The 143,519-nt window shown below is 45.7% G+C and overlaps 1 protein-coding gene across 1 annotated transcript; it reads right to left on the reverse strand.

The window, feature by feature from the left end:
- Positions 1 to 4,691: 4,691 nt before the first annotated feature.
- On the reverse strand, positions 4,692 to 97,646 carry NID1 (nidogen 1). The gene is made up of 20 exons (XM_090044607.1): positions 97,417 to 97,646; positions 86,418 to 86,717; positions 82,840 to 83,069; positions 81,650 to 82,080; positions 79,733 to 79,882; positions 73,117 to 73,368; positions 71,231 to 71,431; positions 68,618 to 68,863; positions 66,808 to 66,951; positions 58,857 to 58,985; positions 47,665 to 47,808; positions 46,193 to 46,315; positions 35,781 to 35,999; positions 34,939 to 35,111; positions 32,756 to 32,882; positions 20,072 to 20,243; positions 17,088 to 17,245; positions 14,694 to 14,817; positions 8,674 to 8,786; positions 4,692 to 7,771 (listed from the first exon to the last, which is right to left on the reverse strand). Exons 1-20 carry the CDS (start codon positions 97,603 to 97,605, stop codon positions 7,650 to 7,652), a joined length of 3,747 nt encoding a protein of 1,248 aa, XP_089900733.1. The 5' UTR covers positions 97,606 to 97,646; the 3' UTR covers positions 4,692 to 7,649.
- Positions 97,647 to 143,519: the final 45,873 nt, after the last annotated feature.

Genomic DNA, 143,519 nt, shown 5'->3' on the forward strand with positions numbered 1-143,519 from the left:
TGCTTCCCGGGGGCCTGCATCTGAGACATTGCGGAGAGGATCTCGCAGGTCCTCCGGCCCACAGACCACTACCCCATGCTCCTTATTCACGTGGGCACCAATGACACGGCTCGGAGCACCCCCAGCCAGGTCATGAGGCGCTACAGGGAGTTGGGAGCGGGGCTTAGGGGTCTGGGAGCTCAGGTGGTGTTGTCGTCCATCCTCCCAGTCTCGGGCTATGAGCTGAGGAAGGAGAGGAGGATCCACGCAGTGAACCAAAGACTGAGGAGCTGGTGTCATCGGGAAGGCTTTGGCTTCCATGACCACAGCCCGCAACTGACGCCCAGGAAAAAGCCAACCTATTAAATAGGTACTTTGCGTCAGTCTTTCCTCAGTCACACGGGATGCCCATGCCTGCTATGGGACAGGGAGATCTGGGTGAGGGGGATCCCCTACCCTCCATAAATGCTGACCTCGTGAAGGAACACCTTGAGAAGCTGGATACCTTCAAGTCAGCTGGCCCTGACAATCTGCACCCCAGTGTACTCAAGGAGCTGGTGAGCGTCATAGCCCAGCCCCTGGCACAGATCTTTGAAAACTCCTGGCGCTCTGGTGTAGTGCCCGAAGACTGGAAGAAGGCCAATGTGGTGCCGATCTTCAAGAAAGGGAGGAGAGTGGATCCGGCTAACTACAGGCCCATCAGCCTGACTTCTATCCTGGGGAAGATCTTAGAAAAGTTTATTAAGGAGGCCATCCTTGAGGGACTGCCCCAGGCTAACATCCTAAGGGATAGCCAGCACGGGTTTGTTGCGGGTAGGTCTTGTTTGACCAATCTCATTTCCTTCTATGACCAGGTGACCTGGACAAGGGAGAAGAGATTGATGTCATATATCTTGACTTCAAAAAAGCCTTTGATCTGGTATCCCATGATTACCCCTTGGCCAAACTGGCCAATTGTGGCCTTGGCTCCACCACAATCCGCTGGCTGGGAAATTGGCTCTGTGGTCGGACCCAGAGGGTTGTAATTGATGGCAGTCACTCATCGTGGTGCCCTGTGACCAGTGGGGTCCCTCAAGGCTCTGTCCTGGGACCCATACTGTTCAACCTCTTCATCAATGATGTGGGCATTGGAGTCAGGAGTGGACTGGCCAAGTTCGCCGATGACACCAAACTTTGGGGCAAAGCATCCACGCCAGAAGATAGGCGGGTGATCCAGGCTGACCTGGACAAGCTCAGCAAATGGGCAGAACCTCATGGTGTTTAACACCGAAAAATGCAAGGTTCTCCACCTTGGGAGGAAAAACCTGCAGCACCCTTATAGGCTCGGCAGTGCTACGTTGGTTAGCACTACAGAAGAAAGAGACTTGGGGGTCATCATTGACCACAAGATGAACATGAGCCTGCAATGCGATGCTGCGGCTAGTAAAGCGACCAAAACACTGGCTTGCATCCATAGATGCTTCTCGAGCAAATCCCGGGACGTCATTCTTCCCTCGTACTCGGCCTTGGTGAGGCCGCAGCTGGAGTACTGCGTCCAGTTTTGGGCTCCACAATTCAAAAGGGATGTGGAGAAGCTTGAGAGAGTCCAGAGGAGAGCCACGCGCATGATCAGAGGTCAGGAAAACAGATCTTATGATGATGGGCTGAGAGCCATGGGACTCTTTAGCCTGGAAAAGTGTAGGCTCAGGGGTTATCTGATGGCCACCTATAAATTTATCAGGGGTGACCACCAGGATCTGGGGGAACGTCTGTTCACCAGAGCGCCCCAAGTGATGAAAAGGTCGAACGGTCACAAACTCCTGCAAGACCGTTTCAGGCTGGACATAAGGAAGAATTTCTTTACTGTCCGAGCCCCCAAGGTCTGGAACAGTCTGCCTTCGGAGGTGGTTCAAGCACCTACATTGAACACCTTCAGGAGAAAATTGGATGTTTATCTTGCTGGGATCCTATGACCCCAGCTGACTTCCTGCCCTTTGGGCAGGGGGCTGGACTCGATGATCTCCCGAGGTCCCTTCCAGCCCTAATGTCTATGAAATCTATGAAATCTATGAAACACTTAATCTTTCAGTTTGGGGGAATGCTTTGCATCTGAACTCTTGCACTTTATTTACACTGCATTTTATAGTGCCTCCTGGCTAGCTCTGTGTCCCACTGATCCTCTCATGAACTTGATGCTGAGTTGCAATTTATTTCTTTTCAGATCCTTGCTGACACAATGTTTGTTAGAGGGTAACTGCAAGAAAAAATTATCCACATGTTGCTTATTTAACAATATGCATTTTGAAGCCTTTAGGAGTAGACCTGAATGGAAACATTTCTGAAATTTTTTGCTAACATACATCTCCAAGAAATCAGAGAATAATTTACCCTTTTTTAATAGTAGTGAGTAAAATCACACAACTTTCTATCTCATAGTTTCATAGTTGGTAGGGTTGGAAGGGACCTGAGCAGCTCATCAAGTCCGACCCCCTGCCATGGCAGGAAAGGATGCTGGGGTCAAACGATCCTGGCTACGTGATCGTCTAGCCTCCTCTTAAAGACCCCCAGGGTAGGAGCCAGCACCACTGCCCTTGGAAGTTGGTTCCAGATCCTAGCCGCCCTGACAGTGAAGTAGCGCCTCCTGATATCTAGCTTGAATCTACTCTCTGGCAACTTATGGCCGTTGTTCCTTATTACTCCCAGTAGTGCTTGGGGGAACAGGGACTTTCCCATTGCCTGCTGTCCCCCTTGGCCAGTTTGTAGATGGCCACCAGATCCCCGCTCAGCCTTCTCTTGTGGAAGCTGAACAGGTTCAGGTCCCGTAGCCTCTCCTCATAGGGCCTGCCCTGCTGCCCCCTGATCATGCCAGTGGCCCTCCTCTGGACCCTCTCCATGCTGTCCACATCCCTCCCGAAGTGCGGTGCCCAGAACTGGATGTAGTACTCCAACTGTGGCCTGACCAATGTTACATAGAGGGAGAGTCCTTTTTCAACCCAATTCAAAACAACTTGAACTCCACGCTTCCCCAAATCATATATTTTTAAAATGCAGAGCATCTAAAGAGATGACTGACTTCCAGTGGTCATATTGGTATGGACTGGGAGTTTTGGCCTTCTTCTTTAGCAGGGGTGGTGTGACCCTCTGGCCAGGACCTCTTGAGACATAATGTAGAAGCAGGGCATTGGCTGCTGTGGTCACCCTCCCTGCTTTACCTGTGGCAGGTTAGGGTGTTAAGTTTATGCTGTGTCAGGGTTCATGGCAGTCTGAGTTTAGACGATGGTTTGCCTGGGATGGTTTGGGTAGGGATGATCTTGCCCCTAGCAGGGGGTTGGACTAGATGACCTCTGGAGGTCCCTTCCAATCCTACTTCTCTATGGCTCTGTGACAGTCCAAGGCAATTCGTAACTGAGAGAGCCACTCAAGAACAGCAGATTCTGCAGTTGAAGGTAGATGGTGCACAGTACAGGAGAGTTGGGAAGAGAAACAAGTGAGGGAATTTGGCCAAGAACAGCACCAAGAGCTTCTCTTTTTATGAAAGGTGCCATAACAGTCTTTGCGTTTGGGCAAAAGCAACAGTATGTTCAGGTTTTTAACAGTTCCTTCAATATATAGTAACTAAAAAAAAGATGCCTGAACCAAATCTACTGGGATGGCAGAGCCAAGCTATCTTACAGGAAACACCTTTCCCCACACAAAATGTAATTTAAGCTCACTGCTGCAGTACACTTCTGAAGCCTTGAATTTCACAAGATTCAAGGAGGGATTGGACTTTTATATGGGTAACAAGATTTGCCAGAGTTATGACTTAATTGTAACAAAAAATAATTTGGGGAGGGAACAAAAACTAATGTTACCAGGTATAAGTTAGTCTTTAATTATTAGGAAATGAGACCTTCCAAAGCGGGATTTCTTGAATCTTCCTTGGATATGGTGCTAGCTATCATCAGGGACAGGATAGAAGCCCAAATGGGCACAGCATTTATACCAGTTCCCATCCTGCAGAGTGCTTTGGCTTGACATCTAGGCCAACATGTCAGTCCCTCAACACTAGGTCACTCCAGCTGGCTACTTCTAGAAATACCTTCAATCAAAATATTTACATTTTTCTGATTTAAAACATATATTGTCACCACAAATCCATAGTTACCAATGGCTTGCATGTTTGTGTTTGGGCAGAAGGGGACTCTGTGCAAGTGTTACAACATTTGTGTGAATGTTGTTTTACCTGAAAACCTGACTGCAAAAACAGCAAGTTTATGGTGCGTCTCTGATTCCCATCTAGTGATGGGAATCAGAGACGCACCATAAACTTGCTGTTTCTAGACTCTACCAAATACCATGAACTTGATGCATTTAGTCTCTAACAAATATGGTGCGTCTGTCAGCCCTACAAACTCAGTCCAGGACAGTGAGCATCTGTGACAGGGGCTGCTGGGAAGCAGAGTCTGGCTGCTGGATTGCTGCAGTCTCGCTGTGCACCTGTGGGCAGTGGGAACGGCCACATGCACCACAGCCTGGGTTACCCTGTGCATCTGGGCTAGGCAGGACCAAGGGATCTGCCACGGGCCAGATCAAATCCCTTGGCAGGTCAGATATCCCCATGGGCCATATTTTGCCCACCCCTGGGTTAGAAGGACTGACATAATCGGGATAGGGGAAAAACAGGTAAAAGTTGCGAGAAAATACAGGCATAAAATACCACTTTCCCTCCCCCCCACCCTGCAGGTGAGACCTTTTTTTACAAAAAAAAATCTTTATTGGCCATACTACAGATAGCTGTACAGAGTGTAAACTTTAAAGCACCACCTGATATTTGAATAATTCTGGAGAAACAGGTATTAAGCACCTTCATATCAGCACATTTTTTTGGTATTTACAGTTTAAAAACATACCTGATTAAGTGTAGATATAACATGAATTACAAAAGTTATAAAGAGTTATACAAAAAACTTTAAAACATTCTATATAGAGTTTGGTATTTTTATGATAAATATATCATTAAAAGAGGAAACTGTCACATAGCTTAGGCTCAAAATTGGCTCTGCTTTAACACTGTTTAAATCTGGAGGAGAATGGCCTGTGGATGTTAGCTGCTGTGGGGTAGGTATTATAATTTACTGCTGTGATCAGGAGTTATTAAAAGGTAGCTGCTTTTATCCAAGACCTCCACAATCATGCTTTGTTTTGCTGCTGCAGATGAGCTACCTTGCCAACAGAAGGCACAGATGTGAAATCGCATCCCCAGAAATGTGCTGCTACACTACAAGAGGCAAATGATCTTTTATTGAACCAATTATGGAGCTGGGAGAGAGGTTTGACAACCTTTTGGGCACAAACTGCCCTTTCTCAGGTCTGTTCTGAGGAAAGGTACATTGCATTCAAAAGCTTGTCTACCCCTTTCCCAACCCTACTGATGGTCCAAATAAAAGATATCGCCCCAAAATGCTCACCTCTCTAACATTTCCCAGGCCATCAGGACTACAACAACATTACAACCCCACTGCTACAGTATGGACTTTTTGGAACTGTGCTTTCATAGAAGAATGTGTAATTTCTTATGGAGGGACAGTGCAGGATTCCCCTGCCTGTTTCACACAAATTCTGTCAATGAAGACACACTCCACCTTGTGTGCCAGTTTCCAGTGCAGATGGTTTGCTCTTGTTTTAAATGGCACCTGAAACAGGCAAACTCTTTATTCATTCTGAAGCCCTGAGACAGAGGCAACACTTCTGACAATAAACTACTCAACGGCTGTGGTTGCTCATAGTCTGTGAAAGAACCCCACCCTCCCATAACCAAGTTTGCCAAATAGGACAAAAAAATGATAGGAAAAAGCAAACGTATCATTTTGAGCTTAAAGAACAGTATTGGGTTCCGTTTTTTGGGGCCACATTAAAACAAAATGGAGAAGTTAGGAGGGTCCAGCAGTGGATGACAAAAATGATGAAGAGCTTGGAAGGCAAGTTGTATGAGGAGAAGCTGAAGGAAATAAGCATCTTGAGCTTGCAGAAAAAGCTCTTAAGAGGGAACATGACAACAATCTCCAAATATCTGAAAGGCTAACAGAAAAATGAGGGAGAATGCCTTTTCTTTTTAGCTGTAGAGAACAGGATGAGGACCAATGGCTGGAAATTGCAGCAAAGTAGCTTTAGAAAAGATATCACTGTTAGAACGGTGAGGCAGTAAAACAGTCTGCCCAGGGACGTTGTGGACTCTCCATCTTTGGAGGTGTTCAAGAAAGGATTGGATAAGCATTGGTCAGGGATGCTACATCTATGCTCTACTATGGCTATTTCCTATGCTTTGCACATTTGCTGGTTACCACATGGGGCTAGGAAGGATTTTCCCCCCCTTTCCTTTTGCTATATGTGTCAGGGGGCTTTTTTTTTGTCTTCCTCAGAAGCACTCACTAGGTGTTGGCTGCAGCCCAGGCTGGGGATTTTGACTGGGGCGTGCCACTGCTTCTGCCCACACCAAAACCCAGAGGTTCCTGGCTAGAAAATCTTGTCTCTTTGCTCAGGGCCAGACTGATTGCTACATTTGATGCCAGGAAGACATTTTACCCCATGGTCAGATGGAAACATTGTGGGGGGTTTGCTCTGTAGCAGGGGCCTTCTTTCTTGGATTTCTCTTGGATTTCAACAGCCTTTGCAGCAGCAGGACATTGGCCACTGTTGTCCCCCTGCTTTACCTGTGGCAGGTTCAGGTGCTATGCTTTGTGGTTGTGTGACAGGTTGTCTGCATAGTTTTAGTAGCAGGTTAGATAATGGATTTGTATAGGATAGACTGGATAGCAATGATCCTGCCTCAGGTAGGCGGTTGGACTAGATGACCTCCACAGGTCCCTGCTTTTTTATGCTTGTATGCATCACAAACAATGGAAATGAAACACTACTAAGGAAATGTGTCCCTTTGAAAAAATAAACCAACAACTAACCAACAATCATTTGTGATGAGTAATCTGAGTTGGGATTTGTATTTGGACTCTCAGCTCTGAGGATATTAAAAAAGCTATTTGTCAGCCAGACACAAAAAATAAGGCTTTCTGGAAAAAATCCAGTGAAAGTTGCACAACACCCACTAGAGCTTGTTTTAATAGAAGAGCTCACAGAGTATGAAAAGACAAGGTGAGCTGGTGGAGGAGTCTGCTGTCAGTGTTCCCTTCAAGCTGTGTGGTGTGCGTGGCTAAACAGGCACACTCATGCTGCACTGCCAGGCGTGCCTACATGCCCGCGCACACCACACAGCTTAGAGGGAACGCTGCCAACTGTATGCTAGAGCATACTCATTAAGGTTTTTTCTAATAAAATTAACAGCCAAAGTAATGGTCTGAATGAGCAGTGTGAATGTATACAATCTTATACCATACAATCCCATACAATCTTATACCTCATAAATTCACTCAGGAGTTACCGGCCTACAGTCCAGCCAGCTAAGGTTCATCTGGATCCCAACTTCATCTTTAACTGCAGGAAGAAAGTACTGGGCATTACACACTTGGCTGAATGCCACCAAACAGTGTGTGCATGCATGTGTGTGCACACATGTGCATGTGTGTGTCTTGGCTTGCTCCCTGTCAGTAGCATGGAGAACCTATCATGAAGGGTCTCATTGTGTTGATAGCTGTGAACTATTTACAGTACATTTCCAAGAGGACACTGCAGCTCTAACACATTCTGTGTGCTAGCTCTCAGTTTTGTTCTATACAATCCACTCCAACAGTGTTATCAGGACAGCGGCAAGAGCGGCCTGCTGGGGTGGTCAGGCACAGATGAGTACAGCCTCCGTTATTCACTTCACAATAGCTATGTCCTGCAAGAGAAGGGGAAGTAAAATATAAAAAAGGCATTAAAAGTTAATATGTTAAATCAGGAAAGTCAAAGAAATGTAAGCTACAAAGTTAGGTGCGTGGCTGCTTTGCTCTTTTTAGATACAGAAGATCCTGGGTGTCTGGGTCTGATACTCATCAGATAGCAAGTACTGATATGACTGTCATGGGAGGTAGCTAGTGGAAAGCGTGAGTTGGAGGATTTCATAAATTGTTGCTTCAAAGATACTAATTTTTCCTTCTATATTCTGTAGCTCAAGCTATGTATGAAGGAAAGGAAAGGAGAGAGATTTTTCCTTGAAAGGAATTACATACACACTTCCAAATTTCACAGGGGGCTTTTAGGATATGAAACTATATAGTACAATAACTCAGAAGCTTAACCATTCCACAGGATGAGCATGACTTTTCCCATCTTATCACTTACTGCTTCCTTAACTTTTCCTTTTCTACACAACAGTGGAGTCCACTGAGGACAGCTGGAAGACGAAGATGCTTGTATTCTTATGAGTTGAAAAAATAAAGGCATAAGCACTACCCTTAAAGATGAAAGAGGCATGCCATCCAGCCAATAATAGGGTTATTGAATGAACTTTTTATGTACCCTGGATCTGGTTTTAAAAGACTGTTCCATGTATCCACCTGTCTTTCGATTCATATCCACAGGTTATTTTCTCATCTCCTACCTCCATAACATTCATATGGCAGCTTCAGCAAAGGCTTACATGGAATATACTCTGTGCATTTTCAGCTTCTCTCATCATTACTTAGCAGGTGAAAAATATGTGACCTGCCTACCTCCTGGTGACCAACAGCAGATACTGTACAGGCACCACTAGGGAACCACTGGCTAGTAAATGAAAAGAGTTACGGGATGGTTGGTTACCTGGTGGACACTGAGCCAAGGCTGTAGTTATTCCATAGAGACGGGAACGTTTGTGGGGCTGGAAGTTATCGTTCTCTTTCGAAACTGTGCGATCCACAGCTACAACAGCATCCCTGCAGCAATGAAATTGGAGAAAAGGGAGCAATGAACAAAGGCTTTCTCCTGAAGTGACCTCAAAAGAACAGTGTTGGGAGAGGAAGCACTAGATTCCATTTACATTTTAATACTCTGCCTACCAATAATATTGACAAAGATAGCAGAAGATTAGCCAGTTTCACAGAGCTGCAGGGCAACCCAAATGTCATGGTCCACACTGTGGGCAGCAGTGAAATCTTCCAGTAGTCTTATTTGTTGCTGTTATTACTTCGAAAAATAGTCACAAGCACAAAAATTTCCCCAACTTCTCATCAAAATATGGGTTAATGAAGAAGCTCCACCTGACTTAAAAAATACCAACATTGTGACCATCTTCAAGAAAAGGGGACAACTCCATGTGTGGGAACTACTGAGGCATTGCCTTCCTCTCTGTTACCGGGAAGATTCTTACTCACATCCTGCTGAATTGCCTCCTCCCCCTTGCTGAAGATGTCCTTCCAGGATCTCCAGCATGGCTTTAGACCTCATGTGGTATCACTGACATGATTTCTGCATGACAGATCCAGGAGAAGTGTAGGGAGCGACATCATGAGCTATTTATTCATTCATTAACCTAACCAATGCCTTCAACTCCATTAATCATGAAGCCTTATGGAAGGTGTTGGCTAGGTTTGGTTGCCCACTGAAGTTCATCAGCATCCTCGGGCTACTCATGATGGGAAGACTGCCACAGTCCTTTGCAATGGATCAGAGACAGACCCATCTACCATCCATACTGGCATCAAGCAGGGCTGCATCATCACCCCAACCCTTTTCTCCATCTATCTTGCTGTGATTTTGATTCTCATCTGTGACCTCCTTGCTCCTGGAATTTGGCTTAAGTTTTGAATGGATGGTCAGCTTTTCAACCTGTGGCACCTTCACAGCAAAATGAAAGTTACCAAGACTGGCATCACTGACCTTCAGTATGCTGATGACTGTTATTCTCACGCACACTGAGACCTATCTATAATCTAGCCTTGACCTTTTATTCAGGTGCCTATTAAGCCTGTGTGAATACGGAAGTATTCAATTTGGATTCGGCCAATTCGAAGGACTGTGATTCAATTTGGAGATTCAGATCACTGTCCCGAATCGATTTGGCCGACTTGGCTTGGAAGATTCGGCACTAATTCAGGCAGCTTCAGTGATTCGGTGATAGATGATAATGGGAAATCACTGAAATACCTATAACTTTGCCAGTTTTTGGCAGATTTGGATGAAAACAGCAGGGTGGTAGCTCTTTCTGAGGGCATGAAGCCTGTGAGGTTTCAAGGAGATAGGTGCAGGGGTTTCTGGGAAACTGCACCTCAAGCTTCTGAAAGCAAAACTTGTGACATGTGACTTTGTGTGTGTGTTAAGGCACAGCAGGATGAAAACAGCAGGGATGGTAGCCTGTAGCAGGGGGCCTTCCTGATGCCAGCTAGATCTCTGCCCGCCCACCTGTTTCTGGGCCAGCCGCCCACCCCTCTTTTGCTCAGGCAGAAACAGCTCAGAAAAGGGACAGAAAGGCTGCAGACAGAAGCTTATATGCTATTTCTATGTCCCTCCCCAAGAACACCGTGATTGGAAGGGGACTCAGGGAAAGATCACAGTCACTGGCCAGCTACAGATGTCAGTCTTCCCCCCACTGCTCCCCCTCCGTCTTCTCAGTTTCTGTTCCTCTGCAAGGCTGCGTTCCAAATTTCTGAACTGTTTTCTGAATCAATTTGGAGGGGTTTTTTGTCTCCTGATTTGATTTGGATTTGGTGATTCAGCCTCCAAATTGGGATGAATTTTCTCTGAATCAAATCAGCGACCAAAGCTTCATACACTCCTAGTGTCTATCATAGTTTGGGACTTTCCCTTAACATTGGGAAAACCAAGGTGTTCCATCAGCCTGCCCAAGCACAAGCTGCTCTCCTCCCTCAAATATTGCCATTGATGAGGAACCCCTGGAAAACACTGAGCATTTCCTGTACGTTGGTAACCACATCTCCCAGTTGGTCAGTCTCGATGCACAGATCAAACATCAGATTTGCTGTGCCAGCATATCCTTCACCATATCTTTTGCCATATCTCTACTGACCGAGATCTACAGATAGAAACCAAGATTCTGGTCTACAACGCAGTGGTTATCTCTACACTCTTCTACCGGGTAAGAAACATGGGTGACACATCAAAGCCATCTTAAGTGCCTGGAGTGGTTCCATCAGCATTGCCTCCGGAAGATCCTTCAGATTAGATGAGAAGACCGCTGTACCAATGCCAGCATCTTCTCTTCAGTTAACATAGCAGCAGCATTGAGGCAAAGATCATAAAACACCAACTCTGCTGAGCCACTGTGTGCAGATGGTTGACACTTGTCTCCTGAAGCAAGTCTTCTTCTTGCAACTTAGTCAAGGTAAGAGGACCCACGGAAGACAAAGGAAGCACTACAGGGACACCCTGAAAGCATACCTTAAGATGGGTGGCACTAACTTTACAAATTGGGAAATACTGGCTGGTAACAGGTCTCAAAGGCACTGCACCAAACATCAAGCTACAGCTCACTTTGAAGAGAACCGTCTTGCTCAGGAAGCCCAGAAATAGCAGAGGAGGAAGGAAAACCCACAGCATCCTGGCCAACAGCTGTGCCTGCTCCTCTCCCTATAAGGCACCACCTATTATATCTGTGGAAAAACTCTTCAGTCATCTTAAAACTCACCAATAACACCCCCCAGCAAACATCATCCTCATATTGAGGGACAGCTGAAGAGACTATGCTCCACCTCTTGCCTTCTCAATCCCTCAGGATTATCCATGGCACAGTCATAATGACATGGTCCACTGATATAGAAAATGCTCTATTTGAAGAGGAGTCTGACATTCAGAAAGGAAAGAGGCAGGCACTCAGCCACTTGGGTGAAGTTATAACTGGTTAGAAGCAAAAAGCTAACAGAATCGTGACATTTTCTATTTGTTCTTTATAAAAGACATTCTAGAGTAATTTTTCTTAACTGGATCAAAATCTTGGAATCTCTTACTTGCATTAAAAGCACTTATTGCTGATCAGCCTCGTTGAAATCAATGGGACTATCTCTGGAAGAGTCTTCAGCTAAAAAGCCTGAATCACATTTTTACTTGGATTAAAATCAAAGTTATTTTTAGAATATTTAGTCCAGAATTTGACTTGTATCTTCAGGTACAGTTTTAAATTATGTTAAAGGTTTAAATAATTTGACTTCAGCAAACAGGACTGTATTGAAAGCTACATTTTAATTCTGTATTTTTTGGTGGAATGTTGATATACAAAGTCCTGTAACTGATGATTTCATAGATTTCATAGACATCAGGGCTGGAAGGGACCTCGGGAGATCATCGAGTCCAGCCCCCTGCCCAAAGGGCAGGAAGTCAGCTGGGGTCATAGGATCCCAGCAAGATAAGCATCCAATTTACCCTCGAAGGTGTTCAATGTAGGTGCTTGAACCACCTCTGCTGGCAGACTGTTCCAGACCTTGGGGGCTCGGACAGTAAAGAAATTCTTCCTTATGTCCAGCTTGAAATGGTCTTGCAGGAGTTTGTGACCGTTCGACCTCGTCATCCCTTGGGGCGCTCTGGTGAACAAACATTCCCCCAGATCCTGGTGGTCACCCCCTGATAAACTTATACGTGGCCATCAGATCACCCCGAGCTTACGCTTTTCCAGGCTAGAGAGTCCCATGGCTCTCAGCCTGTCATCGTAAGATCTGTTTTCCTGACCTCTGATCATGCGTGTGGCTCTCCTCTGGACTCTCTCAAGCTTCTCCACATCCCTTTTGAATTGTGGAGCCCAAAACTGGACGCAGTACTCCAGCTGCGGCCTCACCAAGGCCGAGTACAAGGGGAGAATGACGTCCCGGGATTTGTTCGAGAAGCATCTATGGATGCAAGCCAGCGTTTTGGTCGCTTTACTAGCCGCAGCATCGCATTGCAGGCTCATGTTCATCTTGTGGTCAATGATGACCCCCAAGACTCTTTCTTCTGTAGTGCTATCCAGCGTAGCACTGCCGAGCCTATAAGGATGCTGCAGGTTTTTCCTCCCAAGGTGGAGAACCTTGCATTTTTCAGTGTTAAACACCATCAGGTTCTCGTCTGCCCATTTGCTGAGCTTGTCCAGGTCAGCCTGGATCACCTGCCTGTCCTCTGGTGTGGATGCTTTGCCCCAAAGTTTGGTGTCATCGGTGAACTTGGCCAGTCCACTCCTGACTCCAATGTCCACAACATTAATGAAGATGTTGAACAGTATGGGTCCCAGGACAGAGCCTTGATGGAACCCACTGGTCACAGGGCACCACGATGAGTGACTGCCATCAATTACAACCCTCTGGGTCCGACCACGGAGCCAATTTCCCAGCCAGCGGATCGTGGTGGAGCCAAGGCCACAACTGGCCAGTTTGGCCAAGAGGTGATCATGGGATACCAGATCAAAGGCTTTTTTGAAGTCAAAATATATGACATCAATCTCTTCTCCCTTGTCCAGGTCACCTGGTCATAGAAGGAAATGAGATTGGTCAAACAAGCCGGATCCACTCTCCTCCCTTTCTTGAAGATCGGCACCACAATGGCCTTCTTCCAGTCTTCAGGCACTACACCAGAGCGCCAGGAGTTTTCAAAGATCCATGCCAGGGGCTGGGCTATGACGCTCGCCAGCTCCTTGAGCACCCTGGGGTGCAGATTGTCAGGGCCAGCTGACTTGAAGGTATCCAGCTTCTCAAGGTGTTCCTTCACAAGGTCAGCATTTATGGAGGGTAGGGGATCCCCATCACCAGGATCTCCCTGTCCCATAGCAGGCATGTGCCTTCTTGCTGCCTTTCCTCCATGTTGGAATAGATTTAGCTTGTGCATTGAGGATCGCTTCCTTGAGAAGCAATCCCTCTTCTTGAACTCCCATCTCCCTGGGGTCACAGTCCCTGAGGGCCTGACCGACAAGCCTCTTGAGCTTGTCAAAGTCGGCTTTTCTGAAGTCAAGGACTTCTGTGTTGCTGACTGACTTGCCAGCTTTACGGCGGATGGTGAAGGTGATCAAAGCAAGCGCTGCTATCCAGAAAACACATTCACTCTTGCCTCTTTTTCCACAGTGCTCAGACTTAAAAGCAACTACTGAGACCAGAGCTGTTCAACTTTAGAGTGGCCAAGAACTGCAGGACACCTACATCACATCCCTTTTCTATACGTGCTTGGGTGACCATCATAGAGGACGTTCCGGTTTTCTGTTACTCCGTTCTCTGTACCTGATGTTTTTATGTCCTCTATTTTTCTTCAAGAGAAAAACAGAGGACATAAAGGTGTCCAGTTTCATATCAATAGAGGACAGAGGACAACCGGTACCCACCTCACTAATAGGTTCCCACTGCACCAAACCCATGTGTACAGTGTTGCATGGGACCTCCCCCCCCGATACTGCACAGGCACTCCTGGGTCACCCTGAGTCCCCAAGCCACAGGCTCCACTGGCCCTGTGGGCTGCCACTTTCTTTCCCCAGAGGTGAGTGTGGGCAGCGGAAGCTGATGGAGGAAGAAGCAGCCTGGAATTTCGGGAGGCAGCAACAAGGAGACCAATAAGGGGGACAGGGCACAGACTGGAAGCCAGGGACCCACAAGTCAGCTCCTTAGGGGCTGCATGTGGCCCATGGGCCACCAGTTGGACAGCCTTGACTTAACATGACAAATTACTAACCAAAAAAAATAGTTAACAAGGGACATTGCTAGGTCAGCTCGAAATATCCACTACGCCCTACCTCAGCCGATTGCCAGGAAAGAATAATTGAAGCCTCCCAGAAAGAATACATATGCTGCCAGAAGGACAGATGTATTTTACTTCAGTTTCTAACAGACAGTGAAAAAGATAAAAATACAACTCCATAATTTCTTTAACCGATAACCTACCTCCTCCAGTCTGTGTAATACAAATTCTTCCCATAGCTTGTAATGCTGAAAGGGTACAGGATTCCTTCAAGGACCTTTCGTCGACCAGGCTGACTGGGATTCATACATTCCAACTTCTTGGTGCCTGAATAAAGTAAAACAATTTAATCTTTGTGTGTGACAAATGGTTCTTTTGTGGGGATATGGTGGGGGAGAGCTGTGCAATGACATTTACAAAACAAGTATGTACTGAGTATAGCTTCTCAGTGCTCTCTTTTGCCCTGCCCAGCCAAAGCTTGTCCACGTCATATCTCTGCCTGTGATAGGGCCCAAAGGCTATGTCCACAAAAGGACTTGAGTGCTGCAGCACTGAGCGCTACAAGACAGAACTTTTTACCCACTTACTTAGTGGAATACACAATTCCATGTTACATGTTGAGACTCCCTCTGCAGTGCAATGGAAAAAGTATGAGTCTCAGAACTGCACGCACAAATGTTATCAAACCGAGCAGGAAGCTTCCTAAAACAGCCAACAGAAAATGCTGAGGAGATGGGTGTGACACAGGTCCTGTCCCTCTCAAGGACTTAGAACCCAACTCCAGGCACAGGAAAGTACTTATGGCCATTTGGGATTCACAGGCTTCCTTGTGGCACTATGCTGCATGGTTACTCCAGGCTGCCCATTTCCACTAGGGCAAGAGTATGCAGCAGAAGCCAGGGGAGGGTAGAAGAGCCCCAAGCAGCCATGACACTAGGGACAGACTGCCAGTTGGACAGCCTGATATAATTAATGCCAGATATTGTGGTTTATAAACATGTATCTCAAGCAAAGTAAGATGATTCCTTTCTTTGATGACACTGCAAGTTTGGTATACTTTGATTGTGGTAAGGTGTTTGAATTGGTGCCACACCACAGGGTAGGTAATCACTTATCTGCCATTGTCATCCCTGCGTTTTAGCTGCAGCATCTCATGGTGTGTTTTTGATTGGAGCTGGATTATTTTTAGGACACTTTGGGAAAATGGAAATATGGAGGATAGGAGTAAATTGTCCAGAAGACCCTTTGCTGTCCTATGTTCCTAAAATACCATCTGAGCAGTAAAGCACATATTTGATCTCATAAGTATACTCCAAATGGAGAATCCTAGGGGATGATGATTGGGAATGATGACAGCATGGTGTTGTAAGGACTGGCATCAAGCCAGATGCTACTCAATACTGTATGAATACTGAAGAAATTTAAAATAAATTTAAGCATGAACACACTTTTGAAAATATCAGGCAAATAATGAAGAGGGCACAGCAGTCATACAAGGGAATAATAAAAGGCAAAATAGGATTTAAGCACAGCCACATTCAAGGCCATAAGTCTAGAAGCAATAAATATAGGCCAAATGGGAGACTACATGCTAGAAAGTAGTAACTCTGAAAAGTATTTGTGGTCTTAGATCAGCAACTTCACATGAGCAGCACATTGCTCTGGCAAAATAAAAGGCTAATGTAATTTTTGGATGTATAAGCAGTGGAATGATGAGTAGAAGGTGACTTTTACCAGTTTACATGGTACTGGTGAAAGCAACACTGGTAAACCGTGATGTGTTCTGGTGTCTATGTAGTATAAAAGTTGATGAAACATTGAAGAGGGGTGCTGAAAAGAGCCCCAAAATGAGTAGAGGCCTGGTGAAAATCACCCTCAGTGAGAGACTTATAGGGCTCAATCTATTTACTTAACCAAGATGATTGAGAGGTGATTTGATTTAGAGTTTTGGAGAGAAAATTGTGGGCACTAAAGGGCTTTTTAGCAGAGAAGCCATAGCAACAACTACAATCTGGAGGTGAAGTCAGAAATAACGCAGACATTTTTAATAAAGAAGGTGACTGATCACTGGAACAAACTACCAGGGGATATAGCAGATTCTTCTCTCCTGACATCTTCAAATCAAAATTAGAAGATTTTTGGGAAGATATGCGTTAGCCAATAACAGGTGTTCGGCAGTAATAAGCGGGTGAAATTTAACAGCCTTTGTTATCAGGAAAGATTCTGACCTGAGGTTCTGTACTATCTCTATCTCTTCTGGCCCGAAGCATTAATAATCCATCAAGACCCAAATTCCAAAACTAGGGGGTTAAATACTGATTAAAAATAAGCTTGTTTACAGCAAACCCAAAAGAAAATCTATAGCCTTCCTGGAGCTTTCTTCTTTCAGAACCGGAATCCGACGTAAACATATTCTTAGTGAATTCAAGCAAGAGATAATAAATAAAAGCAGTGGATGACTCTGAGGTATATTTCTGAAGCCTGAGAAAAAGAAAGTCCAAAAAACTCCGTGCATGCTTCACAAGTCAGACTGCATCACTGCAGGGGTCAATATGTTGACTCTGCTCTGAATTTATGCTATGGGAATCTCTCTTTACCTGCATCTGCCCAGCACAGCATTGATGAGTAAATGTCAAATGTCAGCCCATTTGGTAATCCAAGATCATCCTTTACAAGAATTCTTCTGTTTGTGCCATCCATGTATGAGGTTTCAATTTTTGGAGCATCTCTGTTCCAATCTGTCCAGTAAAGATTTCTGGATGGGGAAGAAATGCAAAAGTTAAACTGAATGACCAAAACCAAATTACTATTTTTAACTGAGGAAATCCTTTAATGAAGAAAGAAGCAGCAAGGAGAAGTAATTAAAATAGGAGGAAGATGCATATGTAGCTCTGATTCAAGATACCTGAAATATAGAGAAGCTGTATCAAATATAGCAACTCCCTAAACACACGATGTCCCTGAATTGTGTAGGAGCCGATTTGTCAGATGCCAAATAAAAACCTCCATGTCAGCCATACAGAATTAGTCAAGTTACTCTTTTCTTTATGGAGTCCTCCAGCCTACTATTTCTACGTTGACTAAGGAGGAACATTTGCTACATGTTTATGGGTTAAATCCACGTGAATGCAGGAAGAATATCTGCAGAGTCAACTTCTTGCCAAACACTGTCTGCTGCCTCAGAAAAGGCTTCTCATGAGACCATATAGCAATGACTACCATTAAATTAGCTTTTTACTCACTATTTTGCTGCTTTGGATATGTTCCCTGAAGTTGGTAATTAATGTGTCTTCTTGAAGAAGTACTTTGTTGAATAGTAAGGAAAACTATGTGGGAGATCTATGTTGGTAAGCAGAGTCACATGGGCAGACTTTTACACCCACATGGAGTCCTGATAAAGCACTTCAATGAAGCTCTGCACAGATATGTAAGAATGCGTGAATCTGGTTGTATACCTGTCTCTCTGATTGCACATGTTTTGCTGTGCACCTTGTGCAATTACATTTATCCACCTCCCAAACTCCATTCTTCTAGGTAGTCTGGGAGAGGAGCAGAGAGGGGGCTCAGCTTCATAGGTGTTACAGTTTCATAGGTGTTAGGGACTGGAAGGGACATTAAGATCACTGGGTCTAGTCCTGCTGCACTTGGGCAGGAAAGACTGCTAAGGTCATATGACCACAGCAAGGTGGGCGTCAAGACGTTTTTTGAAGATCACCAGGGTGGGTGACTCTGGGTACCAGGGTACTACTTCTGTGGGGAGCCTGTTCCAAACCCTTGGCACTTGACTTGATGAGACAAGCTTATCACATTTTATGTGAATGAGAAAAATTAGTGGCACTATTTATTCTTAAACATCTGCATGCTTTAACTGTCACTGGCTTGTTGATTTCATCAGAAATCTTGTTCAGATAACATCTGGAAAGAGGATGTTCCTTCCAGACTCACTCTCCTTCTAGTGAGAAATCCATGAGTCATTCCCCAATTCTTACTTATAAACATATCAAATTCTTGCTGCCTTGGCTGAGAAGTCATTGTCCTTTGCAGAAAAACTGCACATGTTTTGCATAGCACTATTTTTAGTGGCTCTCCATTTTCATTCAGTTTTATTAGAAATTAAGCACTTGGATAAAAAAACCCTTTTTCCAGGTAGTAGCCATATAATTGGAAACTTAATTTTTGACAATAGAAATTAAAAGATACAATATTTAAAAGAACAAATATGAATAAGAACCCACCCTGCATTAGCAGGATATTTAAATTTAATATTACATACTTTTTTCTTGATTAACATTAATTTTCTTTTGATACTTGGCAAAAAAATAAGTCACAGAATAGAACTGCATTAAAAAATGTGACTCCAGTTCCACAAACATATAGGACATATGCATACAACTATTCTGTTTGCAGTAAAGAAAGTAAGGGTGTACTGTATATAAGTTACTCTGTGCTTATTGCTCCTGAGCACACTCTTAATCCATGGTAGATGAAAGCCAAACCTCAGTAGTTTACCTCACTTTCTTTGAGGGCTAAGTTGCTGAGGTCTGCTCTCATTTATGGCAGGTAAAAGTATACAAATAGGCAGCTACCAGAGAACAGCTGTTCAGTGGTAAAATTCCACCCCTGTTTCTTTCTTTTGCACTCTCTAGTTTATGTGCCCAGGTGGTACAGTAGAAGTGTAATTTTATACATTCCAGTGCAGTTTCATTAGGCAAAAAGACTATTTCACTTCAACATTTTAGGTACAGGGTTTTCAAAGTATTTAAGTGTCTAAAGTTGGACATAGACAGTCAATGTGATTTTCAAAAACATCCATGTGCCTAACATCATCTGAATTCAAGAAGGAGCCATGCAGTATTTTTGAAACTACACCTATTTAAAAATGAAAAATAGCAACTGCTTACTCTAATATTCCAATCTAATATTTTTAACTATAGCAATTAACTTGCAATATTGTGAAGGAAGGAACCACTTCTCAATGTGAGCAGTGTGCTGAAAGCAACTTTTCATACAATATTTATCTCTATCACTCTATTATCTAATTGGCATGTTGGCAGAAGTTTTTACTTCCAATAAGAGTCAGAGTTATGTAACTCCTTAGTTGGATTTTTAGGACTGAATAAAGGATAATGCCACTCCTATACTTCAAGGCAGCCTAAAGTGTAAATTTGCAATATATAAACTTAAACGTTTTTATTTGTAAATAAGAGCATTTTCACAATATTTACACTGATATTGACTCTGTGACAGGTTATATAATCTGCCTGATTTCAGACAGTCTTTGCTTATACTAGAGAAGATAATAACCCTCTTCCTTTTTTAAAGGTCTTGAACTTCCACTAATGTAGCTAGCCTTTCATCTGCTATCTCTGGGAATCTCCCTCTTCACCAATTTTCAGTCCTGAAAACTGTTTTTAATCTTTCATCTCTCTGCTTTGTCCTCAGACATGAAGAAGAATACATTGCATTTGAAAGCTTGTCTGTGTCTATCCCAACCATGCACTTGACCCAATGAGACAGCACACATATATTCTGGATCTTCCTGGCTATAACATCATTCTAACATTATAAAACATTTACATACCCTCTCACAGCATCTGCTACAATAGCTCTGGGGTTCACCAAATCACTGTCAAACAGCACACGACGCTGGTTACCATCCAGGCGTGCCACTTCTATTCTATCAAGTTGCGAATCAGTCCAGAAGATGTTGCGACCTAGATGGTCTATTGCTATTCCTTCAGGACTTCCCAAATCTGGAACCAATTGAAGAAAATGAAACCTCAAACAACGTGTTTTTTCATAATATACAAATCCCAAACACTTAACAGCTATTTCAGATGGAAAAGTAAGATTCTCCCTAAATACTTTGTAATAGTTTCAGTGCAATTGCAATTAACAACAGGCCATTTCATACCTAGGATATTAACACTTTGGAAAATAATCACGCCAGTTTTTCTTTACAAAATGTAAATGTAAAGAATTCACTTACAAAGTAGGCACATTTACAGGTAAGATCTTTAGTCAGCATCTTAATCATGGCAAATCTAATGGCTAGAAAGTGCAAGAAGAGTAACTATTCATCACAGCAGAAAGTAATTAAGAAATAAATAGACATGCATGTGTCTTAGGCTTGAAAACTGTGTAGGTCCACATGGGTTCAAGCATTTTTCCAAATACAGGTTTCCCTCACTTATGTTATACATGAGCTCCTGGAAAATGGTACATAACTCGAATTCACATACAGGGAACCCACTTTACAATGTAACGAATAGGGATACGTTCCAAGACCTCGACTATACTGATCCCCAGACCCATTTCTAACACTTTTACAAGATGATTTTGGTACTCACCAACAGCAGACAGTACACACAAGCACAGGGTGGTGATGAATGTTACCATAACGGGGATGGCAACTACAAAAACATGTGTCGCAGACGAGTGAGGAACACAGATCCAAATAGGAGACTATATTTTGGTGTGTCACTCCCACAATGCACTGCACAAAGTAGATGACTGCAGGCTTCCACTACACCAATCGCATAAGAAGAATTTACCTTGCATATAACAGATTTTTGGTATAAAAAGGGTCATCGCATATGAGTGAATTTTCACATACAGAACCTGGATAAAGCAAGGGAAACCTGTAGATTGCTACGCCCAAATCAGTAGCAGTCAGGAACAGAAGCTAGGTTTCCTGATTCTTAGTCTACTGAACTGAGCACTGGATGCAGCTGTCTCACACAGAAGGCATGCAGCAGCCACAGCTTTCATGCCTCTATACACATTTTGTTATCAATTAACCAAGGTTTTCACAGTGCCTGATTTGGTAGACAGAGGGTACATCTACACATATGCTTTACTGCAGAGTAGACTAATTAGCTTCACTGCAAAGTGTCAGTATCCACACGTGTGCTGGTATTAAGGTGCAGTAAACTAATTAACCCAACTGCTGGGGACGGTACTATCTTATGACAGAGTAATTATGTGTGTTCAAATGCACGGGTAGATGTTGACCGCGGGTGTAAATACTGTCTGGTTAGCCCAGCTAACCAAGGGCTAGACTCCTGCCTGAACCTCATGCCCTGGTCAGCCCCTCTGCTGCTCTCTGCTGCCACCCTGAACCCTCCCCCCATGGTCTCTGCCAACCCTGAGCTGCTTTGTTTTGACGCAACTTGCTTCTGTCTGGGCACACGTATAGATGCTGTGCCTGGGAGCAGTTTCCTCCAGTTCAAATTGCTCCAGAGCTTATGCACTGCTTTAATTGCATGTGTAGAAGCACCTAGAGGGCACATCCTCTCATGTAGGGGCGTGCACTTACAACACGCACTTTGGTGTGGGGCAAATTGCCCCACATCAGGGAAACTGCTTTTTCCCCACTCCTCCTCCTCCCAGCATCCTGGAGGAGCCGGGGACAACTAAAGGAGTGGTCTCCTGGGAGGACCAAGCCTCCATATCAGCCAGTGCATACTCCTTTTACATGCACCGCACCACTTTTTTCATGCCACTTTTCTTTGCTACTGGGATTTCCCAGTAGCAAATTCTTCCCCCGTGCTGCAAATTTGCAGCACAGGGCACATTTAAACATTCCAAGCGTGCAGTCTGTGGCACCATAAAGAGGTCTGTGGTGCAACAAACTGCATGTGTCTGCATGTCTGGATGCAGCCAGTGTCTACTGAATTCTAATCCACACACTGTTAGTGAGTAGAGTAGCCTTCACCAACTTTAATGAACCTGAGATCAGGCCCTACGAAAACAAAGGTACGACAAAAACAGAGGCAAGGATAAAAAGCTACTACAAAACAAATCATGGTTATTGAGGCTTTTCTATCAAGGAAACAGATCTGCACTTACTAACAAAGAAGTAAGCAGAAAAACTCCTCCCTATGATAACAGTCACGGCTTCTCAAAGGCATTCTTCCCTTGCTTCCTAAACAGCCATTTTAATAGATTTTTTTCCCTTTACTTCCTTCATAGCAACTTTCAAGCTTAGGATTCCTTTCTCATTCTGCTCTAGATGGAAACAGAAGAGTATTCCCCAACTGACAGCTACTTCCCGCTGCTCTCTCAGGGAACCTTATTCTCATAGTCTTTTGCTCTTATTCTCATAGTCTTTTGCTTCCTGTGGGTTTCCCCCATTACAATCTTCTTAGGTTAATCTCCTATGATGCAGGCAAAAATCACAGAAAAATCACAGGGCTGGAAGGGAGCCCAAGGCATGATCAACTTGCCTAAATCACCCTGACAAATGTTTGTTTAATTTGTACTTAAAAACTTTCGATGATTTCATAGATTTCATAGACATTAGGGCTGGAAGGGACCTCGGGAGATCATTGAGTCCAGCCCCCTGCCCAAAGGGCAGGAAGTCAGCTGGGGTCATAGGATCCCAGCAAGATAAACATCCAATTGACTCTTGAAGGTGTTCAATGTAGGTGCTTGAACCACCTCCGCTGGCAGACTGTTCCAGACCTTGGGGGCTCGGACAGTAAAGAAATTCTTCCTTATGTCCAGCCTGAAACGGTCTAGCGGGAGTTTGTGACCGTTCGACCTCGTCATCCCTAATGGGCCTGTAGTTAGCCGGATCCACTCTCCTCCCTTTTTTGAAGATCGGCACCACATTGGCCTTCTTCCAGTCTTCAGGCACTACACCAGAGCGCCAGGAGTTTTCAAAGATCTGTGCCAGGGGCTGGGCTATGACGCTCGCCAGCTCCTTGAGTACACTGGGGTGCAGATTGTCAGGGCCAGCTGACTTGAAGGTATCCAGCTTCTCAAGGTGTTCCTGCACGAGGTCAGCATTTATGGAGGGTAGGGGATCCCCATCACCCAGATTTCCCTGTCCCATAGCAGGCATGGGCGTCCCGTGGGACTGATGAAAGACTGACGCAAAGTACCTATTTAATAGGTTGGCTTTTTCCTGGGCGTCAGTTGTCAGTTGCCCCATCTGGTTTAGCAGGGATCCAACATTGCCCTTGCTTTTCCTCCGGCTCCCCACATATCTGAAAAAGGACTTTTTGTTGTCCTTGATGCCTGAAGCTAGTTGGAGTTCAGTTGCAGCCTTGGCTTTCCTGGTTTGCTCCCTGCAGGACCGGACCAGCGCAGAGTAATCCTCCTTGGAGGTGAATCCCGTCCTCCATCCTTTGTAGGCTTTCCTTTTTAGCCGCAGGAGGTCCGCTAGTTCCCTGGAGAGCCAGGGGGGCTGCTGTGCCTTCTTGCTGCCTTTCTCCGTGTTGGGATAGATTTAGCTTGTGCATTGAGGATCACTTCCTTGAGAAGCAACCACTCTTCTTGAACTCCCATCTCCCTGGGGTCATGGTCCCTGAGGGCCTGACTGACTAGCCTCTTGAGCTTGTCAAAGTCAGCTTTTCTGAAGTCAAGGACTTCTGTGTTGCTGACTGACTTGCCAGCTTTACGGCAGATGGTGAAGGTGATCAGCTCGTGGTTGCTGTCACCCAGCTTCCCATCAATCACTAGGTCACGGATTAGGTCGTCCCCCATAGCCAGTACCAGGTCGAGCAGCACTTTGCCTCTCGTTGACCCATAGACTTCTTGAGTCAGGTAGAGGTCATCCACGCACAAGAGAAAGCTTTGCGAGCACTCGGATTTTGCTGAGTGATCTTCCCAGGAGATGTCTGGGTAATTGAAGTCACCCATGACAACCAAGGTCCTGGAGCAAGCGGCCTCAGTCAGTTCCCGGGCGAACTCCTGGTCAAGCTCAGGACTTTGAGTGCGAGGTCTGTAGTAGACTCCCACCGTTGTGTCCCCTGTGCCGTTTTTCCCACGAATTTTTGCTCAGAGGGTCTCTAGCTGTCCATGCCGGTCGCCAACATCAGCTTGCAGGGACATGTAGCTTTCCTTCACACAGAGAGCTACACCCCCGCCCCTTTTGTCAACACGATCCCTCCTGTACAGGGTATAGCCCTCTATACCTGTGGTCCAGTCATGGGCGGAGTCCCACCAGCTCCGCAGTCTTTGGTTCACTGCGTGGATCCTCCTCTCCCTCCTCAGCCCATAGCCCGAGACTGGGAGGATGGACGACAACACCACCTGAGCTCCCAGACCCCTAAGCCCCGCTCCCAACTCCCTGTAGCGCCTCATGACCTGGCTGGGGGTGCTCCGAGCCGTGTCATTGGTGCCCACGTGAATAAGGACCATGGGGTAGTGGTCTGTGGGCCGGAGGACCTGCGGGATCCTCTCCGCAATGTCTCAGATGCGGGCCCCCGGGAAGCAGCAGACTTCCCGGGCTAAGGGGTCGGGGCGGCAGATTGCCCCCTCAGTGCCCCGCAGGATGGAGTCTCCCACAACAAACACCTTTCGCTTTGACTTGGGGAGAGCGGGGGCAGTAGGTGCGGTCGAGCCTGGGTTGCCTGCAGGAGCTGGCAACTGAGCAGGCTCTGCTGGGGCTGCAAGAGGTGCGAACCTGTTGCTAAGCTCCAGCGAGGGAGGGGTCTTGGTGCGGCGGGCCTTCGGGCCCTTGACCACCTTGGTCCATGCCCCTGACTGGGCAGAGCGGGAGGTCCCAGAGTCCTCCTTAGTCCCGGAGGGAGACGGTGCTCTACCCTGCCGCTCCCAGGGGAGAAGGGCCTGGCAGTAAGAGTCTATCTCCTGCTTGCAGTCCCTGATGGCACGCAGTCTCTGGGCTGTGGCCTGGAGCTCCTCCAGCTGGCGCGCCAGAGACCCCAGTAGGGAGCAGACCCCGCAAGGGGAGGTGGCCATGCCCCCAGGCCCCAGAGCCTGAAAAAGGGACAGGCAGCCCCCGCAGCCAAGAGCCAGGGGCTCCGTCTGTGTGGAGCCCAGAACCATGGGCTCCGTCTGGGTGGCCATCTCTGAGGTGGCCAATGAAGGGGCCACAGAGCCCGAGGGGACCCTCGGGGTGCGGCGCGTGCCATCCCTGTCATGCCTCTGGTAGGCTGGCTACGGCTGGGGCTGGCTATGGCTGGGGGGGTTGCAGGCAGGGTCTTGTGCCCTCCCGCGCCCTCCCCTGCGCAAACTCTGCACTAACTCGGGCGCCTGTTTGCGCAGCTCCAGTCGCGCGGCTCCCTGGGGGGCTGGGCCAAGTAGGGTCCTGGGCAGGGGCTTGACCCAGCCTGGCACCAGGCAGCGGCCTCCTCCCAGCAAGCAAGGAGTTAACCCCTTCCCACCACGAGCCCGCTTACCTCCAGCTGTGCTGGGGGTCGGCAGGGGGCTCGGCGGCTGCTGAGGGGGTGTCTGGGGGGCTTTGGGGGAGCGGGGGCAATGACCTCTCTATGTAATCCATTTGTGTGTAATCGTCTGCACAGTTAGAAAGTTCCTAATATTCTAAATCTTCCCTGTTACCATGTAAGACTGTTCCTTTTTGTCCTGCCCCTTGTGGACAGAGAGAACAATTGATTACCATCCTTTTTTATAACAGCTTTTGTACTTGAAAACTGTTATCAATCCCTCCTCACTCTTCTCTTCTCCACATTAAATAATCCTAGTTCCCCCTATCCTTCCCTGTAAATCAGGTTTCCAAACTGTGCTTTGTGTACCCCTGGGGGGTATGTGGAAAAAACTGTATGATGGCGGATTTAATTTTCATAATAATATGTGGCATTTAAAGGGTTAACATATAAAACACCCTGGTAGGAGTATGCAGGCAGTTGGTTAATCCGGAAGGGGTTATGCAATAAGAAAAAGTTTGGGAACCTCTGCTCTAAGTGAAGCCTTATCAGTGCTGAACAGAGTAGGAGAATGTAGGCAATGTTCTTATTAATACATCCAGGTATGATACTGGCTTTTTTCCACATTGTTGACCTATATTCAGTCTATGGTCTACTACAGCCCCCAAGATCTTTTCTGCAGTGCTACCACCTCACAAGTCATCTTCTCATTTGTATGTGTGCATTTGATTGTTTCATGCTAAGTGCAGGACTTTACACTTGTTGTTACTGAATTTCATCCGATTACTTTCAGATCATTTCTCCAATTTATCCAGGTCTTTCTGACTCCTCATCCTATCTTCAAAGCGTTTGCTACCTTGCCCAGCTTGGTCTGCACTTGTTTCTGTCCTCCAAATCAATAAGGAAATATTTAACAGTAATAGATCCAGGGGTCTGATAACCTGATAATACCAAGTTAATATCATAAAGCTAACCTGACACGCTTATTTATGGTACTTGTTCAGAAAAAAATAATTCATATACTGTCTTCATTTTCCACAAACAAAATGAATGAATGTGTCTATACTGTGGCTTATTCTAAGATAACTATTTCAGTAAAAAAAGACATTTAAAAAAAATCACAAAACAGTAACACCTGCCAAACTCTGACCTGGTCTTAGAAAATAAATAGAGTAGAGAAGTATTTACTATTTGTTTGTAAGATTTTTGTTCTAGGCTTTTAGAAAAATAAATGGACTTTGCAAAGATATGGGCTGGGTTTGCAAATCTTTAAAACTTGGCAGTACGAAAGGAAAGAAAACAATTCATCCGTCTGAAAACAACAAATGTATGATGTTTTAAGTTTTAGGTAGTGCAATACTTAAAAAGGTTAATCAACCTTAATGACCAGTTTCCAAAGTGCTAATAGCATTGATCATAGTGACGTAGATGGAATTTACATACAGTTCCAGGTTTTCTGTAGAGAGTTTGAGGGTTTTTTAAAATATGTTTTAGCATTGTATGTGCATAGTTCTCCATGGATAGTTATCTGTTCCAAAAGCAACAGGAAATAGCAGATAATGACCTATTACTTTGGATTCAATGGCTTGTAGCTCAGAAATGAAGCATGAGAAAAAATAAATATTTTGAAAATATAGATAAAACATTTAAACTGCCCTTTGCTCAATGTATGTGAAAAACTATCTGATGATCTTCAGGACACGTCTATCCATGGAAAAGAACAGGGTGCAAAATCCATGCAACTGAACCCAAATGAAAACACAATTCAATGTCATTCAGATTCCCCTGGTATCAGCTGTTAATGAACCAAATAAGGAAAGATTGTGTGGGTTTATTTTTAGAGTTAGAGTGACCCTCCACAAAAAAAACAGCTGTCAAATGCAGAATGAGACACTACTGGTGCATTTCAAAGAAAGGTGAAATGTGTGGAGTTTGTCTTCTATGAATTTTGAACTATATACTTTATACAATCATTAGAATAATAGAAAATTAGGCTTGCAAGGGACTTCAGGTAGTAATTTAGTCCAATCCTCTGCTCAAAGAAGGCGCATTCCTCATCTATATCATCCTAGCCAAGGCTTTGCCTAGCCAGGTCTTAAAAACTTCCAAGGATGGAAATTCCACCACCTCTCCAGGTAACCTGTTCCAGTGTTTTATTAGCCCCCTACTGAGAGAGTTTTTCCTAATATCTAACCTAAACTTCCCTTGCTGCAACTTGAGATGGTTGCTTCTTGTTTGGTCACCTCCTACCACTAAAAACAGTCTAGCTCCATCCTCTTTGGATCCACCCTTCAGATACTTGAAGGCTGCTATTAAATTGTCACCCCCCCCGCCTTCTCTTCTCCAGACTAAATAAACCCAGTTCCCTCAGTTTATCCTCAGAAGTCATGTTCCCTAGCCCTCTAACCAGTTTTGTTTCCCTCTGCTGGACTCTCTCCAATTTGTCCACATCCTTTCTGCAAGGCAAATCAGTCCTCTGCTTCCAGCGACCGAACACATACCGACTCATAAGCACTGATTTCACACATGTACCTGGATTTTCCTGGACCCTCCTGAGAGTCCCTGTATAGACATTAGCTCTGATACGCACAGAACTGATACAGGGGTAGAGGGCACACATCAATCTGCTCCCTGCTCTACAAACAACATACCTATTTTCCATCCTCTCTTCTGTAGGACAGCAGGTGAGGGCACTACCTTGCTTTGGGGGGTTCACACTGAATGGGAGAGATCCTATTCTAATTATCTGCAAGTGGGGGAAGGAGGAAGATGTTCCCAACTCCATATGGGGAGTCAGAGACGGCAGAGGGTTAGAGACCAATGGCTAATGTTTCTTAGGAGGCCCCTGTGGCAGATTTCCATTTTGACCTCCCAGGCAGGAGATTCAAAGAGGCCGTGGGGCCTTAGCTAAATATCTATCCTGGCTCACTGACAATCAGCCTGAGGAACCTGGACCCAGCTACAATGTCAGGGAGCATACTAAAGCAGGCTCTGTGCATCTCCTCCCCCACTTCACCAGTCATTCCCAGCAGCATGCCTGCATTCCTGGTATACTGCTGTCAGGCTGGACTCGCTCACAGACTGTGCCTCTGGGAAAGGGACAGGCTTGTGCAGGCATGTAGGGCTGATATCACTCAAGTTAAGGACAACAAAGGAGAAAGCCTCCCTGTGGAATAGCCTCTGCAGCTGTGGAACCTGGGGAGCCTGAAGCCTCTGCAGGCAACGCAGCTGTGGAAGTGAATGAGAGCTGGACGGGGCCCCATACTAAAGCATACCCCTGCAAAACAAATCAAGCTCCAGTCACAGGAATGTTAATGAAAAATAACGCTCACTCTAAAAACAGTGTGTGCAGACTGGAACAGCCAGCTAGAGTGCATAGAAAGGAGGACAAATACAGAAGCAAAACAGGATCATCTGAAGTGTCTTTTGAGACTGGGAAGAGAAAAAGACCTCTTCCATTTTACATTTCAACTTTGGCTAGCCAGACCCAGCATGGAAATGCCCATTCAGATACCTGATTGAGGAAACAACCCTTCAGTGTAAGTTAGCTTGCTCAGTGCTCTGCCCCCACACCAAACTTGTTTGAAGCTGCCTGGGATATCCTGACACTACACTGCAGTCTGTGCCACAGACAGCACCAGCAACAGGCTCAGTCTTTGGACAGATATGCTGCTTCTACAGTAAACAAATAATGAATCTTTGTTACAACACCACACTTCACTGTACTTAGGGTACCAACTGCATCTCCTGGCACATATTCCTGATGTTGTATTACATGCCTCCAGAACATAAGGCAAATTGGAAGAGTCTGAAACATGTACAGTTCATTAAGTGAAAATAGTTTCTACAAAGTCACTCCAATACCATGGTCATTCCACTAGGTACATTATCACTGTGTCAATAACAATGGTGCATGTTAATAATCTGTGTTATGCATCCCTCATCTCCTAACTTATCTGCATACCAGAACAACAGAGATCTTTAGCTCAGTTGTCCCTAGAACTAAAACACTGGAAAGCAGGAATAGGTCCTCCAACCAATCTGCAGCAAAAAGGGCAAAGGATAATGATAAATGCCTAACAGTGCATCTGAGATTACCAGGCTTGGACTGGAAAGAGTCTCAGGAGCATTTCAGACCTCAGGCTATAAAGTATGTCCTGGTGAGAGTTGCTGTGTTGTTTGAGAATTGCCATAGGGAACCTCTTTCCTCCCCTTAACAATGCCAACTCAGGAGGCAGCAGAACATGATTGCTGTCACTCTCTGAGCACAAGGAGAGGTCCATTTGCTTGTGTAAGGAACTTGGAATTAAAGTAGTAGTAGTATGATGTTGTCAAACAGTAACTTAGAACACTGTGTGGGTATATCTACATGTGCATTAGATCCGGAAGCAGTTTACTCACCCATAAACTACTCATGAGTAAACACTCCAGGGCAGACATCTACACATATAAGGAACTGGGAGCAGATTTGCTGCTGACAGCAGCAAATTGCTTTCTCTTTCAGGGGCCCCACAATAAGCCCCTGCCACCACCAGAGGGAGCTATAATTTCCCTCTGGGTCAGAGGCAGGCAATTATTTTGACTGGAGGGCTGCTTAATGAGTTTCGGTGAGCTGTCAAGGGCTGCAAGTGTAGCCTCACCCCTTGACATGTGCCCTGCCCCTTGGTTGCCATCTTGGGACCAGAAGTCCTGCCTTCTAACCCCTGACCTTTGCCATAGGAATTTCCTCCCCTTGTCCCCAGAAGTCCTCCTTTTGGGAAGGGTGTTTGCCATCTTGGAATCGGAAAAAAACAAAATATATACTAAAAATCAAACACTGACAATAACATATTTGAATTTTATTTTAAAAAAAATATTTTTGTCCTGATTTGTGTGTATTTGCATGGTGTATATAGAGGTGATTGCATAATCGCTCAAAATGAAGTCTTACTCTTGTCTATTGCAGGGATGTGGGGGGAGTATAGGGTTTGTGGGGTGTCTGGAGGCAAAGCATGGCTGGGCGTGTGTGCGGGACTCCTCCCCCTCACTTTTATCGCTGTTTATGCCAACTTAATAAAAGGGCTTGGAAGGCAAGTCCTAGAAGGAGAGGCTGAAGGAAATGGGAATGTTCAACTTGCAAAAAAGGTGTGTAAGCGGGAATATGATAGCAGTCTTCAAAAATCTGAGGGGCTGCCATAAAGGAGGAAAACACCTTTTCTCTCTTACTGCAGAAAATGGTACATGGACCATTGGGCATGTCTACACATTCATTGGATGCGTCTACACATGCCCCTGACTGCATGTACTGCACAGTCATTTAGTACTACAGTTATTTGGTACTTGCTTTAGCTTTAGCAAGTACTAAATGACTGTACAGTACCCACTGGTACTATGCAGTCCCGGCAGCACACGTTATTTTAGTGTCAGTGTCACAGTTTGTGCCCACCGATGCTACATTGCTGTAGATCTCATGTAGACGTGATCATTAATGTACGTTGGGTAATGGGTGTTAAATCTAGTACCTCCGTCAGTACTAGAAAAATGTGTATTAGCTTATTTTAATGTGCATTAGCTAAAGAGCATGGTTTTTTGTTATGCTTTAATGTGCATTAAAATAGACTACTGTGCATTAAAGTGCATGTGTAGACATCCCCATTGACTTGAAGTTGCAGCAAAGTAGGTTTAGATTGGATATCAAGAAAAATTTCACTGTTAGAAAAGTGAAGCAGCAGAACAGACTGCCTAGGGAAGCTGTGAAATTTCCATCAATGGCAGGGTTCAAAAGAGGCTGGATAAGCATGGGTGCCAGGAAGGTCACATGGTGCCAGGATGGAACTTTCCTCCTCTTGCTGCTGCATGTGTTGTGTGGGGTGGGACAGGGGTTGTGGGGAGGGTTCACCTTCCTCAGAAGCACTGGGTGCTGGCTGCAGCCAAGGATGGGGATTGTGGTCAGTTCTCAATGCCAAAGCTCCCACTGGGACTGACACGTAGAGATTTCAGTTTCAGAGATTCCTGGCTAGAGATTCTTGCCCCTCACTCATGGTCAGATCAATAGCCACATTTGGGTTTTTACCTCAAAGTCAGATTGGTACAAAAAGTGGTGGTTTCTGCCTTCCTCTGGGGAGGTGGGGTAGGGGAGGAAGAGAAAGAGGACATGGGAGGAGGGGGTATGGCCCTCTTCCTTGGATCTCTAGAGTGCATTTTAACAACCTTTGCAGCAGCAGGATTTGACTGGCACAGTCCCCATGCTTTACCTGTGGCAGGTTAGGGTGCTATGCTTTGTATCTGTGTGATAGGATGGCCTGTGTAGTTTTGCTAATATGTTAGGTAATAGATTTGTATACGATGGTTTGGATAGGAATGAGGCAGGAGGTTGAACTATATGACCTCTAAAGGTCTCTGCCAGTCCTACTTTTCTATGATTTCTATAAAGTCTTTGTTTTATGGATTACAGAAAGAAGAAGACTGCAATCTAGTTGTGTAACTGGCTATGGGCATTTCAGTTGTGGTGTTATTCAAAGCCTGCATCTGCTGCTATAATCTCCTGGGAATCTGTACTTGGCTTCTAGCTATTGAGATGGCAGGTATGTTTAAAATGAAAAAACTGTCCTTGTTTCCAGGATGTTATTTAGTTGGTCTAATAAAAGATATCACATTTACCCAAAGAACCCAGTCTAAACTGTCCTTCAAATTCCTTCCTTTAAGAATTATTCCTGCAGACACCTACAAAACAGTTCGGCAAAGTTTGGGCAGCTGGTGCCCTGTGACTGCTGCTCACACCTCAAGGCCATATTGCACAACCTTCTTTATGTTTTCTTCCCCCCGGGTTTAAGACAATCTCTTGTCCCTTCTCCTAATCTTAGGTTGTAGGCTCTTGAGGGCAAGGACTGTCTTTTATTATGTTTGTAGTATGCTTAGCACAGGAGAAGTGAGGTCATGAGGTGCTCTTGAAAAACAAACAGTAATAAAACAGATGTGTTTTTAAATTTAAGGCTCTTGATACACTTTGATTTCTGCCAGTTCGACCTCTTATGAACATTCTACCCTTGCAGTGGTAGAACACAGCCATGACTTGGTTAAATGCTGCTGTATGCCAGGTCTTACAAACACTGCTAGACATTAGTCTGTGAGGAAGAAAGCTATCTTGCTACCTGTTTTGATGATGGCTGTTGGCTCCCCACCATGCAGACTGACTTGACTGATGGAAGGGCCACTGATGTCTGTCCAATAAACCATCTTGTCCTTGCAGTCATATGCAACTCCAATAACAACTTTATCCTGTAAATCAATAAGAGAATTACTGTAGCCTCAAATTCTATAACAGGTGAGAGCATCAAGTTTGAAATGCCTGAATTATGTGCACGGGCAGAGTTAAAGATAAGGGCCTGGTGAGCAAACAAATAGATTCAGCACTGACTCAAGTCAACATACACACGCATGCGCACACACACGTACTTCTCACTCATTTGACTGCAAGTGCTCTTCAGTGGTGTCCCCACACTTTCCTCTCTGAATACTGAGGCTCTCATGCAGTCTTCATTAAGAGCTATTTTCTTTCTCCTGTTCCTTACACTGTTATACACTGTGCTGTGCAATGTTTGACTACTGTCCTTCTCCCAAAACTTACCAAAAGAGGCTGTATTTTCACAATCTGTGAACTGGTCTGAGATAAATCATTAAATATAAAATACAGATAGTAAAATACAGACAGTAAAACTAGAGTTCTGGTTTAATAGGTTATGTGTGTGTGTCTGTGTGTGTGTGTACTTATTAAAACAGAATTCTAGTGTTACTATCTATATTATTTTGATTTAAAATAAAAACTTTTCTCTTGAACAGCAGCTGACATACATTTGAGAATCTAGAATAGAAGAAAAGAGAACAACTATCACACATTTAGATTTAAAGAATCTTTCTGGTGGCATTTATTTAGGACTCTCAGCAGGCCTTTCATCATTTTGTTTGCATTCCTGAGTCTGCCTCGTGTGATGCCTTAGATAAGATTCTGGCAGATTAGAAGAGAACAACAAGTCCAGTGATCCCTTTAGAAAATCTCTCAAAAATATTCATTAACTTGGGATTTATGTATGACATTTTGGCCCATCCAATAATACTAAATATTATAGGGTGAACTGCATATTTGCATATTGTAGCATAATTGCTGCCTCTCCTCACCAACACATCTCTGTAATTTAGAAATCTTGTTTGGTAGCAGGATGGAAAAATACGTGCAACATTAATCAGAAATCAAACTCAGAGTTGTATCTTATCTTTGAAGCCCTTTGCTGGAGAGCCTTAATTAGATTTTTCATTAGATTTTTCAGACCCAGCAGTGTAAGTAACCAAGCCAGTTAAGAAGAATTTCCACTTCTGTGCTTGTGTTTATGTCAATGTGAATGACCAAATTTGTAGTTGGTCGTGTATATTATCTACAATTTACAGTTTATTATTGTATGGAATCTGCATACAAGAGATGAAGGGCTCAAATTTCCTCCTACATGAGTTGCACCGGTTTACTGGAATCACTATGGAACCTCCAGAGAATATATAATACAGGCAAAATGGGGCAGTTACAATCCTAGATGCAGGTGCCATTATAAACAAACTGGAGCTGTGATGAAAAATGCAATGCCAAATGCTGTGGAGAACAAATTAACATGCTGAAGTTGGGTAGTTGAAGGAGTCAGATTGTACCATTTAATAAAAAAGCATACAGTTAAAGAGTCACAGGCCAGGAAAAGAGAGTAGAATTTGAAAAGCATCAGGGATTCTTTTGGATAGAAAGAAAGCTTTTCAAGACAGTGGGGAACAGTGTGGGAAAAAGGTTTACCACCCATTGGGCTCAGACAGGAGAGGGGACAGAAAAATTTGAATCTGAGGAGTGTAGGGAACTGACTGGAGAGCAGGAAGAGATGAAGACAGAAGGCAGTATTAGGGGAGATGGGGAGAAAAAGCACAATCTATGGAAAACCTTTAAGAGCAATTTGGAGTTTTATACTGGAGTGGGAAGTGGAAAGAGAGCCAATGAAAACAAGAAGATGGGGGTGAAGTACTCCCACACATTAAGCTTTAAGAGGCTCTTTTGAACAAAATGAGGGACACATTTATTTGTAAAAAAAAATCAAATTCCTTTATAAATAACCCTCAGTTTTGGTATTCCTTATTAGTGATGTATTACACCAAATTTGTGTGGAGCCTAATAAATTTGGGGATTTACATAAATAATGGTTATGTCAGAGGCTTTATACATCAGTCCATAAATTCACTCTTCACTGACCAAGGTGACATTTTTTTCAAAGCACACATGGTCACTGTATATACAACAGATACTTACTGGAACATATAGCAAAGCTTTTGCATCAGCTTTCTTCATATTATTCCCCTCCAGTGGGACATGTTCAATCTTTCCACTTTGGGCAAAGAGTAAGTGTGTTCCTGGGGGTAGAGGAATTGAATCTGGTCGAACAGAGGGCCCAATAACAACTGGAGGAGCAGCTGTACTCAGACCTTGTTGATAGATGATGAAAAACAGATGAAAAAACTCATAAAAATATAGTAAGGCAAGGCATAACCTACAACAGACAACTGGAGCCAAACTTCTTAGAAAGAAATAGCCCTCTACATGGACACTAATAAAGCAGTTCAACCAGAAATGTCAAGCAGCTCTCAAGTTTTTCTTAATTGGCAGGGAGGGGGAGTAGATGACCCAGGATTTTCCATCTCAGATTTTTGCTGAGTCTACAAAATTATTGCTTTCTTTTCTTGAAAAATACACCTGCCTTTTCCCTGCCTGTTGGCAGCAGGAGATAAGGAGCCTATTATTGTGCCCTGGGGTAACAGCAAAACATGTGCAGTCATTATAGTCCTCAGAGGATAGAGCTGCTTCTTCATGAACCCCTAAGGCTTAAGAGACTATGTAAGACAGGATGACAACCAACCCACTCACAGAAAGGACAGAAAAACTGGCTGGATGCAGTGCTGTGCATGGCTAAACAAAGCACTCTGTAGCCCCTGGAGAGGTGTAGCCATAGGCATGCTTCTCCCTAAGACAGTACAATTTTATACCACTCCAGTGTGCCACTGTGTCTTAATGGTGTAACTGAGTCCCATGTTTCTGAAACACCCAAACCTAATGGAGAGATCAGGGGAAGGAAGATAAGTCTTTCAGCAACTTACATGGGGGTCGGATTCCTGGACCAGATCTTGTGCCATCAATCTCATTCCCATAACTGTCCACACACCAACAGTACCCAGAGCCAGAATGGCACTGGGTTGGTTTGTAATTCCCATATTCATCACACTGTGGGATAAAATCACCAACAGGTCTGGACCCTCTGGGGATGAGTGAGCCCAAAGCCAGTTCTCGTTCATGCTGGCATTTGGTTTTCTCCACTTCTGCAAAAGGATAAGACGCAGTGAATAGTTCTATTTCTAATTTAATCCAATGCTTTTCTTTGTTGTATTTTTTTTTACAGTTGACCAGCTGCAAGATTGAACAGCAGAAGAAGCATATTACACAGCAGAAGCATATTAAGAAGCACATTAAAGTAACATGTAACTGTTACAAGCCCTGAAGTCGTATCTTGGAAGATCAAGTGTTATTTCACTGACAGCTTGGAAGTGCAACGCCACTGTCCCAAAGTGATGTTATTTAAAATGCATATCACTACTAATTTAAAGAGTGTAATTTCTTGTACTCTGAGCCCATATTCTGATTTTACACTGCAGACTGGGATTTAGTAAGCAATGACACCACATCTCTACCCTATCTCCAGAGGGAGCATCATCTATCCCAAAGGATGGTGTCTCTAGTATTGTTCTATTCTCTTATCCATATGTGTAAATGAAGGGCATGTCATAAAAACAAATGTGCCCCCCACTCAGAAATGGAGAAACTAATGATCTGCAGAAGCCACAATATCTGTTAATGCAGAGGTCGTGAAGGAAGTGTTAGCATGCCTGATTATCGAGGGCATCATGAATAGACCTCCAAAGAGCAGGTTTTGTTAAGACTTCACAAAACAGTTTATGTACTGGTAATCTTTCTCATGCAGTAGGGAATGGCATATGTGTCACAACATTTCCACCAGCTGTGTCTGCACAAAGAAACTCAAAATATACAATCCAATGACCTTTTCCCTTCTCCAGGCACAACTGACTGGGTCAGCTTTATCTTCCTCTGAGAAACCCTGCAGGCTTGTGTGCACAAGAAGAAACGGATCTAGTTGTGAATGTACATCCTTTAGACTGCTTCTCTGCCTGCAGAACCAGCTCCTCAGTCAGCTAAAAACAACTGCAGCAATGAAAAGGTCTAAACAATCACACTTAGATATATACATTTGTGTTTTACATTGCACATTGGCCTTGTGGGGAAGAATGGAAACAAACCAGCATTAGCTGCTGCTGCTGTGATGCTTGGGGTAGGCCAGACTCGGCAGAACACACAGCTGATCCTTCGTGCCCACATATAATCTGATGTTGTCATCACACGAATACAAACTTTAGATTTCTTTATTTAAACCGTGCAAGGAAAGGCTTGGACAAATATCATGCACCTGGACATGATTAAGACCAGGAAATGTAAATTTCTGGGAAACAGCTCAGTGTCTCCAAACAAATGAAGTATTTGGCCTTAGCTCTGGCGTGGGTGGTGAAGAGCTTTTAGACAACGTACAGAACAGATCTTTAAAGACCACCTCCAGTATGTGCCTAGTATTTTGTGTGCTGATCATTCTGTGCGCTCTGTGTGTGTGCAAACTGATTGCTTCCTCAGCTGTGCCTTATACAAAAAGTAGGCTCTAACAACTGGGAGGGTTAGGCACATTATTTGCTTTCTAAGAGTTCAAGTTCTGTGCACAGCATCATTCACCAATGATAGCAAAAGCTGTACACTAGCTGGACACTGAGCTTTCCTTTTCCATTGTGTGATACATCCAAATTATATTTGGAGAAATGATCAGACTCTCCCACCTGAAAAAAATAAATTCAAATACCAAAAGTTGGCCATTTTTCCCTTTCTGTCCCAGAGTCCTAGAATTAAACTACAGATCCTGTAAAAGTCTAAGTTTTTTATTAAAAGTTCAAAGTTATAAATGCAAATCAGGAGGCGCTACTTCACAGTCAGGACATCTAGGATCTGGAACCAACTTCCAAGAGAAGTGGTGCTGGCTCCTACCCTGGGGGTCTTTAAGAGGAGGCTGGATGAACACCTTGCCAGGGTCATCTAACCCCAGTACTCTTTCCTGCCATGGCAGGGGGTCGGACTTGGTGATTTGCTCAGGTCCCTTCCGACCCTACTATGAAACTATGAACAAATTAAGATAAGGAATTAAAACAAACAAACAAATAAACAGGTAAGCAATTCCTTATTATACAAAGGAATGCATTTGTTTCAGTTGTGATGTGGCTATTATACTGTTACACAGAATGTATTCTGACTATAGCTAATTGGAAATTTCACAATATCTTAGAGTTCAGATAGGTCAATGAACTTGTTACATTAACCTGGTGGGTATCAGTTATAGAAAAGTTGACAATACAGCTGCAACAAAACCATGAACACAGACCCCACATGATCCACACAGTCACAAAGGTTTGCTCCTGTGGATCCAACTGCAAGATTGATGCCTTAGGATAATTCCTTTACAATCACTAGTTACTAAGAATTTAGAATGAAAGTGTCCACAACTCTAGTCTTCAGGGAAATTAAAACTGTGGCCTGTTGGTGAGAAATGTACCAGAGTAAAGACAGCTTTCATATATAATAGCAGCAGTTTGTGCTGCAATTTTTTTACGCCTCAGCTTCAGGAACATGTGATTTATTTTCTATTGCAATTTGAGAGACTCATCTTGCAAACATTTTGGGTAGCTTTCTATTATGTTGTTTTGGTGTCTAGATTTACACGAAACAGAACGCCCTATGCAGATGACTAAAAATTTGGACAAGCAGGGTAGATTTATACCTTATAGACTAACTAAATCAGAGATGTATAGTGTATGCTTTCATAAGCAGAGGGCTTAATTTATCAAAAGCTGTAAAATTTTGGAAGCATTCAATTATTTTTGCCTTAGTCATTTAGATTTGGGTATCTAGACTTGGCTATATATCTGTGCCCAGAAAGGGGTACGTGGCTAGATGTCTCAGCCTGGACCAGGATGACTAGAACCTGGACCTCCCAGGTCTCCCCTGTTCTGGACAGACAGCTTAAGTATTGGGCAAGTGGGATATCACCAGATCCTTTGAAGGGTGTTGTGAGGTGTAAGGAGATAAATAAAATGTGAAGAGAAGTGCAGGCTCAGCCTTGTCCCTGCCTGGACCATCCCCTACTCTCACTGTCTGACCCCTCTGCAGAGAAGAAAGCACTGTAATATATAAATTAGTTTTTCTAACTAATTGGGTGCCACTTAATTCACAAACGTTAGGGAGGGCTGCCTTGAGTCCAGAAAGGTTGGGAAAAACTAGTCCATACCGTCAGGCCATTTGTAGTACTGTAAAGATGGCAGATACACCACAAAAAATATCCAGACGTACTACTGGGCTGTGTGTACCGTGGCAAAGACTCCCTTTGGGAGGAGAGCACCACTCCACTTCCCCTATTTGCCCCCAAACCTCTGAGATACACTTCTGGGTGTGGGGCTGTGCTGCCTGGCATCTATGGGGCAAAGACTCCTGGGATGGGGGAGATTCTGGTGCCTCCCCATAGGCAGCACTTAGAGCTGGGGCCCTGCTACCCCCACAATTCCAGTTATGCTACTAGAATTGGGAACATTTGGAGCTGGGACCTGGGGCTTGAACAACAGAGGATTTACATACTGCAGTGCCTAACTGTTACATGCAGGTAGCCATTTGACTTCTTTTTTAAAAAACATAGCTGAAAGAGAAAGAGCTGGAAATGCCCCTTTACTGCCCCGTGAACCAATGGTTGGAGCTGTCACCCAGGATGTGGAAGAGCTGGGTTAAAATCCCTCCTCTGTCTGATGAATTCTGAATACACATCTCCAGTCAACTGAGGGGGGGATAAACTCAGTGGGGAAGAGACCTGGTTTCCCTGATCCAATTAATACCATATCTTTTCATATACAACATGCACCCCTCCCCCCAGACATCAGCCTTCCAAAATTGGGATCCATGTTTTAAGCAGGGAAGCTGTTGTCTTTGCTGGAAAAGAAGCACTCTTGGAGACACTGTGCATGCCACGCAGCTGTTAAAATGACTGGCTGTTTGTATCTGCTCAACAAACTGAGGGGGGCAAGGTTTTATGTTAACCCTCTCACAGCTGTAGCTATTGGGCAGAAAGTGGGCAGCTGAGAGTATCCTGATGAGGCTGAAGATGTAGAAAGAACACTTTATTTACAGGAACTAATATAAAGAACCACTTACAGTAAAAAACTGACAGTCTTGCTACTGCCCTTTGTTAGGCTCTGGGGCCTAACCTTGTGCAACACAGAGTAAGTCCTCCTGGGAACATCAAGTAGTAAAGGACAGGCTGCCACACCAGGACGTTCCTGATGCCATACCTCCTGGACACTCTTTGTTCCCAGGAGGACTCACTCTGCCAGAGACAGCCATGACTGGAAAAATCTTTTTTTCTACATTTTGCCCTCCAAAAACAAGATGTGACATTTACTTGTGGGCACGCTGTATGTGAGAAAATATGGTAATTCATGTGTACCAACTTGATAAATCTGACCTGGCTAAGCTGGGAGCTCCACAGCTAAGCAGGAGTTTTGAAGAGCTAAATGTTGGGCTTAGGTGCCAAGAATCATAGATTCACAGGATCAGAATGGATTTTGAGAGTCATCTAGTCCAGTCCCCTGCAAAGACGTAGGATTCATTGTTTCTAAACCATCCCAGACAGATGGCTATCCTGCCTCTTCAAGAAAAAGGTTACCAAGGCAGCCCTATCCAATGTCATACTAGGGAACCTATACATGTGCCTGATGCCTGCTCCAATGCATTCTAATCAGAATGCATTGCTAATTGGAGCAGACTGGATTAATCTAATCTAGAGCTAATTAGCACACACTAGCAGCTTTGATGTCATGTGTATTCAGCATCCCCACATTTCAAAATGGTGCTGGGGGCACTTTAACTAAAGTATGTTGAATAAGCTTTAGTTAAAGGGCCCCGTTTGCCATTTTGAAGCACAGGACGCTGAATACACGAGAAGTTGTGAGCACTTTAATCAGAATGGCTTCTGAGAGAGACGCTGTAATTAAAGCATCCTCCCTCCCACCCTGGAGAGTGTGCAAAGACACCCACTGTTCTTACAATTGGAACGTTTTTCTTTGGATGTAACTGAAATCTGATTTGCTGCAATTTAGGTGCGTGGTTTCTTTTGTCGATAGGGCCCCAACTCTCCTTTCCCGTATGTAAGTAGCCAGGCATGTCACCAACATTATTTGTAATAGGTTTTAAATATTCCCCATTATTTTAATACTGTTTACAAAGCTGACTGGAATACCCTGTCTGTTAGCAAACATCTGTTTGGTACCACATGTTTACATGGTGCTTTTGTCATAAGTTGGCCTGATTTTCAAGACCTGATTCATGTGTTAATACTTTGAAGCTATCTGTTTGCAGGCTCGTTGAATAGATAAATCACATCCCTGCCTTGATGATTCAACAGAATAAGTTAGACAAAACATATAACAACAGTTCTACATGTATTTCACTAGTGCAATACCCATTGTATAAGTCAGCTTCCAGAAAAAAAACAACATTATGGCTATGAACCTTCTTTTCCTTCAATACATCATCCCTTCTGCCTAGTCAGTGAGGTATTCTTTTAATATGTCTGCTTTAAAACTCATGCCTTACTGCAAATACAATAGAAGTTTTATAGATGAAGGCTCCCACAATTGCTCAGAACTCACAATTTCCCCAAGTCATCACACAGTATTGACTACACAATACAATTTAAATTATGAACAGCTTTCTTGACTTCTTACCCAATCAAAACTCCCATTGCACTGGGAATTCCAAGAAACAGTACTGAAAGGGATCTAAATTAGTAGCAAATATCTTAAACATCTAACATATGGTATCAGTTAAAAAGGGAGCAATGGCTCCTATGAAGAGGCCAATGGTTATAAAAATTGAAAACAGTAGTTTTACTGTGTCATATCAACTGGAACCAGATCCCCTCAGCGTGCTGAATATCGACAAGTCCCACTGAGTCAAACACACTGGGTGTGGGTTTGCAGTATCTGCCCTGTTTAGTTACATGGGTGGAATTTCATTGCTCTTTATGTACCTAAGTGGCAATTTTTCAACCGTGTAAACAGTTGTTACAGCACTTACGCAGTTTGCAACTCTATTACCTGTGCAGTGTGGATGTGTAAGTGTATGTGTGTATGCTACACATGCTCAGGAGGCTGTGTGCTGACCAGGTATGTACATGGCTACCTATGTACGCAAGTCACAAAAGTCTAGCCAAACAAAAATGTGACAGAAGAGGAAGCCTCTTCCATGTTTTAGCACCAACAGCTGCCTGGTTAGGGCACATAACCAGTAGGTTGGAGACCCAGGCTCTAGACTTTTCCTGCCAGAATGGGGTTGAACACATGACTTTCTCATTCCCCAGCATAGTTCTCAACACCACAGATTAGGCATCATGAAGGCTCCTTCTGAAGCTGGCTCTCTGGGCAGCACAGAGAAATACACAGAGCCAAGAGAAATCAAGAAAACTAGAGTGTGTGAAAACTAGAGTGTGTGGCTCAGCAAGACAGAAACTGCCCTGGAAGGGCATTTGCTCTGGATTCCAGCCTGACCCATTGCTCCCAATACGGCAGAACCTACTGCACTGCTTACCATTCATTTTATCCAAAAACTATTTAATGCTGCCATGGCCCAGCTTCAAAAGGGGCACTGGAGAAGGGATTGGATAAAGCTTAAGTTGTGGTATAGTGGTTTGAATTGTGAGTACTATGTTGCAAAGGCAGAGAGACTGTTGTGTGCCTTTTGTCAGAAAGTAGTAAAGAATGATAGGGACTAGAGGATAGCCACTTCTGAAGAGTAGCATTGAACAAGGAATGAAGAAAGGAAAGCTTTGAATCTCTACATCCCATTCTGAGTGGGTCCTATATGCTGGGAATGTGGTGATCCAGCAACCCAAACACCTAAGTTCATCTCTCTGCTCAGATCCTTAAAGGAAGTATCCCTGAAGAAGGTTATACTTTTATGCCTGAGTACAGCTCTGATCTCCTTCATACCTGAAAAGGAGGCAGTGCTCTCATTAATGCTTACAAAACATTGCTTTAAATGCACAAACACAATTAGACCTGCCAGAGTTGGTAGGTCCAACATTTTTATCTTTGTTCAGTTCTTTTGTCTTGTCTTATACTTGATCTTAGCAAAAGGCCTATAAATATAGCTTAAGCAAACATGTACATTAATGTGTGTGCAAGGACGGGTGGATAGTGCCTGGTAAGGAAAAAACATTAACAGTAAGTGTCACAAACAGTTTGATAGCATTTTGTTCACACACCCTCTAGATGTGAATCTGAGTCTCCCACTTCTTGCTAAAGTATGGGAGTCCTTCCTACTCTTTCTTCTCCAGGACTTATGCCAGTGTACACACATAAGTAACTATGGTGTCTTCTGAACACATAATCCAGAAGACCAGCTTTTCTAAAGCAATGAACGTTTGTTTTTGGTCTGACTCTCTTTCGGCATTTATGCCAACTTGAATTATGTACATTTGGGTCCAATGATGCATTGGGACACGTCTCCTCCAACTTCACTTCACATGCAAAAGTAATTAGGTACTGGCTTTGATATCATGCCAGACTCACATACTCAATTTTATATGCCATTGAAATCTATTTAACTTCTGATCTAACAACTCAAACATTTTTGTTCACAAACTGAACCTACAGCAAGTGCTTTGAAAATTGTGCCCACAGTTGTTAATGTAATCTAACAGTAATTTCTATTTTCTTGCTTGGATCAGTTTATTCCAAGTACCACAAGAAGCTACAGAAGGCTTTTCAATTGCTCCTCTTAGGGCAATTAAAAAAAACTCTAATAAGTTATAAATGTCAGCTTAAAAAAATATCTCCATTCACTTTGCTTTTGTCATCCTTCACTTGTGGTAATGTGCTACAAATAGAAAGCAAGACCACTAGTGCATTTCTCATGTGAAATGGATTATCCACATATTAACAATACTAGTGACTGGCTTTTAGTGGTCATAACTCCCCAGTCCAAGAATCTGGATTGGTTTCTGTTTAGTAAACATAGTCTCCGGGGTCTGCAGGAGTGGGAACTGACATCTGTTTCTTTTTGAACTGAAAAAATGAAGCGTGAGGAAATAATGAAGTACAGACATTCTTAATAGCTGCTGGAATGCCACTACTTCCATCATTAACTCTTTCAATAACAAGCTGGATAACCCTGGAATGAATGTAAAACTCCAGACAATTTCCTATAGTTGCTTCCAAGAAAAGATTTACTATGTGTTTTGAAAAAGGAGCAAAAAACCAGATTGCTACTAGCCCTATGGAACTCAATGTTCAAGATTAGACTTCTATCAGTAAGAATAAAGGCTCTTTTAGTTTTGTCTGACTCCACTTTTCCTGAAACCAAAAACCTTAAAGTTTACTAATAAAGTTCAGATCTAAGTCCAACATGTGCAACTCAGCCTCATCATTACTTTTCAGAGTAATTGTTTCAAGAAACACATTTTCCAACAGTGGCTAGATTCACTCACATGTTTTGTATTTTAAAAAAAGCAAAGCCGATACTTGTACACGATGAGGGGGAAACTACCAGTATATTTAGTGTAAAGACTGAGTATTTGGTTGAATGACATTCTTCAGGCTGGTTATTAGTGGATTCATTTAGGTCAAAGGTGTCAAACATTGCCCATAGGTCAGATCTGGCCTACTGATAGTCTAACAGCATAGCTGAAGTTGAGGGGCAAGGCTACCGGGGCATGGCCTGCAGAAAATTTTGGGGTCTCTGGGCCCAAAACCAAGCACATGGCTATTGGCAGCAGGGGGCGAGTGATGCCCCCACTATGCCACTGCCTGCCCTTAAACTCAGGCACTGCCTGTCCCTGGATCTGTCATATCTGCCACTGGTTTCATGGGTTTGGACCAGAAGGCGCTCCTGTGATCTGGATCCAGCATGGGGCTCAGGGTGAGTTTGACACCTGTGGTTTAAGGCAGGGATGGACAATTATTTTGGCTGGAGGGCCGTTTAATGAGTCTTGGTGAGCTGTCAAAAGCTGCAAGGGTAGCCCCACCCCTTGTTGGGTGCCCCACCCCCTGGTCGCCACCTTGGGGCCATAAGTCCCACCTCTAACCTCTGACCTTTGCCAGCCAAAGTCCCTCCCCTTACCCCAGAAGTACTCCTTTTGGGAGGGAGGGTGTACCATCTTGAAACTGGGGGGAAAAATCATGTACTAAAAAAGTCAAACATCTACTGTAACTTACTTTAATTTTATTTAAAAAAAAATTGTCCTGATTTATGTGTGTTTGCATAGCGTATCTAGTGGCAACTGCATAATAGCTCAAATACATTCTTACTCTTGTATATTGTGTGTGTGGGGTAAAGGGGTAGATGTGGGGGGGGTTGAGGAGTGTGTGTGTGTGTGTGGGGGGGTGTTTGGGGGTATGGTGGAGGGTGGGGTGTGTGGGAGGCTGTGAGAATGTGCTCTGGATGCCCATTTTGCCTTTTTGGATTAAGGCATAAGCACCTAATTCTGATATTTTCATTTCTTGGGCAATGAGGAAATGCAGAGGGCCCTAAGGAGGAAGGATAAGGAAAAAAATAAGCTTCAGTTACAGAGCAGATCATTGCTGTAGGTCATGTAAATACATATGGAGATGAGCTTTCAAAAAGATCAGGATGTTTTAAAACCATATCTAGTCAAATATAAGGTTTTACTAGATGATATTCAGCGTTGTGCAATATTGCCAGAATGCATATATAGAGTGAGCCATTCTTGAAAGAAGCTTCAAAGAAATTACTACACAGAGATAAGCTTCAGTTAGGCCCTATATACACCTGAAAGCCTCAGGTCCAGAAACTCACCATGGATACATTACTGTACTTTAAAATAATAGAGCCAGAAAAACTTTTTTGGCACATGACAGATTTTGACAGAATAATCACCACTTTGATAAATCTAAAAAAATAAAAAAGGCAAAATGGTTATAAAGATGAACGGCACCTATGCATGCGCATGGAGGCTGCTCCAGTGTGCCGGAATTCCAGCACATTGGAACAAATTAGATTAATCGAGTCAGCAGGAGCATAACAATTGCCATGCTCCAGCAGCCTCCTGAGTCTCATATATCAGCATCCCCATGCTTAAAAATGGGGGAGGGGGTACTTGAACTAAAGCTTGCCGAACAAGCATTGGTTCAAGCACCTCCACCACCATTTTTAAGCATGGGGATGCTGATACAGGAGCTGCTCTCAGAGCTGCTCAAATTAAAGTGCTGCACCCCCTACCCTCAGAGCACGTGTTAATGTGCCCAAAGACATGGTTTGTCCTAAAGAGGAACTTGGATAAATATTTATCTCTGATTCCTTAACTTTCCTTCTGATCCTAAATACAAGAACTATAAAATTTTACCTTCTAACACACACTGGAAACCATCCCCACGATAACCTGCCTTGCACTGGCATCTGAAGGACCCTGGAGTGTTGTAGCAGAAAGCATCTGGGTGACAGCGATTCTGTTGACATTCATCTACATCTGTAAAACAAAAGATCAGACCAGGTACTCTTTTTCTCATGAGAAATAATAGACTACACATCACAGACAATATTTTCAAATGTACTTATGTTGCTTAGGAGCCTAAGTCTTGTTTTTAAAAATGACTAATTCTCCTAGGAGTCCAGATTCTACTGACTTTCAGTGGGACTTAGTCTCCTAAATTATTTGGGTGCTTTGAAAAATATTATCTCTTTACTGCCCCTAGAAGTAAGGGGTTGAAGTCTTTACATAAAAAGCTAACAAAAAGCTCTGATAACAATTTGTCAGAGCAATAACCTAGCCACTTTTATTTAAAAAAAGAATAATTCTAGTTTATTACACAACAGAGCTATAAATCAGTAGATATTATAAAATAGGTTCAATTTGGTTGTTGATGGTTTTAAGGCACAGAATTATGGAAAGCCATTGCTGCACTGCAAACTAACTAAATGTGAAAGAAAGCAAATTACCAGTTCAGAGTTGCAGGTACAGGTTTCCCTCGCTGTATGCAGGTTCTGTATGTGCAAATTCACTCTTATGTGATGACCCTTTTTATACCAAAAATTTGTTATATTCAAGGTAATTTCACTCTTATGCGATTGGTGTATTGGAAGCCCGCAGTCAGCTGCTTTGTGCAGTGTGTTGTGGGAGTGATGTGCACCCAGTCTCCTGTGTGGATCTGTGCTCCTTGCTCATTGTCTGTGACATGTGTTTCTGTAGTTGCCAGCCCCATTATGATAGTGCCCTGTGCTTATGTATACTGTCTGCTGTTGGTGAGTACCAAAATTGTCTTGTAAAGATGGTAGAAATGAGTCTGAGGGTCAGTACAGTTGAGGTCTTGGAATGTATCCCTATTTGTTCACTGTAAAATGGGTTCCCTTTGAGAAAATTTGAGTTATGAGCTGTTTTCCAGGAATGCATGTACAGCATAAAGCGAGAGAAACCTACATAGTGCACTAGATTCAGATGAAAACAACTGGCATCACTCTATATTGATCTACATCAACTGTAAGGAACTGACCTTAGGTCACCATAATTTTAAAACTGTTTAATACTTCTGCAACTTTTGTAACATACCAGGCTGCTTATCTACTGCACCTATGTTTATCTCTTACCAGTTACCATATTACAGAGTAAGGGGGTTGGAAGAAACAATTTAGAGACTGAAGTGTGTTTGTCAAGTGACCTATCAATCGGGGCATTTAAAATCAGTCAGCTATTTAAATTAGAACCAGCTAATATATGGTGAAACAAAACCCACATTGACATCTGTTGACTTACTGGCACCTACAGGATCAACAAACTTTACAATAAACAAAGCAAGCACATCAATAAATGGCACTACACACCTACACAGGTACGTCCATCTCCAGAGAAGCCAGAGAGACAGGAACAGATGAACGAAGACCCACCAACATATGTACACTGGGCACGCTGAGGAATATCACAGTTGTGTGTGCCTGCCAGGCAATGGTTTATCACATGTTCGACTGCTGTAGGTTAGATGCAAACAATTCATAAAATGAAATTTGAATGTATAAAGTTTCCTTTTTCCTTAACAACCTGCATCTAGAGATAACTTTCAGAGAAAAAAAAATTTTTTTAGAGATCAGTAAACAGAAAGGAAACTTAATTTTATTTAGCTCTCTAAAAATCTATGCAGGCCAGGGCCATTTTATAAATTAAAGACCTGATAATGCAAAGCACCTTAAAGGTTTGGGCCAAGTGCTTACTGATATGCAAACAGGGATCCTAACACTTAATGGATTTTTTTCCCTTTATGTAAGGAACTCCTGAATGCCAAGAAGTTAAGAAAAAGGCCCTGCGTGGGCTTTTTACATGTTGGCTGAACTAGCAGTTCATTGTACTGGGAATGATTTACTATCCTGCTAAAATAACCCACATATGACCCAAGATTGTCATCACTTGGCAACAGAAAGATACTCTGTCTCAGGAGGCACACATGTTTTTAAATTAATGGAGAGAGGCTTGGGTTATCCTGCAGGGGCTTAGTAAGACCCCACAGCTTTTCAGATTTTCTGTTATTACACCATCTATTTACAGTGCTATCTACTACCACATTACCTTACCTTGGCTGGACGTATTGGACACTCACATATTTGTGGGGATGAGGATTTTTTAAAAAAATGTTATTATTAACATGCAAAATTTGGGGGGATATCTTTGCCCTGGGTGGCATTTCCCATGGCTCTTCCCACTCCCACCTGTTATGCTTAAGAAGCAGAAGGAGACACTTGAAATTTAAAAGTCCCAAAAATAAAACTAAAGGTTTCTCATGGTCTAAATATTTGATTCTGCAGGCTGTATTTCCCTAATAGTGTTTCAACTGCTGCTGCAACCCTGCTCCAGCAGTCTATCCTTCAGCAGGTCTGTATTGTGAAAGACAGGGAGACTGGAAGTGCAAAACTTGGATTGCTGCTCTCCCAGCAATGTACTAAGGAACATCAAGATAGTATCAAGAGAAAACAAAATCCATGAAGAGAGTCACTTTCTCAGCTTTTCCAAATGGGGAGCCCCAGCAGATGGCGAAGTTGGAATGATTCAGATTTGTTCTGCTCTGTGAAAATAAGCTGAATCATAGAACTATGAGCATAAGGCACTATGTACTCTGGGCTCCTAAGCTTCAGCCAGCAATACAAGAACAATCCCTACTTTCAGCTCTTTCCCTGTGCAACCTATGGGTCAAAGAAGCAGTATGAAAAAGTTACTGTTTCAGAAAAGGCAGTTCAGAGTGTTGGCTCACAGAGCATGTCAAAGGAGCACAATGAAAGATAGGAGCCTTCCCTTCAAATGGAGAAGGAGGAAACAAGGAAAGAGGCACTAGATGTATTTCTTGTCCTGCAAGAAAAATCATTTCACTTTTCCCTCCAGTCCTGTGCCCTTCAGAATGCACCTTCACTATGTCTTTCAGAGAAAAAGGGGAGCAAATCAGGAATCAGCAGTTTTGCTGAGGAAGAATTTGCCGAGAAGTATTTATTAGACATGCTACAAGGATAAACCTTATTGAGGGGACAGCAGACTGAAGGTGGTGTCACCATAGTTTCATAGTTTCTAGGGTTGGAAAGGACCTGAGTAGATCATCTAGTCCGACCCCCTGCCATGGCAGGAAAGAGTATTGGACACCAGGTGGGGAAAAGTTTGGAAAAAGTTAAGAAGAAAGCACTGCATTCAAAAGCTATTACTCACAAAAATCCTTGTCTCTTGCATACCTGTCTTTCAATATCTCATCCTAACCCAGGTGGGAGGAGAAGGGACAATGGGAGGATAGGTGTAAAGAGATAGAGTTCCAACATCATGGATAAGGGCAAACACTTGGTTCCACTGTTTGACAACTCAGGGGAAGATCAGAGTATCATGCAGAAGGAAGTGAATGACTCAAAGGGCTGGAGAAACAATACAACGGGATGAACTTCCTTAGCATTTGATTTTTGACTTTCATAGATTTCATAGACATTAGGACTGGAAGGGACCTCAGGAGATCATCGAGTCCAGCCCCCTGCCCAAAGGGCAGGAAGTCAGCTGGGGTCATAGGATCCCAGCAAGATAAGCATCCAATTTACTCTTGAAGGTGTTCAATGTAGGTGCTTGAACCACCTCTGCTGGCAGACTGTTCCAGACCTTGGGGGCTCGGACAGTAAAGAAATTCTTCCTTATGTCCAGCCTGAAATGGTCTTGCAGGAGTTTGTGACTGTTCGACCTCGTCATCCCTTGGGGCGCTCCGGTGAACAAACGTTCCCCCAGATCCTGGTGGTCACCCCTGATAAACTTATAGGTGGCCATCAGATCACCCCTGAGCTTACGCTTTTCCAGGCTAAAGAGTCCCATGGCTCTCAGCCTGTCATCGTAAGATCTGTTTTCCTGACCTCTGATCATGCGCGTGGCTCTCCTCTGGACTCTCTCAAGCTTCTCCACATCCTTTTTGAATTGTGGAGCCCAAAACTGGACGCAGTACTCCAGCTGCGGCCTCACCAAGGCCGAATACAAGGGGAGAAAGACGTCCTGGGATTTGCTCGAGAAGCATCTATGGATGCAAGCCAGCGTTTTGGTCGCTTTACTAGCCGCAGCATCGCATTGCAGGCTCATGTTCATCTTGTGGTCAATGATGACCCCCAAGTCTCTTTCTTCTGTAGTGCTATCCAACGTAGCACTGCTGAGCCTATAAGGATGCTGCAGGTTTTTCCTCCCAAGGTGGAGAACCTTGCATTTTTCGGTGTTAAACACCATGAGGTTCTCGTCCACCCATTTACTGAGCTTGTCCAGGTCAGCCTGGATCACCCGCCTATCTTCTGGCGTGGATGCTTTGCCCCAAAGTTTGGTGTCATCGGCGAACTTGGCCAGTCCACTCCTGACTCCAATGTCCACATCATTGATGAAGAGGTTGAACAGGATGGGTCCCAGGACAGAGCCTTGAGGGACCCCACTGGTCACAGGGCACCACGATGAGTGACTGCCATCAATTACAACCCTCTGGGTCCGACCACAGAGCCAATTTCCCAGCCAGCGGATTGTGGTGGAGCCAAGGCCACAATTGGCCAGTTTGGCCAAGGGGTGATGATGGGATACCAGATCAAAGGCTTTTTTGAAGTCAGGATATATGACATCAATCTCTTCTCCCTTGTCCAGGTGATAGGTCACCTGGTCATAGAAGGAAATGAGATTGGTCAAACAAGACCTACCCGCAACAAACCCATGCTGGCTATCCCTTAGGATGTTAGCCTGGGCCAGTCCATCAAGGATGGCCTCCTTAATAAACTTTTCTAAGATCTTCCCCAGGATAGAAGTCAGGCTAATGGGCCTGTAGTTAGCCGGATCCACTCTCCTCCCTTTCTTGAAGATCGGCACCACATTGGCCTTCTTCCAGTCTTCGGGCACTACACCAGAGCGCCAGGAGTTTTCAAAGATCTGTGCCAGGGGCTGGGCTATGACGCTCACCAGCTCCTTGAGTACACTGGGGTGCAGATTGTCAGGGCCAGCTGACTTGAAGGTATCCAGTTTCTCAAGGTGTTCCTTCACGAGGTCAGCATTTATGGAGGGTAGGGGATCCCCAACACCAGGATCTCCCTGTCCCATAGCAGGCATGGGCGTCCCGTGGGACTGATGAAAGAATGATGCAAAGTACATATTTAATAGGTTGGCTTTTTCTTGGGCGTCAGTTGTAAGGTGCCCCATCTGGTTTAGCAGGGTCCAACATTGCCCTTGCTTTTCTTCCGGGTCCCTACATATCTGAAAAAGGACTTTTTGTTGTTCTTGATGCTTGAAGCTGGAGTTCAGTTGCAGCCTTGGCTTTCCTGGTTTGCTCCCTGCAGGACCGGACCAGTGCAGAAAATTTCTCCTTGGAGGTGAATCCCGTCCTCCATCCTTTGTAGGCTTTCCTTTTTAGCCACAGGAGGTCCGCTAGGTCCCTAGAGAGCCAGGAGGGCTGCTGTGCCTTCTTGCTGCCTTTCCTCCATGTTGGAATAGACTTAGCTTGTGCATTGAGGATCGCTTCCTTGAGAAGCAACCACTCTCCTTGAACTCCCATCTCCCTGGGGTCATGGTCCCTGAGGGCCTGACCAACAAGCCTCTTGAGCTTGTCAAAGTCAGCATTTCTGAAGTCAAGGACTTCTGTGTTGCTGACTGACTGCTGCTTTACGGCAGATGGTGAAGGTGATCAGCTTGTGGTCACTGTCACCCAGCTTCCCATCGATCACTAGGTCGCTGATTAGGTTGTCCCCCGTAGCCAGTACCAGGTTGAGCAGCGCTTTGCCTCTCGTTGGCCCATAGACTTCTTGAGTCAGGTAGACGTCATCCACGCATGAGAGAAAGCTTTGTGAGCACTCGGATTTTGCTGAGTGATCTTCCCACGAGATGTCCAGATAATTGAAGTCACCCATGACAACCAAGGTCCTGGAGCAAGCGGCCTCAGTCAGTTCCCGGGCGAACTCCTGGTCAAGCTCAGGACTTTGAGTGGGAGGTCTGTAGTAGACTCCCACCGTTGTGTCCCCTGTGCCGTTTTTCCCACGAATTTTTGCTCAGAGGGTCTCTAGCTGTCCGTGCCAGTCGCCAACATCAGCTTGCAGGGACATGTAGCTTTCCTTCACACAGAGAGCTACACCCCCGCCCCTTTTGTCAACACGATCCCTCCTGTACAGGGTATAGCCCTCTATACCCGTGGTCCAGTCATGGGTGGAGTCCCACCAGGTCTCCGTTATCCCAATGACGTCATAATTCTTTGCACTGAGCAGGAGGACGAGCTCGTCCTGCTTGTTGCCCAGGCTCCTGGCATTTGTGTACAGGCAGGCAAGTGTGCCCTTGGGGGCTCTTGCCTTGCCCACAGATTGTGCCAGGGCTGGGGCAGGGGTAGGCTCCCTTAAGTGCCTTGGTCCGCTGGCTTTGCAAGGGTCGCTCAGCGGGCCAGCAGTGGCAGTAGTCCCCCCATCCCCCAGCGGGCTTAGTTTAAAGCCCGGTGGAGCCGGTCAGTCAGCCTGGCTGAGAAGAGCCTCCTCCCCAGGGGAGAGAGGTGGAGGCCATCTCTTCCCAACAGCTCGCTGCCTCTCTCACCAAAGAGCGGGCTGTGGTCATGGAAGCCAAAGCCTTCCTGATGACACCAGCTCCGCAGTCTTTGGTTCACTGCGTGGATCCTCCTCTCCCTCCTCACCCCATAGCCCGAGACTGGGAGGATGGACGAAAACACCACCTGAGCTCCCAGACCCCTAAGCCTCTCCGCAATGTCTCGGATGCGGGTCCCCGGGAAGCAGCAGACTTCCCGGGCTAAGGGGTCGGGGCGGCAGATTGCCCCCTCAGTGCCCCGCAGGATGGAGTCTCCCACAACAAACACCTTTCGCTTTGACTTGGGGAGAGTGGCGACAGTAGCTGCGGTTGAGCCTGGGTTGCCTGCGGGAGCTGGCAACTGAGCAGGCTCTGCTGGGGCTGCAAGAGGTGTGAACCTGTTGCTAAGCTCCAGCGAGGGAGGGGCCTTGGTGCGGCGGGCCTTCGGGCCCTTGACCACCTTGGTCCATGCCCCTGACTGGGCAGAGCGGGAGGTCCCAGAGTCCTCCTTAGTCCCGGAGGGAGACGGTGCTCTACCCTGCAGCTCCTGGGGGAGAAGGGCCTGGCAGTAGGAGTCTATCTCCTGCTCGCAGTCCCTGATGGCACGCAGTCTCTGGGCTGTGGCCTGGAGCTCCTCCAGCTGGCGCGCCAGAGACCCCAGTAGGGAGCAGACCCCGCAAGGGGAGGTGGCCATGCCCCCAGGCCCCAGAGCCTTAAAAAGGGACAGGCAGCCCCCGCAGCCAAGAGCCAGGGGCTCCGTCTATGTGGAGCCCAGAACCATGGGCTCCGTCTGGGTGGCCGTCTCTGAGGTGCCCAGTGGAGGGGCCGCTGAGCCCGAGGGGACCCTCGGGGTGTGGCGCGTGCCATCCCTGTCATGCCTCTGGTAGGCTGGCTACGGCTGGGGCCGACTACTCTGGGGGGGTCGCAGGCAGGGTCTCGTGCCCTCCCGCGCCCTCCCCTGCGCAAACTCCGCGCTAACTCGAGTGCCTGTTTACGCAGCCTGTTCACGCGGCTCTGGTCACGGGGCTCCCTGGGGGGCTGGGCCAAGTAGGGTCCTGGGCGGGGGCTTGACCCGGCCCAGCACCAGGCAGCGGCCTCCTCCCAGGGAGCGAGGAGTTAACCCCTTCCCACCACGAGCCCGCTTACCTCCGACTGTGCTGGGGGTCAGCAGAGGGCTCTGCGACTTCTTGAGATCTGTAACATATCCACCATCCCGAAGAACCCACAGAACACCAGAGATAGGGAAAATTCAACATGAACAACGTGCACCCCCAGAGGCTGGGGGTGGGCACAGCTGCACTGGCAGCACTGGGAGCGCAGTGGCAGTAAGCGCAGAGCTCCCGCACATGCCACCGATGCTGTCGGGGTGGGGAGCAAGCACCCGCAGGCGCTGCCAGAAGTGGTGGTGTCAGCCAGCGCCAATCGCGGACCACCCACAGATGCTGCCAGTGGTATCAGCGGTGAGGTGGCAAATGGCGACTGCCTGCAGGAGGTGGCATCTTTTTGTAGCGGGTGTGTGGCCATGCTTGGGGGGGGGTGCACGTGCACCTGCATGCCCTACATGTTGACCCTGAAATTCAACATAGAAAATTCTCCTGTATTTAAAACTTAATCAGTTTTAACAAGTCCTGCATTAACTTCTTCAAACTTTGTCAGCTATCACAGAAATTAAACATTTGCAATTTTATCGAAAACCTGAGAGCAAGAAAATCTTTCTGTAGGCCTAGATACGGATCTGCCCAATTATATATTCTAAGATTCTTATTACCACCAGTCAGAGATTAAAATAACCAAGTATGTAAAGAAGAAAAGAATTTATTAAAATGAATCTACCAAGCCAAATTATTAATTGAAAGTTTTCATGAGCTACTTGACATTATCATGGCTGAAAATAATTTTCTACAAATCCTTGAGACTGAGATTGCCTAAAATGTTCTGACAGATTTTTTTAAAAATTCATTTACTTAATTTCCTTTGGGCAAGATATGGTATGAACTTCAAGACTGCCATCTGCCTCCAGGAGAAGTCAGGTTAACTTGTTTTGACTTCCACTCTATATTACGCAAGTAAGAGTGTTACTTAGAAGACTACTATGCTGAAAATATATGAACCTCCTCCCCCCTTACGAATTCTCCCTCTTCCCATCAGCTATTTCTGAAGAAAAGTGAAAGAACTGTCTTTTATGGTCCCTAAGATGTAAATAAGTTTTTTTTTTTACAATTTAAAAACTTGCAAAATAAAATATTACCAGGGCAGCAAGCAGGCCTCTTGAACATAGGTGTTTGGGTCCCTTTCAAAGAATCGGAAGTCCATGTTCCAGCCACATGGACTGTAACCAACTCATCTTTGGACTTCCCTGCAGTACATGGCTCAGAAACAGAGGCCTGTCCCAGAGTAGGGGCAATGTACTGAGATGGTTTACAACTGGAACAAGATTAACCTGCCTTAAAAACTGGGCATGTGAAATGAGATGGCATGTTAGCAATCACTCCAAATTTTTGTCCCTTGCAAGTCTGATTTTCATTAATGTTTGCAAACTACAGATCAAAGTAACTGACAAGTAGGAGAAAAAGCTAAAAACCAAAGAGCTAATTTTAAATACGAAGTAGAATGAATTACAAGAAAAACTACAGAATTTGATCCCCCTGCTACCCGACCCAAGGACTTTTTACATGCTCCCTAAAATCCACAAACAAGAGAATCCAGGCAGACCTATAATATCCAACCATGAAACCCTAACTGAGGAAATATCAGGTTACACTGAATCCATCCTAAAACCTTTTGTTACCCAAAGAGAGTTTTTCCCAAGCTACAACAACAGACTTTCTATGAAAACTTAAAAACACAGACCACCTTCCCAGCAACACCCTCCTAGCCTCCATGGAAGTTACCTGCTTATATACCAACATCCCACACTGGGATGACATCCAAGCCTGCCTTACAAGAGGCAAGATCTACAAGAGCAAGATTACAACTCAGAGCATAGACCTCAAGATATTACTGAACGTAAGCACTTTGTCCTCTCACACAACAACTTCACTTTCAATAATGAACACTTCCTCCAGACCATGGGCAAAGCTATGGGCACTAAAATGGTCCCACATTTTACCAACCTTTTTATAAGCCACCTGGAAGAAGAATTCCTTAAGGACTGCACCATCAAACCCATGCTATACCTAAGATATATAGATGACATCATCATTTGGACTGAAAGCCTGCAAACTCTGACTGATTTCCATCACAAATTCAATAATCATCACACCTCCACCAGACTGTCTCTTGAATACTCCAGCACCAATATTTCCTTTTTAGACACTATGATCACTATCCAGAATGGTAAAATACAAACCACCATATACAAGAGACCCACAGACCAACATACATATCTATACAAAACCAACAATCACCCAAAACACACCAAGAAGCTGTAATATACATCCAAGCCCTCTGAACCACTATATTTACATTGAGGAGAACACCCAAGATTGTCACCTTGCAAATCACAAAAGGGCTTTCATCCAATAAGGACACTCCTCCTCACACTTTTGAAAGAGCCACCCAGATAGCACATGAAGAATTTTTTTAGTACAAAAAGAAAATCCCCATGAATTGCACATCATTAATTATGACATACTATCCTTCCCTGGAACCTATATGGAAAATCCTCAAACAATTACTACCCATACTATAAAAAGACCCAGTTCTTAAAGAGTTCTTTCCAGAACCACCCCGCAACCTTAAACAAGCACCAAACCTCACTAACCCCATCACCAGAAGCAAACTTCCTATGGCCTGAAGCACACTGAATGGATCCAGACCATTCCAGGACAAGAAAAATAAAACCTGCCAACATATCTCCACCACACCCGCAATGGCTACATCCCACAACAGAACCATCACCATTCCTGAATTTTACATCTGCACCTCTAGAAACGTAATGCATCTCATCCAGTGCACTGACTGCCATTGTGGAAAATACATAGGAGAAACCAAACAAGAATGGCATATCAGAATGAATGCACAACGAAAATCTATCAAATAGAAAAATTCCCAATTACCTGTGGGTGCACACTTCTCAGAAGAAAACCATTCTCTCTCCAATCTCTCATTCCTAATCCTCAAATAGAATTTACAAAACACTCTTTGTAGATAAGCCTACAACCTTCACTTCATAAATCTACTGGATACAAAAAATCATGGACTAAATATAAACATTGGATTTATGGTACATTATAACCAGCCTGCCATCCAATGACCCCAGGTAAACTCTCTATGTTGTACCAGCTAAATTCTATCACCAAGTCAACATTCCCTGCTTTCTTGCCCCACCTACATATCTCACACCTATTGTCTCCTGTCCCCTCTGATTTTCCCTGCCATGCATTTGCATTTTCACACACCTGCATTTTGCATATTGGTTTACATTTCTATTCCATGCAAGAGAGAACACAAACACGATCAGGCTCTCCTTATGCTTGAAAAAGGGTGCTTGTGCCCAAAAGCTTGCAAAGAACAATTTTTCCAACTATTTAGCTGATCTAATAAAAGATATCACATTTACCCCAAGAACCTTTTCTGCCTGTGTCCTTAGATCAATCCAGCTATAACCAACACTCCCGAATTTAAAATACAGCATTTACTTAGATTTACATTCAAGGTACAGGGCAATTTAGTTGAGTGAATCTCAGCTGCCAAAATAATATTTTATTTTAATAAAGATAAATAATACTGTGGTCATATAATTATAGAAAAGCAGGGCTGGAAGGGACCTCCAGAGGTAACCTAGTCTAGCTGCCTGCTTGAAGTAGGGCCACTCCTATCCAAACCATACTCTAAACTCTATATAAGCGGTCTGTGGTTGAAAAGAATTCCAGGTGCTTCACAAATGTTGGTAGCTATCTTTCTCTCCATTTTTGAGATGGCTCCCAAAAGGAAAAAAAAAAAGGTTTATTCCTTTTATCTTTATGATGGCTAAAAAAAGTGCAGAAAGGAAGGCTTCAATTAGAAATAAAAAATATGACAAATAGGGAAATGTACAGCGAAACAATCTCAGATAGAAATGAAATGTTATGTATTAATATAAAAAGCTACAGATATCAGAGACAAATCTGTGACTAGGAAGACTAAGTATCTTACAAACAAAGCAAATCCAAGCAATAATAGAGGCCTATTAATAGAGAGAGATGGTAAAACTCATGAACGATGCGTACCCCTGGCAGCTGGAAGGGGCACAGTGGTGGAAGCACATTGGTGGTGGTGGTGGGAGCACAGCGGGGACTAACAGTGCTCCAATATACAGAAAGAACAAGCAGGATGACCTGGGTAGATAGAGGACAGTTAGCCTCACACCAACAGTGGACAAAATAATGGAAAAGCAGATATGGGTTTTAACTGATAAAGACTTACCATGAAGGTAAGTATATCTTGTCAAATTAACTTGATTTTATTCTCTGAAGATATTATAAAACTAAGTTGATGTAATCTGTAGATGTAATTTACTCAAAACTTTTGTGAGGCACTTTACTGAGTACTGCAGGACATTCCAACTAAAGTAATTACCACTCTACAATAGCAATAAATGATTAAGAACTGATTAACTGTTAGATTTCAAAAAGTGGCTGTCCATGAGGAATCATTTTCGAGCAGGGATGCTTCTAGTTCTCCATAGAACTTTAGCCAAAAACAAGTTATGGCTCAAGTTGTCAGTTCAAGATAGGAGGTAACTGGATGAAAAGTAAGGTCCTTTGATAGTCAGGTAGGGCTAAATAAGGTAATTTAACAATTCCTTCTGCCTTTAAGTATGAAGAAAAGGATATAAGCTCAATTGTTTAAAAATATTTTCCCCAACACTGTTAAGTCACTTGTCCAAAGGAATGAGTCAATGGCAGAAGCAGGAATAGAGCTCAGGAGTCCTGAGCCCTATATTCTATACAATGGGCCATACCGTGCAAATATGGCAGTATGTGAATTTAGAGATGCTAATTCAACTTACCCACACAACTCTGTCCATCAGCTGAAAACTGATAGCCATCAACACACTCACATCGGTAAGTTCCCGGTTGGTTATTACAGACTGCATTGCTGCCACATACAGTTGGTTGCTCTGAGCACTCATCAATATCTAGAGAGTTATAAAGATTCTAGTTATAAAGATATGCACAATATACATTCTGAAAACAAGAGCAACATGCAACTGTTGCATTATAATGACCTACTCAAAAAGACTGCCATAGCAGGACAAATTAATCTAAAAAAAAATGTACCATCACTCTTGTTAGAAAATTCCAAAGAGAGAATCAATAAATGTTTTTTCCTAATTAGACCCCTTGAGATTGGCTGTGTCTCCCCTGAGAGAAGCGCTGGCGGTACTTCCTGGTGTGTCGCTGGCACTTCTGGTTTTGCTGCTGGCACTTCTGCTGGTGGCAGCAATTGGCTGCTGGGGTACCTCCGCAGCCCAGTCGGCAATTGTACGCTGGTGCCCCCCCAGTATTAGGAGGCACCAGTCACCCATGATGGATGTAGTTATTTATCAGACTTAACTGATTTAGGTTAAACCAGTCTATCAAGCTTCTATCCCAGATCCCCTCCAGACTCAAGTTACCTTGCAGTCCTATGCTTTGTGCCTCCCTGCAACCCTGCTCTTGCAGGGTGGCCTGCTGCAACATGGGTCACACTCTACTGCTCCAGCCCAGTGTGTAGCTGGCCCCATCCCTGGACTATCACGGAGCCACCCACACAGCTCCTCTGCCTAGCTGTGGCTCCTGGCAGCATACAGCTCAGAGCAGTGTGGGGGTGGAGGGGAGAGATGCTTCATACAACCAGGTCTTATAGCCCTCTAGTCAGCAGAAACTGATACAGACAGCCATGAAATTTCTAATGAGACCTGTGATATGATGGAGGGACTAAATTATGAGCAAACCCAAATAAAATACAGTGCTATAGCACCTTACCACGATTTAGCTTTGTCAGTCTAATAAAATATTTTATGCCAAGATATCCAATAAAAATGGGTATTTACTTGTTTTGTAAGATGTACATTAAGCTGCAAAGTCCTGTGAAATACTCAAAATGTAAGATCTTAGATAACTGGAATGTTACACATAGCTGAAGAGCAGAAAGACAGTGCTTCTTAAAGCTGTAATTTCAAGCCAGTTCTTGTATATATAGTTCTAATGACTTCTACTAGTATTTTTTTTCAACATAGTAAAATACTAAAATGGGCTGTTTAAAATGAAACTTGGGTTTAGCTTCCAATTTTTCATGCATTCCAGAAAATTAACTTTTAGAGGACTCCATCTTTCATGACTTTTTAGAAGTAGGTAAAAGTTTAGTAAATTTGCCTGAGCCCCTTCACACGAGACATAACATTGCCGTAGCAAACAAATGACCCCGCTGCTACACTGCTGTAGTGACATAGCATTTTAAAATAACCGTGCACCGCCAGGACCGTGCAGTAGTTGTAGTAGTACCTGCTAAAGCAAGTACTAAATGACTGCACAGTACCACATGCACAGTCAGGTGCACATGTAGATGCACCCACTGAGTATTACTGAAACAAATTCTATCCAGTTATTAAATGAGAGAGGTGAGGTGCAAGTTTTTAAAATTACATAAATGCACAAGTAATAAACTCTGGAAGTAGAAAAGTTCTTATCAAAGCCCCTCAGCCCTTCTGATAATTGCTTTTCTCCTCTTTTTTTATCCCAGTAACTAGTATTTTAAGAGACTGCCCTGGGCTAAAAATATGCAGAAATGGAAAAATCGACAATTACATTAAAGTCAATATTTATCCATAGTTATAAATACCACATTGCTATATTCACGATACCACATTCATTTCCTTTTTAAAAGTAATATTTTAGTAAACATATGCTTTATACTGGTGAGGATATCAATTTACTAGTGATTTACACAGATAAAGTGTTCTTTGCCCCCATCCAGCCTCTTGGGAAAGCTTTAGAGTTACATAGCTGGAACTTAGACTCTTTTAAACTATTTATTAAACCTATTCCCTTTTTCTTTTTAAACAGCTAAATTGATATTGCTTCAAAATGAAATCCCAAAAAGCACAGTAATCTCTACAGAGTATAACATCCTCTCTCTCTCTCTCTATATATATATAGATACATACATATAGACACACACCTATACGATATACAGTATATAGTATAATATATAGTACATAAATATCCCTGCAGAGTATAACAGAATCATAGAAAATTAGGGTTGGAAGGGACCTCAGGAAGTCATCTAGTCCAACCCCCTGCTCAAAGCAGGCCCAACTAGATCATTCCAACCAGGGCTTTGTCGAGCTGGGCCTTAAAAACCTCCAAGGATGGAGATTCCATCACCTCTCTAAACCTGTTCCAGAGCTTCACCACCCTCCTAGAAAGAAAGTTTTCCTAATATCCAACTAAAACTTTCCTTGCGGCAACTTGAGACCATTGTTCCTTGTTCTGTCATCTGCCACCACTGAGAATAATCCAGCGCCACCCTCTTTGGAACCCCCTTCAGGTAGCTGAAGGCTGCTATTAAATCCCCCCATAGTCTTCTCTTCTCTACACTAAATAAGCCCAGTTCCCTCAGCCTCTCCTCCTACGTCATGTGTCCCAGCCTCCCAGCCATTTTTGTTGCCTCCACTGGACTCTCCCAACTTGTCCACATCCTTTCTGTAGTGGGGGAGGCAAAACTGGACACAGTACTCCAGATGTGGCCTCACTAATGTCTAATAAAAGAGAATAATCACTTCCCTCTATCTGCTGGCATGCTCCTACCAATGCAGCCCAGTATGACATTAGCCTTCTTGTCACACCGTTGACTCATATTCAGCTTATATACTATAGCCCCCACTATAGCCTCCAGGTCGTTTTCAGCAGAGCTGCTGCTTACCCAGTCAAATCCAAGCCTGTAGTGGTGCATGGGATTTTTCCGCTCTAAGTGCAGGACTTTGCACTTGTCCTTGTTGAACCTCATGAGATGTCTCCTCCCAATTCTCCAATTTATCCTAGACCTACCCTCTAGAATATCTGCTATTCTCCAAAGCTTGGTGTCATCCACAAACCTGCTGAGGGTGCACTCCATCCCATCTTCCAGATCATTAACGAAGATGTTGAACAAAACCGGCACCAGGACCAACCCCTGGGGCACTCCACTTGATACCAGCTGCCAAATACACATTGAGCAGTTGATCACCTGTTGAGCCCAATGATTCAGCCAGCTTTCCATCCACTTTACAGCCCATTCATCAAGCTCTTACTTCCTTAGCTTGCTTATAAAAATGCTGTTGGAGACCATATCAAAAGCCTTACCAAATTCAAAGTATATCATGTCAACTGCTTTCCCCACATCCACAGAGCAAGGCATCTCATTATAGAAGGCAGTCAGGTTGGTCAGGCATGACTTGCCCTTGGTGAATCCATGCTGACTATTCCTGATTACTTTTTTCTCCTCCAAGTGCTTAGAAATGAATTCCCTCAGGACCTGCTTCATGATTTTGCTGATGACTGAGGTGAGGTTGACTGGTCTGTAGTTCCCTGGATCTTCCTTCTTCCCTTCTTAAAGATGGGCACTATATTTGCCCTTTTCCAGTTGTCTGGGACCTCCCCTGATCATCACAAGTTTTGAAAGATAATGACCAGTGGCTCTGCAATCTGCAGTCAGCCAGCACCCTCAGCACCCTCAGATACCTTGCATCTAGCCCCACAGACTTGCACACAGCCACCTTTTCTAAATAGTCCCTACCATGTTCTTTCACCACTGAGAGCTCGTTACCTTCTCCCTAAACTGTGATGCCTGAAGCAGCCATCTGGGAGTTGACCTTGCCTGTGAAGACTGAGGCAAAAAAGGCATTGAATATGTCAGCCTTTTCCTCCTCATCTGTCACTAGGTTGCATCCCCCATTTAGTAAGGGACCCACACTTCCCTTGACCTTCCTTTTGTTGCTGACACACTTGTAGAAACCCTTCATGTCCCTTGCTACCTACAACTCCAATTGCACTTTGGTGCTCCTGATTTCATCTCTACATGCTCAAGCAATATTCTTATACTCCTCCCTAGCCATCTATCCAAGCTTCTACTTTTTGTAAGCTTCCTTTTTTGTTTAAGCTCACTGAAGAGTTCTCTGGTAAGCCAAGCTGGTCACCTGCCATATTTGCACTATAACATCTAATTATATAGTACAGTATATAATACAGTACAGTATAGTATACAGATAGAATATAGGCTATGCTATGCTATGGATAGTACTGTATACTATACTATACTTTATTCTACTGAGATGGAACCAAATGACAACTTATTTACAAAAGGAGATGGGACAGCACCTTCATTAGCATTCAGGATGGAGAACAGAGAGTCCAAGGCTAGGACCACACTGAACTCTGGGACCAGAGAAGCAGGGGAACACTGCATGATGGGGAATCCTTCAGAGTAATGCCACCCATAGCCAAGAGTGATCTGTTCCTATTATCCAGCATATGAGCCATCATTTACCCACTAACAAACCTAGTGCTCTCCCTTGAGCCACTGTTAGTTCTCTACAAAAACCCCTACCCAAGCTCAAGTTTCTGTCCTGGTGCTTAGATCCAAAAGCTGCACCAGTTCCACTCCTTTTCTGCCTGGAAGGCCTCCACTGGCCATGCTGAGGGCTCTGCCTGTCTGCAAGCTCCAACAAACACCTGGGAACCTCAACTGGTTCAAGCTTCGCTGAGTGATGAGACTCCAACTCTTTCTCTCTCTCTCTCCGACTCCAGGAACCTGACTTTTGCTGATCAAACTTGAGCTAGACTTCTCCAAATACCTAATCGAAACTATGTGGTATTGTAACTGTTTATTTGTCTCTCTTGTATGGCTATTACTACTGGTATCATCATAAGTTCATATACCTGGCAATAAAAAATGTTTATGGTCAAGCTGGTTGCTACACTCTCTGTCTGAACCTCACTTACTCTTCCTTCCCTTTGACCTCCCCTTTTGCTCTGCAGCAACGCTTCTTTTACCTAAGCCGAAGATCCCTGTAATGCCAAAAACTATGGTGGGGTCTGCTTTAAGGGAGTTACTACTAAAACCATCGTGGCAAGAAATTGGGACGTGCTGTGTTTTGAGGTGCATGAGGGTATCAGATGAAAGTGCTGATCAGACCCAGCCTGCTCAGACATACTCTGTTAGTGTGTGTGTGTGTGTGTATGCATGTCTAACTGCATTTATTATTGTCCTGCTGAAATAAGGGATAAACTGAGTTCAAGGCACATTAGGGTGTCAGCCTGTCAATGCTGAATAACCCAGCCTGACTCAGCTGGGCTCTGTTAACCCATATGCCTGTGTCTGACTGCATTTTATGGTTGCCCTGATGAACTGAGTTCATATAAGCATATGAGGGTGTTATGAGGGCATATAAGAGTGTTAGCCTGACAATGTTGAATAACCTGGCTTGGCTCAGGCATGCCCTGTGTGTGTATGTACATATGTTTGACTGATTTGGTGGTTGGAGGAACTCAGCCCCACTGAAACTGAGTCCTGAAAGACAGCTCCACTGGGGGTAAGGACTCACAGAAGGGAGAGATACAGCTCCATATAGAAATACAAACAACACAAGCAGCACATTGATAGAATTACAGACCCCAGAAATGTACCCCTGATAAATGAGCACACCCCAAAGTGACGGGCAAATCTGGTAACACTGTAGTCTTTGACACTTGCACATAGCCTGAGATTCAGCATAGCACATGCGTGTCTATTGGGCATGCTCAGTAGGTTATGCTCTGGCCAAGTGGTTACCTGTGGTAGAACAGAACTGCCTAGGCAACGTGTGCAATGCAGGGCAAGTCCCAGAAGTTAAAACACAACTCACACGGGTTAGACCAAGAAGGTGGGTTCGTCCACCTTTCAGCTCAACAACCTAGTACTTTGGAACATCCTCATTTATATCTTCTACTTCTCAGTACACTGCTCTGACCCCCAGACCATGCCCTAGGCATTACGCTCTCTAGCCCTTCTCTCAGAAGCTGGCCCACTGGAAAGTTGAGAGGGAGGTATGTGAACCCAGGAGGAAGGGCTGAAAGCTGAGTGTGTGGCTCAGTGAGACAGCTCCTACCCTAGGAGGGAGGGAGCTCTGGGTTTTCAGCTGGTGTCCCACTCACATTAACCCAGAAATTTTTCCCAGTGCTGCTTATCCAATAAATATGAAATGCAAGGGCAGGGCTGGAGAATGTGTACTTGGAACATTTCAGGGCGAAGCAAGAGATGTTTTTCAAACTGCATCTGGGTGATTTGACACAGAGAGGCTGGACTTCCTGCTTTCTGGGCAAGTGTATTAGCTATTGAACTAAATCAGAGGTGGGCAAAATATGGCCCACAGGCCATATCCAGCCTGCCAACTGAACCTGTCTGGCCTGCTGACTGCCACCAGGAGCCTGAGAAGGGAGAGCTGTGCCCTGTGCTGCTCTGCTCTGCCACAGCCAGGACCTGGACAGGCCACACAGTACACAGACCCTCATTGCAGCAGGTGGGCGAGATGACTACTTGACACACTGCATCATGCCCTGTCTCATGCGGGCCTAGCTGCTGGCAGCTGCAGTACCAGGACCACGCAGCACCAACAGGAAGTTGTGGGGAGGATGGGGAGGCAGAGGAGTCTGCACGCTGTGTAGCCTGGTCTGGCTGTGGCAGAGTGGAGTGGTGCAGGACACAGATGTCCCTCCTCGGCTCCTAGCAGTGGCCAGTGGGCTGGATAGAGGCAAATGGCATCTCCCTGGCCCTCTGCCCTCCTCCATTGCTCAACAGCTCACCAAAACTAATTAAATGGCCCTCCAGCTCAAATAACTGCCCACCCCTGTACTAAATGGTGGGAGGACACTTGATCACAGACTCCCAAAATGTGCTCAAGTACCAAAAACTGCAGTTACACAGCTACACATCTGCCACTAAGACATACAAAGAGTAAATAGGATCTGATCCCAACTGTTGTAATGGTATCTGCTAAACTCAGTTGTGTTGGATATTTAGATGTGGCCAAAGTCATCAAAGACTCTAGCTTCTTTTGTGCCGCAAACCATCTCTTAGGTTACTCCTTCTATCAGAGATAGCAGCTGATTTGCAAGTTAATTGTTAATATTTTATTTTGGTTTAGCATTTCTATTCCCCCACAGTAAATTTATATAAAGTTGTATAACGGCAATGTAACATTATGCAAGTGATTTCTTTGGTACAAAAGAATTCATTTAGCATCAGTGTGGAAAATCCAACCATTATTTTGTTTGCATAACAAGGAAAAATACATTTTGTAAATAATGTAGTTTTATTCATCTTCACGCAGACCCTCAAACTGGCATCTACTAAGTATTGACCACTAAATAATCTAAAGAAGCCCGAAGTCTGCTGAAGTTAATGAAATGACCTTTATTTGCTTTAATGGGCTATGATCAAGACCACTGTCTGCTACAGGTTGTCTAAAGTGTGTAGAAAATACCAGTTTTTCTTGCATTGTTCATTATTTGTAGGATTGGAGACAAAATAAACTTTTTGGCTCTTGAAAGGCAAAAACATTTTAAATGTCTGGCCTTTATTACAAAGCATTTATATATACATGAGCAAAGAAAGAGGGGAAAAAAGTTAATATTTTAAAAATTATTTTCTCTCCCACTGTGAATTTTTTACACTGAAAAGAGAGAGAACAGAGGCCAACCTATTACCACTGTTACTTCTTTGTAGCATAGTGGTACTCAAGGCTACAATCTGTTTCACTGCATAAGGCATTGTAAAAAGACATGCTAAGGAAGTCTCGCCTCGAGAGCTTTGGAAAAAATTACTAGCGAGTTTTGTCATGACCTCTTTTAGAGATTTACAACGGAAATGGGTTAGTTTGGACTGTTAAAATGTTCATGGATAATATGAATACAAAGCAGAACATATGAAAGTCACCACTGATGCACAGAGGTTGTTCATACCGTAACAAAAACGTCCATCTCCCTGGAAGCCTACAGAACATTCACAGGAGAACTGGTTTCCTGTTCCTGGGCGACATACTGCATTGCTATCACAATCATGGGTATTGGTATAGCAAGGATTCCGGTTAATATCAGCAGAACCATCTGTTAAGAGAAACATTATTAAACCACAGAAGCAGCTAACATGAGCTCACATTAAATGTAACCCTCCCTCAGATTTCCAACGCTGATATAGTGCCTTTTAAAGACTATCAAAAAATAGTCTTTAAAGGCCTGCCCCCATCACAACACTTAACATTAGGACTAGAAGAAGGTTGTTTGCACTGGGAGAGTGCACAGAAAGGGAAGGCAGTCTGCACCCATTGTGCAGTTTGTGGTGCTGCAAACCTCTTTGTGGCACTGCAAACTGTACACAGTGAACGTTAGAACGTGCCCTGTGCTGCAAATTTGTATGTTGGGGCCAAAATTTGCTATTGAGATTATCTGGTAGGAAAAAAGAAACAAAAACCCAAGCACAAAAAGTGGCACAACGCACGCTCCACAAGCATGCACAGGCATACACAGAAGCCAGGCCATGCAGAGCAATGTTCTTGCTGCCAGCCAGACCTCTATGCTGCCTGACTTGTGCCCCTGCTGCTCCAGGCCACTAGGCAAGACTGCTGGGGCCAGCACTGGTGCTGGCCCCAGCCTCCAGCTCTGCCTGGCTGAAGAATTGGAAGGAGCTAGACAAATTGTCCTGCAACAAAGTGCATGTGCAGGGGTATGCACTGCAGCAATTTGTCCTGCTGCAAATGCATGCCCTGCATGTGATCATTAGGAAGCAGGGAACACACAAGTGATATGATATGACACTAGTGATATGACAACCACAGATAAAGTCCTCAAACATGACAGCACAGAAACTTCCCTAAAATGTCTACAATAGAAGACAGCTACATTTTAAATGAGGCACAGATAACCCTTTTACATGGAAAAGCCCAAAACAAATTATGCACATATTAAAAAAGGTGAAGCCAAATGACTTGCACACTCAACTTCCAGCCCCCTGATTCCCTAAGCAGAGTTGTAAGAGATCATTTGTTTTTAAGTAATTGAGGAGGCCTGTTCTACCTTTTTCTTTGTTACCAAAAATAAACAGATGACCTCCTGTACTCACTTAATATCCATTTTTATATTACTCCTTCAAACACACCTAATTTTATTTTATATAGAGAATTCAGCTACCTGATCATCATAGTTGACCAAGCTTATTACGAAACTTTCCAGAAAAAGAAACCATAAAAAGAGCCATAACATCATTTGACATTACTGAAACATTTTGTACGACTGATTGCATCCAAAGACGAAGTACTGTGACTGGCTGGAAGATGAATCTTAGAAATTAGCCTCATTCTAGTACTTTTATTTCATCTGGATTCAGAATGTAAAGCAACTTATTACTGAAAGAACAAATTTATTTACAGATAAATGTACAGAAGGTACTGAAACCTGTGGGGGAATTGGTAAAGAAGAAAATTCAAATGGGAGTTTTTAAAGTAACCTAGGCAGCCAAGCACCCAAATCCCACTAAAATTCAATAAGAGAACAGCATTACAAGAAGTCTCTAGCTGACCCTTAAAAAACAACAAAAAACCCCAAAAAACCAAAAACCTGCACACACATACATTTCTCCCTCTGATGAGCATCTCACATTCTAAGTACATAAATGAAACTATATAATTTACTTAATTACCATTCAAGTAATACAAATAAAAATCAAATCCTTCTCATACCCAAAAGAGGAAAGAAAGAATTACCACTATACACATACCACTAACTGGGCCAATGGAGTTGCTCATAGCATAACGTAGAATTTGTTCATCTTTGTTATACAAGACAAAAATGCTGTCCACTGATAGCTGCTGTGTCGCAGAAACAGGATGATGCGAGTCATCATGGATACATTCATCAAATGAGATGGTCTGTCGCCACTGGTAGGCAGCAGTGTAGCTGGAAGAAGAGCCATCTCTTTCTGGTGGTGTCACTGTGTATTCCCTGGTAGATGATGAAGTGATCACTGAAACACAATGACCATCGGACTGAGAAGAAAGGAAAGGGAGAGAATACCACCCATTTCCTTCTGCAGCCATGAGCCAAATGCAGGATAAGATTTAACAGAATTTGATAGAGCAGCAGCTTTCTATTTCTAAGGTATGGAAAAAGTTTCACGTGGCTTTGGCTTTTATTTTGTCTTCATGTAGCAAAGCTTTAAGTAATACATTATATATTTATCTGAATACAATTTAGTAAGTTTTACCTTGTACAGTACATTTGACATCGAGAAAAGGCAAATTCAGTTTAGGACTCAAAGGTTGTTTGTGGGTGTTAAAAGCAAACAAACAAACAAAAATGCTCTTTACTGAAAGAAGCAACCTGACTCCGCAGCATCTGTATAGATTGGGTGCTTCAGTGAGTTTTTTTGGCACTTTTATCTAATAACTGATTCAATCAACTATTAGATAAAAGCATGAAAAAAGCCCCACTAAAGTGTCCAATCTATACAGATGTTGGACAAGCTGGGTCCAACTAATGTGATGCCTCTTCTGGGCATGTACTGGGCTCTGCATGGGAGCATGCCAAATTTAAAGTGCTGGGTTTTTTTTATTTCCCATATCTGGAAGCAGCCAAAAGTACTGGTATGGGGTAAAGCATGTGCTAAAATTAGCCTCAAAAGGTCTAGCTGGGACTTCATTGCTATTGTTAGCCTGCTAACTAAATTAAACTACCAGAAGTATGATAGCATGTGCTCCAATCACACCTCTAGCAATCAGTCAGTCATAGAATCCTAGAATCTTAGAAAATTAGGGTTGGAAGGGACTTCAGGTGGTCATCTAGTCCAACTCCCTGCTGGGCCACCCCCAACTATATAATCCCAGACAAGGCTATTATCTAACTGGGTCTTAAAAACCTCCTGGGATGGAGATTCCACAACCTCTGGGTAACGTGTTTCAGCGCTTTATTAACCTCCTACTAAGACAGTTTTTTCTAATATCTAACCTAAATTTCCTTTGCTGCAACTTGAAACCTTTGCTCCTTGTTCTGTCATCTGCCACCACTGAGAACAGTCCAGCTCCATCCCCTTTGGAATCACACTTCAGGTAGTTGAAGGCTGCTATTAAATCCCCCCTCAGTCTTCTGTTCTCCAAACTAAATAAACCCAGTTCCCTCACCATCTCCTCCTATGTCATATGCCCCAGCCCCCTAACCATTGTTACTGCCCTCCACTGGACAGCTTATTGTCCACTGTAACCCCTGGGCCCTTTTCAGCAGAGCTGTTGCTTCGCCAGGCACCCCCAAGCCTGTACTGGTGCATAGGATTGTTCTGTCCTAAGTGATGGACTTTATACTTCTCCTTATTGAACTTCATGACATGATTGCCTTTGGTCCAATCCTCCAATTGTCTAGGTCTCCTAGCCCTACCCTCCAGAGTATCTACTACTCCTCCCAACTTAGCGTTATCTGCCAGGTCACTGATGAAGTTATTCAACAAAACCAGCCCCAGGACTGACCCCTGGGGCACTCCACTTGATACCAACTGCCAACTAGACATTGAGACATTGATTACTACCCTTTGAACCTGATGACCCTGCCAATTTTATATCCACCTACCTATTAGTTGTATTGAAAACTTCTGGGTGGGGGTTTTTGTGGTGAATTAAAATTTTGAAAATATATTTAAAGTAATGTATAGGTGAGCACAGGAGTAAGCTATACAGCCTTGGATACAATATTGAGTACCTGGTATTTTGGGGTTCTCTGTGGTAAATTTCTGCATGTTTCAATGCTGTGATCATGAGATTTCTTTTGGTCCAATCCTCCACTTGTCAAGATCTCTCTGAATCCTAGCCCTACATTCCAGTGTATCTACTAGTCCCTCCTGCTTGGGGTCATCACTTAAGCCAGTGACTAAGAAGTGAACTCACGTCTCCTCTCTCTCCATTATGTCACTACAAATATGGAAGTTTCCAGTCTATGTTTACTTGATAACTGTGCATTTGGTAAAAAGATCCATACTAACTGGCATGGTGGGTGGTACTCACAGAAAAGAGACCACGAAGGGGTGCCTTTAGGGATGCCAAACCAGAGTGTTTTATAACCATGCAATTCATAGAATATTGACTAACTCAAACAAAAAAAGATTATGAGAATACAATTTCCAGGCAAACAAGTCAGAAGTACTTTAACAAAAACAAAACAAACAAACAAACAAACAAACTCAACAACCAAGCCAATGCAGTCAAAAGTATACCATTTTCATGGTGTTATTTCTAGCAAAGTATACGATATTAAAGACCAACACTGAAAACAAGAATGGACAATATTTTTCAGACTGTCCTCTATATTGCCTGAGGATCTTGGACTATTTAATCATGTTGCTTCTTACCAGATGTAGAAGAATGATAGAGCTCAGTATATGGCTCTATATGAACTGATGCACCAAATGAGATCTCAGGAACTCTACCCTCCATTTCTGTGCTGATTGTAAGATGGCCATGCTCATCAATTCCACTGAACTTCTGCTTGATAACCAGCTTTTCATTATTGCCAAGGAAGATAACTTCAGCTTGTCGTGTAAACTCACCACCTAAAAAATAATTTCAGTTACCACGACCTAGTCTGAATGCCTCCAATCAAACTGTTGCCCCAACCTCTCATAAAACCAGTGGCAAATGTTTTCTACACAAAATACTGAAAAATCTTCTAATAGAAAACAAGAGCTGAACTATTATATAGAAATTATTGCTACAAATATGGTATCTTATTTAATGCACAATAAAAAAACTGCACTTATCTTAATACTTATAATAGCATGAACTACAATTATACAAAAGGAGAAGAATGAAGATCAAGAAAGGTCTATTTTGCTTCTGCACAAACCTAGCAGTAGACCTTATCATATCTGGTACAACTGCAAAGAGATTGTATTCTTTAGAACAAATCTCTCTGTTAGGAATACATTCCAAGTTGAAACAGACCCACCACATCTTTGCTCCCAAATCAAAGCCAAATGAAATGTAGTGCATAAATTCCAGAACTGCAAGGAAGCCAAACACCCAAAACAAAACCAGCAAAGCCAGAACGATAAAACTGTATATTCAATTGTCATATAATGGACATTGATAAAATTTATACAATAATAATATCAAATAAAACAATTCATAAACTCCTGAATCAGATGGTAGGTACACGATTCTGAACTGTGCAATATGAATCAATATAGGAATTCAGGAACACCTCTAGTTATCCAGTGTTTTTACTTGCAAAGTTCTCCACACATTTCAAAACTAATAAAATGTCACCTGTTTCCCAAAACTGTTGTTCAATATTTTGCATTTCCTTAGTGGTAGCTCATGGTCATTTTAGTACCTAAATTGAATATGCTTTTCTTTGCAGGTTTAGGCCTTCATGGGGCCTGATTTTAATTTATTTTCATGGATTTTGCAGTCAGATCCAATTAGATGGGACACTCCATATTAAAGAAATCTCCAGCTGACCACATCTGAGTAGCAACACAGGAATATGTTGAGGCATGGTAGGGACAGCCCACAACACAGATGGTAATGGTTCTCTGGGCAACTGAAATATATTAGGATGCTCTTCTAATCTATACAAAGGCTCAGTGCATCCTAGACTTACTTTGATAATCAGGGACACCTTACTGGCTCCTTAAGAGCCCTGCATTCCTTCTATAGGAAACAAGAATAGTGCAGAGCAGAAAATGCAGGTCTAAGTCTTTCAGTGACACAGGAGAAATCAGATCTTTGCACTCCATTCTTGGCAAGTAATGTTTTCATCTTTAAGGGTCAATATTTGTTTTTGCCTTGTTTTCTCATTTTTATTGTGGAATTTTTAAAATCCTATAGTCATTTAAGAGCACAAATCCCACTTAAACTGAATGGCACTCATGCTGCTAAATATTTCTGAAAGCCCTGTTCTCTTTGATGCTATACACCAACAGCACCAAAATCAGTCATCTGCTTACTAACAACATTAGTCCACTGAATAGAAACTGGCTAATCTATTTTGCCTTAGTGCACAGGAGTACAAGGAAATTTGTATATGCATTTATGCTGACTCTAAAATAAAATCCCAGATATTCATATTAGACTAGAAGAATATGCTGAGGTGCGCTGGTCACCTAACAACCACTTCTGGTCTGGAAACGATCAGCTTCTGGATCGTTGTCTAGGTCAATAGTATTTCTTTTACCCTGAGCTACAAGAAAAGGTATAAACAAGTCTTTTCAATATGTTTTAACTGAGAAGTTACCAGTAAGACTGAATCCGTTTTTATATCCTTGCTGTTCCACAGCAAACATCCATCCTATGATACCTCCAACAGAGGCAAGGGGAAGCAAAGAATAACCCAGTGTTTCTGGGATTGTGCTGATAGCAGTGTAGGCCCGCCCCTGATTCATCACAACATAGGAATGGAGGTCAGTGTTCTCGAACACAACTGGCACTGGGTTATTTCCAACAAAGATTCTTCCTTTTACTTTCCCATTGACTCGCTGAGGAGAACCTGGTAAATCAAAACAGTAAAGTGTTAGCAAGGGTATTCTTACAGAATATATTTCCACAGTTCTGTATCAACTATGTACAAATAAACATTGAGGCACTAAGGCAGGAGTGGGCAATTATTTGGGCTGGAAGGCCACTTAGCGAGTTTTGGTGAGCTGTTACAGGCCAGGTCAGCACCTTTTCTACCCACCTATCCATAATGGCTCACCAAAATGCCCTAAATGGCTTTGCCCCAGGGTCTGGCCCAGCACTATCACCACTTGGCAATTTCAGGGTCTTAATGGAGACCTGCCCATGAGCAGGGTGGCTAGGCAGATAGGATAGGGTTGTGAGCAGGTGGGGAGCAGCATCTAGGAGCAGGCAGGGAGCAGGGATCACAGGGCAGTGGCCAGGTGGAGCCAGAAACTGACTGCAATCCACTCCCACCACACCCCTGCCCTTGGAACTGGCTGTTCATAGCTCCAGGTAGATGGAAGGCAGCTGGGAGCTGATGCTGAAGCCCTGTGCATTGGGGCAGCAGCTGCCCAGCTACAGCTTCCTCCCCGCTGCCTGGCTGGGCATGCGATACCCAGCATGCACCTCCATGGCTTCCCCACGGAGCAGTGCAACAAAAGGAGGAGGAGGAGGAGCTGCTGGAGTCTGGGGGAGCTGAGCAGTACCTAGGCAACTACAGCTGCACTGGGAACAGCCCCACTGGGAAGCTGTGCACATTGGCTGGGGCATCGGTGGGCATGGGCAGAAGTGTGGAGTGGACTGCCCCAGGTGGGAGTATGTAGCACTCAGCACTATGCGGATCATGGACAGGCAGCCATGGACCACATACAAATGAACTGGTAGGCGTCTGCCTGAGGGCCGTATGCAATCAGTTGATGGGCTGGATCCAGCTTGCAGGCTGTATGTTGCCCACCCCTGAGTCAGAGACAAAAAAGGACTCAGATGCCTAAACTGCACCTTAGGTGGAACTTATGCATTTAAAACCAGAAGTGCTATCCACAGAGCACTGACACAATCACTTACTCACTTCAGTCAAAACACCACTACAGGGCCAGCTATCCATATCTAAAGTGGTGATTTTTCACTAGTAAAGCTACTTGCATCCTGAGGCTCTGCTACAGAGCGTAACCAGAGCTACTGCAATATTGGCCAAGGTGAGCATCTCTGAACCCGTCTCATGCCTAAGGGCTTTCGGGATTCTAATACTAGGTGTCCCTGAGCCTAAATCCCCCGGAGAAGCCTCATCTGGTTGCCATGCTCCAAACAGGCACCGACAGCCTGGGGTTCAGCACAAAGCACAGCTTTCATTCAAAAGCACAGCAAAAGGAAAAAGGTGGTGATGCCTATATCAAATAATAGACCAACAGTTACAATATTCATACAGGATTTAATGTTTTCTGCAGCTTGAAGTGGTCCAAAACCACGTCTCACCTCATAATGTCCTCATAATGTTCTCAGAATGTTCTAGCTTGCAGCATAAATTACGCTGTGGGGCACCTACCAGCTATCTTCTTGAAGCTAGGTCATTGGTCAGAAAGGAATACAAGATGTGTTGGATTAGAAAGAAAATAAGCAACAGGAAATATGATGATGGTGGTCCCCAGACATGGGGAGTCCTGAGTTCTGCTCCCTCGTCCCAACATTGCTTGTACATTTTATTCAGTAATGGTTTAATATAACATGCATGAATAATCCTGAGACAAAGACTGAAATCCAAGACTTTTCCCTCCAAGTCAAGGTCAATGAACTCAACACTGAGCTATGTAGCCATGCACTCTCTTACTTACATTCTCATTGGCCTTAGGAACTTTAATTTTTTATTGTACCAAGAGACAACTTGATGAGATGTGAAGGATATCTCTACCCCAGTCTTGCCTCTTGCCTGGTGGTTAGGGCAAGCTTTTGGGAGGTGAGAAATACTGTACTGGTTTGAACTCCCTCAAGCTGAAAAGGGACTTTTCCACTTCCTAGACAAGTCCTCTAACCACTAGTTTATTATATGAAAGGTGGGAGCAGTACTAAGAGCCAGCCATCTGTACCTAAAATGGTGATTTAAGCCATGAATCCCAGATTCACAAAAGATGTCTCATAAGGGGTTGCAGGTAGACAGCCTAAGTCCAAGGAAGATGGAATTGCAGATACACCCCTGTCTTCAGGATTTCAGACTGTCCACTTAGGTACCCACCTTCCCTCCCCTTTAGTGTGCTAGCTGTTATGAATCTCATTTTAGGTGATTAACTCTGCCCGTCTGGTACATAAGGAAGTCGGGCACTCAGGTCATGAATTCCAGTCCCAGGGATGGATGCATAAAAGTTTAGCATGTGGGTCACTTTGTGCATCTGGGACAACATAAGTACCAAAATATATATACTCACAAACAGATATAAAAGGTACCTATGAACAGGGTATGCATTTGCAGAAGAATTTATGGTTCTATTTTTATGCAAAAGAGTAAAAGGACTGAATTACTATAGTTAGATGCTTGCTGTTATCAGTCTTTATTTTCCCTGGGGATACATGTTTGAGTGAACAGCCTATGCTGTCACAGCACCTGCGACTAATGAATGCATGCCATGCAGTAAAAGTTGACAAGAGACCACCCATATTATACACACATTCTTGCCTTTAGAAGCTGCCCTAAATTGTCTTCAGAACTAAAGAGAAAAAGTTTGCTCTTCCTTTATTAGAAGGCTAATGCCATTAAAACAACCAAGCTTTTTCTGTTTTCTTGTCTGGTTACTTTTGGCAGGCTTCACTTTATTGATTACAGGAAGACTCTCATAGCTCCAACTTTTCCATAGGTCTATAAGTTCCTCCAAAATTATGCTATATATGATTGCTCACTAATGTTGCAGGGAGGGAATTTTTTTGTAATATTATCCAGAACCCTCTGTGTAATTTTAATGCATGAAATAGCAGCTTCAAAATGTGTAACTGTTGGATCCTATGTCTTCCTTTCTTTGGACACATTTACAATTGAATTAAATGCTAGTTTTTGCATTTTATGGAAACACCAATACAAGTAAAGCTGTTAGTCATTTACTTCAGCTGCACATATAACTTGAATTGCTAGAAGAATTACAAGTGTATACATAAGAAATTCCTTTTTGGATCTCACATAGGCACAAAGTTTAAATACAGTTCCAACAAAATCAAGCAGCTTAGGTCTTTGCTAAACAAGCTGAGAAGTCAGACCAAACAGGAGCTACATTTTGGCTCCAGTGATAAAAGCTGGATTGTGCATCACTTTAAAGAGGCTTATTTCCAGAAGAATGGGCCTGAATCAGAACCACAGATCCAGACCACCCTGGGGCTTTGCAGCTCTACTCCACCTGAACAGTAAATAATATATACTGTTTCAGGAGCAAGAACACCATGTCTCATTCTACTTTAGATGTTTAGTTGCTCTAGCAAGCCATGTCTGAATAGGTTTAAAAGCTTGTGAAATTTCTAAATTATACATTGAATGTCACCCATCGGAGATTCTCAGACTGCAGTTCTCAAACCACAAAGGGGTTCTTCAATTTATTATCTACAGCTTTTTCAGGAAGTGTCACTGCCATAAAAATGTGTGAATTCATTTCAAACTAGAATAGTTTTAGAGACTGCATATTCTGCAAAATAGGGTTCAAAGTTTCTTTTTGTAACAACAAAAGGTTACCTGCATGCTGCTTTCCACCTCAGTATTAGTACTAAACCTGAGAGGCCTCTGAAGATTTTAACTCTTTTCTCCCCCACGAAGCTCCCTGGGGGAAATTTTTTCAAGGGAGTACTTACACTAAGAATGTTAATAGTGACTAGAACAGTGATTTCCAAAGGGTGTGCCATGGCAGTGGGCTGTGAGAACAGAAGTGTGCTATGAAAAATTACACTTCATCAGCACCAGATATGGCCTCTGGAGCCACATCATCTGGATCATGGGGTGCTCCATGATACAGAAATTTGGCGGTGGGGGGGAGGGGGCAATTAACACTGCTACTGATCTCTTGCTACCCAATTCCAAACTCAATGGGGCAGGATCTGGGGCTAGCCAGGCCAGCCCCATGTGTTGGGATCGGGCCCACAGACTGGATCCAGCCCACAAACCAACCCAGCACTGCTCATCCGGCCCGCAATAAAAGCTGTAATAACTGTGATGTTCAGTAGGCATACATGAGAGTTCTACAAATAAACCCCGGGTCTCTGAAACATACAGAACTTAACATAACCAACTTCGCTAAAAGACAGGCATGCAATTTTAAGGAGTGGGCGGACAAAGCCTGTAATATCCCTGCTAGCTTCTAAGTAAAATGTAAAGGAGACATGCCTACTTCCATGAGGGAAGAGAGGAAGCCAGAGTAAACACTGACAGCTTGAAGTTGTGAATTGTTTACTCTGGTAAACAAATGTTGCAGACATCCAGATAAAAATTTTCTTGCCTTTGTGACCAGCAAAGGGATTTTCCAGGCATGAAATCTAACAGAATTGGTAGTAATGGGGTTCACTTCTGAGAGGTCAGGACTTTAAAAAAAAAAAATAGAAGCAGCACAAGTGCCTCTTCATAGCGGAGAGCCTTCTCCTTATATCCAGTTGGATGAAAAAAGAGAACCCTGCTGCAGTATTGTTAGTCTATGTCAGTTAAATGGAGTCTAAAGGATGCTCCCAAGGAACCCAAAATGATTTCTTGTGGTAACACGAGACACTTGACTGTGGATGAGAGGTCTCAATGACTCCATGTCTCAAACTCCAGTTCAGTCTCAGATCCAAGTCATTCTAAAAACCTTAACCTAACACTGAAGACAGTATTTGGCAAGAAAACTGACCACTTTGGAGGCCTACTTAGACACAAGACACACAGCCCAACAAACAAGGACAAAAAGAAAAGAACTGTCACATTAAATCAGTGTAAGAACATAGAAAAACTCAATTAGGATCTGTCCTTGTTGCCTTTCAATTGCTCTGAACAACTCTCTTGCCTACCTCCAACCCCTCTCTGATCTCACAGGCCTTACTGGCCTATAACTGCCTTAACTAAAGCCTACCATCTCTTTATCTCTTACAAAATCTCCTTCTACCTTGTCATATCTTTGCCCACCCCTTCCAGATCAGTTTTTGTGTTGTCTTCCCACCATTGCCTTCGTCTGCCTTGACGTTTGATACCCTTCACCTCAGCTTCCAAACATCTGCCTCACATGTCTTCTCTCATCACTTTTCATGATATACCCTGTCCTTTTCATTCTCTGTGCTCTTATTTGTCTCAGGACATCAGGTCTTTTGTAAAGGTCCGCAAGCCCTTGATTACATCTCCTCCATATGCCCATGTTTTCTTGTACTGCACCAAATGTTTTCCTTAGCACTTTGTTTTCAAACACTTGCAGCCTTTTTCCATTTGCCTTTGCCAGGGTCAGGATTCACATGCATATAAGACAGCTTGAACAAGTGTGCTATAAAGTTGGATTTTAAGGTTTCTTGAGATTTTTCTTGATCATTATTTTATCTGGGCTCATCAGGAATATTTTACCACTGTAAATCCTTGCTTTGATTGCTTCAGTGATTCTCCATCTTCTCTATCTGCTGATTTACTATTTGAGGGAAGAGAATGAAAATTGTTTCTGTTGGGTAATCTCCTCGGAGGAGACTTGAAGCAAAGTTGTCAGACAAGGGAACTCCTTTTCAGATCACTTTCTTTGCTGTCAGTCAAACAGCAAAGGACCACCACTGCCTTTACATGATGCTCAGCATTTTCCCTCACAACCTCCTGATGTCCAGTTGCTACAGAAGACAGCTGAGTGGGATAAATAATCTGAATCAGGAAAGAGGTGCCCATAGAAAAAAAATTGCAAAAAAGTATCTCCTATAACTACACCAGATCCTGCAATTCAGGGAACAATTTTGGCCAAACAGTGTTTGCTTTAAAAGAGTAAAATATTATGGAAAAATGAACAGCCAGCCAATGCTGATGACAGTGTTTTGGAAATATTCCTGCTGTGACCCTAGGTTTTCAAGAGCAATTAAACAATTAAATTAAAGACTGGAAGAGATTCCAATTACATTTTACTTTCATTGTAAATACCTCATCTTTATTACCCATCTAGGTTCACATTTTGGCTTCTTTAATATTTCTTTCATATAGATATTTCTTTAATGTAAAAACACATAATTAATATTTTTCAAGATACTTTAGAACTTTTATTTCAATGTGTCGCTTTCACCTACAACTTATAAAACATTTAAAAGCCATGACCTTATCTACTGCTACACTAATAACTGTTTTGTGCTATTGCCTATTTATCCATACAACTCACTTTCAACAGTAGAAAAAAGCCCAGTCTCAAAAAAACCACCATGTACATCATGCGGTGTAAGAATTTAGTCTTGAAAAATTAAATTACCTTCTGCTACGCATTGCCTGCCATTCCCTTTGTAACCAGCAATGCAGCTGCAACAAAACCCATTTGAATAGTCTTTGCAAATAGCATGAATGGAGCACTGATGGCGGTTGTTAGCACAGGTCTGTTGGACATCTGTATTGTAGCGGAATACTGTAAAAAGAAAAAAAAACAACAACCATTCACTCTTCCCATACTGTATTAAAAATGTAGGAGAGAAAAATTCAAAATAAAGCCAGCTAGAACGTGCTACTGTTATAAGGGTGTAGGTTGTAGCTGTATTGGTCTAAGGACATGGGCAGAGAAGGTTCTTTGGGACCAAATTAAATAGTTGGAAAAACTAAAAAGTTGGAAAAATAGATATCAGATTCACCCAAAGAATCTTGTCTGCCTATTGTTATAAGAATTTCATTAAGTAAACTTCAGAATTCCATTGAGGCTATTTAATAAGGTCCTGGGAATAGCAAACAATAGCAAAAATATTTTACTTGCCTCGCACTATGTCAAATATTCCTAACAAAAGAGTCAGAGCCTCAGCAGCTACATGTTAGCATAGTTACTTGAGTGGAGATATAACAATCTACACCAGGGGTCAGCCACCTTTGGCAAATGTGAGCTGCACCACAGGCCACCATTCCCCTCTGGTGACTCCAACAGTGAGCAGAGCCTGCAATGAGGAAAAGCAGACCACCACGTGGGCTAAAACAGCCAGAGGGGATCAGTACACCATTAGCAAAACATGAACAAGAACTGGCTAGGGAAATGGAGCACCTTTAGCAGAATGCAGACTGGATCACACCTTCACAGGCTGTATTCAATCCCTCTGCATACCACATCTGACCTGGGGGCCATAAAATTCTGATCCCTGATTTATACCATCTGACAATTTGACCACCTGAAACTAAACATGAGAAAAATCTCTTCTAGGTTCTGTTTTCCAAACAGTACTGAAGTGGCTCTCTATGCACTCATGGCCAAAACCCACCTCTATACTCTTCCAGCTCACAAATGTAACAACTCCTCCGTCTGACTTCAAGGAGCACTCTGAGTCTTGGCAGTCAAACAATTAGTGTCCCACACTGAGTCACTTTTTCTGTTTTCACAGTCTAAAAAAATTAGCATTGCTAATATAGCGCTTTTACCAAAACCTGAATGGGTAGCCTTCTATAGCAGTATCATTCAAACTATTTTCCAACTTTCTTAAATCATCTGCGCTCAGCAAAACACACTAAAGACTAAAACACTAGACAACTAACACAATACTATAACTAATCAGATCCACATGGAATTTCAGAGGACGATGCCAAAAGTATGAAGCTTTTCTGGGAAGAAAAGAAAGCTTTAATCAATGGTTTAGAAACAAGTGCCCTTCACGTGCCTCCCCATGGCTCCTTCACTCATATGGTCTCAGGACCACCTCTGAAGGACAAAGTACAGTATTTACCTGAATCCAAAACAACCCTCATGTATTTTCCATATAAAGAATCTAATTATTGGAGGTTTGTCTTAAATGTGTGCCCCTCTCCTCCCTGCCCACAACTGCTACAATGGGGAAAGCAGTGGCAGGCTGTCCAGCAGTGGGGCCAGTGGAGGAAAAATGGCAGTGGGGGAGGAAAAGAGGCTACAGGGGTAGGAGAAGTGGAGCAGGTGGTCAGGGACTGAGGTGCCTACTCTGGCCCCATCAAGGTTGGAGGAGTCAGATCCACAGCAGCCATCTGCTTCCTTCTTGCCTAGCATTCAAATCCAAGATGAGAGGATTTTCCCCACTATGTTAAGGGGGAGAAAAAAAACTCCTCTCTTCTTGGACTTGAATAAATACAGTATGGATTATATGGAGGTGTAGAAGACAGGGTAGCTGAGAAAAAGCATGTGCCAAGCTTCCTCCAACTACAGAAGCCCCCTCAGTACAAATGGCCTTACCAATCCCTGTTTCATCAAACTCTTCCACATCTATAACTTGGGGTTGCTGCTGGTAGAACCTCTGGACTTGAAACGGGTCAGGTGGTGTTTTCCCAGTGGGGAAATCTGCCTGACGATTGAGAGAGGACTCTATTGGAGGGATCCCAGTTACAACTGAAGACTTCAAGTCTTCTCCTGTAGCTGACTGAGGAACTCCATAGGAAATATGCTGTTGATCGCCGCCTTTTCTGTGAACATCATATGTTACATGTTGTTGGCCTGTTTCAGCTGAGTTATAGTATGATACAGATGGTTGTGAAGTCACCTCTTGATATTCTTCATAGTCATTATACTCCAAACTTTCTAGACTGCTGCTGACCTTGGCAGGCAGGATGATAGACGAGCTACCAATCTCAAACACCCATACTCCTGGCTTTCCAATATTGCTGCTTCTAAAAGAAAACAATTATAAACAATGAGTCAAATAAATGCTACTAATCATCATCATCATGTTAAGTTCTATGAGAAAAAAAATCCCTATACTTGATTCTATGCTCTGCTGACAGATACCAAGAAAACTGGCTGAATGTACATTTTGTATGTGGCACAAGACAGCTACTACTTATTCAGCTCTAGAAGACAGCTACTACTTATTCAGCTCTAGAAAATACACTCTGGCATAAACTACTGCAACTCTGGCCCATACTGACAATTTGTTTACTCTGAAGAGACACCTCTCTCCTTGGGCATTTATTTGAAGGCAAGGAGGGACGTGAAACAGGGTGAAAAAATACTTGGTGTCAGAGGGACCATATCTACCTTGACAGTGACTGCTTGAACTTTCTTAATTGCTCCTTTCCTACCTGCCTTTTGACATTTATTTCTATATGGAAGATTTTCCAGAAGGGAGTGTATAAAGTCAGGCTCCTAAGCAAGTGGGACTGATCATGCAGTGGTTCTCATAAGGACAATGGTAGCACAGAAGACTGCTAAAAAAGCCAAAATCTTTATAATCTTCAAATGTGCTTTTATGTATGAAAATTCAATAAGTCAAACAATGCAAGTGCGGTGAGACCTTAGTAGCCATGATTTTCAGCTTATAAAAAACTGCTACAAATCTTAAGTGTGGGTTTTTTTGGGGGGAAGGGAGGATTTACTCTATCAAAATAAGTAAATACAAATTAAAGACCGAACCAAAAATGAAGCCATACTTGTACAGGCTTCTGATGGACTCTTCATCATGAGCAACTATGTTGTAGGATCCCAGTTTTTCCCAGAGTAGGTAGTTTGTAGATGCCTGACTAAAGCCAACAGTAGCAGGAATCTTTTCCTTGGCATTCTTGGAGTGTGTACTCCAGAACTGCAAACCATCTTCTGGATAAAGGAAAACAGCATAGGAACTGGAATCAGAAGAGGCTAAAACAGCCTGGAATGTGTTTCTCTGTAGGGAAGATTTAAATTCCATTTACTTATGGAAAATATTCAAGAGTAGACAAAAGGATGACACTTTATAAATCAAATTCAAGATTTGGATTTAAGCAAGAGGTTTTGCACGATACAGCACTTAAGAGATTTGTCTCAATGCATGGTACTTCGAACAGATTAACGTTTTGCAAAGACTGACTGTGATGTCTAAACAACCCCTAAACAAATCTTCCTTACTGCATATAAATTGAAGGTGATCTAAAAAACACATATAGGATACAGGGTTCCCTTGATTTATGTGGGTTCTTTATATGCGAATTTGCTCCTATGCAGTGAGCATATTTAGACCCATAATTTGTTATATGAGAGGTAAATTCACTCTTACGTGATCAGCATAGATGCCCTCCCCTGCCCAAGCAGATAAGTCTGTGGGGGAAGGGGAAAGGGCCATGGCCCCACTCACCCCAGCCCTGGCTGCAGTGGCCCAGGGACCGGCCAGCGCCAGCTGCCTGCAGCCACTGGGCTGTACCGTGCTTCCCTTGTCCTCCCTGCAGCTGGACACTGGGTTGAGTGCTGTGCCCTGTGCCGCCTGGGGCTCCACTTGTCTGCACTCACCTCTGATCCTAGGCTGCATCATCTCCTGGTGCAGGCAGCTGGTGTCTGCTGCTTCTGGGGCCGCTCCAGCATGGAGCCCGGGGGGCGCAGTACTCGTCCCAGCCCCAGGAGCAGCCAACTCCAGCTGCCTGTTGCAGCTGGGCTGCACCGTGCCCCACACCTCCTGGGGCTCTGCCAGTCCCCACTCGCCCCAGCCTGTGCTGAAGTGGCTCTGGGAGCAGCTGACACCAGCTCCCTGTACCAAGGCACAGTGCAGCCCAGCTGCTACAGGCAGCTGGAGTTGGCCGCTCCCAGGACCACTGCAGCCAGGGCTGGGGTAAGCGTTACTCTGTTCCCTCTGGTTTGCTGCCTTGTGCATTCCCAGGAGTGGCACCCTTCCCCTCTTCCCTTTCCTAGTCCCAGCCTTACTCCCTCCCTCCCTGCCATGGGAACCTATCCCTATTTGTTACATTATAAAGTGTGTTCGCTTTCTGCGAACATGTGATGTGCCTGTGAATCTTGTAACTGGCATCTTAAAATGATAGAAGTATTTGCATAGCCTGGAATATCTAATGCTGTACTTCTACAAAATGAAGCAAATAAAGGCTTGGTTTTTAGATGAGAACGATCTTACATGGTTAAGTTATCTGATACCACACACAATTTCCAAGTATCACATTTGCTGCGATCAGTTTTCAATGGCTCAAATCCCAGCTAAAGTTCACCACAGGGATTTAAAATAACTATAGCAAACAAACACAGAAACTGCCATTTTAAATTTAATGATGCACATTGCAAAAGCTGCTCTAGTGCAACCCATTCCAAGATAGCTTGGCCCAACATAGAGGTAAAGAAACCCAAAGGATGTGATGATTTGTGTATAATGCAGGATCTCTCTTCGGTCCTTGCCAACCAAACAGATTGTTTCTTTTATAAAACCCAACTGATACTAGATCAGGAGTGTCAAACTCATCCAGGCTGGATTAAGGTTGGTGGGCTGGTCTGCAGGCTGTACTGGGATAAACTACTTGTGCAGCACCTGTAGTGCACACTGGACTCAGGGTTCACTGTGCATACAGCATATGGGGCCGATGCAGGGTGTGTGCTGCCTGTGTTGTGTGGGTGGGACCCCACGCTGCAGATAGCACAGGGGGTCAGTCCAGGGCTCTGCATACAGCCTGCTCTTCTAGATTCTCTGTGCCACATGCAATCCTGGGTTCAGCCCATGCACCATGGGCAGTGCGCACCCCATGCTGGCCCCACATACTGAGTGCCAATAAGCCCCGAGACTAGCGTGTACTGCATACACAAGGGATGGGGATCTAGGGCATGGGCAGGATATGGCACCCTGCTGGACCAGCTCTGCGTGCCAACTCTGGCATGGCCTGATCCAGACAGGACCTGGAAACAGTGTGCAGTACCAGTCAGGTGGGACACTGCATGCAGCATGCACCCTGGACCCATCCCTGGTGCTTCATCCAGAGCACGTAGTGCAGTGTCCAGCCCGCTCACCACATGCAGGGCCAGGGCTGGCTCATGGGGTCAGTTCAGTGACCTGCAGGCCAGATCATACAGCTCTACAGATCCAGCCTGTGGGCCATATGTTCAACATCTCTATTCTAAACCAAAAAATTCAAATGAAAGAATTCAAAGGTACCACAACAGACCAGATTCTGATAAGACAGAGAATCAGAAGATCTGGTGGTACTGCATTAGATTCTATCCGATTTGTGTTTAAATCCAGAAAGAAGGGAGAGTATCTAATTATCTCAGTGAGTTTTGATCTTAAATATTTATGCTCTGGACTGCCAAGCAGTAGCAGGATGTTGGAAGAATAGTATTTATTTATATGCAGAGAACTTCCATGCCATTGCAATTACAGTCCCTGCTTGGGAAGTGCTCTTGAGAAGGCCATTTCCCTGTTCTGAGCTGTTCACTGCTTCTGAGCTGTTCACTGCTGTCACAGTATAGGCCCCACTATAAGCAACATGAGTGCCATTGTTGTGCCCAGTCAAACACAAGAAACTGATCTTTGACAAAATAAGACCCTGGCCATGCAAAGATATAGACATGTTAATAACTTTATGTATTTTAAGTAGACCCACCCATGTGCTCAAGTGTGTTCAAAATATTTAGAAGAGGGGGTCTGATGGAGGGTTTATGGTCTTATAATAAAATACAGAGCCATGCCTTCATTAAGAGATTGGTAAAGAATTGACTAAGGAAAACCAGATACATTGGTTTCTAATGAATGAGTTGTAACATACACCAGATTAGGAGGAAAAAATGATTATTCCCAACAACTAACAAATTTTAAGTGCTGTAAAATTAAACATTCCAAGCATATTTTTGTTAATTAAAATGTAAAAATAATAGACTCAGTCCCTTCTCCCACCACAAGACAAATTGCGTTCATTTCCAAATAGATGCAAGGAAAATATCCCCAAATTTTCCTATAACTGTTTCATGATGAACTAAATCGCACGCACTACAATAATCCAGGCACTCCTGAGTTTCTCATAAATGCTATGCTAAGCAGGTAAAACCAGGCAGTGAATTATTTAAAACACAAATATTTTCTCTTGGAAGTACAAAATATTACATTTATGCGGCATACAATTTCAATAAAATACCTGTTTTACCACATTTCTTGACAAACAAAAAGAAAGCCTGTTTACAAGCTGTAGAACATAGACACTTAAAAGTGGCAGGCTGTGGAATTATTTTTCTATTAAACTCAACTTATCATAGAACTCTGCCCAATATTCACCTTGTCTTCCAGAATAGCATCTTCACTAGGAATACGGTAAGGAGCTACACGTGCCCAGGTAACAATGACAACACTAATCGGATCAAAAGTGACTTCTGGAAAACCTCTTTGGATATAGCTGAGAGCAAGCTGCAAGACATCAGGGGATGAATCTTCTCTATAAAACACCTTCCCATGTCCACCGGTAGTGTCCAGATCAGCCATAAAAGGAGCAATAGCCCCAAAACTTATTGGGAATTGACCAAGGTATTTTTCTTCTTTTGACGGTTTGTTCATTCCAATGATTCCATTAGTGGCAACCTAATACAAAGGATAAAATTTACAGAGAATAGTAAGTAGTGTTCGCATGACTGTTTCCCACCTTTGTGTTCCTCTTCACAATGTTTTGTTTCATTTTTAAACCTTCCGAAGTATTTCTAGTGTCCAGACACCTAATAATCACTGAAGCTAAAGTTTTTATTTGTGCAGTAATTGAAGATTAACAGGCTTTTTACATGCAATTTATGGATCCGAGCTTCACATAGAGCATAAGTAGATGAAATTAACTGAATATTTTTCTCTATTAAGAGAAAGATGCTCAATAGCTATAATGCAAAGGTTGCCACAGCTCTCTCTCCATGTGGTCAACCTGTACATAAATCAACATATCACATAGCTTTCAAAACACTGTGAAGCATTACAGGTCAAAACTCAATATATTCAGATTCTCAAGAATGTTGTATGGATCCCTTACATCAGAGGTGTCATGCTTACCTGGCCCCCCAGGCTGCATACAGACTGAGGGGCTGCTTGGGGTGGAGGGCAGATGCCAACCCATTTCTAGTGGCATGGCGAGTGCTGCTGACACTCACCCACAATGCAGCTCTAGACCTCAGACTTTGGCAGCAGGTCCTGTCCCTGCTTGCCTTCCCCAATTTCCAGGCCCCACTGGTCAAATGACACAGCCCTGCAGGCCATGTGTTTAATAGTGCTGCATTGGATGACAAAGTTGCTAGCTTTTTTGCAGTTATTCTCATGTAAAGTGTTTTTAGTAGAACAGTGCTACTCAGGATGGCAGGAGTAAAATTAATATCAAAGTACAATTATTTAAAACAAATACTTAGGACAGTTAGTTTGTTGGCCAGCTAAGTGGTCAAATTCTTACTCAAGTGGTGTTGTTGCACTGACTTCAAAAGAGCTACATTGATTTATACCACCTGAGAATCTGGGTTTGTCATAGCAGTCAAAATTCAACTTCTTATATTTTGTCTGCAACTTGCAGTGGCTGGAGAATTTGACATAAACTATGGGTTTTGAATATATGGCCACTAGAAAGGCTATTCAGATAGCTGAAACATCATCAGGATAGAAGGTACCAAACTTATATAAATCAAAACTAGTCAAAACTTCAAGGAAACTACCTTTTCCTTCCTCTAATCTTTAGGGCTAGGGACAGAAGTTACACATAAACTGGTTTAAGTCATTAAAAACTGGTTTAAACCTGTAACAGAGCATATGTTCTGTGCACATAAACTGGTTTCAAAATGGCTGAAACTGGTTTAAAATAAACCTGGTTGAATGTAGTATCAGACTTAACTGATTTGGATCAAACCAGTTTATGAAACTTCTGTCCCAGACACCTGCCTGGTTCAACTTAAAATCACAGTCCCCCAGTATCCCAGCACACTTCCAGCCCTGGGTTGTGCTGTGCTGTCTGCTCCAGCAGAGAAAGGTTGGAGGGGGGAGAGGGGCAGGGAATGCCCCACCCACAGGCAAACCCCAACTAGGGTCTGGGGCTAAACCCCCCTTCCCCTGAGTACAGAGCTGCCCTGCCCTGCTAAAAACTTAGTGCTGGCTGTGACTGTCAACTACAAATCCCAGAGGTACCTGGAAGCAGGAAGAGGAAGTGATTAGTAACCCTGCAGAATCCTACTGTTGTGATTCTGGACTGCAAATCCCAGAGACACTGGGGGCTGCAGGAAGAGGGATCAAACACACAGACCATGCTGGCTACGTGCCAGACAGCCATGCTCTAGCTTACCTCAGCTTCTGGCCTGAGCCATTGCAGGCATGTGGCTGCATTTCCTGAAGCAAAAGTGAATCTGTCCAGTTGTTTCTCAATTTAATCTCTGCAGTTTAGACTAACCTGCAAAGACTGAGTTGATTCAGCCTCTAGCTTGCTGACTGTCTGTACTTAGCCAAGATGCTTGCTATTGAACATTAATTTTCTAGTTTGAAAACCTCTGAGGTAACTGTCAGGCTAATTGACAGTTGTTAAATTTTCACAAAAAAACAAACATTTTCATTTAAACATTACTTAATGTTTGGTTTCAAACTGTACAGAGAATAAAAGCCAGAGCATTTAAAAAAAATTATCCTAAAAAAATTACCCAAAACTGACCTGTCCAGGCTCACTTTACAGAGTGAGCCAAGTACAAATAACAATATGCACTATAACTAATGAACAGCTCTTCTTTTTAATTTCCCTAAATAATAACCTAATGCGTTTGTAGTAATGTAGATAAAATGTTTTTTACAATATGGCTATATCTTCATTATCTTTTTTAATCTCATATGAAATAATGCTTAATATAAATGTGAATAAGTACAAGCCCTAAGATGAACACAGCCTTGTTTTATTAAAAGTAGTATCCTTACATAAAAAGAAAAAAAAGTGGCAGAACGGTGCTATATAAAGACACCAGCTGCACCATTAATCTTTGCCTTTCGTGATATAACCATTTAAATTGATAGGAGCCTACCACAAATGTTTTTAGCACTTTAAAGTTCTCCATTATACAGATAGTTACATTACATTTATGGTCACTAGTAAAACATATCACACAGTATTTATATAATTATGTCTCAATTGGCTGGAATGATTTACACAGGATGATCCTGCCTTGAGCAGAGGGTTAGACTAAGTGACCTCTTGAGATCCCTTCTAGCCCGAAATTCCCATAATTAGTCATACGGGGCAGGAAAAGAAATAGAGCAACCCCAAATACTTCTACAGAATCAAAACTTCACACAAGCAGGGGATTTTTTCAGTGTAATCATGAGAACATTAGGGAATTTGGGATAATTAAGTTTGTTTATATAATTGAGTACCAGTATAGTTAAAGCAGCAAACTTGTTAAACTAGGAAGGCCAAAATTAATAGTATCACTTAAAACATGTTCACAATTGAAACTATATACAAACTGACTTACGCTCAATTAAAGGACTGTAACCCCTCCCCAAACAGTGAAAAATCCCATCAGAACCCTCTAAATTAGAGCCCCCTGTAAGTGTTATTCTAGTTCTTAAAGGCCCACCTCCGGAAACTACATTATTAACAAAACTGCAGTCCCATTGATCTACCCCTGACTCTAGCTGATTTGCTATAACACTACAATCCTATGTAGACAAGGATTTAGAATGTGCTAGTCCAGGGGTGCTCAACTCCCAGCCCACAGGCGATATCCAGCCCAGGGTATTCAGCCTTCGGGGATCACCACAGGTCAGGAAATTTGTCAGCAGGGGAGCAGTGGCGATTAATAACCCTCCTCCCTGCCAAATAATTGAGCTCTGTGTGCCCAGATACAGCCCTTCCCTCCCTACACATCTCATTTGGGGCTATGAAGCCCAGTTACAGACTGAACGAGGTCAGGCCACTCCCTGCCCCCCTGCACAGCCAGATCGAGCAAAACCCAGGCAAGACCTGGGCCTTTCCCATGTCCCTGAGTCCACCATGACCACACTCACATACATACGATTGTCCACCACCACCCGATACTGAAGAAAAACAAATCAAAATAAATTCAAACCCTTGACAGATGGCTGTGCCCTGAAAGAGGAGGCCACAGGCAGCCACAAACATCCCCCTTTTCCTTGCCAGCATCATGTACAGCCCCAGAGACACAACAAAAGCCTCCAGGGCTGCTGGCTTCTTTGTGCTCGGGCCTCAATGGTCTCAGCTGCCTCAAAATTCAAAAAGAACAAAAAAAGCCATTTTGGCCCCACCAATTTCCCCTACCTCAGAGACACTCCAAGTGCTCTGATTGAAGCATGGGCCTAAATTTGGGCCTTGGCTGAAGCCTGCACCTTTCCACCCCAGAGCCTTGCCACTAGTCCAACTGGTTCTGGGGCCCATGGCAGCTTCCATATGCTGTGGTGAAAATAAAATATTCTTGCACACCCCTGTCCAGGGCACACACCTACCTTTGAAATGTACAACCATCTGGCCCAGGACTCAGCAGACAAGCCCCTAAACTACACACCAAGGGCAACACCCAGGCCTTTCCCACATCCCTGCCTACACCATGATCACACTCACATACATATATGTTTGTCCACTACCACCCCACATTAAAAAATAAATAAATAAATAAATCAAACCCTTGACAGACAGCCATGTGCCCTGCAAGAAGGTGCTCCCCACCCAGCACGGTTTTGTCACAGGTAGGTCTTGTTTTACCAATCTCATTTTCTTCAATGACCAGGTAACTTACCACATGGATTAGAGAGAGGAGGTCCACATTGCATACCTAGACTTCCAAAAGTCCTTTGATCTGGTATCCCATAATATTCTCACGGGAAAATTGGAGGATTGTGAGCTTAACTGCTTGACAGTTAGGTGGGTAGGAAGCTGGCTAAGGGGTAGGACCCAGAGGGCTTTAATGAACTGTGTTGTCCTGGCAAGAAGTGGCCACTAGTGTCCCTCAGGGGTCCATGCTTGGTTCAGTGATTTTTCAGCATCTTTATCAATGATTTGGATGTGGGGGTGAAGAGCTCACTGGCCGAGTCTGCGGACGAAACTAAGTTGTAGGGGAGCATGGTCACACTTGAAAATAGGCTGCAGATGCAGGCAAACCTAGACAAGCTGGCAAGTTGGGCGGATCGGAACCAGATGAAATTCAACATAGTGAGAAATGTAAAGTGCTCCATCTGGGGATAAACAATCCCCAACATACTGATGGAGCCAAACTGACTAGCACCATGACTGAAAGAGACCTAGGCATAATAATAGACCATAGTATGAATATGAGCCATCCATATAATGCTGTAGCCAGCAGGGCAAACAGTACTCTGGCATGCATCAACTGATGCATCTTAAGCAAAACCAAGGAAGCGATTCTTCCACTTTACTCAGCACTGGTGAGATCACAGCTGGAGTACTGTGTCCAGTTCTGGGTGGTGCACTTTGTGAGGGAGAGAAGAGCCAGCAGGCTCCTTGGCTCCCCTCCAGGGCGGAGGGCCAGTGAACCCAGGCCCACAGCCCCAAGGAGACAGGCAGAAACCACCCTTACCCAAGTGTGTGGGAAAGGGAAGGGCCGACACTTCCTCTGCCGGCATAAAAGAGAGCCCGGGGCCGACAAGCGGAAGCAAAGCGGAACCGGAAGAAAGACGTGGAGGTGAGAGAGCAGGCCGGCGTATGCTGCAGAGGATGCGAGCAGTGCTGAGTGCCGGTAGGAACCTTTGGAGAAGGGCTAAGCCCCTGCAGGGTTTTTGAGCCCAGTCTGCTGGCCCCTCCGGGGCCCAGGACTGTTTGTTTACCTGCGGCAGCGGCTGGAGCTCGGTTGGAGCTGGGTACTGTAAAGACCCTAATAGAAGGGCACTATTTGACTTTGGGTACTGTAGCTCCTGTAATAGGGGCACAGCTCAACAGGGAGCTTTAACTGCGAAAGGGGAAATTGATCAAGCCCTCCAAAGGGACTCTTTGAGAGCCAAAAAGGGAATTCGCCCCACAGAGGGCAAGTTGGTATTGGAGGACGACTGCAGATGGCTGGAGCAGCCGCCCCGATCGAGGGAACCCCCTTGGTCGTAGTGCTTGTGTTGATTTTTATTTTCCTTTTGTGGACTATCTGAGTGACATGTGGATATGTGGCCGGACCAGACAGTCGGCCACCACCTGGTGGAACAGGCGAAGGTGTAGGGGTGGCGGAGCTCTCAGAAACTCGGAACCCATGGGATGCCGAGGAGACTCGTAATTGGACGACACGCACTGGACATACGAACCAACTCCGTTAACATCAAAGTCGTGGCAGGCGAGGCAGGCACATGTGATACATCCAATCAACAGTGAGGATACACTCAGCCACCGGTAGGCGGCCCCGACACGGGCAGCTGGCATAGGCTTTGACCCGACACACTTCAATAAGGACATGGAGAGTCAAGAGAAGGGCCACACATATGATCAAAGACTTGCAAAGGCAAGCCATACAAGGAAAGGCTGAGGGACCTGGGACTCTTTAACCTAAAAAAGAGAAGGCTGAGAGGGGACTTGGTAGCAGCTTACCACTAGATATCAGGCGAATACATCAAGGACTCGGCGAACAACTGTTCACCAGGGCACCCTTGGGGAAAACCAGGAGTAATGGCCACAAACTCCTGGAAGACTGTTTCAGGCTTAAAATTAGGAAAAACTTCTTCACGGTTAGGGTGTCCAGACTGTGGAATAAACTCCCTCCAGAGATGGTGCAATCACCTACCCTGGAAATCGTCAAGAGAAGACTGAACGGTCACCTTGCTCGGGTAACCTGATCCCAGTTGTCTTTCCTGCTTGGTGTAGGGGGTTGCACTCAATGATCTTGCAAGGTCCCTTCCAAACTATGAATCACTCCTCCATACAGTCAGATACAGGCCTACTTCAGCCATTGCTGTGTGGCTACCACCACTACCCACCACACATACCTGGATCAAGGCTGGGCCACCTTCCCCTCTACAGCTGGATTAGGTCCCTGCCATGCCCACTGGCCAGATCTGGCATTGCCCATCCAGCCCATGGGGCAAAAAGGTTGGGTGCCACTGTGCTTACCTACTGGGGAGGGGAATGGGAAGAAGACAGGATAACATGACAAGGTGTAACAGGGAACCCTGTCATCTGCTCACAATGGAGGGAGAGGAGAGGGATCCAGACTGTGGGGACTCACAGGGGAAAGGGGTGCAGTGAGCAACTCACAAGAGACTCAAAGCTGAAGGCCAAGAGCTGCTAAGGTGATGGTGAGGGCTGCAGGGCAAGAAAACCCAAATAGTTCATTAGGCTGGGCAGGGACATGGTGGCCTATCTTCAGGGCCAGCAGCCAGCTGACTGGAAGGGACAGAGCTTGGCTACATATAGCCCCAGTCAGTGAGCTGGGGCTAGCAGTTCAGGCCTGCAGGTGGCAGGGAAAGGAATGGGGGATAGAGCTGACTGACAGTGAAAAGGGAGGTACCCTGGGGCTGGGAGGAATTAAGGCAGCTCCTTGTGAGGGTGACAGCTGTTATGGCCCTGAGGGGTTTGTAACTGAGCTATAATAGGTGGTTAACTTTGTGTTCTGGTTTTTCTCCTATGTATCAAAGTTTAAGAACAGAGGACTGGAAGTGGCTGTAGGGACAAAAGAGGCCATGAGCAGGGTACCTGGCAGGCACCCTCCACTGCAGGACTCAGGACAGAGAGCCAGAGCCCACATCAGTAGATCTGGGTTGAGGGGTCTCAGCTAGAGGAAAAAGAGACTGAGGCCAAAAAGGATGAAGCCTGGACAGTGGTTGGGACCTAAAGGACCCAGCATTAGGCCAGTACACAGAATGAGAAAGGGCACATTTAGACGTGTCTTTAAGCACAACTAAATTTAAAGTGCATTAAAATAATTTGGCAGGTGTCTACATGTGTAGAGATTTGGCACTAACTTTAATGTGCATTAACTAAACACCTAAATTAACCATTCTTAATGCACATTAAGTGCACACGTGTAGATGGGTGCCCTTAATGCACATTAAATTAAGCTAATGCATATTAATGCATCTTGTGTAGACATGCCCAAGGAGTCCCGAAAAGGGCCAGGTGGAGAACCATCAGTGAGGCATGGGTGTGGCTTGGGGGCCTCAAAGAGGACATTATAGCAGCCTGAAAGCACCCTGGAAAGGACTACCCTGGTCCCAACAATAGCTTCCCTCCACATATACTGGTTACCAGCAAATTGTGGCAAGCGAGACAAAGGAGATGGAGTGGGTTGGGGTAGTACTGATGAGAAGAGGTGGGAATAAAAGCCTGGACTTGTCACACAAGGGTATCACAGATTAAAAGTAATGTACTTTATTTACCCCAGACTCTTCAACTATGGTAGTTAGCATCTCTAAAACTTTTGTCCAGAGAAAGCTTCAGGAAAACAAAGCAATGCCCCAGCAACTAGACAATACTCTAACCCAGGATCTGCTACCATATCAACAGCACTATCTTTCTGTGGAATAGTATCAGATTTCACTGTGAATGCAGATAAAAGTGCTAATTAGTAATAATAAAATCACACACTGGAAAAGCTGAAAAGGATGAAGATCATCCAGATGTGATAAAAAACAACTATGTAGTTTAATTACATCAATAGATATGTAACCTGGAGGGACAAATTACACCCCTTCTCCCTCTTGACACTGGTAGACTCCTCAGGGACAGAGCTGCAGTGTTCCTATCTGCTGCCGGTTTGTGGCATGTTGCAGATGCTACTTGATACAAACTGCAAACAAGAGAAATGACAGAAATGACATAAGAAAATCTTCATGGCAGAAGAGTAATTATCTAGAGGGTAAATATTGAGTAATCATCACTCACTACTACCTTATCTGTCCAGTTACAGAGAAAGAGACAAAGCCCTATAATCCATTCTGGCCTGTCAACACTACTACAGAAATAAATAGGAAAAACAGGAGATGGATCCAAGGAAGTTGGTATGGACACTTGTCCATCATCAGAAGGAGATCAACAAACAAGACCAGTGCCCATATTCTATGCATTATACACACTATGGAAATGTGTTTGGGTCTTGAAGTTAGGAATACAAATGCATAAGCATACATGTTTGAGAATCTGAAACCTCTGAGAATTCAAACAAACTAAAGTGGTTCAGAGAAGGGGTGACAATATCCCTGGAATACCCTGCAGGTGGGGTGGGTAGGGCATTCCTGGGGGTGGAGGATATGTGGGTTTGAATTCTGTAGGCAGAGAAGGAATTTGAACTGAAATCTCATACATATGGAATGAATGCTCAAGCCACTAAAGTACTGATAAGAGTCCAGCACTGCATCCTACTCCTTCTCCATGGCCTTCTGAAAAGAAAGTGGGGGGAGGGGTCTTCCTTCAGCCCAGAGTAGGACATGTAAGCCACAAAGACAGAGGGTAGTCAGACTTTTCTGCTGGACACCTGGGGGGGGGGGGTTCTCCCTGCTGTGGTGCCTGGCTCTTGTGAATCTCAAATGAGACATTTAATTTGTCCTCACACACTGCACAGAGAAGGCCAGGCGCACACACACAGCATAAAAGTGGTACTTAGCTGGAACCAGACATGATAGAGACAGAGAAGCCTGGCAAGTAACATGAAATGTAAATGCAGTCTGGGTAAGCGATTCTGTGCCAGTTCCCATACTGCTTGCAAACCCAAAGCCTCCACAACTTGATTTGTGAAGAGAAACATCAATGAAATCAGACACAACTCTGTATCACTTAGCAGTGAGTTAATCAGAGACTTGATACAAGCCACTCTGGAGGCTGGGTTTAATGAATTAAAAACAAACAAACAACCCACTGTACACCACATGTAGTTCCCATAAAACACAGCACAGCCCCAGGCTTGGCTGTAGCCATCTGACTTTTCAGTCAAATGCAACCTCCAGGGCACCCCCAGGAGGTATGCAGCGTGTCTGATAACAAGACTGGATGCTATTGCCACTCAGGCAACCTGCCAAAAATTAATTCCAGCCACTGAAAGGGGTGGGAAGGGTTAACCCCACAGAGGGGATTTAAACATTTTTCTTTTAGAGAGGGAGGAAGGAAGGAAGGAAAGGAGAGGCATGAAAGAATAAGAAGGCAGGCAGGGGAAGGAAGGAAAGAAGGAAGAGCGGGCAGAGTAGCTGGGTAGGCAGCTGCTACAGCCCCCTTGGAGCCTGCCCTGAAGGCTGCAGCCGGACAGTGCGGTGCCCCACCCGGCTGGCGCCGCAAGGGAGGTGACGGCGGAGCCATGGAAGTACAGCAGGGAGCTGAGCTCCGGGACTGTGTCATCCCCCAGCTGCAGCTCTGCATGGCCCAGCTCCGAGCCTGGGCCCGGCCAGCAGCAGAGGCCCCCATCCCATGGTGCTCCGCCCTGCGCAGCAGGGGCAGTGGCTAGGAGAAAGGCTTTAAGGGCAGGTCGGGGTGCTGTGACTGGGGCGGATGCTGGAGGGGTCCTCACTTTGCACGTGCAGGGCACCACATTAGCAACTCCCTGAGCACTCCTCAGGGTGAGCGCTCCCAAGACACCAATGCAAGGGGCAGCATCACAACTCCAGTTCTAGCCCTGAACTTGCCCAAGCTTGCTCAGGTGCTTTTCTGTTCTGTTCTTGACATGCGCTGCACCACCCCTGCCTGTATGGAAGTGCCACTTAGCTGGACTGAGACACGACAGAGGAGCTGACAAGTAATCGGAAATGTAGATGCAGCCCGGGTTGGCGATTCTGCACCCTTTCCCATACCGCTGGCAAACCCAAAGCCTCCACAACTTGATTCGTGCTCATAAGAAACGTCACTGAAATCAGACACAACTCTATATCACTCAGTGAGTTAATCCGAGACTTGGTACACGATAAAAAGAGAACCACCCTGGAGACCGGGGTTTAACGAATTAAAAACAAACCAGACCCACCATACACCACAGGTATAAACATAAAACACAGCACCGCCCCAGACTTGGCTGTAGCCGTCTGAGTTTTCAGTCATATGCAACTTCCAGGGCACCCCCGCAGGCCGATAACAAGACGGGATGCTACTGCCACTCAGGCAACCTGCCAAGGAAGTCATCGCAGCCACTGACCTGGGGGCGAGATGTTGCAAAGCTCCGGGATGATTTAAACATTTCCCTTTTGGAGAGGGAGGGAGGAAGGAAGGGAAGCAGAAGAAAAAAGAAAGAAGCCAGGCAGGCAGGAAGAGCAGGGAGCCGCTGCAAACCCTCAAAGCCCGCCCCAAAGCTGCGAGGCCCGAGCGCGGCTGCCCCAAGGCTGCAGCGGTGCTGGCCCGGCCGGCGCCGCGACTCACGTGCAGGGAGTGGACGGCGGAGCCGTAGAAGTGCAGCGGGGCGCTGAGCTCCAGGGCCGGGGAGCTCACGTCGTCCCCGGCCTCCAGCTCCGCATCGCCGCCCTCAGCCCCGAAGGGCAGGAGCGGCGGGCCACAGCGCCCGGGCCCGGCCAGCGCCAGCAGCGCCAGCAGCCCCCAGCCCCAGCCCATGGTCCTCCGCCGCGCTTGTGGGGGCAGCAGCCCCGAGACGGGCTTTAAGGGCGGGCGGGGCGAGCGGCGGGGGGCAGCGCGCAGCCAATGAGCGCCCGGCGCCAGGGATGCGGGGGGCTGAGCCTCGTCACTCTCCCACTCCCCTCAGCCTGACCCGGGGGCCGGCCAGGCCGCTTTGAGCGAGAAGCAGCAGGCGGGTGCAGGGAAAGCCTTTGGATGGGGCAAGGAGTAATGGAGAAGTCGGACTGGAAGGGACACCCAGAGACATGTAATCCCACCCCGTGCCTGAGGCCGGATCAGCCCCATGCAAACCATCCCCTGCAAACCAGGCCCTTCTTTGCAGCTGCCTCAGCGTTGTGTTGGGAGCGGAGGGCTCCTGCAAGAGGCGCCTCACACCAGGGATTCTCAGCCTGGGGCTGCAGCACCCTGGGGTGCTGTGAGCGGAGCGGAGGGGTCCTTGCTTTGCATGTGCAGGGCACCACATCAGCAGCCCCATGAGCAGCCACTGGGACAGAGCTCCCAAGACACCAGTGCAAGGAGCAGCATCACAACTCCAGTTACTTACTGTCCTGTTCCTCACACAGACACACTCGCTTCCTCACCCTCCAGCAGGGCAGCCCTGCAGGCAGCCACTACAAATGCCCTCCCTGCATCCCCCCTAAGAGCTGTTGCCCAGCACCCATAGACAGAGGAACCCAGCAGCTGACAGCTGGGCACCACGCTCCGAGCTGAAGGGCAGCAACAGCTCCCCACTGGCCAGATAAGTGTTGGGTGCCAAGAGGCTGGAACCAAAGCTTTGAGTTAGAGCAGGTGTGAGCAACCACAGCCACCCAGTGCCAGAACTGGCGGGGTGAAGAGGACAACAGTTACCAGGGTCAGCTCATGAGACAGCTGTAACAAGCACAAAGGAAAGAAAGAATTAAGAAAGAAGGACAACAGAAAGAGAATGAATGAAACAGGAGGCAGGCAGGCTACTGAACAAAAGCAGGAAAGAAGAAAGAAAGGAAAAACAGAAAATAAGAATAAAGGGACAGAAGAAGGAAGGCAGGAAGGAAGACCAGGCAGGGCAGGCAGCCACTGCAGACAACTTTGAGTCCAACCCAAGCACTGCTGCCTGGAGCTTGCAGACAGAGGAGGTTGCTGGCACCTTGCAGCTGGGACAGCGCAGTGCCCCCAGCCTGGCCACCACTGCACACTCCTTGGGGGAGGAGATGGCAGAGCTGTAGAAGTGCAGCAGGGCACTGAGCTGCAGGGGTGGGGAACCTGCATCATCCCCAGGCCCCCAGCTGCATATTGCCACACTCCACATTGAGAGGGCAACAGCAGTGGGCAGCAGTGCCCAGGCCCAGCCAGCGCCAGCAGCACCAGTAGCCCCCAGCAGCAGAGGCAGCAGCGCCAAGCCAGGCTTTAGGGTCAAGTGCAGCAGGCATCCTGGGATGCACCATGTAGCCAATGAGCACCCAGCGTCAGGGACTCTAGTTGGCCTGAGGCTGCATCTGCCCAGCCCTGCTCACACCATCCTGCCTCAGGGGCCACCTGGGCACTCTGGGGGCTGGATCTGCGTTGTCCCCCTGCTCAGGCCTGGCCAAGCTGCTTCAAGGTGGCCAATGAGGGGTATAGTAGGGAAACCCACTGGGTGGGGGAAGGAGTCATGGAGAAATGGGACTGGAAGGCACCTCTGGAGGCATCTAGTCTTACCCCCTGCCTGAGGCAGGATCAGCCCCATCCAAAGCACCCCTACATACCAAGCCCCTCTTCTTTTCAGCTGCCTCAAAGCCATGGTGGGAGCAGAGGGCTCCTGTAAGAGGCACCTCAGACCAGGGATTCTCAGCCTGGGGCTGCAGCACCCCAGGGTGCTGTGAGCAAGGGGATCCAGGTGCAGTCCTTTGATTCAAAAGACCCCCTCTTTGACTCCTGCTTTACCCAAAGTTCAAGCCCAACTGCCTGGCAGTAGCAGCAGCAGCAGCACAGCAGCAGCAGCAGCATTTCTCCGCAGGCAGTGCTGACGGACTCACTCCACTTCATGGCTCATTATTGTCTACCCAGTTCCACCTCAGCTCTTCATTCCTGAGGTGTTAACAACCCTCTTTACCTTGGCATGGTCTTGATGTTCCAGTAGCCCAACTAGACTGTTCCTCCACACTACTGTCTGTTCCCTGCTCCTTGTCAGGCAGCTCTTATTTCACAGTCCTGCAGCTTTTGCTTTTCACTAGTTCCAATTAAATTGTTTTTGTCTCTGCTTCCATCTCAAACTGAACAACACAGCCTTAGGTCCCTAGCTTGTTAATAAAGCCCTCAGTTTCCCTTCAACTGGGGAAAAGTGTGTGGTAGGTGAGACTGCACCTCTCCATCTGCACCCCACTTTTCAAAATCCTAGATCTGTCCAGGGCTGAGAGATCCTTTTAAGGGTGATGCACTATATGAATGCTGTCAGGTATGCAAACACCTGTGCACCCAGAGATTTCAAATGTAAACTCATAGTGTCAAAGCCCTGCTGACTGCTGTGGTCTTTTTGAGTGCTTTGCAGCAGAATTGCTCTGTTATTTTGCTACAGGCCAAATACAAGTGAAAACCAAGGGCTGGCATTTTCTGAGGGGTGCTTTGGCATGCCCCAAATCTAAAAAGGTTGAAAACCTCTGCCTTAGATTATGTGAGGTGGTGATCTGTGTTTCTACTAATGAGGACTCATAATATTTTTTTCTTAGCGTGAGTCATAAGCCACTCAAACTAAGGAAACTGAAATGCTGATTCAGTTTATTACTTCCTCAGTGGGACTAAAATGCCAGAGTCCCTTTGCGATTCTAGCACCAACTTGCTCTGCATGTGTAGGGCACCAGACTAGCAGCCCCCTGAGCACTTACGAGGGTGAGAGCTCCCAAGACACCAGTGTGAGAGCCAGGATCTGAGCTCCACTTACAGCCCCAGATTTACCAAAGTTTGCTCAGATGCTTTTCTGTTTCTGACACCCCTCACCCTCCCTTTCCAGGGACAGATATTACACATAAACTGGTTTAAGTGATCAGAAACTAACTTAAAACTGTAACAGAACAGACATCCAGTGCACATAAACCAGTTTGAAAATGGCTGAAACTGATTTGAGATAAACCTGGTTGAATGTACTATCAGACTTAACTGATTTAGCTCAAGCTGGTTTATGCAATGTCTGTCCCAGACCTCTTCCTGGTTTGAGTTAAATCAGAGACCCCCAGCATCCCAGCATGCTCTCTGGGCAGGGCTCTCTGCTCCAGCCCAGCCAGGCTGGCCCTGTTCCTCTGCTCCACAGCCCAAGCAGGGACTGGCAGGAGTGGGGGGGTCTGGCCAGACAGGGATTTAATTCCACCCCCATTATGCCACCAGCAGAGACCCAAGCCGGGTCTGCCCACATCCCCACCTTGCTGCTGTAGCAGGGGGGCACCATGGCCCCTGAGGGAGAGGGGGACAGGGTGCAGAATTAGTTTCCCCTGTACCCCACCGGCAGCTGGGTGGCCCCCTGCCCCTCCAGCAGAGGCCAGATGAATAACCCTGTCCCTGCCCCCCACCCCCACCCCCTGGGTCCCTTTTAGAGAGGGAAGGAGGAAGGAAGGACAGATGGAAAGCAGAAGAAGAAAGAAAGAAGAAAGCAGGTGAAGGCAGGCAGGAAGAGCAGGGAGGGCAGCCACTACAGCCCCCTTGGAGCCCACTCCAAAGCTGCAAAGCCTGAGAGCTGCTGCCCTGAGCTCACCCTGAAGGCTGCAGCCAGACTATACGGTGCCGCGCACTCACGTGCAGGGAGTGGAAGGTGGAGTCATAGAAGCGCAGTGGGGCTCTGAGTTTCAGGGCTGGGGAGCTTGTGTTGTCCCGGCCTCCAGCTCCACATCACCCAGCTCCGAGCCAAAGGGCAGGAGTAGCCAGCCATAGCCTCCAGGCCCGGCCAGACCCAGCAGCGACAGCAGGGCGCAGCCCCAGCCCATGGTGCTGTGTCCTGCACAGTGCTTGTGGGGGCAGCAGCACCAAGCCAGGTGTTAATGCCGAAAGGGACAGTGCTGGCAGCCTGTGCCTGCAATTGCATTAAAGATATGGAATGTACCTTCAAGGACCAGCATAGTGGGATGACTCAGTGCCTTCTCCAGATGCCCTGTCCGTGGTCAGTGTGCCTCCTGGTGGTGATGATAAGGCTGAAGTTGGTTCCTTATTCCCAGTTCCCCATTCCTTTTTCAAAGCTAATCTAATAAAAGCTTGCTATTAATGAATTCCACATCCTAAAGAGAGAGAATTGCATCAGCTATGTATATGTACTAATTAATATGTAAAATAATAGCCCACATCAAGTACAGAGCTCTAAATGAAGATCAGATTAGGATGTGATTATGGGGCAAAATACTTCTTGGGCCATCCCAAATTTCATGGTGATTCCACTGGGGGACTGTCCCAAAGAAACTTGACCACAGTCCCGCCTGGCCCAAAGCATGGTTTGGCTGTGCCAGGATGCAAACTAACAGCCCCCATGCCCACTATACAAAGTATAAAGGCTTGAATAAGGAATAAGGCTTTCAGGCTGGGATTATGGCTAGAAATTCTGCTTGGGCTGCCCATCAGAATACCACTGTGCCACCAGGGGACTGTCCTGGACATCTGTAACCAGAGACTTGCCTGGCCCAAAGTACAGTTTGGCCATGCCAGGCTGCCAACAGACAGCACCCCAGCCACTGTGCTAAGTGTATGGACCTGAATAAGGAACTGGGTTGTGGGCTGGGATTATACCCAGAAATCCTTCTTGGGCCATCCCAGAACATATCTCTGTGCCACTGGGGGACACTCCTGGATATCTCTGACCAGAGACTTGCTTGGCCCAAAATGCAGTTTAGCTGCGCCAGGTTGCCAACTGACACCACCCGAGAGGCACTGTGCTAAGTATCTGGAAGCGAATAAGGACCTGGATTTTGGGCTGGGGTTATACCCAGAATTCCTTCTCAGGCCACCCCATGCCATGCCTCTGTGGCACAGAGTCTCTGCTGGACATCTCTGGACAGAGACTTGCATGGCCCAAAGCATAGCCTAAAGCAAGATTTGCCTGTGCCAGGCTGCCAACAGAAAGCACCCCAGCCACTGTGCTAACTATATGGACCCAAATAAGGAACTGGAATTGGGATGGGATAATAGCTAGAAATCCTTCTTGGGCCACCCCAGAATATGACTCTGTGGTCCTAAGGGGCTGTCCTGGGAATTTCTGATGAGGGACTTGACCGGCCCAAAGCGCAGTTTGGCCATGCGGAAGCCCCCCAGACCCTGGGAAGAGTTGCTGCAGGCAGCGCTCAGGGCTGAGCTGGTCAGGAGCCTGCAGTACAGTGGCCCTGTGCAGCGCCTGCCCTGACACTGGTCCCCACCCCTGGAGGGGAGCTTCAGGTGAGCAAGACCAGGGCAGCTGTGGCAGCTGTTCTCATGGCCTGGGGGGGCTCCTGCAGCCAGGTCCTTGCACCGGGAGTGGTTCCACCAGCTGGCCCGCCAGCTGCAGCCCGAGGCTGTGGAGCTCTGGAGCAGCCCCCACCTCCCACCCAGCCCCCGCCTTCCCAAGGGGCAGGCCAGATTGGCCTGCTGCAGTGCCTCCCACCCTCACTGCCTTGACGCTGCCCCATATGCCCAGTTCCAGCACTCTGCTGCTGCCTCCACCTGAGTGGGATGGGCACATGGGAAATAATCTATATAATATGGTCTTTTCAGGGCAGAATTCAAGTTTAAGCTGGTAAAACTGTGAGTGCATCCACTCACACCACAGGACACAAACGCCTTCATTCTTCCAGTGCTAAATGACCAGGCCTATGACTAGCTAAAGCAGGGGTGAGAAAAATGCGACCCGGGGGCCGGATGCAGCCCGCCAGGCCATTCTATTCAGTCCACAGGGCCCCTAAAATGTTTAGAAAATTAATATTTATCTGCGCTTGGCTGCCTATCATGTGGCTCTCAGTGGCTTGCCAAAACTCAGTAAGCATCCCTCCGCCCAAAATAATTGCCCGCGCCTGAGCTAAAGGCTTCTGTCGCCATCTAGCAGCCAACAGAAAGTGTATATAGATTGACTATGGATCTGTTTTGCATCTGTGTTGGTGTGGGAGAAAAGAGAAACACAAAACTCTAGAACTCCTGGTCCAGAGAACCTATTATTAGACTAACTAAGCAATAGCAAAAAAAAAAAATCTTTTGTTGTAAGCTTTTGGGTGCACACACCCTTGTTCAGGCTAAGGATAATCAGAGATGATAAAAATTCTCTTAGGTAGAAAATAAATTCTCACAGACCCAAGGAAATACACTTCCAGCCTAAAACTTTCCCTGTGCAAAATGGAGTTTATTTTCATAGAATCATAGAAGTAGGGTTGGAAGGGACCATGTAGATCTTCAAGCCCGACCCCCCGCCTGGGCGGGAGAAAAAGACTGGACTAAAATGAGTCCAGCCAGGTAGTCATCAAGCCTCTTCTTAAAGATCCCCAGGGTAGGAGCCAGCACCACTTCCCTAGGAAGTTGGTTCCAGCTCCTAGCCGCCCTAACTGTGAAGTAGTCCTTGCAGATGTCTAATCTAAATCTACTCTCTAATAACTTTTGTCCATTGCTCCTTGTCATACCAGGGGGCGCTAGGGGAAACAGCGTCTTCCCTAAACCCTTCTGGTCCACCCTAGTGAGTTTATAGACAGTCACCAGGTCCCCCCTCAGCCTTCTCTTGTGAAGGCTGAACAGGTTTAGGTCCCGCAGTCTTTCAATGTAGGGTCTGCCCTGTAGTCCCCGGATCACGCGGCTGGCCCTCCTCTGGACCCTTTCAATGTTGTCCACATCCCTCCTGAAATGGGGCGCACAGAACTGGATGCAGTACTCCAGCTGTGGCCTGACCAGCGTCGCACAGAGGGGGAGGATCACCTCCCTGGCTCTACTTGAGATGCACCTGTGGATGCACGACAAGGTCCGGTTAGCCCTGCCAACCGTGACCTCACATGATCGGCCCTTGTTCATCTGGGAGTCAGTAATGACTCCAAGATCCCTTTCTGCCTCCGTGCTCTCAGGAAGGGAGTTTCCCATCCTCTAAGTGTGCTGCTGGTTTTTCATAGATTTCATAGACATTAGAGCTGGAAGGGACCTCGGGAGATCATCGAGTCCAGCCCCCTGCCCAAAGGGCAGGAAGTCAGCTGGGGTCATAGGATCCCAGCAAGATAAGCATCCAATTTACTCTTGAAGGTGTTCAATGTAGGTGCTTGAACCACCTCTGCTAGCAGAATGTTCCAGACCTTGGGGGCTCGGACAGTAAAGAAATTCTTCCTTATGTCCAGCCTGAAACAGTCTTGCAGGAGTTTGTGACTGTTCGACCTCGTCATCCCTTGGGGCGCTCTGGTGAACAGACGTTCCCCCAGATCCTGGTGGTCACCCCTGATAAACTTATACGTGGCCATCAGATCACCCCTGAGCCTGTGCTTTTCCAGGCTAAAGAGTCCCATGGCTCTCAGCCTGTCATCGTAAGATCTGTTTTCCTGACCTCTGATCATGCGCGTGGCTCTCCTCTGGACTCTCTCAAGCTTCTCCACATCCTTTTTGAATTGTGGAGCCCAAAACTGGATGCAGTACTCCAGCTGCGGCCTCACCAAGGCCGAGTACAAGGGGAGAATGACATCCTGGGATTTGCTTGAGAAGCATCTATGGATGCACACCAGCATTTTGGTCGCTTTACTAGCCGCAGCATCGCATTGCAGGCTCATGTTCATCTTGTGGTCAATGATGACCCCCAAGTCTTTTTCTTCTGTAGTGCTAACCAACGTAGCACTGCCGAGCCTATAAGGGTGCTGCAGGTTTTTCCTCCCAAGGTGGAGAACCTTGCATTTTTCGGTGTTAAACACCATGAGGTTCTCATCTGCCCATTTGCTGAGCTTGTCCAGGTCAGCCTGGATCACCCCCCTATCTTCTGGCGTGGATGCTTTGCCCCAAAGTTTGGTGTCATCGGCGAACTTGGCCAGTCCACTCCTGACTCCAAGGTTACTACTGCCTAAGTGCAGCCCTGCACTTGCCAGTACTGAAATGCATCTTGTTTATGTCAGCCCACTCCTGTAACCTATCCAGGTCTTGTTGCAGTCTTTCCCTCCTTACTAGCGTGCTCACCTCACCCCAAATTTTGGTATCATCAGCAAATTTAAACAGGTTGCATTTCACCCCATCGTCCAAATCACTGATGAAGAAATTGAACAGCGCAGGCCCAAGGACCGAGCCCTGGGGGACTCCACTGCCCACTTCCCCCCAGGTTGAATATGACCTGTCCACCACCACCTTCTGAGTACGGCCCTTGAGCCAATCTGCAATCCATCTGACTGTGTAGGCATCAATGCCACAGTCACCTAGTTTTTTAATGAGGATGGGGTGGGAGACGGTGTCAAAGGCCTTGCTGAAGTCTAGAAAGACTATGTCCACAGCAACACCTGCATCCATTGCCTTTGTGACCTGATCATAAAAGGCAATCAGGTTGGTCTGACAAGACCTGCCCCTAATGAAACCGTGCTGGTTGCCCTTGAGCATCATCCCTGAAGCCGGCCCATCACAGATGTGCTCCTTGAGAATCTTCTCAAAGAGTTTCCCAAGGATGGAGGTAAGACTGATGGGCCTATAGTTGCCCAGGTCCCCCCTCTTCCCTTTTTTGAAGACGGGGACCACATTAGCTATCTTCCAGTCATCTGGCACCTGGCCCAAGCACCATGAGCGCTCGTAGAGCCGTGCCAAGGGCCCTGCAATAACCCCAGCCTAGCTCCCTCAACACCCTGGAGTGGAGAGCATCTGGACCCGCTGACTTGAACACGTCCAGCCCCTCCAGAAGCTCTCTAACCCGGTCCTCCCCAACCTGAGGTCTGGAGGCGTTCCCCTTGAGTCCATCTGGCATCCCTCTTTCTACCTAAGAGGATTTTTACCATCTTTGATTTATCCTCAGGCCAAGGGTGTGTGCACCCAAAAGCTTGCAAAGAAAGAAAATTTTTTTGCTGTTGTTTAGTTGGTCTAATAAAAGGTATCGCATCTGAACCAAGAGCTGTAGAGCAGCATTTCTCAACCCAAAAGTGGGTTGCAAGAAGATTTTAAAGGGTCATGGGGATGTCTGAGGGAAACGCTGCAAGCCTGCATGGGGTTGGCGCACAGTGTGGGGGCTTGGCGAGCACACAACAGGGCAGCGTAAAACAGAGGGCCAGGGAGAAAGGGAGGGAAGGCGCCAGATGCAGCAGCTGGTGGGAAAGCTAGGAGAGAGAAGGAGAGAGAGAGACCTACTCTGTGAGTCAGGGTCCGGGAGGGTGTGGGTCACGGCAAGTTGATAGTAATGCTAATGGGTCCCAGGGTGAAAAAAGTTGAGAACCACTGTTCTAGAGTTTTGTTTTTCTTTATAGATTGACTAGGCAGACAAGGTTCTTTGGGCAGATGTAATATATTTTATTAAACCAACTAAATCGGGGTAGGCAATGCTTTTTGGCCAGAGTGCCAAAACCCCCCACAATGCTTACCTTGGAAGGTGCCAGAGTGCCAGCATGCCAAAAAAACAAAATGAGGGCAAGGGGTACACGGCAGGATGCCCTGCTTGTGCCCCTTGACCCCAGCCCTGCTGCCTCTGCCCCCCAGCCCTGCTCATGACCCTTGCCCCCCCACCCTGGGCTCTGTAGCTGTCAGCAGCTACCCAGAACCTGGGCCAGCTGCAAACATCTGCTGCCTCTCCTCCCTGGCCCCAGCCCCAGCTGCCTCCCAGCCCCGGCCCCAGGCTCTAGAGAGGCAGCACTTACCAGCAGTGCTCCCTGCTGTGCTGCCCTCCCACTTCTGCAAGGCAGCATTGGAACCCTGCATGGCAGGGCACAGCGGGGGGCACAGAAAGCTGCCTGCTTCCAGCTCCCTGCTGCCCTGCCACATTTCCCCTGTGTGCGTGGGAGCAGCATGGGCAGCAGCACAGGGTTGTGCCCCTTGCTGCTGCCCCTGCCAGCAGGGAAAGTGTGGCAGGGCAGTGGGGAGCTCAGAGCAGGCTCTGTGCCCCCCACTATGTCCTGCCACGCCAGGTTCCAATGCTGTTTTGCAGAAGTAGTGAGGGCAGCACATTAGGGAGCATTGCCCGTAAGTGCTGCCTCCCCGGAGCCTGAGGCCGGGTCTGGGAGGCAGCGGGGGCCGGGGCCGGGGCTGGGGCTGGGGCCGGGGCCGGGCAGAGAGGCAGCAGATGTTTGCAGCTGGCCCAGGTTCTGTAGCTGCTGATGGCCACAGAACCTAGGCTGCTTACAGCACAGCTTCCAAGGGAGCAGCCCAGGCTCTGTGGTTATCAGCAGCTACCCAGAGCTGGGGCCGGCTATAGCTGGGAGGCTACAAACAGCTGCTGCCCTCCTGCCCCAGCCCCGGCCCCAGCCCCAGCCCTGGCCCTGGCACCAGCTCCAGCTGTCTCACAGCCCTGGGCTCTGGGAAGGCAGCATGGACAGGCACTGTGCCTGATGGGGCCAGGGAGGCAGCAGCTGTTTGTTGTCTCCCAGCTGCAGCCAGCCCCAGCTCTTGGTAGCTGCTGATAGCCACGGAGCCCGGGCTGTTCCCAGCAGGGCTTGCAGCATCCCAGCTGCCTGTTGGGAACAGCCCAGGCTCTTGGCTGGCATCAGCTACACCAGAGGCGGGCAATTATTTCAAGCAGAGGGTTGCTTATCCAATTTTGGCAAGCTGTCAAGGGCTGCATGGGTAGCCCCACCCCTTGACAGGTGCCCTGCCTCCTGGTCACCATCTTGGGACCAATGTCCCAATGTCTTGGGACCAGTGTCTCGCAGCCAGTGCCAGTGGGGCCCAGAGTGGGATGCAGGCTGGCAGGGGTCTGTGGAATGAGGTTGGGCTACACCAGCAGGCTGGGGGGGAGCTGGCCCAGCTCCATAGAGGCCCTGCCGACCAGGACCCCTGTACTCCTGCTGCCCTGTTCTGGGCCCTGCCAACACTGGCTCCAGGACACCAGTGCGGGCCCTGTGCACCTGCTCACTCCCAGTGCCCCCCAGCCCTGCAGTACAGGTGGGGGGCAGCATGCAGCTCTGCCCCCCTGCTCCATGGCAGGGAATGAGCTGGTGCTGAGTGCAGGAAAAAGCAGACCTTCCCCGACCCTGTGGCCAGTGCTCCTTCCTGCATCTGCTCGCAGCCTGCGCAGGGCTGTCCTGAGCAGGCATAGGCAGCCTCACACAGGCTGTGAGTGGCTGCAGTGGGGACGCTGGCCACAGGGCAAGGGAGGGGCTGCTTTTCCTGTGCTCAGCACCAGCTTGTAACTCACCTCTGCTACCAGCCTGGGCCCCACGCCGGCTCTGGTCTCATCCATCAGGGCTGTGCCATGGTGGCAGCAGCTGCGGCTCCCCTGCTTGCTGCGCCAGGCAGTATTTGCCACCACCGTCCCTGGGTTGCCCAGCGTGTGAGCTCTGGGCAGGCAGCAGCAGCAAACACTGCCCGGTGCAGCAAGTGGAGAGGGCCACAGCTACTGTTGCCATGGCGCAGCCCCAACGGGCAAGCCCAGAGTTGGCACAGGGCCCAGGCTGGCAGTGGGGGTGGGTTACAAGCTGGTGCTGAGCGCCAGGAAAAGTGGCCCCTCCCCTGCCCCGTGCCTTGTGCTGCAGCCACTTACAGCCTGCGTGGAGCTGCCTGTGCCTGCTTGGGACAGCCCCAGGCGGGCTGTGAGTGGCTGCAACAGAGAGCCAGCATGGGGCCCAGGCTGCACTGGCCACGGGGTGTGGGGGGTGCTTTTCCCTGGGCTCCTTCCCTTCCCCCCCTTATCTGAGTTTCCGGCACGGTGCAGCCACATGGTTCCTGCTGGGGCGTCCGGCTGGGGGGTGGGGCCAGGCAGGCCTGGCTGTTGGGAGCCTGCTGGGCTTCCCCTGCATCCTACTGCCCCTGGTTCCTGTAATTTTGGCAGGAACCAAAGAGAGAGAAATATGAATTTTCTAAAATTTTTAGGGGCCCCATAGGCTGTATTTTGCCCACCCCTGAGTTACCCAGATCTGGGGCTGGCTGTAGCCAGGGGGCTGCAAACAGCTGCTGCCTCCCTGGCCCCAATGCGTGCCAAGAAAAATGGCCTCACCTGCCATGCTCAGCACGCATTCCCAGGGTTGCCAACCCCGGAACTAAATAGTTGCAAAAAATGTTCTTTCCAAGCTTTTGGGCACAAACACCCTTCTTTGGGCATAGGGAAAGTCTGTTGGTGTTTGTGTGCTCTCCTGGGTAGAATAGAAGCCAATATGCAAAATTCAGGTCTGTGAAAATCCATGGCAGTGAGGACCTGAGGGAATGGGAGATAGTAAGTGAGAGAGGTGGGATGGGAGGAGTGTAGAACTGGTGATAGCATGTAGCTGGTAAAATGCAGACAGGTTACCTGAGGTTATCAGATATTAGGCAGGTTAGAATGTGCCATAAATCCAATGTCTATATTTAGTACATGATTTTTTATATCCAGTAGATTTAGTGGAAGTGAAGTTCATAGGCTCTATGAAAGGTGTTTTGTAAATTCCCCTTGACCATTAGAACTGAAGGATCGGAGAGGGAATGATTACCTTGTGAGAAGTGTGCACCCTCAGGTAATTGGCTATTTTTGTCTTTGATAGATTTTCAGTGTGCATTCATTTGGGTGCGCAGTTGTTGTTTGGTGTCTCCTACATGTTTACCATCAGGGCATTTAGTGCACTGGATGAGATATATTACATTTCTGGTGATGCAGGTGTAAGATCCAGGAATGGTGATGGTTCTGTTGTGGGGTTATTGTGGAAGTGGTGGAGACATGTTGGCAAGTTTCACCATTTTTGTCCTGGCATGGTCTGGATCCATTTGGTGTGCTTTGGGCCATAGGAAGTTTGTTTCTGGTAATGAAGTTGGTGAGGTTTGGTGCTTGTTTAAGGCTCGGATGGAGGTTCTGGAAAGCTCTCTTTAAGAATTAGGCCTTCTTATAGGATGGGTTGTAATAGTTAAAGGATTTTCCATGTAGGCTCCAGGGAAGGATGGAACTAATGGTGTGTGATTCGTGGGGATTTTCTTTTTGTACTGTAGCAATTCTTCATGTGGTATCCGGGTGGCTTTTTCAAAAGTACAGTCTCTATCTCTGGAGGAGTGTCCTTGTTGGGTATTCTCCTTTTGAGATTTGAGAGGTAACGATTGTGGGTAGTCTCCTTAGTGCAAATTTAATGGTATTGGAGGGCTTGGCTATATATTACATCTTTCTTGGTGTGTTTAGGGTGACTGCTAGTTCAGTGTAGATATGTAGGTTGGTCCGTGGGTTTCTTGTACAGAAAACCCTCACTATTTGCAGGTTTGGCATTCACAGTTGAAATGTATTTAAGAAGCAGGTTCAGCGTTTGTGAATATTTTAGAGGCTTGCCACCGCCGGGCTCCCACCACTGGGCTCCTGACGCCAGGTGCCTGCCGCTGCCACTGTGTGCTCTCCGCGCTGCCACCACGCTGCCACCATTGCCAGAGCAGCCGTGCCCCACCCCCCAGCTGTCTGGGGCACCAAGTTCATGAACACAGATGGCATTCATGAATGCAGTGCCTTATTCATGGATTTCGCCATTCGCAGGGGATATGAGAACATATCCCCTGCGAATGGCAAGTGTCACTTGTATATGGTGGTTTGTATTTTATCATTCTGAGCATTGATCATAGTGTCTAAAAAGAAATGTTGATGTTGGAGTATTCAAGAATTTAACAGGGTGGCCTCCTTATCAGTTCTTCACCAGCCACTCTGCTCCTGGGGTAACCATCTGCTTCACTCTCCTGCAATGCCTTGCTGGAAAATTATGAGAGTTGTTACTAAGGTAGGAGGCTACCCACTACTCGCCCTGCTGACAAGGGCCTAATACCTGCTTCGACCTTCCGTCCATGGGTCCCATGCCTCACAGCTATACTCCAATGGCCGAAGCAAAGTGGGCACACAGTTGTAGCTCTTCTCTACAGCTCTGGAGGGCCACTCACATGCCACCCCTCTCTCACCGGGGTCCCATTTACTCTGCTGGTGCTCAGCCTTCCTCTTTCATACTGCCCTCTCTCAGGGGCACACTCATTCCACCCAGCCTCACCCACAGTCGGGCTTAACTCTCCTTGCCTCAGTCAGGCCCGGCCCACTACCCTCACCTGAGCGTTGACTGAGCGATTCTACAACCGCTGGCCTACTTCACTCCTGGCCCCTTGCCAGGCAACTATGTCTACACTGGGCCTCCTCACTCACCCACACTCACAGGGCCGCTCTAACCATCACCCCTCTCACTGAGTCTCACTACTTGTTCCCCCTCTTGCAGGGTCTCACTCACGCCTCCAGTCTTTACCCTGTTGCCTGGGCACAGCCCCAGGTCCCCCCCTCTGGCCTGAGCTGTGCCTTAATGAGCCCTGGGCTCCCCCTGCTCATTAGAACACCACCAGGGGCATGGGTCTGGAGTTATAAGGTGCCCCGACCTGCCTTTCACCAGGGAGATAACTGGCCTGGAATTTCCTGGGGGCCCCCATGCCACTAGGAGCTCCACCTGACCACCCTTCCCCAGCATGATGCGGTTTTACATCTTACCCAGGACAAGGGGTCACCTTCACCGCATAGCCCCTGCCCTTACCACCTAATATTCCTGGAGCAGCCTCTCAGCCTGATGTTACCTCCTTCCTTCCTGCAGCAAACTGCAGCCCAGCCTATATCCGTGGGTCCAAAATGGCTGGCCTCATCAAGCACCTGGCTGCTGCCTGTTTTCTGCCCTTCAAGTGGTGGGCACCAAAGGTGCCCTGCCACAAAGAGGTAGTCTGATGGAGAGGTGATGATTGTTGAATTTGTGATGGATATCAATCGGAGACTGCAGGTTTTCAGTCCTGATCCTGGGCTGCCCCTGCAAGAAGCATGTTCCTGTGCCTGGAAACCCCCTCAGTTGAAGGGCTTTCAGCCATGGGGGCACCCCATGCACCCCTGGGGCTGGAAGATCATCGCTGCCGTCATCTCCCAGCCTCAGGGGTATGTTAAAACTCTGACACAATCTTCCAGCCCTTGAGGTTTCATGCAGACCCAGCTACTAGAGCTAAGAGTTTCCTCAGTTGCGGGACTTCAAGCTCTGGCTATGCATGGTGCACCCCTATGGCTGGGAGCACTTCCCAGCAGCAGGGGAGACCCTGCTACACATGCAAATTAAAGCAACCATCTATAAAGTTAGTGGACATTTTCAAAGTCTAACTTTATAGCTGGTTGGAGCATTTTATGGTGTGATACCTACTTTGCATGTGTAGCTGGTCACAAGATAATTGGGCAGTTAAGCAGTTAATTGCACAATACCTATAATGTGTAGAGTGGGCCTAGATTATTCAGAAAGCTCATATATACTGTAGCAGAGCACAAGTTGTGCCTAGTACTTTAAGAGGTTTAGGCAGACTGTGGAGCAGCTGGCAGATGCGGTCAGGCCCAATTAGGTAGTCACATGACCGCAAGGAGGCCACCTGATTGGAGGAGGGCTGGGCAGCCAGGTATAAGCCCAGACCCTGGGAGCAGGGCCAGCAGTTACATCTCGGGAGCCAGTGGCGTACCATTGCACAGTCTACAGACTGCAGCTCCTGGAACACCTGGAGGTCAGGGTAGGAACAATGAGGATGGAGGAGGTTCCTTATGGTCCTGGGCAAGACCTGAAACTGCTCTCTGTTGGGGTTGGATGCCATTGTGGGGCTGCTTGTGGCAGGGCAGTCTCCAGGAAATGCCACACCTGTGCCTCCCCAGTGAAAGGCGAGGATCAGGTGCCATAAAGCCTCAGCCCCTTCTGCCTTGTGGGTTACCCCATGGAGGGGAAAGACTAGGGGAGGTCACCCTGACAGAAAAGCACAGGGCCCAGATGGGAGGGTCCAGGCCCATGAAGTGGGGCCTGAGACAGGACCAAGTTCCCCCTAGTGGAACCTGAGGCCCAAGGGGTAAAAGGCCCAGAGTGTGAGTGAAAGAGGTAGCTTGAAGGGTGTGTAGAGTACGGCCAGAGAGATGACCTGAAGGACTGCACAGAGCAGGATGGAGTGAGGTAGCCCGAAGGGCCATGTAGATTAGGACCAGAGAGATGACCTGAAGGACTGCGCAGAGCAGGATGGAGTGAGGTAGCCCGGTGGGCCATGTAGATTAGGACCAGAGAGATGACCTGAAGAACTGCATGGAGTGAGGTGGAGTGGGTGCGGCCCAACAAGGGGCCCCAGTAACAGGGGTGGAGTGAGTGTGTTGGTCCAGTAAGGGGCCTGGGGAGTAATAGTGGATTTGTATGCTATCTGTGTAAGGATGTGTAAGGATGGTTTGGAGCCGTGCAATTGACCAAGAACACCAGGGCCACAAATGGGGCAGCCTCCCACATTTTTATCCATTTACATCAAAGTGTGGCAGGAAAGTGAGGGCAGACTGCACTAGAATGGGGGGTGGGGGAGCACTGATCTTTTTGAGTGCCCAGGAAACTACCCCCCTTCCACCTGTCACATGTACATAATTTTCTGTATGTTTCTACTTTCTTAACAGGGAGAGGGTGTGGGAAAAAGTTGCAGGCATTTCTGCAAAGTTCATCCCACAATACAGGACTCAGACTCCCTGCTGATTATTCTTATCAGGATAAGGGGGCTTCTGGCTTCCGTCTGCAGGCACTTGATGCCAAGCTACAGGGGGAGGGCCCACTGACAAGGAATGCCTATGGAGATCTACTACTACCCAGAGAAGGTGAAAAGATTTTTCTGACAACGGAGTATCCATGGTATAAAAAGTTAGGTGGGACAGGATAGGATAGCGCAATGAGGCCAGTAAAGGAAATGAGAGAGTTGAAGCCTTTTGAGAAAGAAAACTATTCAGAGGCTCAAGCCCATAAAAATCTCCAAGGATCTCCAGGGAGGACAGGACTTGCAGGAAAATCACAGAAAGTGCTTTATAAAGAATAAGTCCTCCAGGCTTGACATCTGAGTGTGTGCCTGTTTGTTAAACCTGGACCTCCAAACCTTTTGAGATTCACTCATCATAATTCTATGTGTCTGTCACTATGGGGGGAACAAGAGTCGTGAGAGAGGAGAAACATTGAAGAATACAATGCTGCAAAATTTGAGCAATTCTTTCCTTATGTTTGCATCACTGGTAATGTTGGATGCCTTGTGGAACATTTGCACAGAAAGAGTGCTATTGTCACTTACTCTACACACCTGTATAAGGGAGTAAAAGCCTTTAAGGTGCTAATTTATTCCCCCACATGAGATGTCTTCAGGTCTTGGAACAGGGGAACAGCATCCTCTGTGGGAACTCTACCTCCCATCCTTTGCAGGAGAGTAGATAGGCAGATGTGGGAAGAGAATGGTGCTTTAACTTGACCAGTCCATGTCATTATTAGCTGCATGGAGCCAAAATAGAAGAGGATGTTGCAGTTAGAATGTATGGGGAGCATTTAGCCCCAAATAACTTTGGCTGTTCCTATGCTTAATACTATAATTTCAAACCTAAGAGCAAATGATACTGGTTCTTGGGAGGTGGGATATCTGATTTGTAAGAATGAGTATTGCAAAGCCATTATGAGATTATGGCCAATATACTGTGGGGGTGGGGTGACAATACACTTCCTAAAGCCCCCCATGATGTGCAGTCAAAACTGGAGACCTAGAATTGGGTACATCTGGACATGTGCAATTGACTCTCATATAAAGTTTTTGAGTTCCAATAAAACCTCACATAAAGCACATTTCAGAGACAACTATGTATATATGACAGAATTTTGTACATAAAAAAGACAGCTACCAATCATCATAAAATGCAATAGCTGTTCAAGCCTCATTCATTCTCTTATAACAGCACATGCAAATGCACATCTCAAGACCTGTTCCTGCAAAAACATATGTTTGTGTTCTTTTATTAAGCACTGCAAGCGAATAACTCTATTGAGTTCAATAGAATTAAATTTACACTCACTGAGTATTAAGTACATGCTTAGGTTTTTTGCAGAATCTGAAGTTGCCTTTGTGCTTTCCATTTAACTTCTCATTCAGTCCTTAAAATCAACAGCTACATTATAACAGACCTCCATTTCAAATGCATCTTGTTCATGTCTTTGTAATTCAAAATAAACCAAGCCAAAAATGCATGCATCTATTATAGCTGATCACCATATCAATGGGGAACACAAAAAGTAATCATAGTTCAAGTGATGCAGTCATTTCCCATAAAAGCATAAATGCCTTCATTTAAACAAAACAAGGGTACAATCTAGGAAAAAGGAGAAAGGAAATGAAACAGAAAGACTAGCCATGCTTCCATCTTGCTAGATAAAAACCAGCCATCAGGAATACCCCAGCTGTAGAGTCATATGAAAAAAATGAGACTTTATTAGAAAAAAAATCATTTCTATCTTCTTACTCACATTTAGGAATGGAGGCTCTAACCCCAGCAGAATAATTGTAAGTTTTAGGAAGTAGACAAAGAGTGGAGTAGGGCAAGATTTTATACATATGATTGTCTATTTTAAAACTGTATAGACTTTTGTAGACAGCGCACGCGCACGCGCACACACACACACACACACATTATAAAGCCATCACAAGATTTAATCCTTCATTGCTATATTCAAACTTAAAATTCATGCAACAGTAGATGCATATGAGGGAGGCACTAAATACAGACGCAAGAATAAGAAAAACATGATTAAGGGAGAGAAGCACAAAAAGGAATACATTCATATACAAAGAACTAACTGTGGTGAAAAAGGATGAAGCACTATTGTTCACAAAACAATGAGAATAGGATGTGGAAAAGTAAATATGAGTGAAGTAAAAGAAAGCAGAATAAATTTGCACTTCATTGACTAACAAAAGTATGTATGAATACATGTATGTATATATGTCTGTAGCACATGCTTTTCTGAGCTGACACTTCATCAGAGGCTGTAGTACAAATCTACCATGCCCTCTACTTGACTTCAGACTAACACGGGTTTGGATAGCAAAAATAGTTGTACTTAATCTCCTATGAAACTAAAGATACTTACTGTATTTACTTGAATCTAAGATGGCCCTGAATTTAAGACCACCCACCAATAATAAGAATCTATACATGGAAAATGTATACAGGTGTTATAATTTTCTATGTATAGAATCTAATTACTGGAGGGGCATTTCAATTCATCTCCCTTGCAGTGGGGCAGCAGTGGAGAGGTAGGTGATATGGAGAGATCAAGCAACTTGCTCCATTACTTGTGCCTGCCCTGCTCTTCCTGCCACCTCTGCCCCCTGCCTGCCCACCCTGCAGCCTCAGGCCCCCTCCCTTACCCCTGCTCTGTGCTAGCAGGTTCCATCCTCATTTTAGCCTGGGGCTTTGAGCATGGCCCCAAACCAGCTCCTTTAGCAGCTGTGCAGGCTGTGCACAACGGCTATGGGGCTGGGCTGAGGCTGTGCTCGGTGCCTCTGGCTGAAGTGTGCATGGAGCCTCCTGGGCTGGAACAAGAGCAAGGGGGTAGGGGGAGGGACAGGGCAGGCAGGGAAGAAGAAGTCTGGTGTAGTGGGGGACGTGGTGGGAAGAGGTTTCAGGGATTTTTACCCTTGACAGCAGCTGCCTGTCCCCCCAATTCCCTTGTACACAATTCTAAGATGAGGGGCTTTCTGCCATGTTAAATGAGGGGGGTCATCTTTATATTTGAGTAAATGTGGTGCTTCAAATTCATCTATCTCTGATGTCTATCATAAGATAGAAAATATCAGGAAGATGTTCTTAACAGCTTGTGCCCTGGAGGCGAAGAGACAAGATTTATACATTTTCACACTAAAACCATCACTGTAGCAGTATTGCCAGCCCCACTGTGTCAAAAATCAAGAGGTAAACTCTTAAAAATCAAGAGATTTGGTATGTAAATCATGAGATGTTATTTTTGAAGTATAAACCAATATAGATATATTACCCATTGGCTTATAAATCCCATTAGTCACTTACTTAACCTCTAATACGTCAGAGTTTTATACAAAAACTACATTACTACAACTGTAATGCTTTAAAAAAAATTAAAAATTCCTGGCTGTTGTTACAATTGTGACAACATCTGCTGGACTGTTGTGCATGTAGCACTTTCCAGACACACAGACACAGACAGCATCTAGCAGGTAAGCCTGCACAGGGGAAGAGGTCAGAGGGACAGAGAGGGAAGAGGCGGGGGGGCAGATCAAGGCCCCTACAGTGAGGGAGGGAGTGGGGCAGGGACTGGGGTGAATGGGGCTGGGGCAGGTCTTGTGACAGTGGCATGGGCAGCTCATTCAGAGGTGCTGGGAGGGGGCACAGCTCCCCACTGCTGTGAACACTCCTGGGGGAGGGATGGGGGGCATGTGCCCCCCAGATTTGTGCACAGGGCAGAGGTGGGCTGCCTGCTGTGGGCTGGGGCTCTGTTCTCTGCTGCCTTTGCCCTGAGAGCCATGCATTGGCCACACCACATGTCCCCTGCCTGCCTGGTGGCAGGAGGCACAACATGCATCATGCATCATGCAGCTCCTGGGGAAAAGGCAGCAGGGTGCAGAGCCCATGAATGACCTGTGCCCCTGGCAGCTGGGGTGGCATGGTGGCAGCAGGAGCATGGTGGCCATGAGCGGGGAGCTTCCATAGATGCCACTGGTGCTGTCAGCGGCAGGGGGTGGCAGGCGCTGACCAGGGTTGGTGACTATCCGCAGGCACTACCAGCAGCATTGGCAGTGGCTAGCAGAGATTGCTGACCACCCGCAGATGCCACCGACACCCAGCGGCAGGGTGGTAAGCGACAACTGCCTGCAGGCACTACCAATAGTGTCAGGGGCTCCTTTTTGTAAGGGGTGCACTGCTACGCTTAGGGGGTGCACATGCACCCACATACACCCCTGCGTGTTGCCTCTGCCAGAGCCCCAGCCCACAGGAGGCAGCCCTCCTCTGTCCAGTGCACAAATCCGAGGGATACATGCCCTTTGTGCCCCCCCAGTGGTGCTCACAGTGGTGGGGAGCCATGCCCCCCACTCCCCCATGCCTCTGGACAAGCTGCCCGTGGCTCTGTCACACAACCAGCTCTGGCCCTGGGCCTCATTCACCCTAGCCCCTGCCTCAGTCTCTCCCTCATTGTGGGGGCCTCGATCTTCCACTCTGCCCCTTCCCTCTCCCCACCCCACTTCCCCTCCATGGTCTTACCTGCTGGGTGCTGCTCTACACGCACCAGTATAAAAAATCCTGAGATTTGAGAGTTCTGTCACAACATCATGAGTCAGACTTAATTTTACTTAGAAACCACGACTCTCACTATCATTTCATGAGTTGGCATTACTGCCCTAATCCAAATCTAAAGCAATGCCTCCAGCTGACTTGCTGCATTTTTAATGCACCCAAAACTTGTCCTGAAGTGAAGATAAATGGGAATTTTGGTTGCACAAGGAATGCCATATTAGAATTTACAGGTGTTCTACCAGCAAACACACCAGATAGATTACTGGCTCTTTCAAAAGATGATTAACAAGACAGGGAGGTAAAGCACAGATACGCTATTAATGGTGGCAATTGCAAATAATTGAAATCAGAAGCTCTCCACATATGCACAGGTGTAACATTTTGATTTAAGATCATTTAAAAGTCTAGTCCAGCTTGAAACACTAGCATAGATTCCCCCACCCCACCCAATCCCCAAACAGCTATTAGACAAGGGGTTGGCCGCCTCTGGCCTGTGAGCTGGATCTGATCCATACAACTGCTGTATCCAACCCATAGGATGTGTCGCTTTGGAAATATTTGGCAGTGGGACACTTCATTTGTGGGTGCTCTTCCTGTGCTGCTGGCAGGACAAGCAGTGGCACTGGCTGGGTCCCAGTGCCCTCCTACCTGCCTCTGATGTGGGTAGGGTCATTCCAGCCTGCGGCCTGTTTCCTACCTCTGTATTAGATAGTTACTTTCCTGTCTGGTACTGTTTGCAGAATTCATCTGCAGAAACGCTAGCCCAGTGAAGCCTGAGCTTGCCTGGGTCCTCTAGGAGTTAACATAATGCCAGCAGTAAATAATCACCATAGTTTATCAAAAGAACATCCTCTCTCTGCTGGGTAAATGTTCTGATAAAGTAGAAGCCACACTAATTTTTTCTCCACCATGATTGAGTTTATTACAGAATAACAGGCATCTTGGGAAAGCTGATTTGTTTTGAAGATGAAAAGTCCTCATGAACTTCTCTACAGTCCATATTTATACCCAAGAAATAAAAGGTAGAGTTACACTGCATATGTAGCACCTAGCAGGATTTATCATTCAACATTTATTGCACCTCTGAGGTGCCATGGGAAAGCCCAGTCTGGCCACGTCCAGATAAGCATGGACATTTGTTTCCCTGGAGACAAACAGTGGCAGCAGACCAAACAGGGAATGCCCTTACCACGGGTGCTCTGGCATGCAGCAGCTTACTCTGGGTGGGGTAGGGGAGACTGGGGCCAGCTCTAAGCTGGCCCCAGCAGGTTACCTGGAGTCCTGGGGGCCTCCTGGGGCTGCAGCAGCGGTAATCCTGCTGCTCAGAGCCTACCTGGCAGCTGCAGCTTGGCTCTGGGCAGCCAGGCTCCGGTTCTGAGTGGTGTACGCTGCCCCCGTGTGCACTGCTCCCTTGCACTGCAGAGAACAGCTGAATGCCGCAGATGCGTCTGTGCATGGCCATGCTCATCTGGATGCGGCCTCTGCTGGCATTATTTTACAAGGCCTTTTTAAAGTGGGGAACAGCTCAAATAGCTATCATTCACTAGCTCCCTACATGGACACTTACTGCACATTAAAAGTACCTGTGGAAGAACTGTTTCATATGAAATATACACCCTTGCTCAGTGTTTCTCAATCCATGGGTTGTACCCAAAAGGAGATCACAAGAATGTTTGAAAGGGTTGTGAACAATTGCAGAAAAACATAGGAAAGCACAGGTTTCCCTTTGCAGGCATGCATGCACCTAAACTGCCTTAATGCCCCTTAAAAAAGGTACTTTGCGTCAGTCTTTCATCAGTTCCATGGGACGCCCATGCCTGCTATGGGACAGGGAGATCCGGGTGATGGGGATCCCCTACCCTCCATAAATGCTGACCTCGTGAAGGAACACCTTGAAAAACTGGATACCTTCAAGTCAGCCGGCCCTGACAATCTGCACCCCAGGGTACTCAAGGAGCTGGCGAGCGTCATAGCCCAGCCCCTGGCACGGATCTTTGAAAACTCCTGGCGCTCTGGTGGAGTGCCTGAAGACTGGAAGAAGGCCAATGTGGTGCCAATCTTCAAGAAAGGGAGGACAGTGGATCCAGCTAACTACTGGCCCATTAGCCTGACTTCTATCCTAGGGAAGATCTTAGAAAAGTTTATTAAGGAGGCCATCCTTGATGGACTGGCCCAGGCTAACATCCTAAGGGATAGCCAGCACAGGTTTGTTGCGGGTAGGTCTTGTTTGACCAATCTCATTTCCTTCTATGACCAGGTGACTTATCACCTGGACGAGGGAGAAGAGATTGATGTCATATATCCTGACTTCAAAAAAGCTTTTGATCTGGTATCCCATGATCACCCCTTGGCCAAACTGGCCAGTTGTGGCCTTGGCTCCACCATGATCCGCTGGCTGGGAAATTGGCTCCATGGTCGGACCCAGTTGTAATTGATGGCAGTCACTCATCGTGGTGCCCTGTGACCAGTGGGGTCCCTCAAGGCTCTGTCCTTGTACCCATACTGTTCAACATCTTCATTAATGATGTGGACAGTGGAGTCAGGAGTGGACTGGCCAAGTTCACCGATGACACCAAACTTTGGGGCAAAGCATCCACGCCAGAAGATAGGCGGGTGATCCAGGCTGACCTGGACAAGCTCAGCAAATGGGCAGATGAGAACCTCATGGTGTTTAACACCGAAAAATGCAAGGTTCTCCACCTTGGGAGGAAAAACCTGCAGCATCCTTATAGGCTCGGCAGTGCTACGTTGGATAGCACTACAGAAGAAAGAGACTTGGGGGTCATCATTGACCACAAGATGAACATGAGCCTGCAATGCGATGCTGCGGCTAGTAAAGCTACCAAACGCTGGCTTACATCCATAGATGCTTCTCGAGCAAATCCCGGGACGTCTTTCTCCCCTTGTACTCGGCCTTGGTGAGGCCGCAGCTGGAGTACTGCGTCCAGTTTTGGACTCCACAATTCAAAAAGGATGTGGAGAAGCTTGAGAGAGTTCAGAGGAGAGCCACGCGCATGATCAGAGGTCAGGAAAACAGATCTTACGATGACAGGCTGAGAGCCATGGGACTCTTTAGCCTGGAAAAGCACAGGCTCAGGGGTGATCTGATGGCCACCTATAAGTTTATCAGGGGTGACCACCAGGATCTGGGGGAATGTTTGTTCACCAGAGCGACCCAAGGGATGACGAGGTCGAATGGTCACAAACTCCTGCAAGACCATTTCAGGCTGGACATAGGGAAGAATTTCTTTACTGTCCGAGCCCCCAAGGTCTGGAACATTCTGCCAGCGGAGGTGGTTCAAGCACCTACGCTGAACACCTTCAGGAGTAAATTGGATGCTTATTTTGCTGGGATCCTATAACCCCAGCTGACTTCCTGCCCTTTGGGCAGGGGGCTGGACTCAATGATCTCCCGAGGTTTCTTCCAGCCCTGATGTCTATGAAATCTATGAAAAAAGCCCCTGGCAGCTGCTACCATGGCCCACTCTGTCTGTCTCAGGCTGATTCTGTGCAAAATATTAATCATGATTACTGGAGAACAATTAAATATTCCCATCTTTTTCACTTTTTTGCCTTTTTTCCTCAAGATGTTTATTCCTTTAATCTGTAGATAAGAGGCAACTATAAACATTACAGTTTGCTGTCTTAATGTAGGCAAGAATGAGATGGAGAGGTTTTAAAGCAATAAACTGCTACAGTTTTCCAATAAACTACAGTTCAAATTATAATTGGATACAATACATTTGCTTGTTTGTAAAATGCAGCCATAAAGCTGCACCAATGAAATAAAGATACTCCTCCCCACATCCCTCTTTATTTTTTTAACTGTGGTTTGCATAAAGCCTGTGAATTTCCCTTTGACCTAACGCTGTCCAGATCCAGAAATCAGCAGTAATTCCATGAATTACAACTATTTATTCTTCCTGACCCCAGGACTTCTTACTTATAATGCATGGAAACTGCAGACCAGTATAAACAACGATCCACTTCTTTCTTTCCAAACATAGTTTTAATGTTTCAGCTTAGTATATATATCGAGTTTTTGTCTTAGAGCAGCAGTTAAACATTAAGATTATGCCAACTCTGTACAAGAAGCATTTGCTCCTGGGGAAAAAAGGCAATATTTGCCAAAAACAGGAGTTTAATGCTGTGATATTTAGTCATGTGGGTAGTTCCATGGAGAAAGAGGGGAAAAAAACCCAAGCGCTTTCTCTTTTTAGGTATTAAATAAACCACGTCATATTGAGAACCCCTAATTCAAATGGCTGAGTGCCTTGTTCCAGAAGCAGTCCCACTAACTTCAAACAGATTATTGTCAAAGTAAGGTACTATCCAGGATGGATGAGAGTAGTAGAATCTAGCCCTCCTTCCACAGCACTTCTGGGTTTCTGAGTTATATTCTTTTTGGAGTAAAAAGTAAGAATTTACCCATGTGCAAGCTAGCCCTTGTTCATTATATGCTTCTTTATCAGAAAATGAGTCTTCTCTTTTTCTTTAAAATTGTGCCAGTTGAATACCATTTTAACTGGGGCACAGGCATGCAGATAAACTCTGTACTTATGGACATGCAAACAATTTAGTGTAGGGCAAAAGTGGCAGGGAGTTACCCCACATCCACTGCTCTGCAGTAGCTATCTATGTGCACACCCTTACTCTATTAGAAATTATCTGTGTATCCACAGCTGATATGGCAGATGCCTGGATTTAACAAAGTACAATAATAAACACTTTTTAAAATGATTCCCAATGCAATTTTTAAATATGACAATACACAGCAGAGAATGTACTGGAAGGCAACAATTATGGATAGCACTCTGGACTGAGTCATCCAGTATTGATACACATGCCTAGTGTATGTCCAATCAAAATTCATTGATTTGTAATTTTAAAATATTGCTCTGGTTTTGATCCTTAAACACTTCATCAATATCTTTATTATTTCCTAATTTCCTCATGCATTGATTTATTTTTTACATTAAAAAGCAAAAGCAGCATTCTACTACTACTGCAGAATGTTGATATTTTTAGGTAAGTATGGATTCTATTATCTCTTCAGACATAGTGTGTATTTTTCTTTGACATATTTCCAGATCTTTTAATTCCCCTTTGACCTATAGCATTTTGCTGCCTTTACCTTTCCCCTTGAAAAGCATGTGATTTGGTACAGTTTGTTCTTGTCTCTGCTCTTCTATTTTTCCTGTACAGGCTGCTATTAATATTTTCTCCTTTGAGCCAGTCCTTTAAAACCACACTAACTACTTCTTATAACTTGATTTTTTTAGCAGGAGAAGTTGGATCTGTTCTCCCGTTGTAAGATATGTTGAGATTGTATAAGCCTTCTTGCACTTCTACCATTTTGACATTTTTTTCCATAGAGCTCAGTAATAATTATAGGGGCTAATTCTGCCATCATTGTTTAGACTGAGCACAACTACACTTTCATTAATGTGCTTTAGGTAATGCACATTAAATCTAGTACCTCTATTCTGAGGTGCTAGAAAAAGGCACATTAGCCTATTTTAATGTGGATTAGTTAAAAAAGCGTGGCTTTTTTGTGACTTTAATGAACATTCAAATAGGCTAACTATGTATTACCTTGTTTCATGAGTGAAAGGCTTGTAATCGGTGAAACCATTCATGAAGTAAGGTATTATTTGGCATAAGGAAGATTATCAGAATCTGGTCCTTCATTCTACTCCTTTGGCTTTCTTATAAGCCAATGACAACAGCAACATGTTATTCAACTGGTGTTCCACCCACCTGCTCCTTAGTGCAGTGGTAGTATTTCCTCCTCAGCTGTAACCTTACATCTTGGCAATATGGAATAATAGATAGTTGCCTGAACCGGCAGTAGTTCCTAGTAAGAGCCACTTACTTGCAGTGTGTTTGCGTACGTACACACACACATATATACATATATTAAAAAGAAAATGTTAGAAGTGTACAGTATAGTAGACATCAGAGTGCATGAAAGGCTGGTTTTACTCTCATGACCTTACTGATATTTACAAACCAATCATTTGAGACCAGAAACTAGAGTCTGAAAAATTAGAATAACAAACAACAGCACTGTGATCACTTCGAGGAACATACAGTATGTCCTGCCTGTTTGGTGCTACAGGTACTCTGCAGTCTTTAACGGTCAGCTTTGTAAGTGGAAATATATTTCAGAAAAGTTATCCAGCTCATGATGTTCAAGAGACCCATCTTATGATAGAAACATTCAGAGAAACATAAGGAAAAAACAGAGTCTCTGTTTTTTAAGGTAAATGTAATGTTCCAAGAATTCTTTTGCTTCCTGATACATCATACAGACATTCAGTTTCTCCTGGGAGAGTTGCTCTCCTAGGAGAAACCAGGAGTGTACAGAAGTTCAAGCTTTTTCTTCCAAAATAAAAATGCCTAGTCCAGGAGAAAAATATCCTAGGAACTACCAGGGTTAAATAAGTTCCAAGAAAGTTTCTCCTGGGAGAGCTAATATCTGTACATACTTCTGCAGGCAGTTGCCACCCTTATCCCCTGGCCCTGCCCAGGCTGATATGCCCCAGGCCCAGCACACCCCTAGGAATGGCTCTGCCTGGGGGGCAAGGGGGACCTGCACCCCCAGATCTGTACATGGGGCAGGCACAGTCTGTGGGCTCAGGCTCCTGCCCTGCTTACCTCCCCCAGGGCATTCACAGCCCAGTGGGTGTGACCCAGCACAGCAGGGAACAGCCAGGCCATACAGGGATATCATCACCGCTGCAAGCTCTCTGCCCCCCTTCCCACTGCCCTGACTACATGCCTCCTACACCACTGCTTTGAGGAGCTCGGCCCCACATGCAGCAGGCATGTCACCAGGGCAGCGCAGAGTGAACTGCGGTGAGGAGATCCCCACATGGCCCAGCTGTAGAGGCCCCAGGGGAGGGAAGCTGGGCAGAGTGAGCAGCTTCTTTGGGCAGCTCCTCAGCTCCTCTGCTCCCTACCATGCCAGGTCACACCTGCTGGGCTGCGGGGGCCCCGGGGGAGGGAAGCAGGGCAGCCGGGAACAGCGGGCCCACACAGAGAAGCTGCTTACCACTGCTCACTCCAACATGCTTCCCTCTCCAGAGGCCTCTGCAGCCCACCGGGTTGCCCGCTCTGTCCTGCTTCCCTCCCCCAGGGCCTCCCTCCCCCGTCTGCAGCCTGGCAGGCACAACCCGGCATGGCAGGTAACAGCTGGGCCACACAGGTATCTCTCACTGCTGCTCGCTCCATGCTGCCCTGGTGATGTGCCCCCTGTGTGTTCCCCTTGTTCTTCAGGAGTGCCCTGGCCCAAGCCCACAGTAGGCAGCAGCAGTGTTCCTTCTGCTGCAGCAGCCACTGCCTTCTGTTGGGGGCAGGGAGCTGCAGAGCTGGGTCCCTGCCACTATAGCCCTGGCAGCTGGAGGCCCCCTCCAGCAGGGCTGAGGGGCAGAGGCTGTGGGTGGGGGGCAAGGAGCATGATCAGGGGGGACTGTTGTGGGGGGAGTGAAGGATACAAGCAGGCTTGGAGAGGCTGTGGGGGGGAGTGAGGGGCACCAGCAAGGCCAGGGAAGGACTATGGGTCAGCTTTAATTTTAATTATGGATTTGGGAGATTTTATCAGAGAATCTGTGATTTTTTTATCAGAGAAAACCAGGATCCATGCTGATAAACGTAATTTAGAAATGCAAGAAAGTCAGTATACAACAAAAATCTAAACATTTTTGCAACAACAGTTTCCATTCTGTAGCTGCAGGGCCATTAAAGACTCAGACTGATGTTGGAGACTCAGGCCTGTTTCTGATTACTAGAAATTGGGCCATAACTTTGAACTTAAAGCATATGCCATCAAGCAAAGGACAACAAACTGTCTGACCTGACACACCAGTTGCAGTCACCCCTGACAGCGAGACCTTTACTCAAATGCAGCAAGAGACAAAGCTGAGTGACTCACAGGGAAACATCTGGCTGACATCACTTTCTGGCTGAATAAAACCATACCTTAAAAGTCTCTGCTAGCTCCAGTGTTAATTAGCAAAGTATTGTCCAGTCTAACTGGCTTTTCTTGCTTGATGATGATTCTCATAAACAGCAGTCTCAGCAACTGTTCCACTGATCTGCCCAATAGCCCCCCCTGCCTCCCCAAATTCACACACATGGGCTGTCCTCTCTAAATTAGGGGGGCTGAACCTGCTTGAAGGCTTGTGGAACTGGGGTCTGTAACAGTGCTGTGCAAAACAGCAGCATTCTGCTTTGACATCTGTTTCGACATGTCAACAGAACAGTGTTTTGTTTAGAAAACACTGTTCCATTCTGTTGAAACCATTTCTCTGTTTTGACGCTGTTTCAACATTTCGATCAGGCTGGGTTCAATGCTGAGTTCCCCACCCCAGCTGAGTTTCCGTCCCCAGTGCGGCAGCTGGGCTTCAAGCAGGTGTAGGCGGACACAGCGCAGCCCCTGGGCTATGCCCCCACCTGCGTCCACTGGGCTTCAAGCAGCTGGGAACCCGGTCTGGTGCAGGTGGGCAGGGTGCAGGCTGGGGGCTGTGCCATGCCTGCCAGCACCGGGCTGGGTTCCCACCACTTGCAGCCCTGTGGAACTCAACCGGGCGACAGGAGGCAGAGCGCAGCCCCGGCCCTGCCTGCCTCCCACCACCAGGGTGAGCTCCATGGGGCTGGTGGAGCTGATCCGAGTGCATCCCAGTGTCAGGAGGCAGGCAAAGCCGGTGCTGCACTCCAATTGGCTTCACCAGCCCCAGGGACTACAGCCCGGCAGTGGGAAGCAGAGAGAGCCAGGACTGGGGTCCCTGCCAGGCTGAGCTACATGGGGCTGTGTGGAGCCACTAGGAGTGCAGTCCTGGCTCTCCCCTTCCTCCCACCACCTGGCTGGGCTGCTGCTTCAAAACTCAAAATGTTTTGAAACTTTCAAAATGTTTCAACTGTCTTTGTTTTGTTTCGAGGCTGTTTTGAAGCCCTTTTTCATTTTGATTTTACTGTTTTAAGCTCAAAACAAGTCAAAACAGCATCGAAACAAAATAGCTGGGAAAATAGCTTGAGAGAATTATCCTGGCGCATGTTTACGAGGGGCCAGCAGGGGAAGTTATGCTTAGGGGCAACCAACACGGGTTCATTAGAGGCAGGTCCTGTCAGACCAACCTGGTGGCCTTCTACGACCAGGTCACCAAATCCTTAGATGCAGGGGTAGCAGTGGACATAGTCTTTCTGGATTTTAGGAAGCCCTTCAACACTCTCACCCGACTTTCATTAAAAAACTAGGGGACTGTGGCGTGTCGACACCTACACAGTCAAATGGGTCGCTAACTGGCTGGAGGGCTGCATCCAGAGAGTGGTGGTGGATGGGTCATTTTTGACCTGAAGGAATGTGGGCAGTGGGGTCCCCCAGGGCTTGGTCCTTGGGCCCACACTGTTCAACATCTTCATCGGTGACTTGGACGAGGGGGTAAAAAGCACCCTGTTCAAATTTGCTGATGACACTAAGATGTTGGGGGAAAGTGGGCATGCCAGAAGGGAGGAAAAGGCTGCAATCAGACCTTGACAGGTTACAAGGGTGGGTGGATGAGAACAGGATGGGTTTCAACACTGACAAGTGCAAGGTGATGCACCCGGAGAAGAAGAACCAGCAGCATACCTACAGGCTGGGGAACTCCATTCTTGTCAGTGCAGAGGCAGAAAAGGATCTTGGAGTCATTACTGATGACAGGATGAACATGGGTCGGCAGTGTGGGGATGCAGCCAGGAAGGCCAACCGCACCTTGTCATGCATCTACATATGCATCTCGAGCAGGTCCAAGGAGGTGATCCTCCCCCTCTATGCGACACTGGTTAGGCCGCAGTTGAAATACTGCATCCAGTTCTGGGGACCACACTTCAAGAGGGATGTGGACAGCATGGAGAGGGTCCAGAGGAGAGCCACTCGCATGATTGCGGGCAGCAGGGCAGGCCCTATGAGGAGAGGCTCAGGGACCTGAACCTGTTCAGCCTCCACAAGAGAAAGCTGAGGGGGGATCTAGTGGCCGTTTACAAACTAGTCAGGGGGGACCAGCAGGCATTGGGGAGTCCCTGTTACCCCGAGCTCTGCCAGGAGTGACTAGGAATAAGAGTCACAAGCTGGCAGAGGGTAGATATAGGCTAGATATCAGGAGGTGCTACTTCATGGTCAGGTCAGCTAGGATCTGGAACCAACTTCCAAGCGAAGTGGTGCTGGCTGCTACCCTGGGGGTCTTTAAGAGGAGGCTGGATGAATACCTTGCCAGGGTCGTTTGACCCCAGTACTCTTTCCTGCCATGGCAGGCAGTCGGACTTGATGATCTGCTCAGGTCCCTTCCGACCCTACCAACTATGAAACTATGAAATTTGCACAGCCCTAGTCTGTAAGTGCATGTTAACCCAGTCACATTCAACCTTTATATTTCCTTAGCAGCAGGTTTGATAAGCAGCTAAGTTTAGGGTTGCCAGACATTATCATGAGCAAATTATAATCTTGACAACTTTACCCGTTTGGTTTGATATAAGAATCCCCCAGCCCCCGCTCCTGATCATGAAGCTGGGGCTAGGAGCTCCCTGCTGCCAAGGCAGGGCGACATTGTCCCTGCCCCAGCTCCGGTGGTAGAGCCCGTCCTGGCAGCAGGCAGCTCCCAGGGGTAGGGAGCAATCTCCTGCCCCCTGCTGCCCAGCTGACCAGGAGCATGTTTGCTCCCAGTCAGCCATCTACATGTGCCATTCTGTTCAGTAAGTAATCAGGAGTAAATTTGCTACTTGTTTTCACAGGAAGCAAATTTACTGATGATTAGAGGAAATTACTGTGTAGTAAATGTGTAGACAGTGATGTCCACTATGAAGTAGTTAGCTCTAATCTCTAGTAAAGCATCTTGTGTAGACACGCCCATTGTGTTTTAAACTTGGTTTCTAAATATCATTTCGAAAATTAAAAAACAGTTCCATTTCAGTCAGAATATGTTTACATGGAAATTTTTATTTTCAGTTTTAAAATTTTTCCCCCTCTAAATCCGTTTGCCAAATTTGGCATGAAACAAATTTGATCTCATTTGATTTCATTTGATCCCAACCTGCATTTTTTGACCAAAAAACATTTAAGCAAAAATTCTCCACAGTTCTAGTTATCACTTCTAAAACTCACATAGCTAAAGCTTTTTAATTCTGTGCCACTAGAAAAATAAAAATAGTGACTTTACATCCACAAGAAAAATAAAAGGCCTTTCACTGCTTCTGGTACAGATTTCTCTGGCAGCATATCAACTCTGCTGCTTGATATAGCTAGCATCTAAAAAGGTCAAGCCTACAAATTACTTCTATATATGGTAGCATGATCTTTACTGTTGAGCCCAAACATTGGTCTGTCCTGGGATGGGTATCAGGGAACTGTACCAAATCAAAAGAACTTTGTTTCTAAAAGAATGAACTTGTTTCTTAGCTGGAGATTGAATGAGACTTAAGGACTTAATTCAGATTCCTTCAGTTTATTTTCATTGGTCAACACTCTGCCAACAATCTGATCAAATTAGGTTTTTGGATTGATAAATGAGGCATTCAGGAATAATCATCCTGTAGAAGCTGAGATATCTTTAGCTAAGAAGAGCAGCTTGTGGGCCCACTATTGCTACAATCCATGCTTCAGTATCTTTTTCAAAGAAAGTAAAGTGAGAGTTTTCCCTTTTCTTGGGTTAGATATTTGCCTCCTTGCAAAGAAATTTTGACATGTGGATGACCACAGATGCCATTTTACCCTGAAGGAAGACACTCTAGTATGCCAGTATGTAAGAACAGGCAGCTTGGGATCAAACTTCAAGCTTCTGAAGGATACAAAAAATATTATAACATGGGATATAAAGGCAGTTATCTTTGACTTGAGAAGAGCTCACACGTGCCTGACAAATTTTTGATTGGCCACAGATGCAACTAAAGTCAGAAACAAGACACTGAAGAAAATATTAAAGTTCAAAATATGGAACTTTAAAAAAATGCTTCTACATTTTGGTACTAAGGCAAGCATGATCTATATATCTTAAATAAGTTTCAGTGAGAGACTGTTATTGACTGGGGAGATAGTGGTAGTATTCTGATTTTGTTGTAAAATTTGGTCTCCAAATATTTTGAAAATTTAGAAATAGTTTCATTTCAATCAGAATATGTTTACATGGAAGGAGTTTGTGAGAGTTTTCAGCTCTAATAGTTGTAAAGAAGAAAGACCACATGTCCCAGTTCTGCCCTTGCATGTACACAGGTCACATTAGCAAAGAGATTAGCTGGGGTATCTTGTCATAGCTCTAGTGGGCTGTGTGAGATAAGGGAGCTCAGGTACAAAAAAAAAGGGAGCAATGGGGCTAGCAAAGAGTACAGTAGGAATATCAAGCACACTTGTAAGTTGCTGAGAAACTGGGTCCTACAAGTGTTGCTAGGGACCTATGTAAAGTCCCAAAGGAAAGCATGGAACTGAACTGAGAACGCCTGGGTCAGCTGGATTCCAGATAGAGCTAAGAGTGACTCAAAGGATGAGTTGCAGAAATAAGTTTTTGCCAACGCTGCACCAAAATATGGGCTCTTTGGAATTCAGATTCAAGAGATGACCTGAAGATTCAGACCTCACAGGCTGAGTTAGTGGCTGTAAAGACTTGCTCCTAATACAGTGAGTCTCAAGCAGGGTGCTGTGGCACTCAGGGGTGCCTTGAGATCCTTCCAGGAGTGCCATAGGGTGCCATGCGATGCTAACTCTATTTGGTGTGCAAACATGATTCACCAGATAAATCTGGATGTTTCAAAACTTTCAGGACTGGTGTGATCTTTCTGAGTGCTTTGCAACAGAAGAATTGCTCTAGTATTTTTCTGTAGTAAAAAAATAAGTGAAAGCTAAGAGCTGGCATTTTCCAAGGGGTGCCGTGAGGCTCCTGAGGGTAACTTGAGTCTACAAAGGTTAAGAACTGCTGACCAAGTAGGTGCTTCAGGCCATAGGCGCTGACTCTGTGGGTGCTCTGGGGCTCAAGCACCCACCAAAAAAAATTTGTGAGTGCTCAGCACCCCTGGAGCCACGCTTGTAGATGTTAAAAAAAAAAACCAAATAAAAAATGTGCTTTCCTGGAAGAACCAGCACATTACTTCAGCCTGGCTCTGCAGTGTCTGTCAAGATCAGTTGCTTCAGTGGGGCTTTTTGGTGCTTTTAGCTAAAGCTGATTCAATCAGCTATTAGATAAAAGCACCAAAAAAGCCCCACTGAAGTGTCTGATCTTTACAGACGCTGCAGAATTGAGTTGAAGTAACGTGCTGCCTCTTCTGGGCATGCGTGGGACTCAGCATGGGAACACCCTGAGTTAAAAGTAAAGCCCTGAGGTTTTTGCTGGGTTTTTTTTTTACTTCTGCAAGCACCCATCTGCAAAAAAAAAGTCGGTGCCTATGCTTCAACCTACCTCCTTTGTCAGAACTTTCTGAGCAGTGAGAGCTGAGACGCGAAGTTTGGGGCATTTGTCATTCATCAAATCTGCAATCAACATCAAGGGCTGGCATATCTCGTATCGTTTTGAACCAGAGACGAGGCACCTTTTAAAAACTTGGCTTTTTAAAACTGACATCAGGATTGCTTAAAAACAGGCAAGCTAGAACAGCCAAAAAAACAGGAGAACAAAATGCTCAAGTGTGCCTCAAGGCCACATGCTGAAAGAGAGAAATCATTAACTGGGTAACCCTGAACACATGATTAAAAATAAAATAGGGTTAACCCAAACTGAAAAGATTAGCAAGCCAGACAAGGGACAGACAAGTGGCTTCACAACGCCTTCTGTCTGCTGAAAGTGAAAAGGAATTGAAATGCTAGGGCCTGACCCTTTATAAACCTACAGTAGAGTGTCCCCCATGCCTGTGGTGCATGTAACTACCATTCTAGATCTCCACATGTGTGGGATGGGTAGTGTGCATCAGTCTCATCAGAAAATCCTTAGTGAGAAAAACATAATTTCTCATTAAAACAACCTGGATACCTAAAAACATAATTTGCAATTTGTGAATGTCTCTTTTTACACATAGGCAAACATGGTTCTATTAGACCAGCTCAAATTAGACCCTTACACATTGCAGCTCTCAAGTGAAACAACCACTTTGAACTGGTTTTACTTGACTGTGCTGCTAAGCTATAGTGCCATCTGCTGGTTTCTTCTGTTATGGCACTTGAAAATAAATTCAGAACCACTCTAAATTTGCAAAATAAAACCCAGCGAAACAGAGCTTGATAATAAATAAATGTGTCATTTCTTTTATAGATAACATGCCAAATTAGCATGCTGACTCCCATAATTTTACCCAGGTACCTTCCCAAACCAGAGGCAGTAACTTCTATGTCATTTAAAACTCTAACATGCAGCAAGTGCTTAAACACATGCCTCATCATAATGAATGATTAATTTTATCATGATTTCAGATGAATATAATGCACTTACTTATTCCATATACCCAGATGTAATCTGAAATACAACTTTCTTAATTACCTTTTTTTTCCTGGCTTGAAGATCTATGGAAGAAAAGTGCTAGGCATTATTATGAAAGTTGCTTTCAAACTTTTAGGGCATTATTGCTTTGAATAATTCAAATCTGATTATGACATCAGGGCATTATAATTCAAATCTGATTATGACATTCAAAAAGCTGGAGCCTGAATTGATTAAAATTTTGCAGGTTAGTCTAACTTGCAAAGAATGAACGGATTTGCAAGTGTATAGACATTCCCTTTCAGTTTCAGACATGCAGGCACATGCCTGCAGTGGCTCAAGCTAGAAGCTGGGGGTGCTAGAGCAGCCCTCCCTTTCTTTCAGAAGCAGCCACAAGGCTGGGAGGAAGCTGATGGGCACATGGCCAGCCCACCCCCGCATGGGCTAAGTATGATTGGAGAGGCGTTTAAACCCCCACCCCAGCCTGTAGAGACCCCATCTGCGGTGTGCCTAGAGGGGGAAAGGGGGAACAGCCCTTGCCAGGCTTGTCCCTGACACTGGCCTGGGTAGTGCCTTAGGTGAAGGGGAGTGGGGGTGGGATTAAACTCCCTTGTCTCTGGGCAGGCACAGGACACCAGCTGGGATCTGCCCAGCTTTTTCCGGTGCTTCTTCTGCTTGGGTGGCAGGGGGCCTGGCCAGAGGTGGCCAGCATGGCCCTACTATCCACCCAGGGCTAGACAGGCAGCTGCAGGGCTGGGGCTGAGCTGAGCTGGCCTACCAGTGCTGCAGAAGGTGGACTGAATGACTGAAACTGGTTTAAGATAAACCTGATTGAATGTATTATGAGACTTAACTGATTTGGGTCAAATCGGTTTATGCAACTTCTGTCCCAGATGCCCTCCTGATTCAACTTAACTCACAGTTCTCCAGCATCCCAGGATGCTGTGCAGCTCTAGGCTGTGCTCTCTGCTCCAGTGGAGCAGGACTGGCCTCAACCCCAGCTGCCAGCAGGAACTTTTCCATCCCTGGCAGCCAGGAGTATGGCAGATTCCCCCATCCCCACCCTCCTTCTTCGCTGGGGGAATGAACCCAGCTCCCAGCTGGGTTGTGGGGAATAACACCCACACTGCGAGCTTTCCCCCTCTGTCAGGCACAGTGGGGGGGGGCATTTGTCCCCCCAACTCCCTCCTCAGCTGGTCCACCAGCCAGGGAGGAGGTGTGTTCAGGGAATTGCCCCAGCTTCCAGCTTGCGTGACAGGTGTAAAGCCCCCACTGTGGTCTCCCCGCCTCCCCCCCATGCCAGGCACAGTCAGCTAGGGCTCTGGATGGGATGGGAGGGGGAGGGAGCTGCTATTTTTCCTCCCCACTCTCCTCTCAAATGTTGCCAGGTAATCAGCCTGGCTTCCAGCTTCAGGGAAGCCCACAGCGGGGGTGATCATCCAGCTATGTCTTCTGCTCGGCAGCCAAGCCAGCTGAGGAAGGTGTGTGTGGGGAGGGTGGGAAATGGTCCCCACTGAGGGCTTTCCCCCATGCACCTTGCACAGTTGGGGGTCCAGAGCTGAGTGGGGCCATCATTCCCCCGCCCCACCCTGCACTCCTTCAGCAGGCTTTCGGCCAAAGAGGGGGCATCACTAGGTGACTGGCCCAAATCCTGGCTCCAGGTGTGGGGTGGGGAGGAGGAAAGCCCGGCTGGGGGTTTTCCCTACTTCCCCTACACCATGGAGTCCCCAGCTGGGGGTCCAGTGCCAGGCAGAAGGGAGGGTTTCCCCCCTTCCCTTCCCCCTGTGAGGGGGACACCCTGGCTGAGGGCCTGGTGTGGGTTGGAGTGGGGGGTTCCCTCACAGCCCCTCCTCAGCCAGCCCAGACTGAAGAGAGGGCATGACTGGGGGACTAGCTCTGGGCACAGGGAGAGAGGGAGAAACATCCCACTGGCTCTTCCCCCTTTCCCAGCAGACCCCAGCTGAGGGTCTGGTGGGTGTGGTTCCCTCCATGCCCCATCTTCAGATGACTGAGGGCTAAAGAGGAGCCATGACTGGGGAAATCACCCATCTCCCTACTCTCTGCACAAGCCACAAACCAGGAGGTGATTTTTAGCACCCTGCGGCGCCTGGTATGGGCCACTGCAGAAAGCTGGCTGCTTTTCATGTTTGAAAAGCAAACATCAGTTCACTTTCTTATCAGTTCCATCTAAGCAGTTTACAGAAACCTGCAAAGATTGAATCAATTCAGCCTCTGGCTTTTTGACTGTCTGTACTTAGCCTTTGGGATAACTCAAACTGATATTAGCAGGGCTTATCAACTTCAAATACTGCATGGAATTTAAATGTGGTTCACATTATTCCTACTGTTTACACGATTAAATCTGTCTGTGCAGAAACTTTACAGCACCGTGGGTAGGTTACCTTTTTTGAAACTGCTACAAGTTTTAGCACAGGTACTCCATTAAACACACTTTTGAGCAGCACTTTGTAATCAACTGATATGTAGCACAAACAATTTTATTTATGCACACACACACATGCACGCACACACATGCACACACATATACATATGCATATACATATACATTTTAATGGAAAGCTTACTGAAATGGTGGTTCATGGTTTTCATTTACCAAAAACTGACTTGACTGTAAAAAATATATTAAAAACTGAATTTTATGCAAAGATTTTCGATACCAACCGTGTTAATATTTTTAATAATGCTTTTAATAAAAATCACTTAAAAACAATCTGTAAATATAAGACATGGGAACCCAGTCAGCTTTGAATCCTTCTATTAAGTGAAAATAGTTTGGAAATTTTAAATGTTGCTATTAAACTAGTTTTTTCTCCCAATTATTTTAACCATCTAAATCCAGGAATACTGACTTTTATCAGACTCCCCTGCCTTCATTCTTACAGTCTCATCTCATGCGGGTATCTGGATTCCTACATGGTCAGATTTAGCCATAAAAATGTGGTAAAACAAGCAAGCTCTGGGAACAGGCAGAAGGAACCTAAACATGAGAAAATTCAGTTATCTGCAGATATGGTTACAGCAGTTTACACCCCCTCTGTGGGAAGCTTTTGAAGAAGTAGCCTTGAAAATTATCTGCCCTGCTTCTGATCCATGAAAATTAGGTCTTTGGCAGAGTGCAACAAACTGACCTGCTGTTGTCAGGAGAGTAAGAATAATAAATTATAGCAATGGTTCTCAACCTTTTGGGCATGGGGTAGGGGGGCAGGAGCAGGAGTCGTCCTGCTGCCAGGTGCACCCCGGGAGAGCATGGGGGCGTGTGCCCCTGGATCTGTGCACGGGGGTGGGGGCTGCCACCAGGGGCTGGAGTGCTGCAGTCTTCCTGGTGTCAAGCTGGGTCAGCCTCTGCTTGGGGCAGGTGACAGTGGCTCTGGGAGGGGGATTGGGGAGGCTCTGGAGAATTCTGGGGTGGGTGCAGTCCCCCCCCCCCCATAGCCCCACTCTTGTAGACCCCCATGGTACGGCCAGTGCTGGGGCTGGGACTGGAGCAGGGGCAGGTGCTGCCCAGCTGGGGCAAAGCACGGGATGAAGCCAGAAGCAGTTCATCTAGAAGGCATAGGGGGGGAGGTGGCTTCCACTGCTGCATGCACCCTGGGAGGGCATGGTGGGTGTGTGCCCCTAGATCTGCATGCAGGGCATGGGCAAGCTGGGGCAGGGGCTGGGGCTGGGGCTGGGGCTGCGCTGGGCTGTTCCCGGAGGGTGCTGGGCCAGACTGCATGGCTTAGTTCTGCATCCTGCCCTGGCTGGGCAGCCCCTACCCCAGCTCCACTCTCTTCCTGGACAACAAACCTACCAGCTGGACCTGACTCCTCTCCACATGGCTGCGCTGCACTCCTGGCCATCCGTGTGCTGTGCTGTGGCCATGTGCATGTACATGGGGTTCTGCATACCCCCTACAACCCTTTTAAGTACCCGTAAGGGTATGTGTACCCCCAGTTGGCAACCATTGCTCTATAACACCTATAGGTCTATGCAGTATTCCCTAGCTCTACTAATGCTGATTCTCTTCATTCTCATCATAGACAGATTTCATAGACAGATTTCATTTTATTCTTTCTAAAAAACATCTCTACATTGTGCTCTCTCTATAGCATATTTAGGCCCAAAGGAGTATGTTTTCTACTCCTTTCCCTAGTGCCATTCGTAATAAATGCTGAGAGTTCCAAGCAGTTCTAACTGAGGATAATACATAGCACGACATACAACACACAAACAAGAAACACAACATACTTAGCTTTGTTTTATTTTTAACCCAGCGGGAATCCTGTGGACCTAAGATTTCATCCTGGGGCTCCTGCTCCATCATGTTAACAGTACAGGGGTAGGATTAGCTCAGGGGTGCTTTAAATAGAGAATTTTATATAGATTACATGTCACTTTTAATGAAGCCTATGGAACTACGTGGGGATAAATGAGAAGAGAATCAGCCTCCAAGATTATTTTAAGAAACAAGAGGTAAAACACCAATAGCTGCTACTGCCACATGTTTCCTTTGAAGGAACCAGTTCAAAGACCTGGGCTGTTCTGATTACTATCCTATGCCAAAGCCATGCAGTCCTAGGAGTTAGGACTGGAAATTTCTGGGCAGAATGAAGCACACTACTGGGTACATCTACATGTGCACTTTAATGCATGTTAGCCTATCTTAATGCACATTAAAGCATCACAAAAAATCTCTGCTCTTTAGCTAATGCGCATTAAAATAAGCTAATGCACCTTTTATTAGTACTTGACAATGGAGGATGCCTATACATGATCAGGGAGGCTTCTCTGATGTGCTGTAATTACCGTACATTGGACCAGACTTGACTGAGTCTGCTGGAGCATGGTAATTACTGTGCTCTAGCAGCCCCCTGTATCTTATGTATTAACATCCCTAGGTTTAAAAATGGTGGCAGAGTGCTTGAAGTAACGCTCATTTGACAAGCTTTAGTTCAAGTGCCCTCGCTGCCATTTTTAAGCATGGGAATGCTGATAAATGAGATACTGTGGTGCTTTAATCAGAGTGGCTCTCTTTAATTAGAGTGCCCCCCCCCAACTCCCAGAGCATGTGTAAAAGTGCCTGAAGGTACCAAATTTATTGTACATTACCTAAAACACATTGATGCATTATCTAAAGTGTATTAATGAACGTGTAGATGCACCCACTGAGAGACATAACTGAAACTATGGAACCTTTTCCTGCTTCTCCTCTTGAGTACTGCATGGCTCTGTGGGAAAAAGCCAGACACTTCCAAAGTATAGCTACCCCAGAAAACCCCCCAGATTTCCTCAGTGTACTCATACCAGAGAGAAAAGAGAAGACTCAATTTCTTCTCAAGCATATCCCCCCTCCACCCCAAGTTACAAATGGAGAGTTAATTGATTCCTGGGTTTCTTGTCTCATTTGTTGCTCTGATTGTTATACATGGAGAAGCAAAAGCAGACAATGCCTAGTTCCTCATCTGAGGAAATAATCCAATTCAAAGAAATGAGATGTAGTAAAATGGGAGAGCACAGGAAGTGAATAGAAATGGAGTGGGAAGGAACTTCTTCCAGTGTTCAGAGCCAGATCTGGGCAGTCAGCTCCTGGGCTCTGCTCCCAACTTTGAGTGGAGAGTGTGGTCTATTGCTGGATCTTTCACACAGGGGGGCTCAGACAGACTCTTGTAGTACCTGAAGCTCTTCTGATACTATTTTTTGTTACATTTACAAATAAGGAAAGGCAAATTGCTGTCTCATATTTTAGTTTGGATTCCCAGGGGGTGGAAGTTTCAAATTCAGGGCATGTCTAGGTAGCATAAGGAAGGTATAATTATAACACATACTAGCAATCATTTTTTGGTTTACTTCACATTGGTAATAATAATAATGAAGATATTGTAGCATGGGTTTTAATATGCACTGGGAACTATGGCATGGTCCCTGGTGAGTTTGCGCTCTGGTTCTAGCACATACTGAAGCCCACTGCTATTGTGAAGATGAAGCTAACAGAAGCCCACTAGCTTATGGTATTCGATCTGCAATCCTACTCACCTAGCAGGGCAGCAGGAAATGAATGCAATAAATAGCCTTTGCAGTGGCTTCCTCCAGAAGCTGTTATGATGCTAGGAAGTAAAGAAGAGGAGTAAAAGATGACACTAGGCAGCTTCCCCTGAACTCTGCTGGCTCAGAAATGCACAATAGGAAATAAGATGGGAGCACAGGATTTCCAGGGATATCCAACCGAGCCCTCATCCTGTTTTACAGCCCTGCTCAAACCTGTTCTCCCTTATGTCCCTGCCAAGGGAAAGGGATAATCATCTCTCTTGATAGAAACCTGAGAACTGGTTTCCTTTCCCCCATGTTACTCCATGACTCCCTCATTACCAGGGATCCTGGTTTTCTCTGATTAGAAAAAATCCCCAACTTTCGGATTTAAAAAAAGTAACCCGAAATCCACATTTTTCCATGATTAAAATGAAACAGCACAAATATATAGACAGAAATATAGCAGTGCGTCCTTTTAATCATAGGAAAATGTGGATTTTGGGTTACTTTTTTTAACCCAAAAATTAATCTGCAAGCACCTGGCGCAAGTGGTCCTCAGCAACTTCCAAGTGTGCTGCGGAGGGAAACACTGGGCTTCTGTGTAGCTCAGGCAGGCAGGCAGGTTCCAGGGAGAGAAAAAAAAGAAAAAAAAAAGAAAAAAGATCAGACTCACCATTTTTTTTCCCCCTTCAGTGGAGCCTGGCGGCAGGCACAGGCTGCTGCTAGGCTGCCTGCATGGGTTGCCTGCACAGCCCCTGAGATGTACGGGGCCTGGTGCTTCCCTCCATGGCAAACTACAATGCATTATGCTACTGACGTGCAAACAGCTGCACCATTAAAAAAGTGCAAAAGGGCATCATGCTGCCTTAGAGGACAATTCTGTGGCATGTACGAATGGCCCTAGATTAAAAAACTTTGTCCTCCAAAGACCTTGGCCAAAGAGGAGACCGATGCTTCCAAATATTAAGTATTACTATCATACCAGCCAGCTGAGAAATGTTGTATATTAGAAAACACCAATTCACAGGAAGTGCTGGGTAAAGACAGAGCAAACATACTGTCCAGCAGTCAAATTTAATATTTTACCACAGCTTCCAGGCCAAATTAAATATATAGCCATCCCTTCATGAGAGTGACAATTAAGCTTTGCATAACACATACAATAAATTAAGCTAACTGGTTTAAAAAACTTTGGGAAATTTTAGTAATGGAAAAAAACTTCCTACCAAGTCTGTTCTACAGGGGAAAAGGAAAAAAAGGTGGAAATTTTCAGAATTTGCTGAAAAAAAATCTTTTCCTGCCTCCAAGCAGAAAGTTTGAGACACTTCTTTGAAAGAAAGTGAAAATTCTATGAGCTAAAAGTTAAGAAAAAATGTGGAGTAATTTCAGAGTTAAGAATGAATTTGGAGTAATGAGTAGAAGATAGTGAGCTTTGTATTATGCAGAGTTCTGTGGGGGGAGTGTAATTATTAAGCCAGTTACATATAGAGATGAAGAAACACAAAAATTTAACACTGACTGAAACATAACCGAACTGTCAGACACTGGAGAGAAGAAAAGAACCCAAGACTCTTCTGTGAGCTTGGTTAAAGAAGCATTATTGATAGAAGATAGACATTTGACTTTATGTATTTTTTAGGCGACTAGGTGTATTTTTAAATGTTAAATTTGTTATTTGATAGGTTGGATTCATTAATAAATAAAGTTAAAAAACATTTTGCTTTACGTCACATACCATTATACCACGAAGGTTCCCAGCAGCCCTGACACAAAATTCAGGGTTTTGAAGTCTTCTTCTAATGGATTTTTTTAGAGATGCCTTCCTAAGGCTGGGCCTGTTCCCATTAAAATGGTTAGGTGTTTCACATTTTGTGGTGCAGTGGGAGATTGGTCAGTGGGGAAATCACTGGGAGCAGAACTGGGCCCCAGGACTGGAGACAGAGGTGCTGCAGAGCCTGGCACAGACTTACAGCTACCAGACAAAAATCTTAAGTCACAAACACAACAACAAAGTGCTAAATAATGTTGCTGCTTTGTGAAGATCAGTTCCCTTTATTTACTCATTTAGTAGCCTGGCATTTGTTGGCTTCCAAGATGGATATTTTCCTTGTGCTAAATAGCAGCTAAAACACTCCACCAGCAATTTCATGCTTTACAGCTACTTGTACTTTGGTTTAATCCAAATAGCCCGTGAAGGCTAAATCCTGTCCTCTGTATACAGGCCATATTTACTTTGAAGTCAACGGGTGCCTTTGCCTCTTAAGGATCATTGGACAGGGCCCTACATATGTACTGCTGTAGACACACAGTATGACATAAATGCAGTTAGAACAATAAATCTGGTTTATTGTGAGGGCTTTATATAGGCATGTTTTGACTGTAAAAGCCTTGTGCCAGGGCCAGCTAATAGAATCTAGTTTATAGGCACAAGACAGCCCAGTGACCAGGGGACATTTTTTCCCTTGAGAAAGCTCTTTAGTTCCCACCAGAACTCCCGAGGATTTAACAACACAGAGGAACGAGATCCAAAAAAACACTCACAGGCCCATGATTCAGACGGGCCCAAGTTGAAATAAGCAATATCTTACCAGAAGCATGTTTCAAGGGAAAGCTCACATGCTCAGAACACTTGGAAAAGCTGATCCAAGGAAGTACAGACTACTTGGTCTAACATTTGTTCCCAGCAACTTGGTAGAATCTCTCATAAAAACTAGAATTAGTAGTCAAATAGAAAAGAGGATGTGTTGGAGAAGAAATGGGTGTCTTGAAGGGGGTTGGGGTCATTGGGGAGCTAGTGAGATCTACAGGGGGTATTGGTGGGTTTAGGGGAGCTAGTGGAGTCCAAGGGGGATTGGTGGGGTCTAGGAGAGTTTAGCAGGGTCAGGGGGACAAGCAGGGCCTGTAGGGGGGCTTCGGTGGTTAGTGGAATCTACAGAGGAGTGTTGGGGGGATCAGGGTGAGGAGTTGGGGGGATTGGAGAGGCTCTCCAATCCTGCCAACCCCCCCCCAGTCCCCTGATGCCACTGAACTGCCCCAGTGCCATAAATTGCTCCCAGGGCTGGTTTTAGTGGTGTCCCAGGAGCCTAACTGAAGTAAGTCAGGGTGGGGGAGGGGTGGGTGGACTCCACAGGGGATTAGGCAGGAGTGCGGGGGGTCTTTCCCTCTCAGGACCAGAGGCTATTTTAAAACCCCCAACCTTTTTGCCCCCAGACAACTCCTCCCCAGTGAACCAACACCTCCCTAGTCCTGCCTACCCCTCCCCACAACCTGATCTGCTTCCATTGGGTCCTAGCACTGGTGAATGCTGGTAAAACTGGCACCAGGAGTGGCTTGTAGGATTGCGGGGTTTCAGGCTTGGGACATGGGGGGACTGGCTGTGGGGAGGGTTGTCTGTCTGGGGTTGCGGGGTGGAGCTGGGAGGGCTAAAAATAGCCTGATGCCAAGGTGTGGGGAGGGGGTAGGAAAAGTGCAGCCCAGGGGCTAGGGCCAGTGACAGGGCTTTTGCAGCCCTGGGGCTGTGGTGGGGACTGTACAGAAGTACAGTTAGATTGATCTCGCTGGATCTGAACTAAGATTATTTCAGAAGTACAGTTAATTGAGATTGGGTTGGCCATTTTTTGACCAATCTAACCTTCCTAAAACTTCTGTACAGTTCACACTTAGATTGACCTAACTAGGGATTTAAGTATAAGGTCTGCACGTGAGTGAATTAAGTTAGTTGGGTGGCCATTTTTAAGGTGATCTAACCTACCCCCCCAACTTTCCCAAATGTCTGTGTGTACCCAACTTCCAAGGGAAGTGGTGCTGGCTTCTACCCTGGAGGTCTTTAAGAAGAGGCTTGATGCCTACTTGGCTGGAGTCATTTGAGCCCAGTTTTTCTCCTGCCCAGGCACGGGGTCAGACTTGAATATCTACAAGGTCCCTTCCAACCCAACTTCTATGATTCTATGATTCTATGATACCTAGAGGACATGACAGGGAATGGATCCTTCTCACAGGCCCTATTTCTTATGCTCTTGTTTTAAATCATCCATTACTTGTCACTGTTGTGATAAGATACTGAGATAGATGGACCTTTAGATGGACTTTGGTGATTCTTATGTTCATTCTGGCTCTTAGAGCAAGCTGGGAGTTAAATAGAAAACTCTCTGAGTTATATAACATCTGACGGGAATTTTTTTAAACCAGCATTTATGATCACTTTCTACAAATGCTCACTATACTCAGAAGGATTACATCTGGTTAGCTGATGGCTAATGTAGACAAATTCTTTTTTCTTATTCAGGCTGTAGAGAGAGGTATGAGCTGTCACATTCATCTCC

This window comes from Crocodylus siamensis, chromosome 1, assembly GCF_052110815.1.
Source record: "Crocodylus siamensis isolate JL-2025a chromosome 1, ASM5211081v1, whole genome shotgun sequence".
In the NCBI taxonomy this organism is placed as follows: Eukaryota; Metazoa; Chordata; order Crocodylia; family Crocodylidae; genus Crocodylus; species Crocodylus siamensis.

Coding starts and splice junctions, on each gene's coding strand:
- NID1 (XM_090044607.1), bottom strand. CDS start 97,605: ATGGGCTGGGGCTGGGGGCTGCTGGCGCTGCTGGCGCTGGCCGGGCCC. Junction 36,000..46,192: donor TTTCCAGTGTGTGTTAGAAG/GTAAAATTTTAT, acceptor ATCCTTTTGCAG/AAGTGGAGAAAACCAAATGC. Junction 14,818..17,087: donor GCTGTGCTGGGCAGATGCAG/GTAAAGAGAGAT, acceptor TACTTTATTCAG/GCACCAAGAAGTTGGAATGT.